This window comes from Geotrypetes seraphini, chromosome 3, assembly GCF_902459505.1.
Source record: "Geotrypetes seraphini chromosome 3, aGeoSer1.1, whole genome shotgun sequence".
Classification (NCBI taxonomy): domain Eukaryota; kingdom Metazoa; phylum Chordata; class Amphibia; order Gymnophiona; family Dermophiidae; genus Geotrypetes; species Geotrypetes seraphini.
The window spans coordinates 287,923,819-288,067,997 of NC_047086.1; the positions used below are offsets into that span (position 1 = coordinate 287,923,819).

Here is a 144,179-nt window from a genome sequence, read left to right on the forward strand (position 1 = left end):
AGCGGGCTTACAATCTATCTAATGTACCTGGGGCAACAAGGGGATTAAGTGACTTACCCAGGGTCACAAGCAGTAGCACGGATTTGAACCCACATCAGGGTGTTGAGGCTGTGTAGTTTTAACCACTGTGCTACACACACAGGACTTAATCTGTCATTTATTGTGTTAGTTTATGAAAAACCAGACATGATTCATATACATTTACCATCCACTGCACAATCTTCACAACCCTGTACTTCTTATTTTTACTTGCTGTTGTTAAATAAATTAAAGTCAAATGCATTACATGATTCATGGCATTGATTTATATAATATATTCCACACTTTAACAAAAAAAACAGCAATTATAGAAATATCTAAAAAAATAATTAACAAGAATCTAAATTACAAAAAATTTCACCCCCCCTCAATAGAGAAGTTGCACAAGAAGCTTCATTATGTTCTTTTAATAGAAAAACTAACAACCAAGCGGTTAAATTGAGCAACAACTTATGAGATGTGTTGGAATTCTTTTCAATGCTACTTGGACTTTGTCTGAAAACCTCTCATATATGTTAACCTCATTCTACAGTTCCTGACTTATGAATGACTTCTTCTACCTGGGGAGTTGCTTTTGTTTATTTCCTTTCCTTAGAGTTAATGTGGAAGAGGTGTTGAATTGGAAATGCTGATAAGCACATTTAGTTGTAGAGCTTTGTTTAAGTGTTAAAACTTCATCATAAACTAACCCCTTCCTTTTCTAATGTGTAGTGTGGGTTTTAGCGCCGGCAGCTGCTCAAAGAAATTCTATGAGCTTCGGAGCAGTTGCTGGCACTAAAACCCATGCTACGTGTTGGTAAAGGAGGGGGTAAATTGTAAAAAAAAAAACTCCAACTTCACACTCTGTCACAGCAAACTCAGATTACCTCCATTTCCAAAAAACAGCCTTAATAAAGCTGACTTTTAAATTAAAGAGCCCACCTGTATCCAATTACAATTGTTCAGGTGATTCAAAGACTGCTGGATAATGAATTAAACTGTTGGTTTTTTTTTTTTCTTATGATATAAATTTTGAAGCAAATAAATGTAAGCAGTGGTGTACCAGGGGGGAGGTCTGCCCCGGGTGCAGCCTTAGGGGGGCTGCACAGCCGGACAGGTCCGGAAAATTCCTGGGCTGCGACGGCACTCAGCAGCATCGGCGCCCTCCCCTCCATGAAGGCACTGAGTGGCATCGGCGCCCCCCTGCCCCATGACAGCACTCAAGTTCGGCCTCCTTCTCCCGGCATCAGCAGAACTTCAGATCGGCAACAGGTGCTCAGTCAAAAGCTTCCCCTGACTGAACTGCCTGGGCGGAAACAGGAAGCTGAGTCAGGGGAAGCTTTTGACTGAGCACCTGTTGCCAATCTGAAGTTCTGCTGATGCTGGGAGGAGGCCAAACTTGAGTGCTGTCGTGGGGGGGGGCGCCAATGCCGCTCAGTGTCATCGTGGGGGGGGGCCTTGCCGATCTTGTTGCCAAAATCGGAAAGGTGAAGGAGAAAGATGGGCCTGTGGTGGATGGAGAGATTGAGAGAAGGGGACAGATATTGGAAGGGGGGAGAGAGAAGAGGGCAGAAGATGGAAGTGGGGGGAAAGAGAGAGAAGGGGCAGATGATGGAAGTGGGGAGAGAGAAGAGGGCAGATGATGGAAGGAGGGGGGAAAGAGAGAGAAGGGGCAGATGATGGAAGTGGAGAGAAGGAGAGAGAAGAGGGCAGATGATGGAAGTGGGGAGAAAGAGAGAGAAGAGGGCAGATGATGGAAGTGGGGGGAAAGATAGAGAAGGGGCAGATGATGGAAGTGGGGAGAGAGAAGAGGGCAGATGATGAAGGAGGGGAAAATAAAAGGAGGGCACATGATGGGGGAAAAGGAATGAGTTAGGGAAATACTGGAGGGGTGAGGGAAAGAGGTGGCAAGCTGTAGGTAGACAGTAAAAAAGGAAATTGATGAGAGGGTAGTAAGAACAATCTAGATGGATGCAGAAAATAAATTGAAAAGGAAAATGAGGGAAGAAAGGGATTGCAGAAGAGAGGTGTGGGAGAGGGAAGGAGAGGAGAGAGATGCCAGACCAAGGGGGGTGAAAGGAGAGATGGAAGGGGGAGGTATACAGTTTCTGGAAGAGGCATAGAAGGAGAGAAGATGCCATATAGGGGCAGAGAGATGGCAGACAGTGGATGGAAGGAAGAGAGTAACAAGAAGATGAGGAAAGCAGAAACCAGAGAAGACAAAGGTAGAACAAAAATTTTCTATTTATTTGTTGCTTTAGGAGACATGTGTCACTGTTTCTGTGGTGTTGCATTGTATGCAGAGTCCTGCTGGTTCAATTTAACCTTTGTCTATGTATTTCTATTTTATCCCCCCTTTTACAAAACTGTGGAGCGTTTTTTAGCGCCAGCAGTGGTGGTAGCAGCTCTGATGCTCAGAATTCTATGAGCGTCAGAGCTGTTACCACTGTGGCTAAAATTCATACTACAATTTTGTAAGAGTGAGGGGTTAGTTTGTGATTACATATTCCATACTAGGCGAAGGTATTTTCCGTGTTCTGTGTGTTCGAAAAGCACAGTTACTTACCGTAACAGGTGTTATCCAGGGACAGCAGGCAGATATTCTCACATGTGGGTGACGTCATCTACGGAGCCCCAGCGCGGACAGCTTTTCAAGCAAACTTGATTGAAGTTTCAAGTTTGCTACACTGCACCACGCATGTGCATGCCTTCTCGCCCACTAGAGGGCGCATCCCACCTCGTGGTCCTCAGTTCCATCACTAGCAAAGAAGCCATCCCCGGGGAGGCGGGCGGGTTGTGAGAATATCTGCCTGCTGTCCCTGGATAACACCTGTTACGGTAAGTAACTGTGCTTTATCCCAGGACAAGCAGGCAGCATATTCTCACATGTGGGTGACCTCCAAGCCAACCAAAAAGGGCAGGTGGGAGGATGGCAATTTAGGAAAACAGATTACGTAACACCGACTGGCCAAAACGGTCGTCGCTTCTGGACAAAGCATCCAGACAGTAGTGGGAGGTGAACGTATGAACCGAAGACCAAGTGGCAGCTTTACATATGTCCTCCACAGGAGTAGATCGGAGGAAAGCAACCGAAGCTGCCATCGCCCGGACCTTATGCCCCGTGACTCGACCCGGGGGCGTAAGACCAGCCTGAGCGTAGCAAAAAGAAATACAAGCAGCCAACCAGTTGGACAAGGTGCGCTTGGAAACAGGATGTCCCAAACGATTAGGATCAAAGGACAAAAACAATTGAGGAACCTTCCGATGAGACCTGGTACGTTGGAGATAAAATGCCAACGCCCTCTTACAGTTAAGCGTTTGGAGCGCCGTCTCGCCAGGATGGGAGTGGGGCTTAGGAAAGAACACAGGAAGGACAATGGACTGATTGAGGTGGAAATCAGACACAACCTTAGGTAAAAATTTAGGATGGGTGCGGAGAACCACCTTGTCATGATGAAACACAGTGAAAGGCGGGTCCACAACCAAAGCTTGCAGCTCACTAATCCGTCGAGCAGACGTGAGGGCAATCAGAAATACCACTTTCCAAGTAAGAAATTTCAGGAGAGACTTGTCGATAGGCTCAAAGGGAGGTTTCATCAGTTGAGCTAAGACAACATTCAAATCCCAAACTACGGGAGGAGGCTTCAGAGGGGGACAAACATTTATTAGACCCTTCATGAAACGTGTCACCAGAGGATGAAGCGAAAGAGAACGTCCGTCCAAGTGACGATGGAAAGCAGAAATGGCACTGAGATGCACCCGAACAGATGTCGTCTTCAGGCCGGAATTAGACAGATGTAACAAGTAGTCCAGCACCGAAGACACCGGAACCGAATCCGGGTCCAGATGACGCGAGGAGCACCAGGAGGAAAACCTGGTCCATTTCTGGGAATAACAAAGCCTGGTTGAGACCTTGCGCGAGGCTTCCAAAACTTCCCTCACCGACTGAGAAACCTGGACCGAAGTCAAGGGGAAAGGAACCAAGCGGTCAGGTGTAAGGACTGAAGATTGGGATGCAACAGCGAACCCCGACTCTGAGATAGCAGAGAGGGAAACACAGGCAGTAGCAGAGGCTCCCTGACACTGAGTTGAAGAAGCAGGGAGAACCAGTGTTGACGAGGCCACCGAGGCGCAATGAGAATCATAGTGGCTCTGGATGATTTGAGACGAACCAACGTCCTCAAGATCAGGGGAAAAGGAGGAAACGCGTAAAGGAACCTCCCTCCCCAGTCGAGAAGAAAGGCATCCGCTTCTAGACGGTCCAGGGAGTACATCCGAGAACAATACAGGGGAAGTTTGCGAGTCTCCGGGGAGGCAAACAGATCCACCTGCGGAGTCCCCCAGCAGTCGAAGACGTCGCGTAGGACTCTGGAGTTGAGTGACCACTCGTGCGGCTGGAGAAGCCGACTGAGTTTGTCTGCCAAGCAGTTCCGTTCTCCCTGGATATAGACCGCCTGTAGGAAGATGTTCTGGGAGATTGCCCATTCCCAAAGGCGCAGAGCTTCCCGGCAAAGGGACCAAGAGCCTGTCCCACCCTGCTTGTTCACATAATACATGGCCACCTGGTTGTCCGTTCGCACTAGGACTACTTGATCTCGGAGCAGGTGGCAGAACGCTCGAGCCGCCAGAAAAATGGCACGAAGCTCCAACACATTGATGTGACAGCGGCGATCCTCCGCCGACCACAGTCCCTGGGTCCGCAGACCGTCGATGTGGGCCCCCCACGCGTACTCCGAGGAGTCCGTGGTCAGAACTTTGTGATGAGGAGGGACGAGAAAGAGCAAACCTCCGGAAAGATTCGAAGAGTCGGTCCACCAACGGAGCGAACGTCTCAAAGAAGGAGTCACTGCCATGCGACGAGAGACAGGATCGCACTCCTGGCGCCACTGAGGCCAGAGTCCATTGAGGAATTCTCAGGTGCAGTCTGGCGAATGGAGTGACGTGGACCGTAGACGCCATGTGGCCCAGAAGCATCATCATGCGCTGAGCCGACACCACAGGAAGCTGAGAGATTAGACGGCCCAACCGAACCAAAGCCTCCAAACGAGGAGGAGGGAGGAATGAACGGAGGCGAACAGTGTCCAGCACTGCGCCTATGAACTGAAGTGATTGGGCCGGGCACAACTGTGACTTGGGAAAATTCACTTCGAACCCTAGTCGCTGAAGGAAGGCGATAGACTGTAGGGTCGCTGAGATAACCCCCTCCCTGGTCGGGGCCTTGATCAGCCAATCGTCCAGGTAAGGGAAGACCTGAAGCCCCCGAGACCTCAGGGCTGCAGCGACTACCACCATACACTTCGTGAAGACTCGAGGGGACGAAGCCAGGCCGAAGGGGAGGACCCTGTACTGTAGGTGTAGCTCGCCCACCTGGAACCGTAAGAATTTGCGGAAGGCGGGATGCACCGGAACATGGGTGTACGCTTCCTTCAGGTCCAGGGAGCACATCCAGTCCCCTTCCTCCAAGAGAGGATACAATATCGGAAGTGACAACATCCGGAACTTCCCCCGGACCAGGAACTTGTTGAGCTTCCTGAGGTCTAGAATGGGACGCAAGTCCCCGGTCTTTTTGGGGACCAAAAAGTAACGGGAGTAAAACCCCCGCCCCCGCTGGTCGGGGGGTACAGGTTCCACCGCCCGAAGCTTCAACAAGGCCCTGGCCTCGGCCATGAGGATGGGGAGCTGGGTCCGATTGTATGGGCAAGCCCCCGGTGGCTGTTCCGGCGGCGCAGAGCAAAAGTTGAGAGAATAGCCCTCGGAGACGGTCCGGAGCACCCAAGCGTCGGATGTTATCTCGGTCCAAGCCGCGTAAAAGGACCGGAGTCGACCCCCTATGGGAAGGGGGTCCGGCGCGATCGCGGAGGGGGGCCGGCCCCATCCGCCTAGCCCGTCAAAAGGACGGCGCTGGCTTGGCAGGACCCTGCGCTGGAGTTTTGGTTTGTCCCCCTCTGCCCTGTCGAGGGGGGCGCCGAGGCGGTGGCCTAGAAAAAGCCGGGGTCGACTTTTGAGGGTACCGCCTCGGGGGAGGCCGGAAGGGTTTCTGCGGCGTGGCTCGAGGTTTCGGTCGGACCAAGGAGGCCAACGAGCGCTCCTGTTCCGAGAGCCGTTTGGTCGCCGCCTCCAGGGATTCATCAAACAATTCGGACCCCACGCAAGGTAAGTCCGCAAGGCGTTCTTGTAGGTTTGGGTCCATATCGAGGGTGCGTAGCCACGCCAACCAGCGCATAGCTACCACGAAAGCCGACACCCTCGATACCAGCTCAAACGTATCGTACACCGCATGAAAAAGGTACAGGCGCAATTGAGACAGGTTGGACATAAACCTGTCAAACCCTTCCTTGCGGGAGTCCGGCAAGGATTCGCGATATTGGGGCAGATCCTTTACCATGCCACGCAGATAGGATGAAAAGGTAAAGGCATAATTTAAAACCCTGGTTGCCATGAAGGAATTCGCATAGAGGCGACGACCAAACTTGTCCAGGGTCCGACCCTCCCTGCCGGGCGGGACCGCCACAGAAACTCGGGAGGGTTGCGTCTTTTTGAGCGCAGACTCGACCAGTAAGGACTGGTGGGAGAGTTGAGCCTTCTCAAAACCCTTGGGTGGAATCGTCCTATATTTGGACTCCATCTTGGACGGGACCGCCGTGACTGTAAGAGGTGAAGCCAGGTTCTTAAGTAAGGTCTGATGAAGGACCTTATTCAAGGGCAGCCGAGGGGATTCCCTTGGTGGAGTGGTAAGGTCCTGCTCCTCGAGGAACTCTTTAGTATATTGAGATCCAGCCATGAGGTCCAGACCCAAGGCACGCGCCATGTCCTGCACAAAGCTGGAGAAGGAGGACGGTCTGGCAGGCGGCGAGGGAGTTCTCGACCTCTCCGCCGAACAGAAGGGGGAAGCCTCGTGAGAATAGCGTGGTTCCCTACCGGACCCCGAGCCCCATGAGGCCAGATCCAATGGCCTCGAGGGGGTCGGGGAACGTCTCCGCCTTGAAGAACCTCTGGGAGAAGTCCCAGGCGTCCGAGGGACCGAGGCACGCCCCCTTTTCCTCGGCGAGGAGTCACGAGAACCCCCTCTCGCAGGGGAACGGAGAAGCCTCGGGTTATCGAGGCGAAGCTCCGAGACCCGCAAGACCTCGCCCCCGAGCGGCGATGAGCGAGCACGTCGCCGAGGAGAGCCTCGCGACCGCTTAGGCTTCCTCGGGCGACGCCTCGCCCGAGGCCAGCCCGAGGGCGAGGAATCCCGGGAGGACCTCGAGGAGGAGGAAATCCGTCTCACTCTGCGGACCTTGTCCCGGGGCCGTACGCTGCTCTCAGGCGGGGCCCCCGAGGTCGAGGGCAAGGTCGAGGTCGGTGGTGCCCCAGTACCCGAGACCGAGGGAGTCGAGACCGAGGTCGCCGAGGTCGGCGCCCCCGAGGTCAAAGCAGTCGAGGTCGCAGCCCGCTGCAGATGTTTGAGGGCGCCAGACAGCTCCGAGGAAATCAATGCTCGGAGTAGGTCCTGGAACGCCGGGATCCCGACCATGGTAGGCAGGTCCGAGGCCGGGGGATGCTCCCTGGAGGGCGACCTCGGTCTCGAGTATTCCCTCGGGGCATTAGTGGCCGGAGTCCGAGGCGGGGCCGAGGACGACCCACCCACCGCAGAGGAGCTCGAGGATGGCTTCTTCGATGACCCTGGAGTCGGGGATGGAAAAGAGGACTTACCCGAGGCAGGTTTGGTCGCAGGCGTCGAGGCCGAGGCCGAGGGACGCGGCGAAGCCGAGGGCGCCGAGGCCGAAGTCAAGGCCGGGGCCGAAGCCGACGTCGAGGCCTTCCCGGGCGCGGAGTCAACTGCAAAAAGCTCCGCCATCCTGGTGCGGCGTCGACGGAGCGCTCTGGCCTGAAAAGTGGAGCACCGATCGCAGGAGTCAGTCGGATGCTCGGGTCCAAGGCAGAGCAAGCACCACCGGTGGGGGTCAGTGATAGATAGTAACCTCTCACACCGGGTGCACTTTTTGAAACCCGTCAAGGGACGGGACATGAAAACCGAACCGACCGACAAGGAGGCCGGGTCGCGGCTCACGGGAGCCCCCGGAGCCGACAGAAAAACTTTATTTTTATTTTTTTTTTTGAGTCAAAGACGTAGAAAACTAAAAGAAAAAGAAAGCAAGTACCACGACCGAAGAAAAAACACCGGACGCGGCGACAGAAGGCAAAAATAGCAGAGCTTCTGGCTCCGCGGAAAACACTGAACTGAGGACCATGAGGTGGGATGCGCCCTCTAGTGGGCGAGAAGGCATGCACATGCGTGGTGAAGTGTAGCAAACTTGAAACTTCAATCAAGTTTGCTTGAAAAGCTGTCCGCGCTGGGGCTCCGTAGATGACGTCACCCACATGTGAGAATATGCTGCCTGCTTGTCCTGGGATAAGACATGGTTTTCTGTTAGGATTGATGGTGTAGGATTGATCTGTACTAGTCTGGCTTGTTTAGTTTTACAATGGGTGTATTGATGTTGTACTGCTCACTGCATATGTAAAAACCAATGCCAGGAAGTACTTCATCACTCAGAGGGTGGTGGATACCTGGAATGCGCTTCCGGAAGGTGTGATAGGGTTTCAAGGAGAAATTGGATAAATTCTTGAAAGAAGAAGTTATTGAAGGATATAGATAGGGAAGATATAGGATGAAGAAGGGTACAGTTAGAAGGATATAGATAAGGTAGGATAAAAAAAAAAGGATTGAAGGGATAGAGGGGTACAGATAGAGGACTACTAAACAGGTCCAAGATCTGATGGGTTGCTGCGCGAGCGGACTGCTGGGCACGATGGACCTCTGGACTGACCCAGCAGAGGCACTCCTTATGTTCTTTTCCTAGGTACTCATGTGTGACGTGTGGCTTGTTACTAAAAATCATGTTTTTCATACAGATGGGGGGGGGGGGGTGCCAAAAAATGATGAGCCCCGGGTGTCACATATGCTAGGTACGCCACTGAATGTAAGCAAATGTCAAAAACATGCCAGAACATCAAGTTGCTTAAAAATTGGGGGGGAAGGGGGGGTAATTATTAGAAGGCACACACTTCAAGAAGGGTATAAAAAAACTTAAATGTGCTTGAAAATTAATTGGGGCACTGTCAGATCCATCATTGCAAAGTGGAAACAGTTTGGCACCATCAAGACACACTCGTGCTTAGACCGTCCCTTCCAAATCTGTAGCCAGGAATTAAGGAAACTGCTGAGAGAAGCCACTGTGCACCCTAGATTTTTTTTAAAAGTATGATAGAGGACAATGTTGCCTATTTAACAATTTAAAGATTACTTCACAAACATGGCCTGAATGAGAGGGAGTCGGGAAGTTTGCTGAAGAAAGCTAGTGTTGGCAAAGAAACACAATCTTTTGCATGTGAGCTGTGTCCCTTAATTGGTCTCTGACCTCTGTTTTATGTTATACATAGCATTAACACAGCACTAAAACATCATCACATGGCTGTGGCATCATTAGCTTGTAGCAATGCTTTAAAGAAGTGAGGACAGGGAAAGATGGATGGTGCAAATTACAGGCAGATAGTGAAGAAAAATCTTTTAGCAAGCAAAACAAAAATCCTAAGCACAAAACAAAAACAGTATCAAGCAGCAAGCCCAGCCTAGAATCTTAATATATTCAGGCAAGGCTTGAAGACGGGAGTGTGCAGAAGATCCCTAAACCAACTGACGGAGCTTGAGCTGTTATGCCAAGAAAAAACTGTACCATCCATTCAGCGGAGATATTGTTGGGTGGAGGCCATTAACAAAGTTTGTAGACACTTACCCTTAAATGACGAGTTACTGCTGCAAAAAGGGCTACCCCAAGTAATGGGTAAAAGGGTGTGAAGACTTATGTAATCGGAGATCATTTTGTTGCATATTCTTAATTGCCTTTTGACTATTTGTACAACTGTTTTTCATATTCAAAGTAATATGTTTAAATCAGTAAAATTTCTACTTTAATGTATTTTGAATTGTATTTTTTAAAGAGTAGACTAGGAAAAGACTTTAGCAAGGCCTGGTAACAGTCATTCCTTTGGCCTCAATGCTATTAATTGTTGCCTTGATTATCATCTTTCTGCCTCCTGTCAGGATCCAAGCTTGTGCCTTCATACAGGATCTTATTTTTCATTCCTTTACGAATCATTTTCTGCTGTAATCTTAGTTTTGCATGATTGTATCTGCAGTATAACCTAAAAGAAAAGAACAAACAATATCACAAATATTTTGTCTTGGTATAGTGCATCAAAATATACATAGGTTATGAGATTTTAAATGTATTAATAGTTACCACCAACTTTAGAAAAATAAGCATGTTTGTCTGCCTTTTAATTTTGGATCCAGAACCTTTTCCTCCCAAGATTTACTGTCAGACTCAATTTGGGCTGAGATCTTGGTACCCTGAGGATTACTTCCCAGCTAAATAGACATGTTTCTCCTATGCTATATAAGTATATCCAATATACATGGAAGTCTTATTTATAATTTCCATATAGAAATTCCAGCATTACACATGAATCATCCATATACTGTATAAATGGATAGTTTTACAAAGGACTCAATTACATAAGAACATAAGAATTGCCGCTGCTGGGTCAGACCAGTGGTCCATCGTGCCCAGCAGTCCGCTCACGCGGCAGCCTTTAGGTCAAAGACTAGTGCGTACATTCTGGTTCAGCAGGAACTTGCCTAACTTTGTCTTGAATCCCCTATAACAGCATCCGGAAGAGAGTTCCAGTTTTCTACCACTCTCTGGATAAAGAAGAACTTCCTTACGTTTGTACGGAACCTATCCCCTTTTAACTTTAGAGTGTGCTCTCTCCCTCTCTCTATCTTGGAGAGGGTGAACAATCAGCCTCTATCTACTAAGGGGTCCTTTTATCAAGGCACGGAAGGGGTTTAACGCGCGGAATACTACGCATTAAACCACCTGCTGTGCTAGTCGCTAACGCCTCCATTGATGAGGTGTTAGTTTTTTGGCTTGCCATGGGGGTCAGCGCGTGATGAAATGTCTGACGTGCTAACCTCCGTAGCACACCTTAATAAAAGGAGCCCTAAATCTATTCCCTTCATTATCTTGAATGTTTCTATCATGTCCCCTCTGTCTCCTCTTTTCCAGGGAGAAGAGGCCCAGTTTCTCTAATCTCTCACTGTATGGCAACTCCTCCAGCCCCATAACCATTTTAGTCGCTCTTTTCTGGACCCTTTCAAGTAGTACTGTGTCCTTCAAATATGGAGACCAGTACAGCGGCATGATAACCTTCTCAAATCTGTTCGTGATCCCCTTCTTAATCATTCCTAGCATTCTGTTCGCCCTTTTCGCCACGCATTGCGTGGACGGCTTCATTGACTTGTCGACCAGTACTCCCAAGTTTCTTTCCTGGGAGGTCTCTTCAAGTACTGCACCGGACATCCTGTATTCATGTATAAGATTTTTGTTACCGACATGCATCACCTTACATTTATCCACGTTAAACCTCATTTGCCATGTCGCAGCCCATTTTTCGAGCGTGTTTATGTCATGTTGCAGGTCTTCACAATCCTCCTGTGTCTTCACTACTCTGAATAAGAACATAACATAAGAACATAAGAATTGCCTCTGCCGGGTCAGACCAGAGGTCCATCGTGCCCAGCAGTCTGCACTAGAGAGCTGCACGGGAACGGGGATGACGGGGATCCCGCGGGTTCCCCCTTTGGGTCACGGGGATCCCGTGGTGACGCCCCCTAGGGTCGTGGGGATCCCGTGGGGACGCCTCTGAGGGTCGCGGGGTTCCTGCGGGGTTGGATCGCAGTGCACTCGAGCCGCGAGGGTAGTCTCCTCCTCCTTACCTGCCCTGTCGCAGCACACAGCCAACGTAAGTCTTCCCGATGTCAGCGCTGACGTCGGAGGGAGGGCTTAAGCAAAGCTCTCCCTTCCTCCGACATCAGCGCTGACATCAGGAAGACTTCCGGTCGGCTGTATGCGGCAGGGCAGATAGGAAGGCAATGGCGTACGAAAGAGGGGGAAGGGGTCGGTTCGCCCCGGGGAATGTGCACAGCCGGTCAGGTCCCCCGATCGACCGACAACAGGCCCGGCCGACAAACTTCCCTGCCCTGTAGCCGCGAATCTAAATTACCTCTTACAGCAGCTTCACTACTCCAGCTGCTGTAAGAAGGTAATTTAGATTCGCGGCTACAGGAAAGGGAGATTTGTCCGACCGGGCCTGTTCTGTTGTCGGTCGGGTGGGGAAGCGCCACAAAGGTAAGGGGCAGGGAGGGAGGAAAGGTGGAGTGGAGAAGAAAAGACGCTTAAGGGCAATGGGTAAAATTGAGGGGGGAGAAGGCCGCTGAAAGCACTGGGGAAGACAAAGGGGTGGAGAAGGACGCTGAAAGGACATGGGGAAAACGGGAGGAGGGGGGGAAGGATGCTGAAAGCACATGGGGAAGACAGAGGGGGGAGAAGGACCCTGAAAGCACTGGGGAAGACAAAGGGGTGGAGAAGGACGCTGAAAGGACATGGGGAAAACAGGGGGGGAGAAGGCCGCTGAAAGGACATGGGAAAGACAGAGGGGGGAGAAGGACGCTGAAAGCACTGGGAAGACAAAGGGGTGGAGAAGGCCGCTGAAAGGACATGGGGAAAACAGGGGGGGAGAAGGCCGCTGAAAGGACATGGGAAAGACAGAGGGGGGAGAAGGACGCTGAAAGCACATGGGGAAGACAAAGGGGTGGAGAAGGACGCTGAAAGGACATGGGAAGACAGGGGGGGGGAGAAGGACGCTGAAAGGACATGGGGAAGGCAGAGGGGGGAGAAGGATGCTGCCTGACAGGACATGGGGAAGATGGGGGGAAGAAGGACGCTGAAAGGAAATGGGTAAGAGAAAGTGGGGAGAAGACGCTGGCAGGGAAGAAGACAGAGATGCCAGACTATGGGGGGAGCGGAGGGAAGAAGATGGGTGCCAGACCAATTTGGGAGGGGGGAGAAAGGGAGAGGCACAGTAACAGAGCAAATGGAAGACACAGAGAGAAGAGAGACAGTGGATGGAAGGAATTGAATGAGAACATGAAGAAAGCAGAAACCAGGCAACAAAGGTAGGAAAAAAATTCTTTTTTTTTTTTTTGCTTCAAGATAAAGTAGTATATTAGTTGTGTTGATAAAAATTTATAAACATTAGAGGCTCTGGTAGAAACCCGTTAACAAAGTATGTATTCTTCCCAATTAATATTTCCAAATTAATAAAGTCTTTTTGCTTATTTTTAAATGGGTTTCTACCAGAGCCTTTAATTCAGTAGCATAATTAAATGAAATAACTATTTCTGTAGTTTATAGGGATGGGCGAGGATGTAGGGGATTCCTCGCGGGGACGGGTGGGAGTCCTCACAGGGAAGGGTGGGGACAGGTGGGACTTTGGTGCGGACGGGTGGGATTTCTGTCCCTGCGCAACTCTCTAGTCTGCACCCGTGGCAGCCCCCCAGGTCCATGACCTGTAAGTACTCTTATACCTAAATCTTTTATTCTCTAATCGTTTAATTTCCTTTATTGCAGCCCTCTATCTATACCCTGCAATCCTCTTTTCCTTCAGGAAGTCGTCCAATCCCTTTTTGAAACCCAATATTGTACGCTGTCCTATCACCTCCCCCGGAAGCGCATTCCAGGTGTCCACCACCCTCTGAGTGAAGAACTTCCTAGCATTCGTTTTGAATCTGTCTCCTTTCAAATTTTCTGAATGACCTCTTGTTTTTTATGTCCCCGCTAGTCTGAAGAATCTGTCCCTCTCCACCTTCTCTAAGCCTCTCATGATTTTATAAGTCTCTATCATGTCCCCTCTAAGTCTCCGCTTTTCCAGGGTGAAAAGCCTCAGCCTCTCCAGCCGTTCAACATATGAAAGGTTTTCCATGCCCTATATCATCCTCGTTGCTCTCCTCTCGAGTATCGCGATATCATTCTTAAGGTACGGCGACCAGTACTGGACGCAGTACTCCAGATGCGGTCGCACCATCGCTTGATACAGTGGCAAGATAACTTCCTTCATTCTGGTAGTGATACCTTTTTTGATAATGCCTAACATTATGTTCGCTTTCTTTGAGGCCGCTGCACATTGTGCTGCCGGCTTCATCGTTTTGTCCACCAATACCCCCAAGTCTTTTTCTAGGTTGCCTTCCCCCAGTACTCTCCCTTACATCGTGTAGCTGTACATCGGGTTCCCTTTCCTTATATGCAAGACTTTACATTGAAGCTCATCTGCCATTTATTTGCCCACTCCCTCAGTTTGTCCAGGTCTCCTTGTAGTTCTTTGCATTCTTCAACAGGTCTGACCCTACTGGAGAGTTTTGTGTTGTCCGCAAATTTTATGAATAACTTCGTATCATCTGCAAATTTAATCACTTCACTCGTCTTACCAATTTCCAGGTCATTTATAAATATGTTGAAGAGCCTGGGTCCAAGCACCGAACTCTGCGGCACTCCACTCGTGACACTTTTCCAGGCCGAGTATTGTCCATTTACCCCTACTTTCTGTTTCATATGCGCCAGCCAGTTTTTAATCCACGTGAGTATTTCACCCTCAATTCCATAGCTCGCAATTTTTCAAAGTAGTCGTTCATACGGAACCTTGTCGAATGCCTTCTGAAAATCCAGATATACGATGTCGACCAGGTCACCCTTGTCTATCTGCCTTACACTTCACTGTCCCATGCAAAGGGCTGGAGACTGAAGAGATAGTTGTATATGGTCAGGGAGGAAATGCAATACAACTTGCTATTGAGAATTCACACCAGGCATCAAATGAAAAAAAAAAACAAAACAGGCAGACCTGTCAGTAACACAGTTGCAGATAGGTCTACTGTTGGCTTTTCAGGGTCAGATTTTCCAATCCAATTTTTTTCTATAGGCACAGATGTCCCCCTACCCCAGTACTAAAAGAGGCAGGAGGAATGCCCATTCCTCCTGCGGTGGCAAAACCCACCCACCAGGGCCCCCAACCAACCCCTCCCCTCTGTTAAAAACAAAAACAAAAAAATTCAGCAGGAAGGATACCCACTCCCCCTATCACCACATGCACCCTGACCATGCCCCCCCTCCCCTGTACCTGTCTCAGATGTTGACAGTAGGAGGGATGCCCGGTCGTTCCTGCTGCAAGGCCTGCCACTCCAAAATGGCAGGCCTTCCCCTTCACAGTTTATCATATAATACAAGGGGAGGGGCCTTAGGCATCTGAGCTAGAGAATGACACAGGAACAAATTTGTTGCCGTCCCTGCAGGAACTAATTTTCCCCACTCCTGCAAGTTTTGTTGCTGTCCCATTCTTGTAAGCTCTGCTTTAACCACACAAGCCTCGAACACTTATGATTTTAAAGTGTTTGAGGCTTGTGTAGATGAGGATAGAGCTTAGGATAGAGGAATAGGGCAGGGACAGGAAAAGAACTCATGGGGATGGGACGGGAAAATTCAGTTCCCGTGAGGATGGAGAAAAATATGTCCCCGTATCATTCTCTAGACAGAGTCAATCAGGGCCTTAATCTCCTCCCCATGCATCACATATTGCACCAGGAAGGGAAAAGCCCACCATTTTGGAGTGGTGGATCTTAGAGTAGGAAGGACCAGGCATCCCTCCTGCTTTCAACTTCTGAGACAGGTACAGGGGAGCATCCGGTGGCATGAGGAAGTGGACATATATTGTGCATGTGTAACACACACATCTGTGCCATTTAAAAAAAAAAAAAAAAATTCCCCAACAGTTGAGTGGCAGGCTTTGGAGCTTCCCCTGTCACTCAGCTGTTAGGGCTTTCCCAAACCAGCTCTGTGCCTGTGTCAGTCACTCAGAGTGACTGATCGGATGGGACCTCTGTGCAAATAATTTGCATGCAAACTTCTTGGAACATTCTTTGACTTGGTGACCAGAGAATTGGATAGAGATGTGGTGTATTTAGATTTTAGGATAGGCTTTGACTTTTCCACACAAACGTCTAATAAATAAATTGAGTGCCCTTGGGATGGGTCCCAAAGTGACAGACTGGGTCAGGAACTGGTTGAGTAGAAAGCAACAGAGGGTAGTGATCAATGGAGATCACTCTGAGGAAAGGGATGTTACCGATGGTGTGCTTCAAGGTTCTGTTCTTGGGCCTGTTCTTTTTAACATTTTTATAAATGATATTGCTGAAGGGTTGTCAGGTAAGATTTGCCTCTTTACCAAAATCTGCAATAGAATAGACATGCCGGATGGTGTGAATAACATGAAGAAAGACCTGGCGAAGCTTGAAAAATGATCTGAAATTTGGCAGCTAAAATTTAATGCTAAGAAATGCAAGGTCATGCATTAGGGCTGCAATAACCTGAGCGAATGGTACAGTTTAGGGTGTGTAGAACTTATGTGCAAGACGGAAGAGCGGGACTTAGATGTGATTGTATGTGATGATCTTAAGGTGGCCAAACAGGTTGAAAAGGTGATGGCGAAAGCTAGAAGGATGCTAGGTTGCATAGGGAGAGGTATGGCCAGTAGGAAAAAGGAGGTATTGATGCCTCTGTATAAGACTCTGGTAAGACCTCATTTAGAATACTGTGTACAATTTTGGAGGCCATACCTTTAAAAAGACATAAAAAGGATGGAGTTGGTCCAGAGGAAGGCTATGGGGACAGACTTAAAGATCTCAATCCTTATACTTTGGAGGAGAGGTGGGAGAAACGATAGAGACGTTTAAATACCTATGTAATGTACATGCGCACGAGTCGAGTCTCTCATTTGAAAGGAAACTGCAATGAGAGGGCATAGGGTGACGCATAGGGTGAAGTTAGGTGATAGGCTCTGGAGTAATCTGAGGAAATACTTTTTTACAGAAAGGGTGATAGATGCATGGAACAGTCTCCCGGAAGAGGTGGTGGAGACAGAGACTGTGTCTGAATTCAAGAGGGCCTGGGATAGGCACATGGGATCTCTCGGAGAGAGAAAAAGATAATGGTTACTGCAGATGGGCAGACTAGATGGGCCATTTGGCCTTTATCTGCCATCATGTTTCTACGAGTTGGCCAAAAAAAAACGGCCAACAGCGACCTACAAGGTCTTAACAACTATGTTTTATGTATCTAGCCCCCAAATAGAGGGGCAGGGATTTATGTGTGTGTTTAGAAACTGAAGATGGAAAAGGTGTGGAAAAAGCAGTAAAGAGGTTTTATCTGGTCTCCTTATCTAAAGAAAGATATAGCAGCACTAGAAAAGGTTCAAAGAAGCACGACCAAGATGATAAATGGCCTGGAACTCCTCTCATCTGAGGAAAGACTAAAAAGGTTAGGGCTCTTCAGCTTGGAAAAGAGATGGCTGAGGGGAGATAGATTGAAGTCTACAAAATCCTGAGTGGAGTAGAATGTGAACATAAGAATTGCCGCTGATGGGTCAGACCTGTGGTCCATCGTGCCCAGTACTCCGCTCACGTGGCGGCCCTCTGGTCATCGACCAGTGCCCTAACTGAGACTAGCCCTATCTGCATACGTTCTGGTTCAGCAGGAACTTGTCTAACTTTGTCTTGAATCCCTGAAGGGTGTTTTCCCCTATGACAGACTCCGGAAGAGCGTTCCAGTTTTCTACCACTCCCTGGGTGAAGAAGAACTTCCTTATGTTCATACAGAATCTATCCCCTTTCAATTTTAGAGAGCGCCCTCTCATTCTCCCTACTTTGGAGAGGGTGAACAACCTGTCCTTATCTACTAAGTCTATTCCCTTCAGTACCTTGAATGTTTCAATCATGTCCCTTCTCAATCTCCTCTGTTTGAGGGAGAAAAGGCCAAGTTTCTCTAATCTTTCACTGTATGGCAACTCCAGTCCCTTAACCATCTTAGTCACTCTTCTCTGGACCCTTTTGAGTAGTACCGTGTCCTTCTTCATGTATGGTGACCAGTGTTGGATGCAGTACTCCTGGTAAGGGCTCACCATGGCCCAGTACAGCGGCATGATAACCTTCTCCGATCTGTTCGTGATCCCCTTCTTTATCATTCCTAGAATTCTGTTCATCCTTTTCACCACCGTCGCACATTGCGCGGACGGCTTCATCGACTTGTCCATCATAACTCCCAAGTCTCTTTCCTGGGAGGTCTCTCCAAGTACTGACCCAGACATCTTGTATTAGTGCATGAGATTTTTTGTTACCTACATGCATCACTTTACACTTATCCAAGTTGAACCTCATCTGCCATGTTGATGTCCATTCCTCGAGCCTGATTATGTCACATTGCAGATCTTCGCAATCCCCCTGTGTCTCCACTACTCTGAATAACTTCATATCGTCTGCAAATTTAATCACCTCCCTCGTCATACCAATGTCCAGATCATTTATAAAGATGTTGAAGAGCACGGGTCCAAGCACCGAGCCCTGCGGCACCCCACCGGTGATGCTCTTCCAGTCCGAGTATTGTCCATTTATCCCCACTCTGTTTCCTATGCTTCAGCCAGTTTTTAATCCACATGAGCATTTCACCCTCGATTCCATGGCTTGCAATGTTCCAAAGTAGTCGTTCATGTGGAACCTTGTCAAATGCCTTCTGAAAATCCAGATAAACAAGGGCGACCGGGTCGCCTTTGTCTATCTGTCTGTTTACTCCCTCAAAGAAGTGCAGCAAGTTCGTCAAACACGATCTGCCTTTCCTAAAATCGTGCTGACTGGTCCTCATCAGCCCATGTCTGTCAAGGTGATCAATGATGCGGTCCTTTATCAGCGCCTCTACGCCTCTACCATCTTTCCCGGTAACAAGGTCAGACTCACCGGTCTGTAGTTTCCCTGATCTCCCCTCGAACCTTTCTTGAAGATCAGTATAACATACGCCACCTTCCAGTCTTCCAGAATTTTTCCCGATTTGATCGACCGATTGGCTATTAGTTGAAGCAGTTTAGCTATGGTCCCTTTCAGTTCCTTGATGACCCTCGGATGGATGCCATCCGGTCCTGGGGACTTATCGCTCTTAAGCCTATCAATCTGCCTACATACCTCCTCTACACTGACCGTCAATCCTGTCAGCTTTCTGTCTTCGTTTCCAGCATATAGCCTGATGGGTTCTGGTATGCTGTGTAAATCTTCTTTCGTAAATACAGATGCAAAAAAATGTGTTCAGTTTGTCGGCGATTGCTTTGTCCTCTTTTAGCGCTCCCTTTATACCATGGTCATCCAACGGTCCCACCGCTTCCTTCGCAGGTCATTTTCCCTTAATATATAGAAAGAACGGCTTGAAGTTCTTCGCCTCCTTGGCTATTTTTTCCTCGTAGTCTCTTTTGGCCCCTTACCGGCGTTTATAGATAAACTTCTGATCCCTTATTCATCATCTAGGACCCTCCGATCAAATAATCAAAATTTAGATCCATACCATCAATACGGGAACTATTTTACGATGCTACTCGCAAATCCATCTTTTCAGTTACTGCCCCCTCTCTGTGGAATGCCCTCCCATTAGACGTTCGATTAGAGAACTCGTTTGAAAAATTTAAAGCCAAACTTAAAACTTTCCTCTTTAAAGATGCCTTTATTCTTTGGTATTAGCTTCTGCCTCTTAATTCCTTGATTCATGTTGTGACCAGTCAGGCAAGGTGCCTCCCAAGGTCCCAGTTAGGTCAGGGGAAAAAGTAAAGGGAAAAACCCGGAAGGGAAATTCCAAGGTCCCTCCTGTTCCTGATTCTGATAATATCTCCTTTGACCACCAGAGGGAGCCTGAACTATCTGAGAATGAGCTAGGTGATCTGTACCCAAGCAACCACAGGGGGAGCCCAAGAGCCTCCTGGAACACTGCTGACTCAGCCAGAGTAGGGCGTGGCCCTAGAGTACGTAAGCCAGCAGTTGAGATCAGACAGGCAGGCAGGCCGGCTAGGGAGGAGGTTCAGACCTTGCCTCCCTGAGGAACCCCTGGGCCAAGCAGGTGCAATAGACCCATTCCCATGGAGTTAACAGAAGCTGGACAAACTGAGGACTTGCCTTTATTGGAGGTGGAACCCATGGACTGTCAAGAAAGTTTTGCAGAGTATGATACTGACTTTCCTGAGCCCATGCAGGTGGACTTGATTTCTAGCCACAAAGAGTGAGTGTTTTTGACTGTTTGGACTATTTTGAATGTTTTTGTAAAGCTAGGAGTGTGAAATTGGGGAGAGGTTTTGTTAACACCCTGGGTGGGAGTTTTGTGAGCCATTCCTGTGGCTTTACTTTTGCAAAACCTGAGACACTCTCCTTTCCTGGCAGTAATATAGAGTTGCCAGAGGCTTTACTTATTTTCTTTAATTACTGTGAATTGTGGAAGCCAGTACCCTGAACTGTTGCTGTGAAAATTGAACAAGCTGCTTGGGAGCAGGCTTGTGTTAGCTCTACAGAGAGATGAAGACTTAGCTGCTAATTTGAACTTTATTTTTGGGGCTGTTTGATTTGCTGTCCCCTTTTGGCATTTTTGTTGCTTTATTGCTGTTTTGAATACTGACAATTTTGCAGCTGTATGATGAACTACTTACTTGAATGAAAAGGCTAAGTAAAACTGAACTATTTTGCTACAAACTTTAGTTGTGGTATCTTGGTTTGCTTTATTTTTGAGTTCCTGTCTAATAACAGTTCAATCCTGCAGGGTGACTCCATTTCGGGTCACATGCCAGTGCTGTTTCTCTGAGTAACCACTGAAGGAGCTGTGGAGTCCCGCTCGGTAGAGAGCTGCACGGGAACGGGGACGACGGGAATCCCGCGGGACCCGCGGGTTCCCCCTTCGGGTCACGGGGATCCCGTGGGGATGCCCCTAGGGTCGCGGGGATCCCGTGGGGATGCCCCCTAGGGTCACGGGGATCCCGTGGGGACGCCTCCGAGGGTCGCGGGGTTCCTGCGGGGCTGGATGTACTCAGTTGCGCGGCTCTTCTTCTCCCTACCTTCTCTGCTTGCAGCACAGAGCCGAACGGAAGTCTTCCCGACGTCAGCGCTGACGTCGGAGGGGAGGGAGGGCTTAAACAAAGCCCTCCCTCCCTCCGACGTCAGCGCTGACGTCGGGAAGATTTTCGTTTGGCTCTGTGCTGCAGGCAGTGCAGGTAAGGAGGAGAGTAGCCTCGCGGTTCGAGTGGCTACCAAGGGAGGGAGGGGGCGGTCCGCCCCGCCCCGCCACGCCACACCACACCACACCCCACCCCGGTTGCAGCACAGCCGGCCAGGTCCCCTTACTTTTGTGGCACTTCCCCGACCGACCGACAACAGCCCCGGTCCGAAAATCCTCCCTGCCCTGTAGCCGCGAATCTAAATTATCTTCTTACAGCAGCTGTAATAAGGTAATTTAGATTCGCGGTTAAGGGCAGGGAGGTTTGTCGGACCGGGGCTGTTGTCGGTCGGTCGGGGAAGTGCCACAAAAGTAAGGGGACCTGGCCGGCTGTGCTGCACCCGGGGCGGTAGAGAAGGAGGGGGGAGAAGGACGCTAAAAGGCCATGGGGAAGACGGGAGGGGGGGGAAGGACTCTGAAAGCACTTGAAGACAGAGGAGGGAGAAGGACGCTGAAAGCACATGGGGAATACAAAGGGGTGGAGAAGGCGCTGAAAGGCCATGGGAAGGGCGGGGGGGGAAGACTCTGAAAGCACTTGTGGAAGACAGAGGGGGGAGAAGGATGCTGAAAGCACATGGGGAAGACAAAGGGGTGGAGAAGGATGCTGACAGGACATGGGGAAGACGGGGGGGTGGAGAAGGACGCTGAAAGGCCATGGGGAAGACAGAGAGGGAGAAGGATGCTGAAAGAACATGGGGAAGACAGAGGGGGAGAAGGACGCTGACAGGACATGGGGAAGATGGGGGGAGAAGGACGCTGAAAGGAAATGGGGAAGAGAGAGTAGGGAGAAGACGCTGGCAGGGAAGAAGACAGATGCCAGACTATGGGGGGAGCGGAGAGAAGAAGATGGGTGCCAGACCAATTTGGAAGGGGGAAGAAAGGGAGAGGCACAGTAACAGAGCAAATGGAAGATGCAGAAGGAAGAGAGACAGTGGATGGAAGGAATTGAATGAGAACATGAGGAAAGCAGAAACCAGGCAACAAAGGTAGGAAAAGAATTATATTTCTTTTTTTTTATTTTGCTTCAGGATAAAATAGTACATAAGCACATAAGCACATAAGCAATGCCTCTGCCGGGTCAGACCTGAGGTCCATCGTGCCCAGCAGTCCGCTCACGCGGCGGCCCAACAGGTCCAGAACCTGCGTAATAATCCTCTATCTATACCCCTCTATCCCCTTTTCCAACAGGAAATTGTCCAATCCTTTCTTAAACCCCAGTACCGTACTCTGCCCTATTACATCCTCTGGAAGCGCATTCCAGGTGTCCACCACCCGCTGAGTAAAGAAAAACTTCCTAGCATTTGTTTTGAATCTATCCCCTTCTAATTTTTCCGAATGCCCTCTTGTTCTTTTATGTTTTGAAAGTTTGAAGAATCTGTCTCTCTCCACTTTCTCCATGCCCTTCATGATCTTGTAGGTCTCTATCATGTCTCCTCTGAGTCTCCGCTTTTCCAGGGAGAAGAGCTCCAGCTTCTCCAATCTTTCAGTGTATGAAAGGTTTTCCATGCCCTTAATCATTCGTGTCGCTCTTCTCTGGACCCTCTCAAGTATTGCCATATCCTTCTTAAGATGCGGTGACCAATACTGAACACAGTACTCCAGGTGCGGGCGCACCATTGCCCGATACAACGGCAGGATGACTTCTTTCGTTCTGGTCGTGATACCATTTTTAATAATACCCAACATTCTGTTCGCCTTCTTCGCGGCTGCTGCGCATTGCGCCGTTGACTTCATTGTTGTATCCACCAGTACACCCAAATCTCTTTCAAGGTTACTTCCCTCTAATACTAATCCCCCCATTTGGTAGCTGAACATCGGGTTCTTTCTCCCTATATGCATGACCTTGCATTTCCCTACATTGAATTTCATCTGCCATTTATTTGCCCACTCCTCCAGTTTGCTTAGGTCTCTTTGTAGGGCCTCACACTCTTCCGTAGTTCTGACCCTTCTACAGAGTTTAGTGTCATCCGCAAATTTTATAACTTCACATTTCGTCCCCGTTTCCAGGTCATTAATAAATACATTGAACAGCAGCGGTCCAAGTACAGACCCCTGCGGAACTCCACTCGTGACCTTTCTCCATCCCGAGTAGTGACCCTTCACTCCAACCCTCTGTCTCCTGCCTGCCAACCAGTGTTTGACCCATCTGTGTACGTCCCCTTCCACTCCGTGGTTCCACAGCTTCCTAAGTAACCGCTCATGGGGTACCTTGTCAAAGGCCTTTTGGAAGTCAAGGTAGATGATGTCTACAGGTTCCCCTTTGTCCAAATGGCTGTTTACCCCCTCGAAGAAGTGCAGTAAGTTTGTTTGGCACGATCTTCCCTTGCAGAAGCCATGTTGGCTCGCTTTCATCAGCCCATTTTTTTCTATGTGCTCACAGATGCTGTCCTTTATCAGTGCTTCTACCATCTTGCCTGGAACCGATGTCAAACTTACCGGCCTATAGTTTCCCGGGTCTCCTCTTGACCCCTTTTTAAAGATAGGTGTAACATTTGCTATCTTCCAGTCCTCCGGTATCTCTCCAGTTTTCAAGGATAGGTTGCAAACTCGTTGGAGTATTTCCGCTATCTCATTTCTTAGTTCTTTTAGTACCCTAGGATGGATTCCGTCTGGGCCTGGTGATTTGTCGCTTTTCAATCTATCTATCTGTTGGAGGACATCCTCATGGCTCACCTCTATTGCCGACAGTTTTTCTTCTTGATCACCATGGAAGATCACGTCGGGTTCCGGTACATTGGATGTGTCCTCGCTTGTGAAGACTGACGAGAAGAATTTGTTTAACCTGTCAGCTACCTCTTTTTGCTCCTTTATCACTCCCTTTTTATCTCCATCATCCAACGGTCCTACTTCCTCCCTCGCCGGTGTTGATAAAAATTTATAAACATTAGAGGCTCTGGTAGAAACCCGTTTGCAAAGTATGTATTCTTCCCAATTAATATTTTCAAATTAATAAAGTCTTTTTGCTTATTTGTAAATGGGTTTCTACCAGAGCCTTTAATTCAGTAGCATAATTAAATGAAATAACTATTTCTGAAGTTTATAGGGACGGGCGGGGACGGAGGGGATTCCTCGCGGGGACGGGTGGGGACGGAGGGGATTCCTCACGGGGACAGGTGGGGACGGGTGGGATTCCTCACGGGGACGGGTGGGACTTTGGCGGGGACGGGTGGGATTTCTGTCCCCGCGCAACTCTCTACCGCTCGGTCCACAGTGCTGGTTACAATGTGAAGCTTTGAAACATCTAATACTTCTTTTGAAATGATTCCCCTCCTAATGTTTTTGCCACTCCCCATTTACTGTCTTTTTTTATTAATTTTACTTCGATATATTTAAACAACCTTTCCCTCCCCTACTTTCCTTCCGTCTCATGTACATTAATCCGAATTCGTCTAGTATTTTTAATATTTGATAAAACATTGCTTTTATGTACTATTATAATTGTCTCTTACAATCTTTTTATATTGTACACCGTCTAGACATTTGTTTTGATAGATGGTATATCAAAAATAAAGAAATTTGAAACTTGCATTGTTGTTTGTGCTTGTTCCAGTTTTCGGCCTTTTTTGACCTTTTCCTTTCCTTAAACGAAGTTTTCTTGTCTCTGATCGCTTCCTTCACCTCTACAGTGAGCCACGCTGGTTCTTTGTTCTTTTTCCTCTTGGATCCTTTGTTCATAAGCGATACAAATAGATTTTGTGCCTCGGTGACTGTGTCCTTAAAAAGGGACCAAGCTTGCTCTAGCGTTTTTATAGTGTTTATCCTCTTCTTAATCTTCTTCCCTACCATGAGTCTCATCCCTTCGTAATTCCCTTTTCGGAAGTTCAGTGCCATGGCTTTCGTTTTGGACCTATGTTTCTCCCCTGCGTCCAGATAGAAGCGGCTCATATGTGTACAAGTGGATCGATTTTTCACTCCATCAAAAATTACAAAGACTAGGGGACACTTACTAAATCTGCAGGGAAATACTTTTAAAACCAATAGGAGGAAATATTTTTTCGTTCAGAGAATAGTTAAGCTCTGGAACGCATTTCCAAATTCCTGAAGGAAAAGTCCATGGTTTATTATTAAGACATGGGGGAAGCCTCTGCTTGCCCTGGATCGGTAGCATGGAATGTTGCTACTGTTTGGGTTTTGGCCATGTACTAGTGACCTGGATTGGCCACCATGAGAACGGGCTACTGGTCTTGATGGACCATTGGTCTGAATCAGTAAGAAACATAGCAACATGATGGCAGATAAAGGCCAAATGGCCCATTACATTACATTACATTAGTGATTTTTATTCCGCTTGTACCTTGCGGTTCAAAGCGGATTACATAAGAAGAGAACTGGACATTTCCAGGATGGTACATGACAATAGAGAATACAGTTTGAGGATAGAGACTTAATAACAGAATGATAGTAAAGACTTAATAACATCGGAAGATGTTTTGGACGGCAGTGTTTTGGTTTCTTGGGGGATGGGGTGAGGGAGGTTAGGTAGATTGTATATGCTTTTTGAACAGCAGTGTTTTGATTTCTTTACGGAATGTCTTGAGGTCTGATGTTGCGGTTAACAATCTGGTGATGGAAGGTTCGAGTTTTGCAGCATGTGTTGCCAGGAGGCTATCATAAAGCTTTTTGCGGTGAGTACCCTTGAGTGGTGGGTATGTGAATGATGTCAGTGTTCTTCTTGTTCTGGTTGGAAGGTTACGGTTTAGGCGGTCATTTAGGTAGGTGGGTGCAGTACCGTTAATTACTTTGAAGAGTAGACAGTATAGTTTGAATTGAATTCTGGCTCGAATCGGTAACCAGTGTGAGTCTAGGTAGGCATTGGTGATGTGGTCAAATTTTCCGAGTGAGTAAATTAGTCTAAGGGCTGTGTTCTGAACAGTTTGAAGTTTTTTGATCATGTTTGTGGGGCATGGTAGATAAAGGATATTGCAGTAGTCCACGAGACCTAGTACCAGGGATTGTACAATTATCCTGTAGTGTTCTTTGTCAAAGAATTTCCTTATTTTTCTTAAGTTGCGCATTGTGAAGAATGCTTTTTGGGTAGTTTTGTTGATTTGGGTCTGCATAGTGCAGCATCTGTCTATCAGCACTCCCAAGATTCTGAGTGAGGTCTGGATTGGGTATTTGGTTGCTTTAATTTCTAGGTCTGTTATGGATGGGTTTTTGTCCGTTTCAAGCATTAGGAATTTGGTTTTGTCCGAGTTTAGTTTCAGTTTGTGGTTTGTCATCCATTTTTCTACTTCATCCAGAATTATTTCCAGGTGTCCTGTTGAGGTGTGGTCTTGGATTTCGAAGGGGAGGAGAATAGTTATGTCATCTGCGTAGCTGAATGATGTTACATTTAGGTTGTCTAAAGTGGTGCCGAGGGAGGAGATGAAGAGATTGAATAGAATGGGCGATAGTGGTGACCCCTGCGGGACTCCGCATGGATTTGATCATGGGTTAGATTTCGTGTTGTTTGTCTTAACTCTGTACGTTCTTGTTTTAAGGAATCCTTGGAACCAATTGTAAACCACCCCTGAGATCCCGATTGCATCAAGTATCTGGAGTAATATGGTGTGATCGACTAGATCGAAGGCGGCAGAAAGATCTAGTTGGATAATTAGGATCCTGTGTCCTTTACTGAGGTGTTGACGGGCTATGTCTAGTAGTGTTGCTAGTAGTGTTTCCGTGCTGTGGTGAGATCTAAATCCTGATTGAGAGGAGTGAAGTATATTATGGTCAAATAGGTAGTTGGTGAGGTATTGAGCCACAAGTCCTTCAATCAGTTTGACATATAATGGGATCGAAGCGATAGGTCTGTAGTTGGTAGGAGCGTCTATAGGGCCTTTTTGATCTTTCAGTAGGGGTGTGATTATGATCTCTCCAAGATCTTGTGGGAATTGACCTTCTATGAGAGTGCTTTGAATCCATTGCATGAGGTTGGTTTTGAATTTAAGGGAGGCATTTGTAAGCAGATACGATGGGCAGTAGTTCAAGTCGCATGAGGTGTGGCTGTATTTTTTGTATAGTCGGTTCAAATCAGACCATTGTAGGGTTGGGAATGTGGTCCATGTTCTGTCTGCAGATATGGCTTCTTCCGTTGTGGGGGTTATTATCTCGTAGAGTTTGGTGGTTGAGTTGTTGAAGGTATTTCTGATTGTAGTGATCTTGTGTTTGAAGTGGTCTGCTAGTTGAGAAGCTGTTGGTGGTTTATTGCCTTGAGTGGCAAGGAATGGGTTTGTGTCCGTAAGTTTTTTTACTAAGTTGAAGAGTGTTTTTGTGTCAGAGGTGTTTGTCCCAATTAGTTTAGAGTAGTATGTTTTGCGCTTTTCTTTAAGTTTGATGTTGTATAGTTTGATTTGGGTTCTCCAAGCGGATTTGGTTTGATCATTTTTCTTTTTTCTCCAAGATCTTTCAAGTTGTCTGCAATGCCTTTTTTGTAGGAGGAGTTCGGAGTCGAACCACTTGTCTGAGGATCTGCAGGTTCTATGTTTGGTTTTTTCAGGGGCTAGCTCGTTCAAGGTTGTTTCACTTAGGATGCGCCAGTGATTTACGAAGTCAGTTGGGTCGATGGGGGCGATTATAGGGTCAACTTTAACCCAGAATGTGGCAGGCTCAATTTTCTGTCTAGATTTGAAGGTTGTTTTTTGTGGCTTGGGTTTTGTGTTATTTTGAGGCCAGTTGATGGTGAAAGTGTATTTGTGGTGGTCTGACCAAAGAGAGGGATGCCAGGTACCATTGGTGATATGAATTTTTGGGGTGTGGAGGTTATGAGACGTGAATGCTGCTATATCAAGTTGGTGGCCTTTTTCGTGCGTGGGTTCAGGATTGAGGATCTGGTAGGATAGGGCGTCGAGGTATGAGAGTATATCGTCTACTTGTTTGGATGTGTGGTCCTCGAGGTGGAGATTGATGTCTCCTAGGAGCAAATTGTATGTGGAGGTTAGAGAGTTCTGGAATATGAATTCTTCGAGTTCAAGTTTTGAAGTGTTCCATTTTCCTGGAGTGATGTAGCATAATAGACAGTTCAAGGTGTCTGTGAGTGTATTGTCGGAGAGTTGGCATGCAAGAAGGTCTAAGTGAGGGGTTGAGTGTTTGTGTAGAACTTTTAGGTTGAGGTTGTTTTGTACTAGAATAGCTAGTCCTCCCCTCGTTTGTTTTCTCGACAAACCAGCTCTAATTTGTACCCTTTGGGGCAGAATTCGGTTATGCATGGGTCCGAATTGGATGTTAGCCAGGTTTCGGCTAGGAAGAGACAGCTTAGTTGTTCTTCAGTCAGCCAGTCTTTAATTAGGTTTGCTTTTGGGCTAATTGATCTTATATTCATGTAGGCACAGGTTAACGAGGTATATTTTGTGTTGGAATTAGGATTGCAATTAAGGTAGAGGATATTTTTTGGTGGTGTGAGTTGTTTTTGAGTAGTAGTCTTGTGCTTTGGTGGAGGTCTTTTTCCCCAGGTGGTGGGAATGTGGTCTTGGCTGGTCAGTGGGCAGGATGTTAGGGTTCCCATTTGCAGTCACCATTATCTCTTTCTCCAAGAGATCTCACGTGCCTATCCCAGGCCCTTTTGAATTCAGACAGTCTCTGTCTCCACCACCTTTTCCGGGAGACTGTTCTATGCATCTACCACCCTTTCCATAAAAAAGTATTTCTTCAGATTACGCTGGAACATATCGGCTCTTAACTTCATCCTATGCCCTCATTGCTTAGTTTCCTTTCAAATGAAAGACTCAACTCATGTGCATTTACATTACGTAGGTATTTAAAAGTCTCTATCATATCTCCCCTCTCCCACTTTTCCTCCAAAGTATACAGATTGAGATCTTTAAGTCTGTCCCCATGCACCTTATGATGAAGACCACATACTATTTTAGTAGCCTTCCTCTGGACTGACTCCTTCCTTTTTATATCATTTTGAAGGTGCGGCCTCCAGAATTGTACACAATATTCTAAATGAGGTCTCACCAAAGTCTTATACAGGGGCATCAGTATCTCCTTTTTCCGACTGACCATACCTCTCCTTATGCAACCTATCATCCTTCTAGCTTTCGCTGTTTGGCCACCTTAAGATCATCACTTACAATCACATCCAAGTAAGATCATCACATACAGTCACATCCAAGTCTCGCTCTTCTGTCATGCACATAAGTTCTTTACCCCCTAAACTACCGGTCCCTTGGGTTTTTGCAGCCCAAATGCATGACCTTGCATTTCTTAGCATTAAATTTTAGCTGCCAAATTTCAAACCATTTTTCAAGATTCGCCGGGCTTTCTTCATATTATTCACAACATCTATTGCAGATTTTGGTATCATCCACAAAGAGGCAAATTTTACCCAACAACCCTTAAGCAATATCGTTTATAAAAATGTTAAAAAGAACAGGCCCAAGAATAGAACCTTGAGGCACACCACTGGTAACATCCCTTTCCTCAGAGCGATCTCCCTTGATCATTACCCTCTGTCGCCTTCCACTCAACCAATTCTTGACCCAGACCGAATGCATTTAGTTTATTAGACTTCTGTGTGAAACACTGTCAAAGGCTTTGCTAAAATCTAAATACACTACATCTAGCGCACATCCTGTATTACCCAGTCAAAGAAATTGATCAGATTTATCTGGCAAGACCTATCTCTGGTGAATCCATGTTGCCTCCGGTCCTGTAATCCACAGGATTCCAGAAACTTGACCATTCTCTGTTTTAAGTGTTTCCATTAACTTGCTTACCACAGAAGTCAGACTTATTGGCCTGTAATTCCCTACCGCCTAGAAGTCGCAAGATTGTGGCGGTATAGAAGAATAAAGTTATTATTATTATTATTACTTCTTCCTTACTTCCACTTTTGTGGAGAGGGACCACATCTGCCCTTCTCCAGTCCTCAAGTACCACTCTCGACTCTAGAGATTTGTTGAAAAGGTCAATCAGCAGAGTTGCCAGAACTTCCCTAAGTTCCTTCAGCACCCTCGGATGTACACCATCCAGCCATTCTTATGTTCTGAATGCTGTGTGTGAGTCTGCATGGGGGGCGGTTTTTAAGGTATGAAAAAGCTGAAGAAGAGAAAGAGAAAAAAACCAGGGACAACACCTGTCCCTCATAGATTTGAGTTCCTGGTAGTTTCCAGTATGGCTCTTGATTGACCATAAAGCACAGTTACTTACCGTAACAAGTGTTATCCAGGGACAGCAGGCAGATATTCTCTACATGTGGGTGACATCATCCATGGAGCCCCGATTGGATACTCTCGCAAGCAAACTTGCTTGAAGATCTTCAAGCTTGTGAGTGTACCGCGCATGCGCGTGTGCCTTCCCGCCAAAGTTAGGCGCGCTTCTCCTCAGCATAGCCTCAGTTCAGATAGCTAGCAAAGAAGCCAACCTGGGGAGGTGGGTGAGTTGCGAGAATATCTGCCTGCTGTCCCTGGATAACACCTGTTACGGTAAGTAACTGTGCTTTATCCCAAGACAAGCAGACAGCATATTCTCTACATGTGGGTGACCTCCAAGCTAACTGTAAGGGGATGGAGGGAGAGTTGGCAATTAAGGAGAACAGGATTAGCAAAACCGACCAGCCAAAGTGGCCGTCACGCCTGGAGAAAGACAGTAGTGAGAGGTGAATGTATGAACCGAGGACCAAGTGGCAGCCTTACAGATTTCCTCAATGGGAGTCAAGCGGAGGAAAGCAGATGCTGCCATCGCACGCACTTCGTGGCCTGTGAATCAACCCGGCAAGGAGAGGCCAGCCTGAGCGGAACAGAGAGAGATAGAAGCGGCCAACCCGTTAGAAATGGTCCACTTAGAAACAGAGTGACCCAAGTGAGTAGGATCGAAAGAGAGGAACAGCTGTGGAACAGAGCGATGGGGAGTGGTGCGCTTCAAGTAGAAGGCCAGCGCACGCTTACAAGCAAGAGAATGCAGAGCCACATCTCCAGGGTGAGAAGGGGGCATCGGAAAAAACACAGGAAGAACCATGGATTGGTTGATGGGAAACCCTGAAACAACCTTAACAAGAACGTAGGATGGGTACGGAGGACCACCTCATCATGATAAAGACAGTGAAAGGTGGGTCCGCTACTAGGGCTTGAAGCTCACTGACCCGACAGGCAGACGTGAGAGTAATAGGAAACACAACCTTCCAAGGAAGAAACTGCAAGTGAGCCCGCGCTAGCGGCTCGAACAGGAGTTACATGAAAGGAGCAAGAACCACGTTAAAATCCCAAACCACCGGAGGAGGTTTAAGGAGCGGACGAACGTGGAAAAGGCTTTACATGAAGCGGGAAACCACAGGATGAACAGAGATAGGCTTCCCGTCAAGCGGCAGATGAAAAGCAGTAAGGGCACCAAGATGGACACGAATCGAAGAGGACTTGAGTCCAGCACCCGACAAGTGCAACAGATAGTCTAAGACAGCAGACAGGGAGGCAGAGGATGGCTCAAGCTGCCGAGTAGCACACCAGGAAGAAAATCAGGTCCACGTCTGATGGTAACAATGTCGAGTGGACTCCTGCCGAGACGCCCTCAGGACGTCCAGCACAGGTTGGGAGAGCTGGAATGAGGGCATTAATTCTCAAGGAACCAGGCTGTCAAGGGCAGAGACTGCAGGTTGGGACGAAGCAGTGAACCCCAACTCAGCGAAAGCAGAGAAGGAAAACAGGCAGAAGAAGAGGCTCCCTGGAACTGAGTTGTACAGAAGGGAGAATCATGGCTGCCGGGACCACCGAGGAGCTATCAGAATCATGGTGGCCCGCGAGGACTGGAACCTGACGAGAGTCATCAAAATCAGATGGAATGGAGGGAACGCATACAGAAAAAGGTACATTCAATCCAGCAGAAAGCATCCGCTTGTGATTGAGGGAGTACAAGAACAGATTGACATCCGGAGCTCCCCAACAAGCAAACACCCGACGCAGAGCCAGGAATGGAGGGACTACTCTTGAGGCTGCAGAAGACAGCTCAACCTGTCCACCAGACAATTGTGCTGGTTCGGAATATAGACCGCGCGAAGGAATATATTGCGGCGAATGGCCCAAACAACGTCCCTTGGCACAGGGACGCGGACCCTGTGCCCCCCCCCCCCCCCCCCGGTTAGTTGATATAATAGATGGCGACCTGGTCGTCCATGCGGATCAGCACCACTTGGTCGCAAAGCAGGTGGCAAAAATATTTCAGAGCGAGGAGAATCACACGAAGCTCCAGCAGAGTGATGTGACAAAGGCGGTATGCACTGGACCAAAGACCCTGAGCGTGAAGACCGGCCAGACGAGCCCCCACAAGCATAGGCCGATGAGTCCATCATGAAGACCTGTCGCGGAGGAGGAGCATGAAACAGAAAACCTCAGGAAGGATTGGAAGAGAGCAGCCACCAACAGAGAGAGTTCTCCAACAAAGGAGGCATGAAAACGCGTCGAGAGAGAGTCTCGATACTGATTCCATTGGGACACAAGAGTCCACTGGGGAATGCGGAGGTGAAGTCTGGCAAAAGGAGTCACGGGAACCGTAGAGGCCATGTGACCGAGGAGGACCATCAGAAGTCGAGCCGAGGCCGAGACAAGAAGGAGCGCAGACGAACTGTGTCCAGGACCGCTCCGATGAACTCCAGAGACTGGGATGGACAGAGGCGAGACATGGGGAAGTTCACCCCGAAGCCGAGACTTTGAAGGAGCAAAATGGTTTGATGCATTGTTCGCAGAACCTCCTGGCGGGAGGATGCTTTGATCAACCAGTCATCGAGGTAGGGAAACACCTGCAGGCCGCGGAGCAGCAGCTACCACAACCAGGCAGTTCGTTAAAACCCTCGGAGAGGCCGCCAGGCCAAAGGGAAGAACACGATACTGGAGATGGAGATCCCCCCACCTGAAATCTGAGAAACCAGCGTGAGGCCGGGTGAATAGGAATTTGCGTGTATGCCCCTTTGTGGTCCAGTGAGCAAAGCCAGTCCCCTTCGTCCAAGAGGGGGCACAACGCTGGAAGGGTGAGCATACTGGACTAGAAGCTTGCTCAGGGCACAGGGGTCCAGGATCAGACGCAGATCCCCCGTCTTTCTGGGCACCAGAAAATACTGGGAGCATCATCCCGTATGCCACTGATCCTGAGGAACCTCATCGACCGCTCTGAGGTGAAGTAGGGCTCGAGCTTCCAGCAACAGAAGGGACAGTGGAGACTGGCCCAAAGGACACTCTCCGGGAGGAAGGTCTGGGGGTACGTGACTAAAGTGAAGGGTGTACCCTACCCGGATAATGGAAAATGCCCAACTGTCAGAGGTAAGGCTATACCACTGTGCGTAGAAATGATGGAGACACCCCCCCCCCGAAGGGAGGGGAGAAGTCCCCAGAAGGAGAGGAGCCTGGAGGCTCATACTGGAATAGTCAAAAAGACGGTCCAGGTTTTGCCGAAGCCGGCAGCTGGACCCTAGCCTGGCGCTGCTGCAGCTATTGCAGCCGCTGCGAAGGAGGCCGAGAGAATGCAGGAGTGGTATCCTGTGGGTACCTCCAGAGAGGGATTTTATACTGCTGGGCCGGAGGGTCTTCAGCTTAAGGCGCACCAGAGAGGTGAAGGACCGTTCATGTTCTGAGAGGCGCTTAGTGGCCGCCTCGATGGAATCATCAAATAGCGCAGTACCCACGCAAGGGAGATTGGCTAGATGATCCTGGAGATTCGGATCCATAGCCACACCCTGAGCCAAGCGAGACGACGCATAGCAATCGCAAAAGCTGGGACTCTCGAGGACAACTCAAAGGCGTCATAGGCCGCCTGGAACATACAGAGCCGGAGCTGGGAGAGAGTCTCCTCTAGGAGACGAAACTCCACACTATGAGAATCCGGCGCATCTGCCCAGAGTGAGTGGAGGGCTTCCACACAGAACCGGAGATAGGATGCGAAGATAAAGTTATAGTTGAGGACACGGTTCGCCATCATCGAGTATTGATAAAACAGCGACCAAACTTGTCCATTGGACTGCCCTCCCACCCCAGCGGGATGGCAGCATACACCCTCGAGGGGTTGGACTTCTTCAAGGAAGACTCAACCACCAGGGATTGGTGAGAAAGTTGAGAACCTTCGAATCCCTGAATAGGATCCGGAGACATTGACATAGAGGCACAAATCCCCAGGCGACGTCAAGGCTCAGTCAACGTTGAGGCACAGAGCCCCAGTCAACGTCGAGGCACAGAGTCCCAGTCGACGTCGGGGCACAAAACCTCAGCCGACGTCGAGGCACCAAGCCCCAGTCGATGGCGAGGCACACAGCCTCAGTCGACGGCGAGGCACAAAGCCTCAGTCGAAGCACACAGTCCAAGTCGAGGCACATACCCGCAGCCGACGTCGAGGCACAAAACCTCAGTCGAGGCACACAGCCTGAGTCGACGGCAAGGCATACAGCTTCAGGCAACATCGAGGTACGGAGCCCCAGTCGATGTCGAGGCGCAAAACCCCAGTTGACACCGAGGCACAAAGCCGCAGCTGATGCACAAAGCCTCATCCGACGTTGCTCAGTCGAGGCTTCGAAAGGTGGCACCATACCAATGAAACTGGTAATGAAGGTGCAGCAGTGCGCTCCATAGAGGGCAACCTCGAGGATGAGTATTCCCATGAAAGGAGGCATGCTTCGAAGGTCTCGTAGAGGCTGGCACGACTGCACTCAATGCTTGGAATGCCCGAGTCTCAGCTGGCGGCGTTACTGAGGTAACGCACCTAGGGAGGAAAGAAGAGACTTACCCAAGGATGGAACCCATGAGGCACAGCAGACGGGACCAGAGGGATGAGACGAGGCCGCCACTGGGGATCGATGCCACGGCAGCTCAATTCCAATGAAGGAAAAAGGCCCAGCCGTTCTATTCACACGTGCTGAACACAGTGAGAGGCCAGGGGAAAAAGAAAAACACAGCCGCAGCCAAACAAGGACTAGCGGCAGGGCTGAAGCCCAAGAAAGGCCCGCCGGAGGAAAACCAGCGGGAACACAACAAATTTTTTTTTTTTTTTTTAAATAAGAGGCGGCGCACAGTGACTTAAAGAAAAATAAAATAAAAGCCGCGGTGCAAGAAGGCAAGTAGGAAACAGCAGAGCTGTAGAACAGGGCTTCTTGGATCCACGGAAAAACAAGAACTGAGGCCATGCTGAGGAGCGGCGCACCCTAACTCGGGCGGGAAGGCACACACGCATGCACGGTACATTCGAAAGCTTTAAGATTTTCAAGCAAGTTTGCTTGCGAGTGTATCCGATCGGGGCTCCGTGGATGATGTCACCCGCATATAGAGAATATGCTGCCTGCTTGTCCTGGGATAACTATCTGTCTCTTAAGACTAGGCATCAGGCCTTAGCACATCTGTTGAAATTGTGGAGCCTCCCAGCCCAATGTAAGGATTCCTAGTTAATATTAAGTATTGGTAATTTAGAAGTCATTCTAATGTCTTTCCTGAGACTGAATGACTTAGAGCCCTAAGGTTTATCTGTACTGACATACCCAGGATCAGATCTGTTTAATCTCCCATAGGCCTTTGCTGACATTGGTTAGGCCAACAGAAAATGCTGACAGCTAGCAATGTAAAGCTGACATGTATGACCTAATATTTCCATATGGGGAGTTACAGCTGATCCCAATACATAGTCTAATCTAATCTGAGATTTCTGAGTTGCAGTATGCCTAACTAGGTTCGAAACTTACAATGCTAATTAAATAGATATAATTTAAAAATAAAACAAAAAGTTCTTAGTAGTACATGATAATACAGATGTGAGGGGGTAATATACCGTATTTGCCGGCGTATAAGACGACTTTTCAGTACCTTAAAATCCTCCCCAAAGTCGGGGGTCGTCTTATACGCCGGGTACTGTTTACATGCAGTGGCGTACCAGGGGGGGGGGCGGAGGGGGCGGTGCGCCCCGGGTGCCAGCCCTAAGGGGGTGTTCCCGGCCTTGCCGTTCAGTCCCCCGCCACCCCCGAAGGACCGCTCGCCCCACTGACCTTCCTGCACCACCTGTGAAGCAGCCCGCAGCAGGATCGCGAAGTCAGCGTCAGCGATCCCTGCGCTGCTTCCTGCGCCGCGATCCCGCCCCTTCTCTGACGTCAGAGGAGGGGCGGGACCGTGGCGCAGGAAGCAGCGCAGGGATCGCTGACGCTGACTTCGCGATCCTGCTGCGGGCTGCTTCACAGGTGGTGCAGGAAGGTCAGTGGGGCGAGCGGTCCTTCGGGGTGGGTCGGGGCATCAGGCCTTCAGGGTGGGGCGGGCGGGCAGGCAGGCAGGCTTTCAAGGGGGAGGGGGGTGACAGGCAGGCAGGCAGGCCTTCAAGGGGGAGACAGGCCTATAAGGGGGGGACAGGCCTACAAGGGGGGGGACAGGCCTTCGGGGGGGTGCAGGCCTTCAAGGGGGGGACAGGCAGGCAGAAGGTTGTGCAGAAGGTGTGCGGAAGAAGGGGTAGTCTTATACGGCGAGTATATAACAAACTCTATATTTTAACTGTAAAAGTTGGGGGGTCGTCTTATACGCCCAGTCGTCTTATACGCCGGCAAATACGGTAATTGGAAAGTTAATACTGTATGGCCCAGATTTACTAAAGTCAGCGATCGAAGCTAAACCAGGTATACAAATCATAAGAGGCCCTATGATCTCATGTTTGTAACGTTATGATATGCCCACTACCTATGTAAAAGTTTAGGTGTTCAAAGGAAATGTGTGCAAGTTTGATAGAGGAAAGAATTTGAGTATGATGACAATAAAAACTATTATAAAGATCGTTTTGACCATCCTTTTAACCCACTCTTTCTATAAAAGTTTTGATACAGCTTGGATGTTGTTTTTGAGGCTGTGTTCTTTAGTATGATTGTGTTTTTGGCAGCATTACTTTAAATATGTTTGTTATGTTAATCAAGTTTTCTATTCCACCTTTACCTATTCAGTTTACGGTCAGATTACAAGAGGTTGGGTCAGTTACCCTGGAAGTTATAATGGACAGTTTGACATGAACATTCAATAGAGTTGCTAGTACAGGTAGACCAATACAGTTATTAATACAGTTAGGTTATAGTTACAGATACATAGTTACAAGTTTAAGTAGGTCATCTTTGGATCATCATTATGTCCCAGGAGTTGCATTAAACAATTTAGAAATACATAGAAACATAGAAATAGACGGCAGATAAGGGCCCACGGCCCATCTAGTCTGCCCACCTTAATGTCCCTCCCCTACCTTTGCCCTGTGAATAGATCCCATGTGCCGATCCCATTTGGCCTTATAATCAGGCACGCTGCTGGCCTCAATCACCTGTAGTGGAAGACTATTCCAGCGATCAACCACTCTTTCAGTGAAAAATAATTTCCTGGTGTCACCTCGTAGTTTCCCGCCCCTGATTTTCAACGGATGCCCTCTTGTTGTCGTGGGACCCTTGAAAAAGAAGATATCTTCCTCCGCCTCGATGCGGCCCGTAAGATACTTGAACGTCTCGATCATGTCCCCCCTCTCTCTGCGCTCCTCGAGCGAGTATAGCTGTAATTTGTCAAGCCGTTTTTCGTATGGTAGATCCTTGAGTCCCGAGACCATCCGGGTGGCCATTCTTTGCACCGACTCCAGTCTCAGCACATCCTTGCGATAATGCGGCCTCCAGAATTGCACACAGTATTCCAGGTGGGGCCTCACCATGGATCTATACAATGGCATAATGACTTCCGCCTTACGACTGACGAAACCCCTTCGTATGCAGCCCATGATTTGTCTTGCCTTGGACGAAGCCTGCTCCACTTGATTGGCAGACTTCATGTCCTCACTGACGATTACCCCCAAGTCTCGTTCTGCTACCGTTTTTGCTAGGATCTCGCCATTAAGGGTATAAGGATTCTGGCTGCCCAGGTGCATAACTTTGCATTTTTTGGCATTGAAGTTGAGTTGCCATGTCCTAGACCATCGCTCCAGTAGGAGTAGGTCGTGCATCATGTTGTCGGGCACTGAATCTTCGTCTGTTGTGCATTTGCCCACTACATTACTCAGTTTGGCGTCATCGGCGAATAATGTTATTTTACCTCGAAGCCCTTCTGCCAAGTCTCTTATAAAGATGTTGAATAGGATTGGGCCCAAGACTGAGCCCTGTGGTACTCCACTAATCACCTCCGTCATTTCGGAGGGAGTGCCGTTCACCACCACCCTTTGGAGCCTACCTCCAAGCCAGCTCCCAACCCATTTCGTCAATGTGTTACCTAATCCTATAGAACTCATCTTGCTCAGTAACCTGCGGTGTGGTACGCTATCGAATGCTTTGCTAAAGTCCAGGTACACGATGTCCAGGGACTCCCCAATATCCAGCTTCCCCGTTACTCAGTCAAAGAAGCTGATCAGGTTGGATTGGCAGGATCTCCCCTTAGTAAATCCATGTTGTCGGGGATCCCGTAGATTCTCCTCATCCAGGATATCTAATTGGTGTTTGATTAGAGTTTCCATTAGTTTGCTCACTATCGATGTTAGACTCACTGGTCTGTAGTTTGCTATCTCCATCTTTGAGCCTTTCTTGTGGAGTGGAATGACGTTAGCCGTCCTCCAGTCCAACGGGACGCTGCCTGTACTAAGGGAGAGGTTGAAGAGCGCGGACAGTGGCTCCGCCAAGACATCACTCAGCTCCCTAAGCACCCTGGGGTGCAGGTTGTCCGGCCCCATTGCTTTGTTAACCTTGAGCTTTGACAGCTCACCGTAGACACTGCTGGGCGTAAACTCAAAGTTACTAAACGGGTCAACTGAGCCAACCCTTGTCTGTAGCTGAGGGCCGAGCCCTGGCGCTTCTCGGGTGAAGACTGAGCATAAGTATTCATTTAATAGTTGGGCTTTTTCCGAATCCTTTTCCACATAGTCTCCGTCTGGTTTCCTAAGACGTACAATCCCGCCTGAGTTTTTTCTTCTATCACTGATATACCTGAAGAAGGATTTATCTCCCTTCTGGATGTTCTTTGCTAGAGACTCCTCCATGAGGAATTTAGCCTCCCTGACTGCTGTTTTGACGGCTTTTGATTTGGCCAGGTAGTCTGCTCTAGAGTCCTGCTTCCCTGATTGTTTGTAAGAGATGAATGCTTTTTTCTTCTCCTTGATCAGGTCTGAGATCTCCGCAGTAAACCACTGTGGCTTATTGTTCCTTCGCCGTTTACTTACTGATTTTACATAGCGGTTTGTTGCTTCTTGTATGGTTGCTTTCAAAGTCGACCACATGTCTTCCACGTTATCGGTTTCTTCTTGGCTTTGTAGCGCCTGGTGAACGAAGTCTCCCATTTCTTTGAAATTTGTGTCCTTGAATTTGAGGACTTTGGTTAGTGTAGTAGATTTAGTGAAACCTTTCCTGATATTGAACCATACCATGTTGTGGTCACTGGAGGCCAATGTGTCGCCCACCGAGACCTCTGTGACACTTTCTCCATTGGTAAGTATCAGGTCCAGAATTGCCTGATCCCTTGTCGGTTCCAACACCAGTTGCCTGAGGCTTGCTCCTTTCATAGAGTTTAATAGCCTCCTGCTGCTGCCGGAAGCAGAGGTAAGTGTAACCCAATCCACATCAGGTATGTTGAAGTCACCTAGCAATACTGTGTCCCCACGCAAGGTGATATTTTCTATATCTTCGATTATTTCCATATCCAGATCATCCTGTTGTCTTGGGAGTCTGTAAATTACGCCAAGATACAAGCATTTGTCCTTCCCTCTGGCCAAATTAACCCAAAGGGATTCCCCAGTATACTGGACATCTGAAATGGGCTTTTACAATTACCGGCACTTTACTCTGAGGCTAGATTTGTTAGGAACTGGTCAACCTTCTAGGAAAAGGGGAGCTTGTTCCAAAAGGATGGACTCCACCTTAACTGGGATGTAAGGTGACGGGACAAAAGCATGCCGGACAAAGCCACGCCGACATTTCGGCACAAACAATTGCGCACAAGACTTCAGTGCGCCGCTGTAAAAGTTAATTTTAAAGAGCTCTGATGGGGGGTATGAGGGGTGCAACCCCTCACATTATACAGAAAACAACTTTTTCCTAAAAAATCGGAAAAAAGTTTTCCTCTATAATGGGGGGTTCCAACCCCCCCAACAGCAGTGCGAACACTATTAAGTAAACTGGGGGGTGTTCCCCCCTCACATCCTCTTTTGGAGCTCTTTAAAATTAACTTTTCTGGCGGTGTGCTGGTGTCTTGCGCCCAATTGTCTGGGCTAAAATGTCGGGGCGGCTTTGTCCGGCTCGCGAATGACTGAACCGGGATGTAAACAGGCTGCTGGCACTAACATTTAAAAAAAGAGATAGAGCAGCTTTTAAACTGAGATGGGGGAAAGACGACAGTGGCCCAAGAGCAGATGGTAGAAGGTAGAAGACATAGTGAGCCACATCGACAGGATCATCGACAGTGTGGAAGAAGAAGATACAGCGGTGATGATCCGTGTGGGGACTAACAACGTGAGCAGCAGAAACTACAACAGAGAAGTACTGAAGGACCAGTTCCGGATGCTAGGAAGGAGGCTGAAGAACAGAACACAGAGGATAGCATTCTCAGAGATCCTACCGGTACCCAGGGCCGATGAGAAGAGGCAGATGGAGCTGCAAGCAGTCAACGCGCGGATGCGGTGCTGGTGTGAGGCAGAAGGATTCCACTTCGTGCGCAACTGGACGACGTTCTGGGGGAAGTGCAAGCTGTACAGGAAGGATGGACTCCACCTCAGCAGAGATGGAACAAGGCTACTTGCAAGCAACATAAAGTGAGAAGTTGAGAAATTTTTAAAGTAGGAAGAAGGGGAAAGCTGACAGTCAACCAAGAGAGAGAGTCGATGGTTCAAGAACCAGTATACCCGGAGGATACCGTGCAGGAAGACAGAGGGGAAGACTCACCGGAGGACACCGTGCAGGAAGATATAGGGGAAGACTCACTGGATCACAGGCAAGTAAGACCGAAGGGACACAAGAGGGAAGGAAATGCAAGAAAGGAACAGGCTGTAAACTCAAGTGTATATACACGAACGCAAGGAGTCTAAGGAATAAGATGGGTGAATTAGAAGCTATGGCACAAAAAGATAACGTTGACATCATCAGAATCACGGAAACATGGTGGACTGAGGAAAACGTCTGGGACACTGTGCTACCGGGATACAAGCTATACAGCAGAGACATAGTGGCTCAAAAAGGTGAGGGCATTGCCATATACGTCAAAGAGGGAATTGAATCTACTGGAGAGAACACGCCAGAAATGACGAACAAGTTAGTCTCTATGGGTCAAAATTCCGGGACAAATGGATTGGAAACGAAGATCGGCATCTACTACCAGTCCGAAGAAACTGATGTAGAAATGACGGACGAGATTAAACGCAAATGCAAGGGAGGCAACGCAGTTATCATGGGTGACTTCAACTATCCGGGAATAGACTGGAACCTAGGCACCTCCAGCTGCGCTAGGGAGACCAAGTTCCTGGATTCTGTAGGCGATTACTTCCTGGAACAATTTGTCAAGGAAAATACAAGAGAAAATGCAATTCTGGACTTAATTCTGAATGGACTGCGAGGACCGGCACAAGGTGTAGAAGTAGAGGGGACACTGGGAAGCAGCAATCACAATATGATCCACTTCAACCTAGACGCAGGGGAGAAACACCGGTCTAGAACGACGGCAATGGAAGGGAAATTACGAAGGGATGAGACTCATGGTGGGGAAGAAGATAAGCACTGTAAAAACGCTAGAGCAAGCTTGGTCCCTTTTTAAGGACACAGTCACCGAGGCGCAAAATCTATATATACCGCGTATGAACAAGGGATCCAAGAGGAAAAAGAACAAAGAACCGGCGTGGCTCACTGTAGAGGTGAAGGAAGCGATCAGAGACAAGAAAACTTCATTTAAGGAATGGAAAAGGTCAAAAATGGACGAAAACTGGAATAAGCACAAACAACATCAACGCAGGTGCCATTAGACGGTAAAAGGGGCCAAAAGTGACTATGAGGAAAAATAGCCAAGGAGGCGAAAAACTTCAAGTCATTCTTTCGATACATTAAGGGGAAACGACCCATGAAGGGAAGCGGTGGGTCCTTTGGATGACCGTGGAATAAAGGGAGTGCTAAAAGAAGATAAAGAAATTGCCGACAAACTGAACACATTTTTTTGCATCTGTATTTACCGAAGAGGATATACACAACATACTGGAACCCACCAGGCTCTATGCTGGAAATGAAGAAGGGAAACTGACAGGGCTGACGGTCAGTCTAGAAGAGGTATACAGGCAGATTGATAGGCTAAAGAGCGATAAATCCCCGGGACCGGATGGCATCCATCCAAAGGTCATCAAGGAACTAAAAGGGACTATAACTGAACTGCTTCAACTAGTAGCCAACCTGTCAATCAAATTGGGAAAGATTCCGGAAGACTGGAAGGTGGCGAATGTTACGCTGATCTTCAAAAAGGGTTCGAAGGGGGATCCGGGAAACTACAGACCGGTGAGTCTAACCTCGTTACTGGGAAAGATGGTAGAGGTGCTGATAAAGGACCGCATCATTGATCACCTTGATGGACACGGTCTAATGAGGACCAGCCAGCACGGTTTCAGCAAAGGCAGATCTTGTCTGATGAACTTGCTGCACTTTTTTGAGGGAGTAAACAGGCAGATAGACAAGGACGACCCGGTTGACATTGTATATCTGGATTTTCAGAAGGCGTTCGACAAGGTTCCGCATGAACGACTACTTCAGAAAATTGCAAGTCATGGAATCAAGGGTGAAATGCGTAGATCAAAAAATGGCTGGAGCATAGGAAACAGAGAACATAAGAAGTTGCCTCCGCTGAGTCAGACCAGAGGTCCATCTTGCTCAGCGGTCCGCTCCCGCGGCGGCCCATCAGGCCTAGTGCCTGAACAGTGGTCCCTGATTAATTTTGTAACTTACCTCTAATCCCATCCCTCTACTCTTATCTGTACCCCTCAATCCCTTTGTCTTCCAAGTACCTATCCAAAGCTTCTTTGAACCCCTGTAGCGTGCTCCTGTTTATCACATCCTCTAGTAGCGCGTTCCATGTATCCACCACCCTCTGTGTGAAAAAGAACTTCCTGGCGTTTGTTCTAAACCTCTCCCCTTTCAATTTCTCTGAGTGCCCCCTTGTACTTATTGATCCCCTTAATTTGAAAAATCTGTCCCTGTCTATTTTTTCTATGCCCTTCATGATCTTGAAGGTTTCTATCATGTCTCCTCTAAGTCTCCGCTTTTCCAGGGAGAAAAGCCCTAGCTTTTTCAGTCTGTCAGTATATGAGAGGTCCTCCATGCCCTTTATTAGCTTAGTTGCTCTTCTCTGGACCCTCTCAAGTACCTCCATGTCCTTCTTGAGGTACGGCGACCAGAACTGAACACAGTACTCCAGGTGCGGGCGCACCATAGCACGATACAGTGGCAGGATGACTTCCTTTGTCCTGGTCATGATACCCTTCTTAATGATACCCAACATTCTGTTTGCTTTCCTTGAGGCCGTGGCACACTGCACCGACGCCTTCAATGTTGTATCTACCATCACTCCCAGGTCTCTTTCAAGGTCGCTCACCCCTAGCGCTGATCCCCCCATTTTGTAAGTGAACATCGGTTTTTTTTTCCCTATGGGGGTAAATGGACAATACTCGGACTGGAAGAGTGTCAGCAGTGGGGTGCCGCAGGGCTCGGTGCTTGGACCCGTGCTCTTCAACATCTTTATAAACAATCTGGATATTGGTACGACGAGTGAGGTGATTAAATTTGCGGACGATACGAAGTTATTCAGAGTAGTGAAGACACAGGGGGATTGTGAAGATCTGCAACGTGACATAATCAAGCTTGATCAATGGGCATCTACATGGCAAATGAGGTTCAATGTGGATAAGTGTAAAGTGATGCATATCGGGAACAAAAATCTCATGTACGAATACAGGATGTCCGGGGCAGTACTTGGAGAGACTGATTGACAAGTCAATGAAGCCGTCTGCACAATGTGCGGCGGTGGCAAAAAGGGCAAACAGAATGCTAGGAATGATTAAGAAGGGGATCATGAACAGATCGGAGAGGGTTATCATGCCGCTGTACCGGGCCATGGTACTCCCTCACCTGGAATACTGTGTCCAGCACTGGTCACCGTACATGAAGAAGGACACGGTACTACTCAAAAGGGTCCAGAGAAGAGCAACTAAAATGGTTAAGGGGCAGGAGGAGTTGCCGTACAGTGAGAGATTGGAGAAACTGGGCCTCTTCTCCCTTGAAAAGAGGACACTGAGAGAGGACTTGATCGAAACGTTCAAAATACTGAAGGGAATAGTAGAGAAAGACAGACTGTTCACCCTCTCCAAGGTAGGGAGAATGAGAGGGCACTCTCTAAAGTTGAAAGGGGATAGATTCTGTACAAACGTAAGGAAATTCTTCTTTACCAAGAGAGTGGTGGAAAGATGGAATGCTCTTCCGGAGTCTGTTATAGGGGAAAACACCCTCCAGGGTTTCAAGCCAAAGTTGGACAAGTTCCTGCTAAACTGGAACGTATGCAGGTGAGGCTGGACTCATTTAGAGAACTGGTCTTTGACCTGAGGGCTGCCGCGTGAGCGGACTGCTGGGCAGGATGGACCACTGGTCTGACCCAGCAGCGGCATTTCTTATGTTCTTATGTTTGGTGTAACTTATCCTTGACGGATACTATTGAAACAGGAGATTTAGGGAGTCCCAATAAAAAGGTATCAGTAATAGTGAAAGAAAGCCAGGAGTGTTTAAGAGGAAGGCAAAGTAAAAGACTCTAATTTTTCTTGTTACCTGCTCAGCAGCCTGTAGATACAAAGAAAAAACACAATTTGAAGTGTCTGTATACAGATGCCAGAAGTCTAGAAAATAAATAGGAGAGTTAGAGTATAAAGCACTGAATGATGAGGTAGATATAATGGGCATGTCAGTGGCCTGGTGCAAAGAGGACAATCAATGGGACACTGTATTACCCGGGTACAAATTATATCGCAAGGATAGAGTAGATCAAATTTGGGGTGGGTTGCGCTATATGTTAAAGAGGGAATTGAATCAAACAAAATTAACATTCTGCATGACAGTATGGAATCCATATGGCTAGAAATTCAATGTGTGAAGGGAAGGAATATAAAGGTAGAGTTATACTACCATCTCCTGGGATGTTTACAAATATCACAGGCCTTATCGAAGTGGAAAACAATATCTTCTCTCTTAAAGGACCCTCGACCACAAGAGGGCATCCGCTGAAAATCAAAGGCGGGCAATTTCATGGCGACACCAGGAAGTATTTCTTCACCGAAAGGGTGGTCAATCATTGGAATGAACTTCCACTACAGGTGATCAAGGCCAGCAGTGTGCCAGATTTTAAGAAAAAATGGGATACGCATGTGGGATCTCTAGCGGGACGAAGTTAAGAGGGTGGGTCAATAGGGTGGGCAGACTTGATGGACTGTGGCCCTTTTCTGCCGTCACTTTCTATGTTTCTATGAATTAGTAGACAGATGAAAAATGTTTTCAGAGATTAAGAAAGCTGGCAAATTGGGCAACAGTGTAATAATGGATGATTTCAATTAAACCAGAATCCCTTTGGAAAGGGTATGAAAAACATACCAACTAAAGGTCCAATGATAAGAAAATAGAGGAGCACCTTTCACTAATAGTATATTTCCCAACCATTGCAGACAAGACAACACAAAAATCTAAAACCGAGGATTGGAAGTGGAGAAAAACCTCAATTGTTCTTCATAGGTTAAAAAAACCTCCACACCCATATAATTAATCAGTGTCCATAACACAGTCCCAGTCTCTAACACTGCATGTACAAGGAATACTGCTATCATAGAGATAATTAGTTCCAAACTCAAAATATTGATACAGTAGACAAAAGTTAGACACTTAGCTATGTTCGTCTTCATATCCACAAATGCCAATCAATCCAAACGGCTTACAAAACAACGATGAAAACCCACGTGACAGGAGATCCCTGTATCACCAACGGCTGCATCAGGGGTTTATGTCCATCAAAATAATCTACAGTCCATGTATCACGAAATGATGGCGCTGAAACTTACCAGCACTTATGAATGTCTGCAATTGTTGGGGGGAGATATACTACTAGTGAGAGGTGCTCTCTATTTTCTTGTCATTGGGGTATGGACATTCTTTAAAGAATGGAAAAAGAATCCAAATGAAGAAAATAAAAACAGACATAACACTGGCAAGTTAGATGCAAAGCATCAATAAAAAAAAGCTAAAAAAGAATATGAAAAGAAAGCAAAAGAGGCAAAAAAAGCAGAAAACCTATGAGGGAATCCGTGGGACCATTGGATAATCAAAGAGCAAAAGGGATGCTGAGAGGATAAGGCCATAGTGGAGAGACTGAATGGGTGATTTATAGAGCTTAGGAATTACGCTCAACTCAAACCTATCACTATCCAAACACATCTCACAAGTGGTCTCCTTATCTTTCTACTACCTACACCAGCAACGGAAAATAAGAAATTACTTCACAGAACAAGCCTTCGTCCTTACATGCCTGAACTACTGCAACACATTATTCAATGGTTTAACAGCAAAAAACCACACAACAACTACAGCAAGTTCAAACCCTACAAGTCCTTGGCCCAGTCTCCCCAGCACCGATATCGGCCCACCGGCTGCCCATAATCAAATGCTGCATCTTCAAAGGCCTAATGCTAGCATATAAATCTCTCTACAACAGGGGTGCCCAATACGTCGATCGCGATCGACCAGTAGCTCAGGAAGGCAATGTGAGTCGATCGCGGAGCCCATCCCGGGCTCCGTGATAGACTCGTGTTGCCGTCCTGATCTACGGGACGATCAGTCTTCCTCTCCAGTGTTCTCCCTAGGGCCTTTTAGCTGGGCGGTCCGCCCAGCTGTCATCTGCCCCTGCTGAACATTAAAAAAACCCCAAAAAAACCGGCTTGGAGATTTCAGCCCATAGCGAACTTATGCTCCAGGCTCTAATGTGTGCGTGCCGGCTTCTCTTCTCTTCCCTCCGAAACCGGAAGTTATGTCCGGGGGGGGGGGGGGAGAGAAGGGAAGCCGGCACGCACATGTTGAGAGCCCTGAAGCAAGCGTTCGCTATGGGCTAATGCGGGAGACAGGTTAGTGAAGCATTTGTTCTTCTTCCTGCCGGGTCCTGCCTACTTTCTGTTTCCGCGAAGGCAGGACCCGGCAGCATTTCCCCCAATAGGTTGATCACGATCTTGGGCTGATCAGCCTTCCTCTTCCCGATGGCAGAATTGACGTTGGGGAGAGGAATGCTGGTTGGCTGAAACAGGGAGAGCTTGGGGCCTGTTATTGGTGGCGTTTGGGTCCTGGTTCCCGATGGCAATGGCAGTGGCTTGGGGGAGGGCAGGGAGAAAGAAAGAAAAAGGGCAGGCAGGGAGACAGAAGGAAAGAAGAGAAACAGAAAAAAAAGAAAGGGAGGCAGAGAGAAAGAAAGGGCAGGGAGAGAGGAAGGAAAAGTTGGGGGAGGGAATGAGGCCAGAACTCTGTACAGGGATTCAAGAAGGGTTTGGATAGGTTCCTGGAGGATAAAGGGATAGAGGGGTACAGATAGAACTTGAGGTAGGTTATAGAAGTGGTCAGAAACCACTTCACAGGTCGACCTGATGGGCCGCCGCGGGAGCGGACTGCTGGGCGAGATGGACCTCGGTTTGACCCAGTGGAGGCAACTTCTTATGTTCTAGGTCTGGAGGAGAGGAAGCATACAGGCTAAAAGAAGGGAAGAAAGATTGGATGCACAGTCAGAAGAAGAAAGTGCAACCAGAGACTCATGAAATCACCAGACAAGGTAGGAAAAATGATTTTATTTTAAATTTAGTGATCAAAATGTGTCTGAATTTATATCTGCTGTCTATATTTTACACTATGGTCCCCTTTTACTAAATCGCAATAGAGGTTTTTAGCGCAGGGAGCCTATGAGCGTCAAGAGCAGCGCTGGGCATTCAGCGCAGCTCCCTGCGCTAAAAACTGCTATCGTAGTTTAGTAAAAAGGGAGGGGGTATATTTGTCTATTTTTGTATGGTTGTTACTGAGGTGATAGTGCATAGAGTCATCTGCTTTGACCTCTTTGAAAAACCCTGGAATAGGAATGATAATTAACATTTTCTATGCGTACAGTGTACTTTGTGGTTTTTTTTAAATTTTATTGTTGGTAGATCATTTTGACTTGGTCATTTAAAAAGTAGTTCGCAAGCCCAAAAAGTGTGGGCACCCCTGCTCTACAATATGGTACCTAGATACTTCTCACACATTGGAAAGTTGGTCCTCAACCTGGCAGCTAGGCTTCAATGCTAAGAAATGTAAGGTCATGCACCTCGGAAGCTGAAATCCATGCAGGACGTACTTCTTGAACGGAGAAACTTTAACTAGGACTTCAGCAGAACGAGATTTAGGAGTAATCATCAGTGCAGACATGAAAACTGCCAATCAAGTGGAGAAGGCTTCATCTAAGGCAAGGCAGATATTGGGTTGTATCAATAGAAGTTTCATCAGCCGAAATCCTGAAGTCATAATGCCATTGTACAGGGCCATGATGAGACTTCATCTGGAGTACTGTGTGCAATTCTGGAAGCCACATTACAGTAAAGATGTGCGCAGAATTGAATCGGTTCAGCGGACGGCCACCAGGATTATCTCAGGGCTCAAGGGTCTCTCGTATGAAGAGAGACTGAACAAATTGCAGCTCTACACTCTCGAGGAACGTAGGGAGAGGGGAGACATGATCGAAACATTTAAGTACCTCACGGGATGTGTCAAAGTGGAAGATGATATTTTCTTTATCCCAGGACAAGCAGGCAGGTATTCTCACTAGTGGGTGATGTCATCCGACAGAGCCCCGATACGGACATCTTGCAAGCATGTCTTGCTTGAAGAAACTCAGAAGTTTCGAGATGCCCGCACCGCGCATGCGTCAGTGCCTTCCCGCCCGATGTACCGGGCGTGTCTCCTCAGTTCTTTTCTTTCCGCGGAGCTGAGAAGTTTCACTTCATTCTGCGCTGACTGAATTTCAGTAAATTTGCCTTCTTTGTACCGCGTTTTTTGTTTATTTGATTTATTTCGATTTTACTTTATATTTCTTTCAAAAAAAAAAAAAAGTTAAAATTATTTCTTCCGGCGGTTCGGCCGGGCCGGCCTCGTGGCTTAGGCCTAGCGCCTTCGACCTTGCGGCGACGATTTTCCGGCCTATGTCCCGGCCAATCACCGGTTTTAAAAAGTGCAGCAAGTGCCAGCGTGCGATTTCGTTGACGGACCCGCATCGACGCTGTCTTCAGTGTCTTGGTCCAGAACACGTTCCAAAATCGTGCCGGCCTTGTTCCACGCTCACTGCGCGCTCGTTCAAACGGCGCTGCTTGCTCTGGGAGTCAATGTTTAAGATGGAGACTGCCAAGGAGCCGTCTGCTTCAACGTCTGCTGATGTTTCGCCGGTCCGTTCGAAACCTGCATCGACAACTCCTGCATCTGGCATTGTGAAGCCGGCATCGTTCACTCCGACTTCTGCCTCCAGTTCGACACCGGTGCCTGTCCCCGTCTCCTCGGCTCAGGTACCGCCTTCCACTGTACCTCCGGTGGTCATCAAAGTGCCTAAAGCTAGCAAGCAGAAGCACTTGGCCACAAAGGAGCGCGAAGACCGTGCTGGAGGACCCCCTTTCGGTGCGGATCCCTCCATATCGGCTTCGCTGCAATCCCTGCTGGAAGCTCAGTTTGTCGAGCTTATGCAGTCCATGGGACCCCGGCTTATCGCCTCCATTCAGGGTGACCTCCTGGTCCCGGTCCCGGGGGGCGGACCGCCCCTCCCCCTCCTCCTCGTCGTTCGATCTCTCTGCTCGACGAGGAGGATCGATGGAGGGCGGCAGGAGCCTCCAGGCGGGCTTCATTTAGTGATATGCCGCCTTTGGAGCCCATCACGCCTCCTCGACATCAGAGTACTTTGTCAGCCCCTGATAATCGAAGTCCTGGGCATACCGCATCGCAGGAAGAGTTCTTCCGTACTCCATACCAGACCTGGGTGGCACTGCGTGAGTCCGCATCCTTGCCACCTCTGCGATCCACTGCATCTAGTCCCATTCATTCCTTGGAGGCTTCGGGGGATCGTGCGATGCATAGAAGATCTCGTTCCCCTTCCTGTCACCGGGAGGGGCATCGATCTCGACACTCATCTCGACACTCCTCACGTCATTCGGAGGTGTCCCCACAAAAGAAGATCCAGCGTATGGGATACTCCTCGTCGGATTTATCCCCGCCTGAGGGACCGGAGTATGAGGAACCATCTACCTCCTATTCTCCTTGCCGCTCCCAGCTTTCTCTAGACCCGGAGGCTTCCACTTCTTCTAGTCCGTCTCGCCGGCCGGCGCTGGCGGACCAACTGTCCTTTTCCTCCTTCCTCCGACAAATGTAACTTTGGACACTGGTTCTCGATATTCTAAGGACACAATGCATTTGCCTCACCCTCCGGCGGAGACGCTCCGGCTTCCTCTGCATAAACTGCTTGACCAGACTTTCATGCGTTGTTTTGAGACACCATATTCCATCCCTGCAGTTCCCAGTAAGTTGGATGCTCGATACCGCATCGTCCACCACAAAGGGTTTGAGGGAGCACAACTATCTTATCAGTCCCTTCTGGTCGAGTCCTCCCTCAAACGATCTCATCCCTCCCAGGTTTACGCCTCAGTACCACCGGGCCGTGAAGGGAGGACGATGGATAAATTTGGTAGACGTATCTACCAGAACTCGATGATGGCGACTCAAGTGCTCAATTACAATTTCTTCTTCTCTTCATATTTGGACTTCTTCTTGCCGGTGCTCCGCAAGTTCATCCCTTTTATCGATGCTCAGGCTCGATTCGAGTTTGAAGAGGTGGTGGCGACCCTTTCCCAGTTACGCCTGCAGCTGATGCAATCCTCCTACGATGCCTTCGAGCTCTCGGCACGTGCTGCGGCCTGTTCGGTCGCCATGCGTCGCCTGGCATGGCTTCGTACGATTGATATGGATCCGAACCTCCAAGACAGACTTGCAAATGTGCCTTGTGCGGGGGCGGATCTGTTCGATGAGTCTATCGAGACTGTTACTAAGAAGCTTTCGGACCATGAGAAGTCCTTCCAGTCTATTCTGCGGCCTAAGCCCAAGCCTCAACAGTCTCGTCCCTCTAGGCCGCCTCTGATTTACCAGCGGCGTTATCAACCGAGGCAGACTCCTCCTGCGAGGCAGCCTGCGAAGAGACAGCCTCCCCAGAAGCCTCAGCAGAAGCCTCAGATGCCGGCTGTACCCAAGGCTACTCAGCCTTTTTGACTCTCTTCCAGGGAGCATAACCGACCTCGTTCTGTCTCCTCCCGTTTTTCCCATTGGGGGTCGTCTCCATCATTTTTGTCATCGATGGGAGACAATCACCACGGACCTTTGGGTCCTTTCCATCGTAAGAGAGGGATACTCTCTTCATTTCCAACGGGTCCCCCCGGACCACCCGCCAAGAGAGTATCCTTCAAACTTGACACAGACCGCTCTTCTCCTCCAGGAGGCTCAGGCTCTGCTTCGGCTTCGGGCCGTCGAGCCGGTTCCATTGGATCAGCAAAACCGGGGGTTTTACTCCCGGTACTTCCTGGTCCCGAAGAAGACAGGCGATCTGCGTCCCATTTTGGACCTTCGAGTCCTCAACAAGTTTTTGGTCAAGGAGCGGTTCCGTATGCTGACCCTTGCTTCTCTCTATCCCCTCCTCGAGCAGAACGATTGGTTATGCTCTCTGGACCTCAAGGAGGCCTACACTCACATCCCTATTCATCCGGCCTCCCGCAAGTTCCTCAGATTTCGGGTGGGACATCTACATCTGCAGTATCGAGTGCTTCCATTCGGCCTTTCCTCGTCTCCCAGAGTCTTCACGAAGTGTCTGGTGGTGGTGGCCGCTGCACTCCGGAACATGGGTCTTCAGGTGTTTCCATACCTCGACGACTGGCTCATCAAGGCACCGTCGGCTCCAGCGGTCATTTCGGCGACCTTGACTACAATTTGTTTCCTGCAGAGTTTGGGCTTCGAGATCAACTTTCCCAAGTCACATCTTCAGCCCACCCAGTCTCTCCCCTTTATCGGGGCTGTCCTGGATACCATTCAACTTCGAGCATTCCTTCCTCCTCAACGCATGGATGCTCTCCTTCTACTCTGCCAGTCGGTGTCTTCTCGCCAATCCATCTCAGCGAGACACATGATGGTCCTCTTGGGCCACATGGCATCTACAGTTTGCCAGACTACATCTCAGAATTCCTCAATGGACCCTAGCATCTCAGTGGACTCAGGTGTCCGACCCGTTGTCCCGTCACATTGTAGTCACTCCTGCTCTACGGCAGTCTCTTCTCTGGTGGATGACCTCTTCGAATCTATCCAGAGGTTTGCTGTTTCACTCTCCTCCCCACCAGAAAGTTCTCACGACCGATTCATCGAACTATGTATGGGGGGCCCATCTGGATGGTCTTCGCACTCAGGGGTTCTGGACCAGTGCGGAACGAGTCCATCAAATCAATCTTCTGGAGCTCAGAGCCATCTTCAATGCTCTCCAAGCTTTTCAGCATCTGCTTCACGACATGGTGGTCCTTATTCGCACAGACAATCAGGTCACCATGTATTATGTCAACAAACAAGGGGGCACGGGCTCGGCCCCTCTTTGCCAGGAAGCTCTTCGAGTCTGGGATTGGGCGGTTCGCCACAACACCTTCCTCAAAGCTGTCTACATTCAGGGGAAAGACAACGTCTTGGCAGACAAGTTGAGTCGTCTTCTCCAGCCTCACGAATGGACGCTCCACTCTGACCCCCTTCATCAGATCTTTGCTCAGTGGGGAACGCCTCAGATAGACCTCTTTGCAGCTCCCCACAACTTCAAACTGCCTCAGTTTTGCTCCAGGATCTACACTCCTCATCGCCTCGAGGCAGATGCCTTTCTACTGGATTGGGGGACTCGCTTCCTCTGCGTTTCCTCCATTTCCTCTCATTCAAAAGACTCTGGTCAAGTTGAGATCAGACCATGCCACCATGATTCTGATTGCTCCTCGGTGGACAAGACAACCTTGGTACTCCCTTCTACTTCAACTGAGCAGCAGGGAGCCAGTACTTCTTCCAGTGTTTCCTTCACTACTTACTCAACATCAAGGTTCACTACTTCATCCCAATCTGCAGTCTCTCCACCTGACAGCTTGATTCCTCTCAACGTAACTCCTCACCAGTTTTCTCCAGCGGTGAGGGAGGTCTTGGAGGCTTCCAGGAAGCCTGCTACTCGACAATGTTATTTCCAAAAATGGACTAGATTCTCTTCCTGGTGTATTTCCAATGCCAAGGAGCCTCAAGGAGCTTCCCTGTCCTCTGTGTTGGACTATCTTCTACACCTGTCTCAGTCTGGTCTCAAGTCTACCTCTATACGAGTCCACCTGAGTGCTATTGCGGCTTTCCATCAGCCTCTACAGGGGAAACCTTTGTCTGCTCATCCTGTGGTTTCCAGATTTATGAAAGGTCTTTTTCATGTCAACCCTCCTATCAAACCTCCTCCTGTGGTTTGGGATCTCAATGTTGTCCTGTCTCATCTCATGAAGCCTCCGTTTGAACCTCTCAACAAGGCTCCACTTAAGTATCTCACCTGGAAGGTGGTTTTTCTGGTGGCCCTCACGTCTGCTCGCCGGGTCAGTGTGCTTCAGGCCCTAGTGGCGGATCCACCGTTCACTGTATTCCATCATGACAAGGTGGTTCTTCGTACTCATCCAAAATTCTTGCCTAAAGTGGTCTCTGAATTTCACATCAACCAATCCATCGTGCTTCCAGTGTTCTTTCCAAAGCCTCATTCTCACCCTGGAGAATCTGCTTTACCCACTCTGGACTGTAAACGTGCTTTAGCTTTCTACTTGGATCGCACAAAGCCACACAGAACTGCTCCTCAACTTTTCGTCTCCTTTGATCCAAACAAGTTGGGACGACCTGTATCAAAGCGCACCATCTCCAACTGGATGGCGGCTTGTATCTCTTCCTGCTATGCCCAGGCTGGATTATCCCTTCCCTGTAAGGTCACAGCCCATAAGGTCAGAGCAATGGCAGCCTCTGTTGCCTTCCTCAGATCGACACCGATTGAGGAGATTTGTAAGGCTGCCACTTGGTCCTCGGTTCATACATTCACCTCTCATTATTGTCTGGATACTTTCTCCAGACGGGATGGACAGTTTGGCCAAACAGTGTTACAAAATTTGTTCTCTTAAGTTGCCAACTCTCCCACCATCCCATTGGGGTTAGCTTGGAGGTCACCCACTAGTGAGAATACCTGCCTGCTTGTCCTGGGATAAAGCAATGTTACTTACCGTAACAGTTGTTATCCAGGGACAGCAGGCAGCTATTCTCACGTCCCACCCACCTCCCCTGGGTTGGCTTCTCAGGCTAGCTACCTGAACTGAGGAGACACACCCGGTACATCGGGCGGGAAGGCACTGGCGCATGCGCGGTGCGGGCATCTCGAAACTTCTGAGTTTCTTCAAGCAAGACATGCTTGCAAGATGTCCGTATCGGGGCTCTGTCGGATGACATCACCCACTAGTGAGAATAGCTGCCTGCTGTCCCTGGATAACAACTGTTACGGTAAGTAACATTGCTTTCTCAAGGGACCCTCGGCCACAAGAGGGCACTCGCTCAAACTCAGGGGCGGAAAATTTCATGGCGACACCAGAAAGTATTTCTTCACAGAAAGAATGGTTGATCATTGGAACAAGCTTCCAGTGCAGGTGATCGAGGCAGACAGCGTGCCAGACTTTAAGAATAAATGGGATACCCATGTGGGATCCCTACGAGGGTCAAGATAAGAAAATTGGGTCATTAGGGCATAGACAGGGGGTGGATAAGCAGAGTGGGCAGACTTGATGGGCTGTAGCCCTTTTCTGCCATCATCTTCTATGTTTCTATGTAAACTTCCTCTCTATGCTCCAAGGAGAGAGCTATGTTCCATGGATGAAATACATCTACATAGATCTTCAGGACATGTGCACCAGCTCCAAAAAATGATCTTATTCCTATTTCCTACCAAACCTATGGAATAGCCTACCTCTGCACATCAGATCCCTTAAAGAACGCCTAAACTTTAGAAAAGCTATAAAAACCTACCTCTTTGCCTAGCCATTTCCTCAACTCTAAACTACCCCCATCTTCTCTCTCCATATTTCAACAGAACTCTCCATGGACTATGATTTAAAGATTAGATGCTCAAAGATGCTGATCCTTTGTGTATAAACAACAGGATGCTCAAATCATATGTCATACCCATGTAGACTCAATAATTATTTGTTGAAATTGTGATCAGACTGTACCATATATACCATATGAACTTCTAACATCAGATCCTATTGTCTGACTGGAATTTACTTTATTTCATTTATTTTATTTTATTGTTTTCTCAGGTACTTTAGCTAGATTGTGAGCCTTCGGGACAGCTAGGGAAATCCAAAGTACCATTTTTATTTATTTTATTTTAATCTATCTTCATTGTAAACCGCTTTGAACCTCACGGTCTAGCGGTATATAAGAAATAAAATAAAATAAAATATATACCCTTATTGTACTCCTTACCTGTACTGCTTGTTGATTCTAAAGGGACCTTACCCAAGATTCCTCTAAAACCAAGCAATGTTTACAAGATTGGTTGAAGAATTTCTCTAATTTCATAAATTAGTTTAGTCGTAACCTCACAGCATCAGAGAGTAACATTATGTAACGATATATTGTAACACTATGAATGTAAACTGTAACCTGTTCTGAGAATGGGATAAAACCCCAAATAAATAAATAAGATTTAAGAGATCTACCTGAACCAGAAATGGTTTTCAAGGGTGATGATGAGAAGGAACTGAAATAAATTTCGGTGAAGATGTACTAAGCCAAATTGACAAGTTAAAAAGTGATAAATCACCTGGACTGGATGGTATACATCCCAGGGTACTAAAAGAACTCAAACATGAAATTATTGACTTGCTGTTAGTGATATGTAACCAGGCGCTAAAATCGTCTGTAGTATCTGAAGATTGGAGGGTGGCCAATGTTACACCGATTCAGGAGCTTTCCTCCCGAGAAGAGTCAGTAAAGGGAGCTGCTACTGCTGCTGTTACAGTGCAGGTTCTGTGGCCCCAGAATTATAGCAGGAGGCCACCAGTAATATGATATGAGAAACAACCAAGAGAGAGACATGGGGGAAGCCACTGCTTGCTCTGGTAGCAAAAAATGTTGCTACTATTTGGGTTTTGGCCAGGTACTAGTGACCTGGATTGGCCACTGTGAAGATGGACCCTTGGTCTGACTCAGTAAGGCTATTCTTATGTTCTTATGATTTCAATATGAATAACTGGGAGAAGAGCTGTTATAGCAATATTCAAATACGAGTACCACCAGAATACAAAAACATCAAAATAACCACTTGAGAATTATTTCTTATACTGTAGAAAAAAAGTGTTGGATGCACAAACAATACACACAGAAGACCAAATGGACTCTACAGAACTGCACCGGATAGGAAAATGGATAGACTAGGCAGGTCTAGTGCAATTTTCCATCAATTTCTACATTTATCACACAAAAATAAACATAAAAACCTAGCCACTTCTCACAGAGAAGCTCAGGGGCTCTTTCACTAAAACTTAGTATGTGCTAACTGCCAAGAAGCACATAGATGTAAAATGAGCTTCTTGACATTTAGCATGTGCTAAGCTCCAGTAAGAGGGCCCCTTAGAATGTTTATTTTGAAATAAAGAGGGCTCCAACAATGAAAAAGAGATTCTGGGTTAGACAGCAATAGTATTGTTACCATAACTGAACATTTGAAAAGTGGTACAAGAAGGTACAAGGGTCTGTTTTCTAATGAGTTTTGCATAACCAACAGCGATCAGGCTTCTAAAAAACCTCCATGCCTGCTACCCATAGCTAAACGTTGTATCTTCAAGGGCCTGATTCTAGCATTCAGATCCTTGCACGACATGTCACTAGGCTATGTGATGGCTAAGCTTCCTCCGTATGTACCAAACCGGTCTCTCCGCTCCCAGGCTGAAATACGCCTCAAAACGCCCCCGGGTCATACCCTGCCAACGTTCCTACTCCCACTACATACCGAGCCACTGGAATCGACTGCCCCTGTAGATCAGATCCCTTGAAGGACTCAACTTTAGAAAAGCAATAAAAACATACCTCTTCAACTAACCCCTGTGATGGACTACAAAGAAATGTACATTGGTACCAGAACCCGTTATGTGTCACCTAAGGAAACTTCTAAGGTAAAATCTGGTATTGTAACTATGGCAAATCCAACCTATCTGTCAATTAGGATAAAACTTGTACTCTAGAATAACCAGGGTAAATTATAATCAGTAAACTGTAAATTAATATTAGACCCTAAATATGTGTCTAGTTAGAAAAAACACACAGGATACAAATCATATATATTTTTTTGTAATTCTTTATTCATTTTCAAAATTACATAAAGTGTATGTATATATTCAATCACATTAACAATAAATATATCACTTGCAGTCTATCATTTGTACATTACATAAATTTTTATCTCTCCCCCTTCCCACCCCTCCCTAACATATATCCCATAATCATATAAATACATGTTCATAAAATATCCCCCACCCTACCCAATTGAACTGATACATTTAAAGGAAACAGTTTCAACTAATCCGTACAATATTTTGTTAATGGTTTCCACACATCCTGAAATTTCTTGAAATATCCCCTTTGTAATGCAATACATCTTTCCATTTTATAGATATGGCATAAAGAGTTCCACTAAAAGTTGTAATTTAATCTCCTCCAATCCTTCCAATTATATGTAATTTGCTGAATGGCAACACCAGTCATTATAAGTAGTAATTTATTGTTGTTCGCAGAAATCTGACTTTTTGCTCTCATTTCCATACCAAATATCACAGTATCATAGGATAATGTCACTGGGTTATCTAATAAATTATTAATTTGGTCCCAAATTGATTTCCAAAAATTCATAATAAATGGGCAATGAAACAATAAATGACTAAAGTTCCTGCTTCTAGATGGTAGTGCCAACATCTATTAGACAAAGAACTACCTAATTTTTGCAACTAACAGGGGTCCACAACGCTCTATGCAACAGAAAAAAACAAGTTTGTCTCATAGATGCCGACACCGTACATCTCATCCTCCAAGACCAAATTCGTGGCTATTGAGATGCAGTAATATATATATATATATATATATATATATATATATATATATATATATATATATATATATATATATATATATATATACTAGTGTTTAAGCCCATTACATTAACGGGTGCTAGAATATATGCCTGTCTGTCCTTGTTTATTTATGTCTCTCTCCCTGCTCCTGTCTCTTTCTTCCTTTCTTTCTGTCTCTCTCCCTCCTGCTATTTTTCTCTCTCTCTCCCTGGCACCCTTTGTCTGTCTGTCTTTCTTTCTGTCTGTCTCTCTGGTCCCCTGTCTGTCTCTCTCCCTGGCCTCCTTTGTCTGTCTGTATTTCTTTCTGTCTCTCTCTAGTCATTAAGCCTGTTACTTTAACGGGTGCTAGAATATGTCTGTCTGTCTTTCTGTCTCTCTCCCTCCCGCTGTGTCTCTCTCTCTCCCTGGCCACCTTTCTCTGTCTGTCTTTCTGTCCCTCTCCCTGCCCCTGTGTCTTTCTTCCTTTCTTTCTGTCTCCCTCCCTCCCGCTGTCTGTCTGTCATTATTTCCCTCCTTTTCCCTGTGCAGCAGCAACAGCATTTTCCTCCCCCCCCCAACACACACTTTCCTTTGCAGAAGCAGCAGCGGTATTTCCCTTTCTCTCCAAGTCCCTGTGAAGTAATAGCAGCATTTTCCCCCACCCCCCCATTCCCTTCTCTCTCCCCCACACACTTTCCTTTGCAGAAACAGCAGCGGTATTTCCCTTCCGCTCCAGGTCCCTGTGAAGCAGTAGCAGCATTTTCCCCCACCCCCATTCCCTTCTCTTACCGCGAGCTGTCCTGCTCCATTCGGCCCCTCCCTTCTCTTAACGCAATCTGGCCTGCTCCGTTTGGCCCCTCCCCCTTCCCTTCCCGCGGTCTAGCCTGCGTTCCTGTAGCTGGAGTCCTGTTCTTTTTCGGCCCCCCCTTCCCTTCCCACGGGCTGGCCTGCTGCAGCCGAAGGTTTTTTTAAAGTTTAAAAGTGCCGGCGGCGGCTCCTCTCACGATCCCCACCAGCGTCGGAAGCAGACACCGCAGCTTGAGAGGTGGAGAGCAGGGAGTCCAGCGCTGCCGGCCAGTTTGACGAAGTGAGGACGGGAGGGGGGAGTCGCTGCCGAGACCGCTATGTTAGACGGAGTGAGGGGAAGAGGGGGGAATCACTGGCGTGTTCCCTGCCTCCGTGTTGCAAACGTCGGCCGTGAAGTGTAAGGGAGACGGAGCCGACAAGACCGCACATCACCTGCGAGAGAGGGACCCATGTATGCGCGCATGTGCACTCTGCCGACCACGAAACTACAGATCAGGCAACACGGTGGTAGAGTGCGCATGGCGCGCTTAGCGTTTTATTATATTAGAGATATATATATATATATATATATCATATATATGTAATGTGTGATAAAAGCTTCACTCAATTTTCAGCTCTAAAAAGTCACCAAGTGATCCACACAGGCTACAAACCATTTACATGTGCTCAGTGTAATAAAAGCTTCACTTGGCTTTCATTTACATGTACTGAGTGTAATAAAATCTTCACTCAACTTTCCAACTTTAAAAAGATACAAAGAGATCCATACAGGATACAAATCATATACATGTCTTCTGTGTAATAAAAGCTTCACTCGACTTTCAAATCTAAAAAGACACAAAGAGATCCATACAGGATACAAATCATATACATGTCCTCTGTGTAATAAAAGCTTCACTCGGCTTTCAAATCTAAAAAAGACACAAAGAGATCCATACAGGATACAAATCATATACATGTCCTCTGTGTAATAAAAGCTTCACTCGGCTTTCAAATCTAAAAAGACACAAAGAGATCCATACAGGATACAAATCATATACATGTCCTCTGTGTAATAAAAGCTTCACTCGGCTTTCAAATCTAAAAAAGACACAAAGAGATCCATACAGGATACAAATCATATACATGTCCTCTGTGTAATAAAAGCATCACTCGGCTTTCACATCTAAAAAGCCACCAAATGATCCACACAGGGTCCAAACCATTTACATGTATTGAATGTAATAAAAGCTTTGCTCGGCTGTCGCATCTAAAGTTTCACAAGAATGTCCACATGGGAGACAATCCATATACATGTACTGAGTGTGATAAAAGCTACACTCAACTTTCAGATCTAAAAAGACACAGTGATCCACACAGTGTAGAAACCATTTATATGTACTGAATGTAATAAAAGCTTCACTCAGCTTGAGTTAAAAAAGAAAAAACTTGTATCGGAAACGTACTGAAATTATGGCTAATCTAGTATAAATTGTAACCTGTTAACTATATATTACGTGTGTTGAACCTGTAACCTGTTCTGGGCTCTTTGGGGACAACAGGATAAAAATCAAAATAAATAATAAATTAAATTAAAAAGCCAATTTGAAAAAGCATGCAATTATTATTTCTATAATTTTCAGCTCTAGTTATGACAGTACTCTCCACTGTAAACTCCCCCTCTTCAAAACACACATATTTGGGAGAGCAGCCATTCACAGTTAAGAAAAATTGTTTTTGTCCTGACTTTTAGAGTAAAAGGATACCAGTAGGAAGAATTCAAACAAGAACAAGTTTCAAGTGAAATAGAAAAACAGATTTTATTTTACCAGAATTATACAAGGCCAATTTCTCTGTTTCTTTGTGCACTCCATTATATAGTGCTAAAATTAAATTACCATTTCAGGTAACCATTTTCTGCAGTTGCTGTGCAGAGGTAGCTGCAGGATCAGCACTGCTTGGAACCTTTGTCAGGCTCTGTAGGTTGCCAAATTGAACCCCCCACCAATCAAATTCTCACTTGTGGTTTAATATAAAACTGTAAAAAAAATATAAGACACTGTTTTTCCACCAGCTCCCTAAGATTTTTCAAAACATTTCATTGTTTGCTAATCTTAAATAGTTTTGTTGATACTGTATACTAGTGGTACAATAATCACTATTTGTAAAAGCATTGTTCATTTTAAAAGTTAATTATTTTAAATTCAATAGAATTACTCAAACTGTACATTATTTTGTACCTGAGGGAATGGAGGGTTAACTGACTTGCCCGGAATCACAAGCAGTTGAACTGGGAATAAAACCCAGTTCCTCAGGTCATTGCACTAACCAAACTGCTATAAGAAACTATGGCCCTCTTTTACTAAGGTGCGCAAACCGATTAGCGTGCACTAAACGCTAACGCGTGCATGTCAGTTTATGGATGTGTTAGCGTTTAGAGCGCGCTAATCAGTTAGCACACCTTAGTAAAAGAGGGTATATGTACAACATTTTAAATAAACAAACAGTGACACAGATCTGGTGTGTGATCATAAATAGAGAAAAAATAGCTTTCATACCAACATCCCAGGGTTGTTAAAAGAAAACCTCCAACTCCAAAGTCACAAGATCGTCTCACTTTACCTGGAAAAAGAGAGTTTTCTTTCAAAATGTGATTTGGAAAATTGCACAAACTAAAGCTCTTTTATTCAGAACAATACAGAAATGCTTAATACCAGCCCATATATCTTATGTTAATCAAGACAGAATGGGTTACATGTGTTGCTCCTAAATGGATCAGTTCTGGTTGACAGAAACTACCATCCTGAGAGACAAATCATAAAGCAATAAGATCAAAAGCTAGATGGTTCCTAACCTGGCTCGAGTACCCCTAGATATGTTGGTTTTCAGGAAACACACAATGACTTATGTAAGAGACTACTGCATACAATGAAGATAACACACACAGAGCTCTAAAAAAACAATTGGATAAAAACCACAAGGACTAGCCCAGGGGTCTGCAACCTTTAAGACATAAAGAGCCACTTGGACCCGTTTTCGAAAAGAAAAAAAAAACTTGGAGCCGCAAAACAAATCTAACACTGCATATATTGTTTCTTATCTTAATGCTATATACAGGATCACTAAATTGAAAATAAAATCATTTTTCCTACCTTTGCTATTTGGTGATTTCATGAGTCTCTGGTTGCACTTTCTTCTTCTGACTGTGCATCCAATCTTTCTTCCTTTCTTTCAGCCTCCTGTATGTTTCCTCTCCTCCAGACCTCATTCTCTCCCCCAACTTTTTCTTTCTGTCTCCCTGTTCCCCCTTCTTTCTGTCTCCGTGCCGTCCCCCAAGCCACTCGGTTTGCTGCCACCGCAATCGGGGAACAGCCCCCAAGCCACCACCGTCCCAAGCTTTCCCTGCAGAAGTGTTGCGCTGACCAGCATTCCGCTCCCTGACGTCAATTCTGACGTAGGAGAGGAAGTTCTGGGCCAACAAGGCATTTCTCCTCATTCCATCCAGCCTGAGCCCCATCTCTCCTTGATCCAGCATTTCCCTTCTGTGTCTGTCAGAATTACCATTCCACCTATTTTCCAGCATCCCCCTTCTTTGTGTCCATCTCACCTATATCCCTATCTCACCACTTTTTCAGAATTTTCATTTGTCTCTGTCCTTATCTTTACGCCATGTTCACCATTTGCCCTTTCAATGTCTTTATCTCCCCCCCCACACACTTTTTCAGCATTACTTCTATGTCTCTATTTCACCTCCTCTTCATGTCCCCTCTGTATCTCTATCCTTATTCAGTAGGTCCTGCTTACTCTTTCTCTTCTTTGTGTCACTATCTCTATTTTCAGCTTTCCCCCCTTTTCCTTTGTTAATGCACCCTGTAGCTAGAATCTTTCCACCCTCCCTCCACTCCGGCCCAGCCCAGTATGAAATATTTCCTTTTGTTTCCCTCCCCTCTCTCTTTCTCTCTCTCTTCTGCTCCCTCACCCACGAGTCCTGCATCTGGCCCTCTCCCTTCTACCTGCACCTGGCAACACCCCCCTGCTCCGCGGCTCTCTTCAGCAACTCGTCAGCAGCGATGATCAAGACAAGCTGCCGACATCGAGGCCTTCCCTCTACGAGTCCCGCCTTTGTGGAAAAAGGAAGTTGAAACAAGCGGGACTCGCAGAGGGTAGGCCCCGACGTCAGAAGCTGCTGCTGAGTTGCCGAAGAGAGCCGCGGAGCAGGGGATGTGGCCGGAAGCAGGTAGAAGGGAGAGGGAGATAGGAAGGCTGTAGATCTCCGGAGCATGACACCGACCCCGGCCAGGATGATTTCTTTTTCAGGCACCTTACAAGCCCAGCGTCGCGGCGGGAAATAGCCATGCTGAGCAGTGAGCTCAGCACTACACAGATGAAAGCCTTGCTTGCTGATTGGTCCGGCGGCACGGCGGGGCGGGGCCGCCGGACCAATCAGCAAGCAAGGCTTTCATCTGTGTATGTGCTGACTGCTGAGCTCACTGTTCAGCATGGCTATTTCCCGCCGCGACGCCGGACTTGTAACTGCATGCCTGCGTGACACACTACCGGAGCCGCAGCAAAGGTGGAAAAGAGCCGCATGCGGCTCTGGAGCCGCAGGTTGCCGACCCCCGGACTAGCCTAAGAACCAATGTTATAGCTAAAATAAGAGAAAATGCCTGCAACTAGAGCATATTGAAGAAATACATATGGGACCTCCTGCCATAAGGCTGAACCTGTGCCTTTGCTTCACAACAAAGAGGTAGAGCTGAGGAAAGAGCTGCCCAGAAGGCAGATATACACACTTGGTAATTCATTTCACTGTTGAGCTACACTGATAACAAACAGACACTGAAAGCAGGATAACTGGGGGGAAAGGATTTTTTTTTTTTTTAATCCTCTCAACTCCTCTGAGAAACAGAAAATTCTTCACATCCAGACTGATCCTAAGGCAGAAAGCAGGCAAAGTGCATACACAGGGCGAGGCTTCAGGATCATTAGACATATCTACAAGAAAGAAGATTACCAGTGTGCAATGTGTCTAGTGGTCCCTACCGCTAGGGATGTACCAAACAGTCCCCAGAGTCTAGGGCGGGCCTGCTGAGCCTGCCTTCAAAACAGGACCCGAAAGCGGCATCTTTCCTGGCTGCTACACCACCCAATAGAACCTAGTAAAGATATGAAACATAAACCATGTAGCCGCTCTACAAATCTCCTCAGGCGAGAAAGCAACCCCTCTAGTGGAGTGAGCTTTCAACACAATTGGTGGCTGTTTACCACAGCCCACATACGCAGAGGAACTAACCATTTTAATCCATCTGGAAATCGAGGCTTCAGACGCTGGCCTCCTTTTCTTGGCACAACTGGTCAGAACAAAAATGTGATCCAAATGGCGAAACTCGTTGGTAACTTTGAGGTACCGAAGAAGCACTTGAACCCCTTAGGTCAAAAAGCGAGCAAACGGACTTCCTGACTGACATGGAAGGAGACTACTTTTGGTAAAAAGGACAGAACTATGCATAAGGAGAACCCTGCTTCCGTGATCCTAAGGAATTGCTCCCTACAGGAAAGAGCTTGTAACTTAGAAACCCATCTCACTGACATAATCACCACCAAGAACACTGTCTTGACTGTAAGATCTAAAAGGGAAGCCTCCCGTATATGGAGCAATACTGAGACTTTGCAACATGATAAGGTTCCATGAAGGGAAAGGGGAATGCACTGGAGGGTGCAACCGCAGAGCCTCTAATGAACCTGGTGACATCTGGGTGAGAAAACAAGGATCGTCTTTCCCCCCTGGCTTGGAAATGGAAAGGCCTGCACTTTCAAAGAACCTACCAACAGCCCCTTCTGAAGTCCCTCCTCCAAAAAGTCCAGGATAACCGAAATCAGAGCTCACAAGGGCTCTACATCCTTCACCGCACACCATCACTGAAATGACTTCCACTCTGGACCAAGTTCTGGAGGAATTGCACCACTCTTGAAACCACCAGATCGCCTTCTTCCTTGGACGGAGTTCTGATAAGCCAATTGTCCAAATAGCACAGTTACTTACCGTAACAGGTGTTATCCAGGGAAAGAAGGCAGATATTCTCACGTGTGCGTGACGTCTTCCACGGAGCCCGGATGCGGACAGCTTTGCAAGCAGACTTGCTTGTAGAACTTTAGAAAGTTTGCGATTGCCGCACCGCACATGCGTGAGTGCCTTCCCGCCCAGTACAGGGCACGGCTCTCCTCAGTTCAGATAGCTAGCAGAGAAGCCAACCAAGGGAGGTGGGTGGGTTGTGAGAATATCTGCCTGCTTTCCCTAGATAACACCTGTTACGCTAACTGTGCTTTATCCCAGGACAAGCAGGCAGCATATTCTCACATGTAGGTGACCTCCAAGCTAACCAAAATGGGATGGTGGGAGTGTTGGCAACTTAGGAGAATAAATTTTGTAAAACTGCCTTGGTGAAATGGCCATCCTGTCTGGAAAAAGTATCCAGACAATAATGAGAAGTGAATGTATGAACCGAGAACCAAGTGGCAGATTTGCAGATTTCCTCAATAGGAGTAGATCTAAGGAAAGTCACTGATGCCGCTATGGCTCTGACTTTGTCGGCTGTGACTCGACTCTGTAGATGCAATCCAGCCTGAGCATAGCAGAAAGAGATGCAAGCAGCTAACCAGTTAAAGATGGTACACATGGAAATCGGATGTCCCAACTTGTTTGGATTGAAGGAGACAAAAAGTTGAGGTGCAGAGCTATGTGGTTGAGTGCATTGCAAGTAGAAAGCCAAAGCACGCTTACAGTCCCGAGTATGAAGAGCTGTTTCTCCAGGATGAGAATGAGGCTTTGAAAAAAACACTGGAAGTACAATGGATTGATTGAGATCAAATTCTGAAACCACTTTAGGTAAGAATTTAGGATGAGTAAGGAGGACCACCTTGTCATAATGGAATACCGTGAACGGTGAGTCTACAACCAAAGCTTGGAGCTCGCTGACCCTGCAAGCAGACGTGACAGCAATGAAAAAAAACACTTTCCAAGTGAGATATTTAAGATGAGCTGAATCCATTGGTTCAAAAGGAGACTTCATCAATTGAGCAAGAACAACATTGAGATCCCAAACCATTGGAGGCAGTTTGAGAGGTGGTTTGACATTGAACCTTTCATAAATCTGGAAACCACAGGATGAGCAGAAAGGGGTTTCCCTTCGATAGGCTAATGGAAAGCAGCAATTGCACTGAGATGGACTCGAATGGATGTGGATTTGAGGCCTGATTGAGACAAATGGAACAGGTAATCAATACTGATGACAAGCAGAAAATCTAGTCCATTTCTGATTGTAGCATTGTCTAGTGGTAGGCTTCCTAGAAGCATCTAAAATGTCCTGTACAGATTGAGAAAACTGTACAGTGGCGGCAATTAAGTTGAGAGGTACCAAGCTATCAGTTGTAGAGACTGCAGGTTGTGATGAAGTAGAGACCCATGACTCTGTTTAAGCAGAGAGGGAAAAACTGGTAGAAGCAGTGGCTCCCTGCTGCTGAGTTGAAGTAGAAAGGAGTACCAAGTAGAGAATGACACGGTGGCGGTTTACCCGCGGCTACTGCGTTTAGCCGCGGGTAATCCGCCAAAAACGGGGAATGAAAATTAGCAGCCTCTGCGGGGACAAGGCCATCACCGCCCCGTGGAGCAGTGAATGGTCTTGTCACCGCAGTGAGGCATAAAGGATCGTGCGGTCCCCGCAGCCCCCACCCGCACGTCGGCTCAATCGTTTAACCAGCTTCCTCTCTCCACCTCACCTTAGTTTGCCGGCTTTCTTTTTCGGCGACCGGAACGCTTTCAAAAGAGCCGCGCATGCGCGGCTGCTCAGTATTCAATCTTCTGCTCTGACCCAACCGGAAACAGGAAGTTGCAGCAGAGCAGAAGATTGAACTTTAAGCAGCCGCGCGTGCCGGTCGCCGAAAAAGAAAACCGGCAAACTAAGGAGAGCTGGAGAGCAGTAGCATACCAAGGGGGAGGCGGGAGGGGCGAAAAAGGTAATGGCGCCAGGCCTTGGAGCACCGAGGCAGACCGCTTCTCCCCCCTCCCAGCCGAACCCCCGCTGACCCTCCTATCTCTCCCCCCCAAGTGAACCTTTCCAACCCTCCCAGCGAAAGCAGCGTCGGCTTTCTCCTCCCTCTGCTGCATCACTGATGACATCATCAGTGACGCGGCAGAGGGAGGAGAAAGCCACGAAGGAGGTTTGCTGCTCTCGCTGGGAGGGTCGGAAAGGTTCACAGGGGGGGGAGATAGGAGGGTCAGCGGGGGTTCGGCTGGGAGGGGGGAGAAGCGGTCTGCCTCAGTGCTCCATTACCTTCTTCGGGCAGCAGCAGCGTTTACAATTCGCTGCTGTTGCCGTCTTGAGGCCTTGTTCTCTGCCGGGTCCTGCCTACTTCCTATTTTCATGAAGACAGGACCCGACAGAGAGGAAGGCCTGAAGCGGGCAACAGCAGTGAATGTGAATGCTGCTGCTGCCCGATGAAGTTCAAGACATCGGGGAAGGAGCAGGGAGAAATCGGCTGCTGGCTTGGGGGTGAGGGTAGGGAAAGAATCGTGGAAGTAGAGAAATTGGCACGATGGCTTTGTGGGGCTAGGGGGAGAGAGAAAGAAAGGAAAAAATAAAGAGGGGGACCAAGGGGAGAGAGAAAGAAAGGCAGAAATAAAGAGGGGGTCAAGAGGGAGAGAAAGAAAGGCAGAAAGAAAGAGGAAGGCCAGGGGGAGAGAGAAATAAAGAGGGAGGCCAAGGGAAGAGAGAAAGAAAGGCAGAAATAAAGAGGGGGTCAAGGGGGAGAGAAAGAAAGGCAGAAAGAAAGAGGAGGGCCAGGGAGAGAGAGAAATAAAGAGGGAGGCCAGGGGGAGAGAGAAAGAAAGGCAGAAATAAAGAGGGGGGCCAGGGGGAGAGAGAAAGAAAGGCAGAAATAAAGAGGGGGACCAGGGGGAGAGAGAAAGAAAGGCAGAAATAAAGAGGGGAGCCAGGGGGAGAGAGAAAGAAAGAAGGGGGGCAGGAGAAGAAAGAAGAAGGATCAGAAGAAGGACCAGAGACTCATGAAATCACCAGACAAAAAGGTAGGAAAAATGATTTTATTTTCAACTTAGTGATCAAAATGTGTCCGTTTTGAGAATTTATATCTGCTGTCTATATTTTGCACTATGGCCCCCTTTTACTAAACTGCAATAGCGTTTTTTAGCGCAGGGAGCCTATGAGCGTTGAGAGCAGCGTGGGGCATTCAACGCAGCTCCCTGCGCTAAAAACCGCTATCGCGTTTTAGTAAAAAGGGAGGGGGAAAATTTGTCTATTTTTGTATAGTTGTTACTGAGGTGACATTGCATAAAGTCATCTGCCTTGACCTCTTTGAAAACCTGTGTAATATAAATGATAATTAACATTTTCTCTGCGTACAGCATGCTTTGTGTTTTTAAAATTTTATTGTTGGTAGATCATTTTGACTTGGCCACAAAGGTAAGGGGGAGGGAGGGAGGGGAGCTGCTGAAAGACATCTAGTAATCCTTGCAGGCTTGACTGTGCAGGGAATTATTTTTGTAAAATCATGCTTTGTTATGTGACTGGCATTATCTAGACTTTAATTTCTATGAATGAATAGAATGAAAATGATATAAAATTACTTGCTTGCGGGGACCGCATGTTCCGGCTCACACAAGGAAGGAGGGGGTGAAAGGGAAAAAGTTTCTCTTCCTTGGAAATAGATTCTGAAGTGACCTCATCAAAGAAGACCAGCACCAAATGTACAAGAAATCCCTTAAACAATGTCAAAAGAGCCCAAAATAGAAAACTGCTACTGCCTTGAGTCTCCATTATTGAAGGAATCAACTTGAAATCACAGAAGAGACAGGAAAAGGTTAAATGCCTCATGGAATCCTCAGATACAAAACAAAAACCAAATTGTGAATGAAATCAGAGCAGACAGTAAGAATTATAAAATTGATGTCATTATCCATCTGGAAAAAAAGGCGTACTAGAAATAATGCCTCAGCAATACAATTTTCAGAAGTTCTATTTGCTCATGGTAAGGGAGAAGAGAGATTGCTAGTGATGGTGGGAGGACTGATAGAAGATATGAAAGAAGGGTGGTAGAAAGGAACAGATGGTAAAGGAGGGAGGGAAGGGTGGTGGTGGAAAGGAATAGAACAGACATTGAAAGAGGGTAGAGAGGAACATACCCTGAAAGGAAATGTGGAAGGCAGAGTGGGGAGAAGACGCTGGAAGGGAAGAAGACAGATGCCAGACTATGGGGGAGCGGAGGGAAGAAGATGGGTGCTAGACGGGGACGGTGACGGGGCGGTGAAGGGAACGGCAGTGACGGGGCGGTGCAGAGGATGGTGGGCCGGGGACTGTGCAGTGATGGGGACAGATTTTTTTCCCTGTGTCATTCTCTAGTACCAAGGTTGCCTGGTCCACCGAAGAGCTATCAGAATCATGGTGGCATTTCATGTTTGAGTTTGACAAGTGTCTTGAGAATGAGAGGGAATGGAGGGAATGCATAGAGAAATTGATTTGTCCATTCCAGTAGAAAAGCATCTGCCTCCAGTCGGTGAGGAGAGTATATCTTGGAGCAGAACTGAGGCTGTTTGCTGTTGTGGGGAGACGCGAAGAGATCTATCTGAGGAGTCCCCCACTGAGAAAAAATGTGATGAAGAGGCGAGGAATTGAGTGTCCATTCGTGAGGTTGTAGAAGACGACTCAATTTGTCCGCCAGACAGTTTTTCTCTCCTTGAATGTAGACAGCTTTGAGGAAAGTGTTATGAAGGATTGCCCAATTCCACACCTGTAGAGCTTCCTGGCAAAGAGGGAGAGATCCTGTTCCTCCCTGCTTGTTGACATAGTACATGGCGACTTGGTTGTCTGTCTGAATGAGGACTACCTGGTCATGAAGAAGATACTGAAAAACTTTCAGAGCACTGAAGATCGCTCTGAGTTCTAACAGGTTGAAGAATCTGTCATGAGGATCTTCTGATGAGGGGGCGTGTGGAATAGCAAACCTCTGGAAAGATTGGGGAAAAAGCATCTACTAGTGGAGAGATTGTCTCAACGAAGGAGTTATTGTAATGTGTTGAGAGAGTGGGTCGCAAGCTTGCTGCCATTGAGATGCCAGGGTCAACTGAGGAATTCGGAGGTGAAGTCTGGCAAAAGGAGTCACGTGAACTGTAGAAGCCATGTGGCCTAGGAGAACCATCATGTGTCTTGCTGAAATTGTGGTCAAGGAAGACACTTTGTGGCAGAGATGAATGAGAGCATCCTGACGTTGTTGAGGAAGGAATGCTCTGAGTCGTACAGTATCCAGAACAGCTCCAATGAACTGCAAAGTCTGAGAGGACTGTAGCTGGGATTTGGGAAAGTTGATTTCGAACCCCAAGCTTTGTAGGAACCACATAGTCCATTGGGTCACTACAATAACCCCTTGAGATGTTGAATCCTTGATGAGCCAGTCGTCCAGGTACGGGAACACCTGGAGGCCATGGTTCCGCAGAGCTGCTACTACTACAACTAGGCACTTGGTGAACACTCTTGGAGATGAAGCCAGGCCGAAAGGTAGCATTCTGTACTGAAAATGCAAATTCCCCACCCAAAATCTGAGGAATTGTCGAGAGGCTTGATGAATGGGAATGAGAGTGTAAGCCTCTTTCAGATCTAGAGAACATAATCAATCATTCTGATCTAGGGGTATAAAGATGCCAGAGACAGCATCCAAAATTTCTCTCTGACAAGAAATTTGTTGAGGGCCCTGAGGTCCAAAATAGGTTGCAGATCACCCGTCTTCTTCAGAACTAGGAAATAATGGGAGTAAAACCCCCTGCTCTGCGGTTCCAGAGGAACCTCCTCAATGGCACGGAGATGAAGCAGAGCGGTCTGGGATGGATTGGAAGGATACTCTTTTGGAGGCAGATCTGGAGGAACCTGGATGAAATAACATAAGAACATAAGCAATGCCTCCGCTGGGTCAGACCTGAGGTCCATCGTGCCCAGCAGCCCGCTCACGCGGTGGCCCAACAGGTCCAGGACCTGTGCAGTAATCCTCTATCTATACCCTTCTATCCCCTTTTCCAGCAGGACATTGTCCAATCCTTTCTTAAACCCTAGTACCGTACTCTACCCTATTATATCCTCTGTAAGCGCATTTCAGGGGTCCACCACACGTTGGGTAAAGAAGAACTTCCTAGCATTCATTTTGAATCTGTCCCTTTCAACTTTTCCGAATGCCCTTTTTGAAAGTTTGAAGAATCTGTCTCTCTCTACTCTCTCTATGCCCTTCATGATCTTGTAAGTTTCTATCATATCCCCTCTAAGTCTTCTCTTCTCCAGGGAATAGAGACCCAGTTTCTCCAATCTCTCAGTGTATGAAATGTTTTCCATCCCTTTAATCAGACGTGTTGCTCTCCTCTGAACTCTCTCGAGTAACGCCATATCCTTCTTAAGGTACAGCGACCAGTATTGGACGCAGTACTCAAGATGCGGACGCACCATTGCCCGATACGCGGCAGGATAACTTCTTTCGTTCTGGTTGTAATACCCTTCTTGATTATACCTAGCATTCTATTTGCTTTCTTAGCGGCCGCTGCACACTGTGCCGTCGGCTTCATTGTCATGTCCACCATTACCCCTAAGTCCCTTTCTTGGGTACTTTTATTCAATAACATCCCTCCCATCCTGTATTTGTACCTCGGGTTTCTGCTTCCCACATGCAATACGTTACACTTCTCAACGTTGAACTTCATCTGCCATCTCGTCACCCATTCCCCTAGTTTGTCCAAGTCCCTTTGCAATTCTTTGCAGTCCTTTGTCCGAGCTCCACTATATATTTTGGTGTCGTCCGCAAATTTTATTATCTCACACTTCGTCCCTGTTTCTAAATCATTTATGAATATATTAAATAGCAGCGGCCCGAGCACCGAGCCCTGCGGAACACCACTCGTGACCTTCCTCCAGTCTGAGTAGTGGCCCTTCACCCCTACCCTGTTTCCTACCCTCTAACCAGTTTGTGATCCATCTATGCATGTCTCCGTCCACCCCATGGTTCTTCAGTTTCCAGAGTAGACGTTCATGAGGCACCTTGTCAAAGGCTTTCTGGAAATCTAGGTATATGATTCCTATGGGGGTCTCCTCTGTCCATCTGTTTGTTAATTCCCTCAAAGAAGTGCAATAAGTTAGTCACGATCTCCCTCTGCAGAAACCATGTTGGCTGGTTATCAGAAGTTTGTTTTTTTCAAAATGTTCATCGATGTTTTCTTTTATCAGTGCTTCCGCCATTTTCCCCGGAACCGAGGTCAGACTTACCAGTCTATAGTTTCCCGGGTCACCAGCGGAGCTTCCCAGTATACTGCACCGAGTGTCATATGTATGACTACCTCCCCTCCGGGAGGCAGGCATACATATGCGGTCGATGCCAGGAACTGGATAGCCTGAAGAAGGAGGTCGGGACACTGCAGGTCAGGGTCCAGGAGCTGGAGGGACTTCGCACCACAGAGGAACCGTGCTGGGCAACTGAGGATACCACCAGAGAGAGCCACATCAAGGAGCAAGTTAGAGAGCTTGAGAGATTCATCGAGGAGGCCTGCAGGATGGTGGAGGCACAGGATCACCAGCAATTCAGAAGGGAACCATCAAAAGGAGGACAGAATCCACCAGACACCGGGGGACAGGAACTAATATATGGAGGACAGAATCCACCAGACGCCAGGGGAGAAAGACCTTGCGGAGGAAACGAGCAGGCAGAGGAGGCGGAGACCCACCAGAACCCGGAGGATGGATTAGCGGACCGTGTCACTGATACAGACCTGAGACCAAAGAGGAAGCTGAAGAAGGGGAAATCTGCAATCGTAGTGGGAAACTCAATCCTGAGAGAAGTGGACAGTCACATAGCAGGAGGGAGAGAAGACCAACTAGTGACATGTCTCCCGGGGGTGAGGACAAAGGACATCACTGACAGAATCGAGAGAATCCTTGAAGGAGCTGAGACGGAGGAGACAGCAGTGATAATCCACGTTGGAACCAACGACGTCAGCAGAAGGAACTACAACAGGACTACACTAACTGAGCAGTTCAAGATCCTGGGGAGGAAACTGAAGCTGAGGACAAGGAAGATAGCCTTCTCAGAGATCCTGCCAGTACCGAGGGCGGATGCAAGGAGGCAGACCGAGCTACAAGCAATAAATGGTTGGCTGAGGAGATGGTGTGAAGAGGAAGGTTTCCACTTTGTACGGAACTGGACAACTTTTTTGGGGAAAAACAAGCTCTACAGGAAGGACGGACTGCACCTGAGCACGGCTGGAACGAGGATGCTGGCACACAACGTCCAGAACGGCATAGATATGGCTTTAAACTGAGGAGAAGGGGAAAATCGATAGTCGATCTGACATCGACACATCGGACAAGAGTATCAAACAAGGATACTGAGCCAGGAACATGTAAAAGAGGGCTCGAGACTGAGTGGGAATTTTTGGAAAAAGGACCCAAAGGTGCAATACAGGGGCCCAAGGAACAAACGAAACTAAAAAGCAGGAAGAAGAGAGAACAGCAGGAGCCAGAGGGACATCCAAAAATGGGGAAGCAGGCTGAGGACGAGATAGACACACCACAGGAGGAGGAGGAGGACGAAACAAGACATACCACAGGAGGAGGATGAATGAAACGAGGCTTGGGGACTGGCAGCCCATGAGGGGGTCAGCAGGAGCACCAAACCATGAGGAAAACCAACAGGGAAGGTAAACAACCGGGACTTAAATTGCCTATACACTAATGCAAGGAGCCTAAGAACCAAAATGGGAGAGCTAGAAGTCATAGCCAGTAAGGAGGACCTAGACATAATTAGAGTCACAGAAACATGGTGGTCCGAGGACAATTGGGATGTGGTCATACCAGGGTACAAGCTCTTTAGGAGAGACAGGACATACAAGAAGGGTGGAGGAATAGCGCTATATATAAAGGACTCCATTCCTTCAACCAGGATGGAAACAACAGTAAGGGCGGACGGCTTGGAATCACTATGGGTTAAGCTACCAGGAGGAAATGAAGCAGATATAAAATTGGGACTGTACTATCGCCCGCCAGGACAATCAGAAGCAAATGACCAGGACCTGGAGGCTGAATTGAGGCAGGTATGCAAAAGCGGAAGTGTGGTGGTGATGGGAGATTTCAACTACCCTGGAATAGACTGGAGTATTGGACACTCAAACTGCATGAGGGAAACAAAATTCCTGGAGGCTATGAGGGACTGTTTCATGAAACAACTGGTCACGGAACCAACACGAGGAGATGCCACTCTCGACCTAATCCTCAACGGGCTAGGGGGACCCGCAAAGGAGGTGGTAGTGCTAGCGCCACTAGGAAACAGCAATCACAACATGATCCAGTGCAAGCTAGCAATAGGAACATCAAAGGTGAAAAGAACCACAACGACAGCACTCAATTTCAGAAAATGGAATTACGAGGCCATGAGGAAAATGGTGGGAAAGAAACTCAGCAGCAGCTCAGGGAAGATGGAAACAGTAGAAAAAGCCTGGTCCCTACTCAATGACACGGTGCACAAAGCACAGAACCTGTACGTCCCCAGGTTTAGGAAAGGGTGCAAAAAGAATCGAACAAAAAACCCGGTGTGGATAACAAATGCAGTGAAAAAGGCGATAAGGAATAAGAAAACATCGTTCAGAAAATGGAAAAAGGACCAAACCAAGGACAATCAGAAGGAGCACAAAAAACACCAAAAGGAATGTCACCGAGTGATTAGGAAAGCAAAAAGAGAATATGAAGAGAGACTGGCGGGGGAAGCAAGAAACTTCAAACCATTCTTCAGGTACATGAAGGGGAAGCAACCGGCCAGGGAGGAATTGGGACCATTGGATGATGGAGACAAGAAGGGGAGTAGTAAAGGAGGAAAAAGAGATAGCTGACAGGTTAAACAAGATCTTCTCGTCAGTCTTCACGAGAGAGGACACATCCAATATTCCAGAACCCGAGGAGATCATATGTGGGGATCAGGATGAAAAGCTGGTCCAACTAGAGGTAAGCCAAGAGGATGTCCTCCGACAGATAGACAGACTGAAGAGCGACACATCACCAGGTCCAGACGGCATCCACCCAAGGGTACTAAAAGAACTGAGAAACGAAATAGTGGATACACTTCGCCAAATATGTAACCTATCCTTAAAAACTGGGGAGATCCCGGAGGACTGGAAAATAGCAAATGTCACGCCCATCTTTAAGAAGGGATCAAGGGGTGACCCGGGAAACTACAGGCCGGTGAGCTAGACCTCGGTTCCGGGAAAGATGATGGAAGCACTGGTTAAGGACAGCATCTGCGAACACATAGAAAACAATGGACAGCTGAAGGCGAGCCAGCACGGCTTCTGCAAAGGAAGGTCGTGCCTCACGAACTTACTGTACTTCTTTGAGGGAATAAACAGCCAGATGGATAAAGGGGAATCCATAGACATCATTTACCTTGATTTCCAAAAAGCCTTCGACAAGGTACCCCAAGAACGGCTGCTTAAGAAGCTGTGGAACCAAGGGGATGTCCACCGATGGATCAAACACTGGCTGGCAGGCAGGAAACAGAGGGTTGGAGTAAAGGGCCATTACTCAGACTGGCAATGGGTCACGAGCGGAGTTCCACAGGGGTTGGTGCTGGGACCGCTCCTGTTCAATATATTTATTAACGATCTGGAGACGGGAACAAAATGTGAGGTTATTAAATTTGCAGATGACACCAAACTCTGCAGCAGGGTTAGAACCGCGGAAGACTGCGAAGACCTGCAAAGGGACCTAATGAGGCTGGAAGATTGGGCAAAAAAGTGGCAAATGAGCTTTAACATAGAGAAATGCAAAGTCATGCATGTAGGGAAAAAGAACCTGATGTTCAGCTACAAAATGGGGGGATCATTGCTAGGGGTAAGCAACCTTGAAAGAGACCTGGGGGTGATGGTGGACACAACATTGAAAGCATCAGCACAGTGTGCGACAGCCTCAAAGAAAGCGAACAGAATGTTGGGTATCATTAAAAAGGGTATCACGACCAGGACGAAGGAAGTCATCATGCCGCTGTATCGTGCAATGGTGCGCCCACATCTGGAGGACTGTGTCCAGTACTGGTCGCCATACCTCAAGAAGGACATGGCAGTACTTGAGGGAGTTCAGAGGACTAAACTGATAAAAGGTATGGAAAACTTTTCATATGCTGACAGGTTGGAAATACTGGGGCTATTCTCCCTGGAAAAGCGGAGACTTAGAGGAGACATGATAGAAACCTTCAAAATCCTGAAGGGCATAGAGAAGGTAGACAGGGACAGATTCTTCAGACTGTGGGGAACCACAAGTACAAGGGGGCACTCGGAGAAATTGAAAGGGGACAGGTTTAGAACAAACGCTAGGAAGTTCTTTTTTATCCAGAGGGTGGTGGACACATGGAACGCGCTTCTGGAGGTTGTGATAGGCCAGAGCACGCTACAGGGGTTCAAGGAAGGTTTAGATAGGTTCCTAAAGGATAAGGGGATTGAGGGGTACAGATAGAAGTAGAGGAAGGTTATAGGAACAGTCAGGGACCACTTCACAGGTCATAGGCCTGATGGGCCGCCGCGGGAGCGGACCGCTGGGCGCGATGGACCTCTGGTCTGACCCAGTGGACGCAACTTCTTATGTTCTTACCTCTTGATCCCTTTTTAAAGATGGGCGTAACGTGGGCTATCTTCCAATCCTCCAGGATTACGCCTGTTTTCAGGGATAGGTTGCAAATTTGCTGCAGTAGTTCCGCTATTTCCCCCTTTTAGTTCCTTCAGAACCCTTGGATGGATTCCATCTGGACCCGGGGATTTGTCAGTTTTTAGTTTTTCTATCTGCCTGCGCACATCTTCAAGGCTCACTTCCATGGATGTTAACTTTTGTGCTTGATTTCCATTGAAGATTTGCTCAGGTTCCGGTATGTTGTTTGTGTCTTCGCTTGTAAATACAGACGAAAAGAACATGTTAAGTCTTTCCGCAACTTCTTTCTCCTCCTTCACCACTCCTTTCCTGTCTCCATCATCCAGCGGTCCCATCTCCTCCCTAGCCGGCTGCTATCTAAAGAACGGTTTGAAATTTCATGCTTCCTGGCTAATCTCTCTTCATACTCTCTTTTGGCTTTTCGAACCACACGGTGACATTCTTTTTGATACTTCCTGTGCTCTTTCCAGTTTCCCTCAATTTTATCCTTTTTCTAAATGAATTTTTCTTATTGTCTATCGCTTCCTTCACTATTTTAGTTATCCACGCCGGGTCTTTTGTTCAACTCTTTTTGCACCCTTTCTGAATCTGGGGATATACAGATTTTGTGCCTCGCTCACCGTGTCCTTGAAAAAGACCATAATAACCGTGTTACCACTTTTGCATTCTTGCTTCATCTCAGCTTCCATTTCTTCATCGATATCTCTGGTTTGTCCGGGTGGACGATATTATAGGCCTATCTTTATTTCAGGCCCTTTCCTTCCTGGTATTTTAACCCATAGCGATTCTAGCTTGTTGGTCGTCTATGCTGTGTCCATTCTATTTGATTGTATGCTTTCTTTTATGTATAGTGCTATTCCACCGCCTTTCTGTCCTGACCTGTCCTGGCGATAGAGCTTGTACCCTGGCAGTGCTGTATCCCATTTGCTTTCCTCATTCCACCATGTTTCAGAGATTCCAATGATGTCTATGTCCTCTGCATTGGCCATGGCTTCTAATTCCCCCATTTTGTTTCTTAGGCTCCTTGCATTAATATATATGCAATTTAGCTCCTGGTATTTTGTTGCCTTCATTTCCTTTCCCTGTGCTTCGTTCTTTAGTTTCTTCTCTTTTGCTATAACCTTTCTAACCCCTTCTTCTGGGTTAGTCGACTTCTGCAATTTGTCCCTCGATTCTTCCCATCCTTTTTTCCCCTAAGTATCTTCACGGGATACCGTCTTCCGAATCATTGACGCTTGATCAACTGTCGGCTTTCTCCTTCCTCTTAGTTTAAAGCCTTTTCTATTCCTCTCTTGACGTTGTTTGCTAGAAGTCTAGTTCCCGCACCCAGAGGTCTGATGTAATCATCTCTCAGCGGTGATAAAAATGATGGAGGCGACCTCCAATGGGAAGGGGAGAGGACAGAGGCATAACGATGGAGGTTATGCTCTGTATTAGATGGTCAAAAAGGCTGAGAGGCCTTAGGCGCAGCAGGAGTCTGAGGTTTTTGCTGCCTCTGCTTCTGTTGTGGTTGTTTCTTAGGAGGCGCTCTTGTATAAGGAGCTGCTCTCTGTGGAAAATACCTCTGGTAAGATGGAAGAGGTCTGAAGCCTTTAGAAGTAGAAGGCTTAGGCTTATGGTGAGTGATGGAAGCAAACAATTTCTCATGTTCAGACAATCGTTTAGTAGCTGCCTCAATGGAGTCATCAAACAGTTCACTGCCTTAACAAGGAATGTTGGCTAGACGATCTTGAAGATTAGGGTCCATGTCAATAGTGCGGAGCTAGGCAAGCCTGGGCATTGTCACTGAAAAGGCAGCGACCCTTGAGGAAAGCTCAAAGGCATCATAGGAAGATTGAAGGAGATGCATGCAGAGCTGAGTCAAAGTGGTGATCGTCTGCTGAAACCCTGGAAGACGATATTGAGGAATATATTTGAAATATTCAGGCAGTGTCAACCAAATGCTTGAAATAAGAAACAAAATTGTAATGCAATATTGTAATGAAATAAGAAACAAAATTGTAATGCAAAACTCTAGTTGCCATCAGAGAGTTTTGATACAAACGGTGACCAAATTTGTCCATGGTCTTGCCCTCTCCTCCAGGAGGAACAGCAGCATAAACTTTGGCAGGATTGGTCTTTTTCAGAGAAGACTCCACAAGAAGGGACTAATGGGATAACTGAGATTTCTCGAAGCCCTTGCAGTGGACCATCCTGTAACGAGTCTCCAGTTTTCCTGGTACAGCAGGAATGGAATAAGGTGTCTCAAGATTTCTCTTGAAGGTTTGAGAAAGAAGTCTATTGATGGGTAATTTGAGAGACTCTGCAGGAGTACAAGACATACCCATTTCTTCTAAATACTCCTGAGAGTATTTGGAATCAGAGTCCAAAGTAATATTGAGTTCCTTACTCATTTGACGTAGGAAAGAAGAAAAAGATATCTGCTCAAAGGAAGGTTGACCTCGAGGAGAAGGTTGACCTTGAGGAGAAGGTAACCTCGAGATGCCTCGCAAGGCAGAGAACGAAGGTGAAGCTTCTCTGGAGTACTGATACCTGAGGCCTGAATATGCAGGTATAGACGACTCACTGAGTGAATGGATAGAATCCCTCGCAGGAGAAGAAGCTGCAGTTTCTGGAGGTGGTGTCCTCAACTTCGGAGTTGGAGGCCTTGAAGACTCTCAAGGCCTTGAGAGACGAGTCTTGTCTCGAAGAAGATCTATGACTCGATGAATGCCTCGACTGATGTGGAGAACTGTACCTCAAACCAGGTAGATCTTGCTGAGAAGAAAGTCGAGGAGTCTTTGCCCTATGCCTCAGGAAGGGCAATGCCTTATACGAGGATGGAGGGCTGGAAGCTGGAGATCGAGATCAAGACACCAAAAGGGATTAAACGCCTGGTGTCGAGGTATCTCGAGGCACTGACAAGGACTCGACTCCTTGAGTAGCGTGCTTATGCTCCAGACGAGATACTCACAAAGACTCGACTCCTCGCATAGAATGTGTAGAGTCTTCTTGAGGCACTCCTAAGGACTCGACTCCTTGTATAGAGTGAGGAGGATCAGCTCGAGGCACAGCCAAGGACGCGACTCCTTGTGATACTGCTAAGTGCTTAGGCTGGACTGCAGGAAGCAGAGTCGAGGCAGGAGTATGTTTGGCAAGCATATTACCAAACTGACGATCCAAGATGGTTTTGCTCATAGCCTCCAAATGTGACATCGAGACTTGAGGATCTGGTACATTTGGTGTGGCTATAGTCTCCGAGGAAGAGGCAGAAGAATGACTCTTGGAAACGTGTTTCTTGGGTAGCTTGATAACTACTGCTGGTACCTGACCTGAGGGAGGCAGCAAGGCAAGCGTCTTGTCAGGAGATGACTTAGCAGATTTACTCGAGGTCGAGGCAGAAGGCGGAACCCCTTTAAGCTTGACTGGATTTGAGGTCGAGACTGGGGCAAGTGGATCCATACCTCCAAAGAGTATTTCCACCTGAATTCGACGACGTTTGCGGGCACGAAGTTGAAGGGTAGCGCAACGGGCACACAACTCCAGATGATGGTCAGGTCCCAAACACTGAATACACCACCGATGTGGGTCAGTGAGGGAGATCACGGGCTGGCAACGGCTACACTTCTTGAAGCCTGTGACTTGCCGGGACATAAACGGGAAAATAGCCGCAACTAGGTCGAAGCCCGATGGCTGAAGCCATGAGGCAGGCCCCGCTGTAACCAAAAGAAAAATAAAGTTATTTTTTTTAAAAAAACACAGCGACCCTGAAAAGAAATAAACACGAGCCGTGGTGAGAAAAGGCACAAAGTAGAACTGAGTCTAGCACAGAGTCAAAATAGGACTTCGCGGCTCCGTGGAAAACTGAGAACTGAAGAGAGGCACACCCTGCACTGGGCGGGAAGGCACTCGCATATGCGCAGTGCGGCAGTCGCAAACTTTCTAAAGTTCTACAAGCAAGTCTACTTGTGAAGCTGTCCACATCCAGGCTCCATGGATGTCATCACCCACATGTGAGAATATGCTGCCTGCTTGTCCTGGGATAAATGGGTGCATCTGAATCCTAGCTTTGCAGAGGTGCGCTGCTACCACAACCACCACTGGTGTGAGGTGCTGTGGCCAGGAAAATAGGATTGTGAAGATAAACCTCCATCAGACTGAGGAAGGCAAGAAATTCCCCCAGCGCCACTGCCGCTATGACTGACCTAATAGTCTTCATGCAAAAGTGTGGTATCTTCAGAGCTGCATTGACCGACTTGAGGTCTAGAATCGGTCTGCAGTCATCTGAGCCTCTTTTTGGCAAGATTAAGTATATGGAGTATCTGCCTGAGCCCAAGTCTGTGTCTGGAACTGGCCCTATAGCCCAAAGAGCCAATAGCTTTTTTAACTTAGTCTGAACTTTGAGGGCTCTCGCTGGCCAGCCGGAGAAGTTACAAAGCAGTCTGGCAGAGGGGGAACAGAATTCAATTTTGTACCTCTCCCAGATTACATCTAGAACCCAACAATCTGTGCCAAAAGGCTGACAGTATGCCCCTTATCTGGGGGAGCTCGGCCTCTGGCCTGGCATCATTGTGCTTTCTTAGTGTCTGGTGAGGGGCGAGAGCCTAAGGCTTGCTGTCTGCTGCCCCTGCTGAATTTCTGACACAATCCCTGAAAGAATCTTTGTGTCATTTGGCCTCCCAAATATGTACAAAATCTTCAGGAGCCTCGAAAATTGCCCCATACCAAACTAGACCATCCAGGGTCTGCTATCCGGTAAAGACTTTGTACAACGGTCCATCTAGGCCCTTGCCAAAGAGCATCTGTCCCTAAAAGGGAAGCCTGCCCAGAATAGCTCAGGAGGTAGCATCTCCTGCCCACTGTCTGATTCAGAGCATCCAACGGGTGGAGACAGCATAGGCCAAACCTTGCTCATAACTCTGATAAGATCATACAAAGCATCCACAATATAATTTGCCCCAGAGAGAAGCATTTGGAGATCTTCCCTATCAGGTATGGGGCCCGAGACAAGCAAGTATGACAAGCACATGCCACAAAGGAAGAAATGGCTGTCACCTTAATCCCTAGGGCCAAAGCTTCAAACTGACATTTGAGAAGCAAGTCCACTTTGTGGTCCTGAGGATCCTTTAACATCACCCCTCTTTCACTAGGCAAGGAGATTTGTTTAGTGACCTGCACCATCAGCAAATCCACTTTCAGCTGCTGGAAATCTGGCACCATCAGATACAGCTTGGCCATAGTTTCATCCACTCGAAGAGATCCCTCTGGTGACTCCCAGTTGTCAGTGACCAGCTTAGTGATGTCCAGATGTGAAGAGAAAAGCACGAACGGAACCACAGAACTGCTCATAACTGAGCACTGAGAAAGCTGGTGAGACTTAGCTTTAACTCGTGCAGTGAGAAAGAAATGCTCGAAAGCGTAGAGGCCCTGAATAGCCAATGTACTGTGAGGTTTTCCCCCGATCCAGGATCACCACCACTTTTTCATTGCTGTCCTCCTGCATGGAAGCAGACTATGCTAGGAGACTTCATTCTTCCAGTCCACCTTGATCCAAATCTGTGTCCTCATCTGGTCAGGGCGCCTGTTGAAATCAGCATTATTAGCAATAGAAAATGGAGGATAGTTTTTGCTGTGTATATGTTGTATACACCTGCATCACCTGCAACTACTACATATGAACTTCTAATATCATGACAACTCAGATGTAATCCTTAACAACTCAAAGAAATGTACAAACTACTCCTTAAATACTTCTAATCTCCGGACAAACCATTTGTAATCCACCTTGAACCGCAAGGTAATGGCGGAATAGAAATCCCTAATGTAATGTAATGTATTATTATTTATTTTGTATGTTGTTTTGTAACCTGCCTAGATTTTAGACGGTATATAGAGATTTTAACTAACTAAATAAATCATGAAGTAAAACTGTATTGTGTGCATATTCAGTATACACTCACTTGTTGCTAAGAAATGTCCAAGGCCTGCAACCACTGATCCTGCAGCTCCATATAGCACTGACTCCCGGGCACAAGGTACCTTTTTAACATCTAAGATTCCTAGGAGTTTAAAAGACTTAAGAAAAGAAAGGCATATTTAAAAGCTTGATAATTGTTTTCATAATGATCAAATAGGAATTCTCTCCAATGTTATATTTTCTTCAATGAATATAAATGTGTAATTTGGGGTTGGTGATTTCCTTAAATATTGTAAACTATTGTGTTGTGATTTTATTGTATTTTTTCTGCTTCTCATTTGACACAGAAACTTAAAAAGAAAAAATTATAATGCAACTAATATACACATAAATTGTGAATTATATTTGCTTCCTACATCAACCCGAGCATAGCTGGTGACCACTAATAAAACCCCCTTTTACAAAACCATGCAAGAGGGTTTTAGCACCAGCCAGCGCACTGAATGCTCTATGCTGTTCTGTCACTCATAGGAACTCTATGACCATCAGAGCAGCGTAGAGCATTCAGTGCGCCAGCCGGCACTAAAACCCTCTTACATCAGGGGTGCCCACACTTTTTGGGCTTGCGAGCTACTTTTAAAATGACCAAGTCAAAATGATCTACCAACAATAAAATTAAAAAAAAACACAAAGCACACTGTACGCATAGAAAATGTTAATTATCATTCCTATTCCAGGGTTTTTCAAAGAGGTCAAAGCAGATGACTCTATGCACTATCACCTCAGTAACAACCATACAAAAATAGTCAAATATACCCCCTCCCTTTTTACTAAACCACGATAGCAGTTTTTACCGCAGGGAGCTGCGCTGAATGCCCAGCACTGCTCTCGATGCTCATAGGCTCCCTGTGCTAAAAACCGCTATTGCGGTTTAGTAAAAGGGGACCACAGTGTAAAATATAGACAGCAGATATAAATTCAGACACATTTTGATCACTAAATTTAAAATCAAATCATTTTTCCTACCTTGTTGACTGGTAATTTCATGAGTCTTTGGTTACACTTTCTTCTTATGACTGTGCATCCAATCTTTCTTCCGTTCTTTCAGCCTGTATGCTTCCTCTCCTCCAGACCTCATTACCTCCCCCAACTTTTTCTTCCTCTCTCCCTGTCCTTTCTTTCTCTCTGCCTCCCTTTCTTTTTTTTTCTGTTTCTCTTCTTTCCTTCTGTCTCCCTGCCTGCCCTTTTTCTTTCTTTCTCCCTGCCCTCCCCTAAGCCACTGCCACTGCCATCGGGGACCAGGACCCAAACCGCCACCAATAACAGGCTCGAAAGCCGACGCCGCCCCAACCTCTCCCTGCTTCGGCCCACCAGCATCGCGATTGAGCTGTTGGGAGAAATGCTGCCGGGTCCTGCCTTCGCGGAAACAGAAAGTAGGCAGGACCCGGCAGCAAGAAGAGGAAATGATTCACTAACATGTCTCCTGCCTTAGCCCGTAGCAAACGCTTGCTTCAGGGCTCTCAACATGTGCGTGCCGGCTTCCCTTCTCCCCCCCCCCCCCCCCCGGACATAACTTCCGGTTTCGGAGGGAAGAGAAGAGAAGCTGGCACACACACTTTAGAGCCCAGAGCATAAGTTCGCTACGGGCTGAAATCTCCAAGCCGGGTTTTTTTTTTAATGTTCAGCAGCGGCGGCTGCAGCTAAAAGGCCCTAGGGAGAGCACCGAGGAAGGCTGATCGGCCCGGTAGATCAGGACGGCAACACTAGTCTATCATGGAGCCCGGGATGGGCTCCGCGATCGACTCACGTTGCCTTCCTGAGCTACTGGTCGATCGCGATCGACGTATTGGGCACCCCTGTCTTACATGGTTTTGTAAAAGGGGGAGAAAATTAGCTAAATTAGTTATATATAAGTGTATTAGAATCTGTTTCCTTTGCAAAAAATAGCCCAATGTTATAGCACAGGGAAACAAAAGAACAGAATCTACTCATCAGTATTTGGCTTCCTGTGTACAAATCAAATCTATTTGTATACAAGTGTTTCTGGTATTAAACAGTAGTAAAATCAGGGTTAGGAGTTTATTTTCAGAAATAATCTAAACAAAATTCATAGCTAATAATAACAAGTTAACTGAACAAGTTAACTGTATATCCAGGAGGGCTACACTCTAAATTGTATTTATACACAACATACTTCCAAGATAAATGTAACCCAGTCTGAGCTCTTTGGGGAAAACGACATAGAAAATGAAATAAATAAATAAACTTTCATTATGTGGCTGCCTCTCAGGGATATTGAGGAAGAATGTGTGAGTGAAGCTGCCTGGTCTCAAACATTTGAACTATCTTCTAGCCACATGAAAATAACTTGGTGATAACAAAATTCACTACGAGATCTCTTCAATCCAAGGAGCATCTCTTTTCCTCTGAGAGAAAATGCTGCAGGTGAATAGCCACAATAAACCATCAGAAAACTGAAAGGCGTCCCCTGCTGGAATTTGAGAGGGGTGGGATTCTCATGGTTTGGTTGTTTCCATGATCTAAAATATTAGGAAAAGGGAACTCCCCGTTCACGCAGGGGCCAGTTTTCCCAGAGGTATTAGCCGGAATGTTTCTATAAAGAAGGCAACTCACCATACTACTGGGAACTCTACACCAACCTCTACTTCTTCAACATTTACTAACTAGAGAGGACAGTGAGACAGTAGACTGGGTGAATAGCAGAGTGGTGTATCTGTCCATAGTGCACTCACTCTCCATACACTTCTGCTTCACTCCTTCACTACCCCGCTTTGTTATAAAACTATTTTAAAAATTTGAAGTTACTGTATTCAATAAAGTAACTGTATGCTGAAGCCTTTGTGGACATAAAGCATGAAAACAGAAAAAATATGCCAGCATAACAGTTTATTCAATATTAAAATACATTTCATGAGGTAAAGAAAAAAATGAATAGGTCCCAATAAATAAAATGTAAAGGACTGAAGCATTAACAATTCTTATGAAATGTTACACTATGGGCTCCTTTTACTAAGCTGTGCTAGCGTTTTTAGCGCACACATTTTAGCACGCGCTAAACCCGCACTATGTGGCTAGAACTAACGCCAGCTCAATGCTGATGTTAGCGCACTCTATTCCGCGTGTTAATGCCCTAACGCAGCTTAGTAAAAGGAACCCTATAAAGGAACTATGAATAAATGATCCCTTGTTGAATGCTTACAGAACAGAGCTTCCCAATCTTTTCCTTATGACATTACAACAAGTTGGATTTTTGGAATACCCAAAATCAACATGCAGCTTTAATTTTCTAGAAATGACACTCGTTCACTAATGTGATTTAACTTCTGATTAAAAACAGACTGATACCTCAGTACTTTCCAAAAGACCAGATTCAGAAAGAGAACTGTCTGAAATCTGCAAAACAAGAAACAAACGATATAAAAAATTTGTTTTTCAGCATTTCCATGACAGTGAAGATGTTCTCAGTCCTTAAATCTGCTCAAGCACCTCCGGCTGCCTCTCCACACTTTGCCCTGAAGCCATGGAGCCCTTGAATCTCTACTGCTGCTGAGGAGAAATAAAGAGAGAGTAAATAAGTCTACTAGATATAACAAGACATTTAAGGTCTGTAGCAACCATTTAGCATGCAATCTAAAACCTACCAATAAACATTGGCAAGCTCACTAGCTACACCAATGATTCTCAACATTGTTTTGGAGGTAAAGGTCATTTCTCTAAGATATGCATAATGAATATGGATGAGGTCCGCGCAAACAAATCTCTTTGATATGGAAATTAGGAGTCTCTCTTAACTTGAGGAGTGTGTGGCGCAGTGGTTGGATCTACAGCCTCAGCACCCTGGGGTTGTGGGTTCAAACCCCGCGCTGCTCCTTGTGACCCTGGGCAAGTCACTCAGACCTCTATAGCCCCAGGTACATTAGATAGATTGTGAGCCCACTGGGACAGATAGGGAAAATGCTTGAGTACCTGATTGTAAAAACCACTTCGATAACCTTGATAGGCGGATATAAAAATCCTAATAAACTTGAAACTTGTATGTTTATTCCAATTAAGCAATAAGCCATAGGGACATTCTCATATTATTTACACACTGCCAACCAACAAGATTTAACAGCAACATATAATTATTAGAAGTAGCAATTTTATCCTGGGCAGGCTTGATCTATAAACCAGGTAAAGCTCTGGCATAGGGTACCTGTGACAATCCTAGTCTGGCATCTCTTCCCTCTGAGGGTGGGGAAGGAGAAAGTCAGGATATTTGGCACCCTTTATCACCACCATTAAGGGGGTGGGGAAGACTTGAGAGAGAGGGGGGAGCTACTAGATCATGGGTGGGGAGGGTGCCTTGGTCCCTTGAGCCAGCCCCGATTTTATCTTTTTAAAAAAAACCCAACCAGAAGTGATTACAGGGCAGAGGTCCTCCTTAAACTGTCCTACGATCCTGGCAATAGTATTTCCTCAGAATGCCTTCAATCAACCTAAGCAGGTTCTCAGAGATACCAAGTCACATGCATTTGACTGCCTTCACGCACCAAGCACCCCCCCCCCCCCCCCGGTATTCAGAGAAACACTCCATCCCCCGCGGTCTGACATCTCCCTCTCTCTTTCTTCTACCCTCAGCCCAACATATTTATTCTCCTCCTCCCCATCCACAGTCCGACATCTCTCCCTCGTTCTCAACCTCGTCCCAAACTTGCCTTTGAGGTCATCGGTATTACCACTTTATACAAATTGCCTCAGCTTGGACCCAGAATTTTCCTCCTCCGGCGTCCCGCCTCCCCGTGACGTCACTTCCCATCTCCGGCTGGACTGGACTCTGCAAAAGAAAGGTTCCGGGTATGAACGGAGGTAAAACGCCGTAAGGAAGGTATACGGGCTGCTGCTAAAGGCATCGTAGGCAAAGGTGGGAGGAGGAGATGCCAGACTGGAGGTGGAGGTTAAGTTTGGGTAGTTGCTTTCAACTTTATCCACTTACGGACTTGCAAATGCACTGCAGTTCCTATACCACCTTTGAATCTGTAAAAGCACGACATTTCTCTGCCCTATAACTTAATGTTACTGTTATGATTTTGAAAAAATATTTTTTTTTCCTTTTTACCACTTTGAATATTAGATTTATAAAGTATTTTCTGTGCATGAGGAGCTCTGCAGACAGGTCACAAGCATTTGTTCACATGCAAGTTTTTAATCCAGCACTGCTGACTCCTCTCCTTCACAACCCTCCTCCTTCAGTATCTGTCACTCTCCCTGCCTTCTACAAGGGTTCTTTAAGTTTGCCTTCCTATCTGGTTGGTACTGACAACCACATCACTGAAAGCAGGCTGCCTATGGCCAGTCTGCAGGGCCTTCTTTCTGCTGATCCTGCTTCCTTAATCGCAAGTCCGACAACTATTGAGAATCGGATGACTCTTGATGCAGGCTATAAGCCGAAGCTTGACCAGATATTCCCTTAATAAAACGTGTTGATTAATCATTTGGTGACTCCTTTTTTATCACCTTTATTATTTGTGATCTGAGATTTAGGAATTTTAAATGTGTGTGTGCGGCACATACTAAGGGGCCCTTAAGCACCCCTTTTTTTCCCCACCCCTGTTTTTATTTTATATTGTAGTTCTTCCTCCCCCCCCCCCATCCTCACAGTCATGTCTTGTGTACACACTAGAGAGTTGCACGGGGACAGAAATCCCACCAGTCCCTGCCAAAATCCCACCCGTCCCCGTGAGGAATCCCCTACGTCCCCGCCCATCCCTATAAACTTCAGAAATAATTATTTCATTTAATTATGCTACTGAATTAAAGGCTCTGGTAGAGACCCATTTACAAATAAGCAAAGACACTTTATTAATTTGGAAATATTAATTGGGAAGAATACTTACTTTGTAAACGGGTTTCTACCAGAGCCTCTAATGTAAATATAAAATCTCAGCTGATGAGAACCCCCAAGCTGTCAGCTGAGGACTTCCTTTGCAGTTGGCCAGGGGTCCTTTTGTCAAGCTTGGCAAGAAGTAGTAGCAGTAGATCCTACTGAAAAATACTATCACGGAAGCACAAAGCCTCTACATTCCGCGGATGTCCAAAGTAAAGAAAACCAAAGGCAAAAGAGAGCCGGCGTGGCTTACCAAAGAGGTGAAGGAAGCCATAAATGAAAAGAAGGACTCCTTTAAGACGTGGAAACGCACGAAAACATCCGAAGCTTGGAACAAACATAGAGATGATCAGAAAAAAATGTCACAAGGCGGTGAGGGTTGCCAAAAAGATCTACGAGGAGAGAATAGCGCAAGAGGCCAAAAATTTCAAGCCCTTTTTTAGATACGTAAAAGGGAAAAAACCCGCACGGGAGGCGGTGGGACCGCTGAACGATCTGGGAGGAAAAGGGTGCGTCAAGGATGACAAACAAATTGCAGACAGACTGAATTCCTTCTTTGCGTCTGTCTTTACAAAGGAAGACACCGCAGCAATACCTGACACAGTGAAAGTGTTCAAGGGAGTCGTACAGAAGTGGACTTGGACCAGATTTACCACCAGATCGACAAACTTAAAAGTGATAAATCTCCTGGACCGGACAGAATTCATCCGAGAGTCCTAAAAGAACTGAAATTTGAAATCGAAGAACTATTGCAAAAACTTGCCAACCTGTCAATCAAAACAGGACAGATACCGGACGACTGGAAGATAGCGAACGTCACGCCGATATTTAAAAAAGGATCGAGAGGAGTGCCAGGCAACTACAGACCTGTAAGTCTCACGTCTGTCCCTGGAAAGATGGTTGAGGCGCTGATCAAAGATAGCATAGTCCAGCCCTAGACACATACGACCTGAAAGCCAGTCAACATGGCTTCAGGAAAGGGAAATCATGTTTGACGAACCTACTTCAATTTTTTGAGACAGTGAACAGACAAATTGATAGTGGAAAACCGGTGGATATTGTATACTTGGACTTTCAGAAAGCGTTCTACAAGGTTCCACATGTAAGACTTCTCAGGAAATTACAAGGCCATGGAATAGAGGGAGATATACTAAGATGGAAAGGCAAATGGCTAGAGAACAGAAAACAGAGAGTGGGCATAAATGGGAAGTTCTCAGAATGGGAAAAAGTGACTAGCGGTGTACCCATCTTATTTAATGTTTCCATAAATGACCTGGAAGAAGAACATCCAGTGAAATCATCAAGTTTGCAGACGACACAAAGCTATGCCGGGCAATCAGATCGCAGAAGGACAGCGAGGAACTCCAGAGCTACTTGAATCAATTGGAGAAGTGGGCAGATAAATGGCAGATGAATTTTAATGTGGAAAAATGCAAAGTGATACATTTAGGCAGAAAAATAAAGATCACAAGACTCGCTGCTTCCTTCTTTCCACTTCTCTGTGGCATGTGAGGCACATGCCAGAACCATCTCACCATCTCTCCCGACGTTACTCAGAGCAGCACTTCTTCACAATCACAGGGCAGCAGGCCCTGCACGCTGCACGTAGCTGACAAGAAGCATTCCTCTGACGTCATCTCTGACGTCGGGGGAAGACTTCCGGGTCGGCTATGTGTGGAATCGGAGTGCTGGGAGTGCTGTATGCTACAGGAAGGCAGGAAAAGAAGATGAGCCACTCGGCTCGAGCTGCCTCCAACCCCGCAGGATCCCCGCGACCACAAGGGGCATCCCCACGGGATCCCCGTGACCCGAGAGGTGTCCCCATGGGATCCCCACGACCTGAAGGAACCCACGGGATTCCCGTTGTCCCTGTTCCCATGCAGCTCTCTAGTACACACTCCCCTTTCCCACATAATTAGGAGGGATCTTCAAAACTATTCCACACTTTTATTTTTTTAACACTATTTTTAAACACTATTTATTAACTATCTCAAAAGCAAAATATAATACTTTTCCAAATAATCATAGTAAGGGAGGAGGGCAGACCAACCTGGGTGCCATCTTCAGAGAGGGGGCACCAGTGCCTCTCCTCCTCTCTGTCCCCCCACATACCCCTTTAAATATTTGCCAGCTCGAGCAGCATCTTCTACTTGCTGCTCGCACTGGCATTGGCTTCCTTATGACATCACTTCCTGGTTGCAGGACCAGGACATGATGTCAGCAGGGAGCCAATGCTGGTGTGAGCTGTGGGTGGAAGATGCTCCTCGTGCCAGTAAACATTTCAGGAGGTGCAGGGGGTGCGCCCAAACGGCAGGGAAGAGTTGGAGGGTGCACAATACATAGATGCTGGGCACCATTGCTTTGGGCACCAACCTCCCTCGCTACGTCACTGGGCACCCTGTTGCCTTACTGACTATTCACATGACATTCTATGACACGCCCTCTTACCACTTCTCCCACCCCATCCATTTCCAGTGAAAATATGAAAGTGTGGAAACTTTTTGAAGAACCCTTGTAGATTGTAAGTCACTCAGATGTTGATGTGTGGGGTAAAAAATTCTGAGTAAACTTGGAAATTTATATTGACCTACAGCTAGGTCCTCTTTTTTTTTTAGTTTGGGTGTCAAGTCCTGTGGGTGAGCATTCTTGAAGATTTTATTTAACTGTATTTTATTATTTGATTTTGTCTTGTATAATACTTTTTTATTATGGAGTTCTTTTTTCTAATTTTAGTATGTTTGATACTTTTGAAAGGTGGTATAATAAGTGTTTTAAATGAACCATATACCCATGGGCTTCTTAGAATTTAGCATACACTAAGCTTTAATTTGAAGGCCCCGCTTAGAACCTAACGGATGTAGCGGTATATAAGAAATAAATTACATTACATTACATTACATTAAGTGTTTGCTCTGTCAATCAAAGTCACTTATCTATCGTTTCTTTTTTTTCTTTCAAGGTCTGTTTTACACACATGCGCCAGCCATGAAACAATAGCCCCGCGTAGGACCACCTTTAAATCCTCCCAAAGGATTATGGGTGAGATCTCCAGAGTGTCATTAAACTCCAGATAATCTATATACTCAACCTGGGACGGATCCTGTAGCAATGAGTTGGGATACCCCCAATACCTGGTCCTAATCGGATTACCCGTGAAGATATAGACAACAAGACAGGAGCATGGTCAGACCAGGTATGGAAGCCTATATCAACTTGCTGCACTTGAGATATCAATTCTGTCACTCCCAACCACATATCGATATGGGAATATGTATGATGTACTCTGGCTCATGCTGTCAGTGCATTAATCTTATGCGTTAGTCTTGTGCCGGGAAGGGACTGGCCGACATGTTTCGCCCTTAGGTTTTATCAAGATCAGCCCCCTCTTGGAAATCAATGCGTACCATCCCGACTCAGACTTTTTGATCTTAAGACAGCATGAGCAGAATACATCATACATATTCCCGTTTCAATATGTGGTTGGGAGTGACATAATTGATATCTCAAGTGCAGCAGTTGATATAGGCTCCCATACCTGGTCTGACCATGGTTCTAGAATGTTGCTTGAGTAAGACATGGGCTTCAGTGTTTCGCTCTTATATTTTTAAGTTTTTAGGAATTGCTGACCCGAGCAGAATTATTAACTAAGGTAGGGGTGACCTGGGGAGCGCAGTTTGCGTGTTTTCAAGTGGAACACTATGTAAGATCTCTTGACAGAGCACAATTGAGTAAGCATTTGGGGGCTAGATTGCGAGACATGTTACTAGGGATGAGGGGGTGTCTATTTCAGTGTCTACTATTCATTCTAGCTTACAAAGATTACAACCAGAAAAAGACTACCAGTATATTCGGAATAAATGGGAAAGAGAATTACAACTTAATTTGGAACAATGGAATGTAGCACGTACTTTAAGGGTGACCCTGGGGGTGACATCATGTGCATGTTAAGAGAAACGTATTATAGCGTAACTTTACGTGCTTATTTTATCGTGTACAGTTGTTTTATAGTGGAGGTCTTTCAACTCCACTGTGTCAAATGTGGGAAGGAAAGTCATACTTTTGGACATGCATTTTGGTTTTGTCCCTTTATTCAGCACTTTTGGAAGAGAATAATATCTTATATGTCAGAAATAGTTGGAAGATCTTTGCGATATTCTCCAACCCATTTTATTTTGGATTTACCAGAGGCTTTTGGACACTTACCCAAGGGGCATAAGGCGATGTGTAGGAAGATGAGTTTATTGGCAAAAAAATGTATTCTACAATATTGGACGATCCCTGACCCGCCAAAGTTTTGGCATTGGAGAAACCAGTTACATCAGTTGGCCATCTGCTAGAATGCTGGAAGGGCTAGGAAGCGAAAAATGCTGTTTTTGCAGATCTGGGATCCATATTTGCAAACATTACATCCTAAAGGTTGAAGTGCGGTATTAAGTTGGGTATCCTAATTGGGTTTTTATTTGTTTAGTACAGGGATCTCAAAGTCCCTCCTTGAGGGCCGCAATCCAGTCGAGTTTTCAGGATTTCCCCAATGAATATGCATTGAAAGCAGTGCATGCGCATAGATCTCATGCATATTCACTGGGGAAATCCTGAAAACCCGACTGGATTGCGGCCCTCAAGGAGGGACTTTGAGACCCCTGGTTTAGTAGGATTGAAGTTTTGATGAGATAGGGTAGAGAGTACCATTGGGTGGTTAAGGAAAAGAGGGGGTTTTGGGGAAGGGATGTAGACAGTATTATATGTGTTTGTTATATTACTGTATTTGATGCATCATTATTGTATTTAGCATTTGTGTCTTTTACTATATTTGATATTGTTTGCATCAATCAAAATTGTTTAAACCTAAGTTTTTAGCTCTATTTAGTTTTATTTTATTGGTTTTTACTTTATTTTGTTCCTTTCATCTATCTTATTCATAGTTTTACAGGGTTCTGTACTTTTTTCTTTTAATTTTCACTCGGGCAAATCAGAAAACATCTTAGATAGGAGGAGTTTGACAGTTAGAGAATCACAGCATAATTGTCTACTAACCTAAAGGCCTGGAACGGTTCATTTTCAGCAGAGGCCCTTCCTACCTGCATGTGGTGACTGGAGATCGCTGCGGGGAGATCGTTGCTGGAGGCGGGACCAGTGGAGGCATGGTGGATCACTGCTGGTGGTTGCCTAGGATGGGGCGGCATCTGCTCTCTCATTGGGAAGGAGCTGGTGGTGTCTCCGGATCCGTGGAGTGGGACTGTGCCGTGGACTCCTCCTCCCGGTTGTCCGATGGAGGCAGCATGCTGTATTCTTTGAGAGCTGCCCATGAGCATCTGCCGCCCACCGTGAGCAGTGCGGCCCAGCACTGGATTGTTTTATCTCTGTGCATCTTCTGCCTGGAAATGATGAGTCAGGGCTGCAGCAGCTGGAAAGCCCAAGTGATATCTGTCCTGTCTGGACTTTTGCTGTTGGGATTATTTAAAATATGCTGAGGCAACAGAGCTGCTTCTGGAAATTGGACTTCTGCCAGACTTATTTGATTTTGGTTTTCAATTTTTTCTTCTAGTTTATTAATTATTTTAAATTTTATTCTATTGTTTTTACCCCTATTCTTTTTATTTTATTAACTGAATTATATTGTTTAACGGTTCCTCCCTTCTATTCTTTTTTTACATATTACTTTAATTCATCTAGATGCTCCTATCTGTAAAGTTAAGAATTTCAATGAAATATTCTACATGCTTCTCTCCTCTCCACTCCTTCCTGCCCTCCATAGTCTTCCCTACCCTCTTCTAATCCCTTCCTCTGTAATGTCACCTAGAGCTTGTATAGGTATGTGTGACGCACAAATGGAAGAAATAAAATAAATAAATAAAATAAACGGCTTCAAGCTAAGTAGTTGGTGTTTTCTTTTTGTTTTTGTTTTTTTAAATCATTTTTATTGGGAGACAACAAGAGAAACAAGCATAACACCGAAGAAAAAACAAGCAAACAATGGCAATCAGGAAAAGAGAATAACAAGCAGCACCAAGAAAAGAATATGCAACATGACACTGCAAAACTGGCCAGAAAAAAGAAAACAAAGGCTGCCAATCTCTCATGTCGGCTCCATCATTTTCAATTCCCCAGACAACAGGACATCCCCCCCCAATACCACTAGGAGGGAGAAAGCACACCCACCAGACAACACCACCCATACAGACAAACACACTCAGACCAAGAACACACCGCAGTCACACACACCCCTCCCTATCCCCGCCCCCAACCCCATTCCGAGAGACCAGAGGCAGCTGCAAAAACACCCTCCATAATGCCAGGTATGCCAGCACCTCAGGGTTAGTGGAGTGAACATTATAACATAGTTCAAAGCAGGCCAATTCGATTATCTGGTTGATCCAGTAAGGCAAAGAAATAGAGTCCTCCCGAGTCCAGTGATGCAAAATTGTTCTCCGAACCACCAGTAAGGTCAGATAAATGAAACGCCGCTGAGGTATCGAGAAACCCTGTTCCTCCAACAGGACCTGATCCCCAAGAAGCAAGGTTCTGTAGTCCCACTCAATATCCCGTTGCAAGACCAATTGAAGCTGCGTGAAGGAGGAGTTCCATAGAGACAATGCAGGGCATTCCAAAAAGGAATGTAGGAGCGTTCCCGTGGCCCCCTTGCATCTACTGCATAAAGAGTCCCCCCACAATCCCATAAGGGCTCCCCGTTCTTTAGTGATATAGGCTCTATGTAGGATTTTAAATTGGGTCTCCTGCCAGGCCGCAGATTTCACAAAGGCATATAAGGTATGAAAAAGGTCCAAAAAGGATTCAGAGCTATACTGTGCAGCAAGGTCCCTATTCCACCCGGCGCGTAGAACATCCAGCGACCCGCTGGCAGCAGAGGACTGAACCACCCTATACCAGACTGAAAGGGATCCCTGGGACTCCGGGACTCTAAAAAGGTACTCATCCAAAGATCCGCAAGTCCAGGCCTCCCCAAACCGTTGATGAATGCTCTGATAATAATGCCTTGCTTGTAAATATGCAAAAAAATGGCGATTGGGAATGTCCCATTGGTCCTTAAAGTGAGCAAACGAAACAAAGGCCCCTTTATCTCCATCCACCAGATGAAATAAAGTGGAGGCCCCCCGAGCGGCCCAGGTAGTAAACAGTGATCGACTCAAGCCCGGAGGAAAGCTAGGATTACCCAGGAGTTGCAGAAAAGGGGAAGCCAACGGAGAACGAGCCTGTCTCCTACGCCACCATCTCCAGGCCAGGCAAAATGGGCGCAAGAACCGCAATTTAGAAGAAAGGGTTCCCCCTGTACCTCTGGGCATATGCAAAAGATTCAAAAAAGTAAAGGGTGCACACCAACCCGATATCCACTCCGCAGGAGAAAATCGAGCCACCCCTGTCACTCCCTCATGAACAAATCGCATGAGAGCCGCCACATTATACACTCGGACGTCCGGAAGACCCAGACCCCCCTCCCGCTTAGAGAGGGATAACTTTGCATAGGCAACGCGTGCCGGCCGATGACGCCACAAAAAAGCAGAGAAAAGTGAACGAATTTTCCGAATGTCACGCTGGAGCACCCAAAAGGGAACCGTTTGCAAAGGATACAATAATTTAGGTAGAAACATCATTTTAATCAGGGCAGCCCGCCCTAACAAAGACAACGGGAGATCGCGCCAAGCAGAACAGAGGCTCTGTATTTTGGTTATAGCAGCTGAGACATTACATTTGTACATCATCGCCTGGTCCACATGCAAATAAATACCGAGGTAACGCATCGGCTTACTCACCGGGGGAATCTGCAACCCCGCATGCCAGGGCTCCCAGCCCAAACCCGCCAAGGGCAATAATTCAGACTTGTCACAATTCACCCGAAGGCCCGAGATGGTGCCAAACTCAGCCACCAAATTCAACGCTACCGGTAAGTGAAGAGGTGCTTGGTCCAAAAAGAGCAGGATATCATCCGCAAACAAGGTAATACGACATTCTGCCCGTCCAAGAATAATGCCGCGCAGCTCTGGACAATTTCGAATCTTAATGGCAAGTGGTTCAAGGGCCAAGACAAATAACAGAGGGGAGAGGGGACACCCCTGTCGCGTCCCCCGACACAATGGAAAAGAAGGTGAAATCCCCCCGTTGATAATAAGCCGAGCCTGTGGAGAGGTATAAAGAGCCTGGATCCAGGTGAGATAAGTCCCTTCCAAACCAAACTCCCCCATGACCCAAAATAGATACTCCCAAGAAATACTATCAAAGGCCTTCTCCATGTCAAGACTGACGATCACCGACGTGCCACCATCACCCCTGTGTTCATGGAGTGCCGTCAAGGCCTTAAGGAGATTCATAGACGCGTACCGTTGGGGGACAAAACCCACCTGGTCACTCGCAATTAGCTGGGGTAGAACCAAGTTCAGCCTGGCTGCCATGATAGAGGCCAGCAGCTTAACATCTTGATTAAGTAACGAAATAGGGCGATAGAAGCCCACTTGCGTAGGATCCTTCCCCGGCTTTGGGAGCAGAGTAATATGAGCTAGGTTAGTACGAATACCGAAAGCAGAGGTAGAAAGAAAATTGAAATAGCGCTCCAGAGGCTGAGCCAGAAGGTCCGACAAGAGTTTATAGTATTCAGGGCCAAACCCATCCAGTCCCGGAGATTTGGTAAGTTTCAGCTTCTTGATCCCCTGCCGTATTTCCTCCAGAGAGATAGGAGCATTCAGCTGTGCCACTTGCGCCTCAGATAATCGGGGGACCTGAATGTCCCGAAAAAAAGTGATCCCTATCCTCCTCTGTGAAGTCCCTCCGCGCATAGAGGGTGCTATAAAATTCCACAAATTGTTCTTGGATGTGAGCTTCCTGGGTAAAACTCTCTCCCCGGGAATTCTTTACCAATTTTATGATTTGTTTTTTCCGAAATGGCTGTACCAAATTTGCGAGGAGTTTACCCGCTTTACCCCCCCCCCCCCCCATTGATACAGACGAAACTTCTGATAGAAAATATCTTGGCGAGCTCGTTCATCCAGGATCCCATCGATCTGAAGACGAAGAGATTTAATTCGCTGACCGTCCTCCTTCAGAAGACCAACCCGATGCCTCCGTCGTACTGCTGCCAGTTGTTCTGAAAGAGCGAGAAGTTTCTCCCCCTGCTGTTTCCGTTTAATGGCAACATATTGGATGATATGACCCCTCAGTACTGCCTTGGAAGCCTCCCAAAACACTTCCGGATCCACATCAGAAGTATTATTGTGCGAGTCATACTCCAGCCAGTGAGTACGTAAATATGCCCGAAAGTCCTTATCAGAATATAGAGCAGTGGGGAACTTCCAGGTTCTATTTCCCCCCTGTTCTGTAACTCTCAAAACCAGCACCACCGCCGAGTGGTCCGAAAGCAAAGTGTCTTCGATAGTTACTTTATCCACCCGAGGGAAAGTTGAGGAAGATACTAAGATATAATCCAGACGAGAATACATAGAATGCGGATTAGAATAAAACGTGTATTCCCTGTCAAAAGGGTGGAGAGTCCGCCATGCATCCACCACTGCCAGATGGTCACATAAGAAATTGACCCCCAGACGGGTGGAATTTCGGGGTAGCGGCCTGGCAGGAGAGCAATCTATGGTGGGATTAGCTGTAACATTAAAGTCGCCCCCCACAATCAATTGGTATGTAGGGTATTGTGCTATCAGCCCCAACAGCCCAGAGTAAAATCTGTGATTATAGACATTCGGGGCATAAAGATTACAAAAAAGGAGCTGAGAACCCCAAAGCTCTCCCACAACAATTATGTAGCGACCTTCCTTGTCCTGAATGGTCTTATGAATGCATAGAGGAACCTGTTTATGGATCAGAATCGCCACCCCCCGTTGCCTACTATTATAAGAGGAGTAGCACACGTCGCCCACCCACTCCCTACGCAGCTTCTCATGTTCGCTACTGGTCAGATTAGTTTCCTGTAGGAAGGCTATATCAACCTGGTGTTTCCGGAGCCATGTAAGGATTTTCTTGCGCTTAATAGGAGAGTGTATACCATCTACATTAAGAGTAAGTACAGTCAAGTTAACCATAACTACTCAGCAAAAACAACCACCACTGTGCCCAGGAGACAAAAAAGGGAAAACAGACCAGAGACCAAGCCCCCCAGCCAGGCTCGTCTCCAGAGAATAGCAATGCCCGGACAGCACCTCCAGTCTCTCTACTACAAAGGCCCACCCCCCTACCCCGCTGGTGACCCAGCCACCCCACAGTCATCCACAGCCACCCCACAAACATACTCCCAAACCCGCCCACCCACCCCTCCCCCTCCCCAGAAAGTCTTCCCCTAACCCTCCAAGTCCCCATTCCAAAAAAAAAGGACTACAGCTCTCAGCCCTCTAGCCCCTCACCCGAATCCAGGCCAAAAAAGAAAGATATAAAAAAAATCCCACGGAGCCATAGCAAGCACCCCCCCTGTCCGAACCCATCCCCCAACCTGTGATCAAGATAGGGAACTACCCCTGCCCCAAGAAACCTCCAAGCCTTCCACATCCCACTCATCCCCCAATTAGACCCCCCCACTCAGCCCTGTCCAGTCCGCCCCCCACCCTCCATTCCAGCCTCCCACCAAAAAGCCCCTCCCACTAGGAAAGGGAAAAAGAGCCCCCAGTGCTACATTCCTAACCCTCATACCAAATCCCAAGAGAAAGGAAAAGGAAGGGTCAGAACTGGAATACGGTATGAGTTAAACAAGTTGATAACATCTAGCAAACAGAGACTGCTGAATAACCATGCACAGAATCAATATAACATCACAAAGTTATATGGCATGAAAAGAGCAGTTGGTAGCCCCCAAACCAGCCAAGAAAGATCAGTCATTACATGGGTGGAAAACGGACCCCCGACTGCACCAGCTCACAGGCCCACCTCCCCCACCATGCAGAGACCCAGACCCAGAAAGTGAGAGAGCAAGAAAATAGGAAACAGCACAGAAGGGTCCCAGGGTGCCCAACCAGGGGAGAGCTATATCGCAGCCACAAAGAAAGGGAAGAACCTGTCTCCTGATATGAGGGCCCAGGCAATGAGCACCCCCCTGGCCAGAAAGACGAGAGAGAAAACAAATAAAAAAATGGAAAAAAGCGAACAGATCCCCAGCACCAAGCCGGAAGTGGTAGAGAGAAATAGGAAAGAGAAAGAGAGCAGAAAATTGAGAAAATTTACAGGAGGCCAGGGAAAAGAAAAGAAGATAGGAGATGTGACAAGGCAGCCGAGCGGGGCGGCACCAGAAATAATGCAGCGGTCTCTTATCAGAGAAGCCGCCGAGCTGACTCGGTGTGTGCCACAGAGCAGAACAAGGGCCACCCGCTCAGCGCCTCCCGCCTGGGGGCACAAAGCGCACCCCGCAGCGCACAATCGACTGCCCCACCGTCGGGTGACCACTGCCGGGCCACATACAGAAGAAACAGGTAGAAGCAAAAGGGGACAGAAAGACAAAAGCCTGCTCAGCCCCGCAGAGTCCCCGCACAGCACAGATGGAAGCAGGAGAAAAAGGGGGCAAATGAAGGAGAAGTGGAAGGGCAGGGCCCCCAGTCCAATCCCCACTGGGGAAGATGGTAGTCAGGCACTAGCCGGCTGCAGTCCCAGCGGTACCGAAGTCAGCATGGATGTAAAATAAAGGCTCCTCGGGATTCTCGATCTCAGCTTGCTCATGTCAGTCAGCCCGGTAGTCCCTCCAGAAAGGTGCGAATTTCCGCCGGTGTGGAGAAATATAGTGTCCTGTTGTTATGCCTAACTCTGCCTTCCCTCCTTCCCTGCTCCCTCCCTACCTCGATATGACCCTCTTACCCAATCTCAGTTTTGATCTAAAGGCCCCTCAGGCCTCCTTAGCATATGCCTTTTCACGGCCTTATATTCAACATCGCTGTTAATGTAACACCGTTATAATTTGTAACATCGCTGTAAATGTACAGCCTCTTCTTAGCACATGCCTTTTCACTGCCATATATGCAACATCGCTGTAATTGTAAAAACGCTGTAATATGTAACTTCACTGTAAATGTATGTAACTTCGCTGTTAATTTTCACTGCCATTTATGTAACATCGCTGTAAATGTAACAACGCTGTAATATGTAACTTCGCTGTAAATGTACAGTCTCTTCTATTGTTAACCGCATAGAACTTCCATGGTATTGCGGTATACAAGAATAAAGTTATTATTATGGTGCACTCTGAGCTTAGCGGGGTACTGCAAGGCAAAACGTAGCTGACGCTGATGAAGCTGCGTGCAGTACGGGGCCATCGCTCTTCTCTGCTCCAACACTCGAGGAGAATAGTCCTGGAACAGCAGAATTTTATGCCCCTCATAGGAGATTGTGCTCTTCGCTTTGTAGCTGGCCAGAAGTTGCTGTTTATCAGCAAAGTTCAGGAGTCGAGCAATCACCAGACGCAGTCGTTGAGCTCCCTCCCGGCGGGTCCCCAGCCTGTGCGCTCTCTGAATGGTCAGGGGGAGGCCTCCGGTGTCCATGCCCAATTCAGCAGGCAGCCACGTGGAGATCACGCGGGACAGATCTGCAGGCAGGAGAGACTCCGGTAGGCCGATAAATCAAAGATTGTTCCGACGACTCTGGTTCTCAAGATCTTCCGCCCGCTCCTCCAGCCGACGGCACTTCTCCTCCAGTAATTGGGCTCCCGCTTCTAAAGCCACAATGCGATCTTCCTGTATGGACACCCGATCTTCCACGTGCTGGATACGGGCGGCTTGTCTCTCTACCGTATCTTTGATGCCATCGACGGTATTCTGCAGCCTGGTAAGTTTGTCATCCAGGAACGCGGTCAGGTGTTTTTTGAGCTCCTCAAAAGCATCAGCCGGCAATGTAATGGTCGGGCTTATTTGTACTTGGGCAGGAGACTGTGCCGCCGCCATCTTAGCCGGACTCGAGGGGCCTCTCTGACTTTTAGTAGCCTTCGTGATTTTTGTCGGCATACCGTGTTTCCTCAGCAGAAACTATGAACTGCAGGAACCCTGCAACCTGCTTCAGCCGACTAGGGCAATTTCAGACCCCCCTTAAGCAAGAATGGGCAAAAAAAACAGATAGTGCAGCTCCGAGGTCGGGAGAGGTGGCCAGAAACGTCTGTTCAGGCTGAGAGCATCACGTGACCCCCAGTTGGTGTTTTCTTATATGGATTATTATAGCTAACCGAAGTGGTAGCATTTTAAAAGAGTGAATTTAAGTATAAAACCAAAATAAAAATTAACTAATATTTATAAAAAGTAAAAAAATATATATATAGGAGAGCAGATTGGATGATGAATTTATGCCGTGATTGATACACGCAGCTGATAGAATTATCATATGGCCGGTGGTGGCATACTGACAAATCTGCTTTAGAAAAATAAGATATTTTGAACACTATTAGGAAAATTATTTGAGGGGCTGCCTTAGAAGATATTTGTGTCAACCATTGCAGCACAGAAGTGATTATTTGGGCTAATTATTTATACAATCTCCCAGGGCAGCACATTAGAAAACAAAATACCCACCCCATTTATTTTCCTATTGGAAGATTTATTGGATGCTAAACATACTCGTTTTCTCTGATATCTAATATGGGAAAGAAGGTATTCCCAAGAGGGCAACAATGGGTCACAACAGTTCCCCAAATAATGATCTGTACTTCTGGGGGGGGGTGTAATCCTCTAACATTAAGGGCTCCTTTTACTAAACTGCAATAGCGGTTTTAGCGTGTGCTTTGCGCGCGCTGAATTGCCGCACACGCTAGACCCTAACACCTGCATTGAGTTGGCGTTAGTTCTAGCCACGTAGCGCGGATTTAGCGTGCGTTAAAAACGCTATCGCAGCTTAGTAAAAGGAGCCCTTAGTCTCCATTGGTAATTATGAACAAATAAGCAAGAAAATAAAGAGCGAATTGCATTGCAGCTGTACAAACATTATCAATCACTGCACAATGTTTACCATAAAGAATCCCCAAAAGTTACATAAGTTACATAAAAGTTACATAAGTTACATAAGCGTCGCCTCTTCTGAGTCAGACCATGGGTCCATCTCGCCCAGCAGTCCGCACCCGCAGCGGCCCCCCAGGTCCATGACCTGTAAGTGATCTTTTACCTAAAACATTTTATTCCCTATTCATTTAATATCCTGCATAGTAACCATCTAACTATACCCTTCAATCCCCTTTTCCTTCAGGAAATCATCCAATCCCTTTTTGAAACCCAAAATCGTACTCTGCCCTACCACCTCCTCTGGAAGCGCATTCCAGGTATCCACCATCTTTGAGTGAAGAAGAACTTCCTAGCATTTGTTCTGAAACTGTCACCTTTCAGTTTTTTTGAATGCCCTCTTGTTTTTGTTGCCCCCGCTAGTCTGAAGAATCTGTCCCTCTCCACCTTCTCTATCCCCTTCAAAATCTTATAAGTTTCTATCATGTCCCCTCTAAGTCTCCACTTTTCCAGGGAAAAGAGCCCCAGCTTCTCTAGCCTTTCCACATATGGAAGGTTTTCCATACCCTTTATCATCCTTGTTGCTCTTCTCTGGACCCTCTCAAGTATCACCATATCCTTCTTAAGGTAAGGCGACCAGTATTGAACGCAGTACTCCAGTTGCGGGCGCACCATCGCCCGATACAGTGGCAGGATAACTTCTTTCGTTCTGATTGTGATACCTTTTTTGATAATGCCCAACATTCTGTTCGCCTGTTTCGAGGCCGCTGCACATATCCCCATAGAAAAAAGGAAAAGAAAAACTTATAAAGAAAAAAAAAGAACACCATCTCCCCCTCCCTCCCCAGTGACCCTATAAGCCAAAGGGCCTAGACCAGGGGTAGGCAATTCTGGTCCTCAAGAGCCACAGGCAGGTCAGGTTTTCAGGATATCCACAATGAATATGTATGAGATAGATTTGCATGCCCTGCCTCCTTGAGATGCAAATCTATCTCATACATATTTATTGTGGACATCCTGAAAACCTGATCTGCCTGTGGCTCTCGAGGACTAGAATTGCCTACCCCTGGCCTAGAGAAAGGAAAATCCACTCACTTTTCCATGCCAAGGAGAGAAAGCAACATCTGCAGTACATGGCCTAATAATATTCTTAGTCCAGTGTTCGGAAGTATAAATTTATCCAGTTGGATAGTTCAACATATTCAAATGGTCAGGTTGAAGCCAGTTTTAAATCCAATTTCTGTTGCATTAAACATTTCTTACTACTTTTCACCCGTTGCCATTTGGGACCAGTTTTCAGCACAGGTAGTGCCATAGATGGTGTTGCGTTCTCCGCTCCTTCGATACCAACTAAGATTTGTTTCACTTCATCACATCACTTAATTAGAAAATAGCTTCCCTTGATAATAAAATGACAAACCAAAGGATATATCAATTTCTATTTATGTTCAAACGATTTTATTGATGAAAACAGCAAAAGCAGACAGATGATAAAGTCAAGTAAGAAACACTAGAGCAGCTTCCACAACAGAATAACAGTCATCAACATTTTATAGGTACATAATAATGTAATGTCACCTACCTAAGTAATCCACCTAAAGACCTAGGTCCAGAACACTAACAACACAAACCAGGGCCCTGGACTTTTATGAGCCCTGGAGCAGGCCATCCATCATCCCTCCCCCCACTCGAACCAAGAAACAGAAATCCTAGTATGAACGTAAAAACCATATACCCCCCTCCCCCACCCAAAAGCCCAAACCCAAAATCAACTACCAATAGAACCCAACTCCCATAACTAACCCCCCCCCAGATACTCTCCTCCATTTCTATTTAATATTATTAGATCGTAGATATTCAGTTACTGGTCTGAGATCATGTCTGCATTTCAAAGCTGCCACCTCTAAATCTTGGTAGACTCTATGGGATAAGAATCCCAAACAAGATTATCCATAGTGCAGACCTTATGCAATTCAGATTCTTTAAGTTTAAATTCAGAAAAACATGCAATGATATCTTTAGCCACATTGGACTGTGCTTTGCCCAAGACATGATGTGCTCGATCAATTTTAATCCGGTCGGGCACCAAAGGCACCCCATCTTCGACTAAAATATGGCTCACCAATTTTTTAAAAACCTCTTTGGCATTAGCGTACTCTTGCACATCAGGCAGCCCCCTAAAGTGCAAGTTGGATCTTCTACTCCTATTTCCCAAGTCTTCCGACTTGTCTGATAAATCCTCCTAAAAAGACGTAACTCCTTTCACAGTATCACACAACACTGTCATCGTTGATTGCTGTTCCTCCAACTTTGCTTCGGTCTCTTCAACTCGGCCCCTAGATCTTTAATTTCGGACTGGAGATCCATTGCCAGAGATGTTAATTCAGTGCGGATGGTCCCCAAGCCTGTACAGATCTCCTGCATCCACAAGCGAATCTCATCCTTCAGAGGTTGGGACTCCAGAGTATCCACCAAACCTCCATTGAAAGCTGCAGTGGGTTGTGTTCCCTGCTGTGCCATTATGAGCCCCTGTGACTGCTGTTGTTGCTTTCCTGGGTGAAAGGTATAATCTTGCAATTTCTTGCAAGCATCCACATCAGATAACATCATAAAAAGGTACATAACAGGTTATCCGAAGTATACAGCTATAAGAAAATCTCTTTACTCAATCCAAACACTGGAAAAGCTTAGTTTACTGCTAGGACAGCACGGAGCTCCATGTTCAGGCAGCCATTCAGAGTGCTGACGACACTTCCTCCTTTCCAGGTCTGTTCTGACTGTTAAATGGCTTAATGTCAATGTTCTCCTCTTTTTCCAGATATAATTTAACTAAAACAAACAACAGAAACCCATCTCCCAAACAAGTGTCACATTATGGAATTCTCTCACTTTCTGTATTAAAATTTTCTGAAGTATTTTTACTCAAAATGTTATAGAACTTTTAATATATAAGAGGTGTCACTGTAAATCTCTTCCTTTTATGCTCTTTACCTGGCATTTACTTTTAAATTGTTTATTTCTCTTAATAGCTATAGTAATTACTTTTAAAACTCTGTAAAGTCATGTGACAGAAGGTTAATACTAGTCTGAGGTAATTTTATTTAATATAGAAACATAGAAACATAGAAATAGACGGCAGATAAGGGCCCACGGCCCATCTAGTCTGCCCACCTTAATGTCCCTCCCCTACCTTTGCCCTGTGAATAGATCCCATGTGCCGATCCCATTTGGCCTTAAAATCAGGCACGCTGCTGGCCTCAATCACCTGTAGTGGAAGACTATTCCAGCGATCAACCACTCTTTCAGTGAAAAAGAATTTGAGTCAGATTTGAAAAAGAATTTGAGTCAGATTTGAAAAAGAATATGAGTCAGATTTTTCTTTCTATTAGGCTAAACTACTTTTGAATGTGTAACCACAAAAAAGGCAGTATACATGTCCCTTTCCTTGAAGCTGCATGAACTTTATTTAAAAAAGCATACCTCCTCTTTTACTAAGACTTGCTAGCCGATTTAGCACATGCTGCTAAATGCTAACATGTCCATAGAATATAATGGACGTGTTAGCATTTAGCGCACGCTAAATCAGCTAGTGTGCCTTAATAAAAGGACCCTATAATGACAATAAAATGTTAATAAAATGTGCTATTTTTATTTATTTTTATACTCTCTCTCTTCAGACATCCAGAGCCTCTTAGATTTGCATTGGCCACACACACACACACCTTCTAGCAGTCACAGATTTTTTTAAATTAACAGCAGTAATTTATAAGTGCTTTGTCCATACTTCTTTCCTTCACATCAATTAATTTAGTCAGAGCTTGAGGTTGACCAGATTTCGGTTTTGGATCTGGCACCAAAAATGACCTGAAACTCAGATTTGGATTCTAGCAGAAAATGCCTGAATATTTTCAATGGAACCAAAAACATGGCTATGCCACTCGTAGCTGCCATTTTGGAATTGGGAATGTCATGAAAAGGAGACTTACCGGTACTCCTGATTATGCTATTCCAAGTTTTAAAATGGCAGCTTGAACTCCCACGGCAGTTTCATGAGGTTGCAGTTGTGGTCACCATTTTTAATATAAAGCCACCGGGGGCAGGATCAACACAGGATACTCCTGCCCCAAAGAAGCCATTAGACCACTGGGGTCTTTAAAAGGTAGGCCTGGAGAGAGCAAGGGGAAGGGTGGGCAGATGGAGCTGGTGGTCAGGTCAGATGGGTTTTCCTTTGGGGTTGGAAGACTGGCTTGGGTGAGAGGGGAGAAGTTTCACACTGGCGCCAGGGCCACGGTTTCGGTTCTGATTGAAACTGAGCTGAAGATTGCAGCCATGGATTTGGTTTCAGCTGAAAACAAAACCATCAGTTTCAGTCAGCCTCTAGTCAGAGCACTAAGACATTCATAGCACTGTCACCTCTGAGAGAACCGATGCATGCCAGGTCAGTTTTAATATAACTTGCAAACTTCCTGTCATAAAATAACTTTGCCAATACCCTCTCCTACTCAAGTTTCTCTTTAAATTTTCAATTTTTATCACACAGCATTCAGATATACACTCTCATATGCTGACAGAACACAACAGTTTAGGATCTAAACAAAATTCCTGGAGGCTGTGAGGGACTGTTTCATGGAACAGCTGGTCATGGAACCAACGCGAGGAAATGCCACTCTCGACCTAATCCTCAACAGGCTAGGGGGACCCGCAAAGGAGGTGGTAGTAATAGGGCCACTAGGCAACAGCGATCACAACATGATCCAGTGCAAATTAGAAGTAGGAATATCAAAGGTGAGGAGAACCACAACGACAGCGCTCAATTTCAGAAAAGGGAACTATGATGCTATGAGGAAAATGGTGAGAAAGAAACTCAGAAGCAGCTCAGGGAAGATGAAGACCGTAGAGAAAGCCTGGTCCCTACTCAAGGACACGGTACACAAAGCACAAAACCTGTACGTCCCCAGGTTTAGGAAAGGGTGCAAAAAGAATCGAACAAAAAACCCTGTGTGGGTAACAAATGTAGTGAAGAAGGCGATAGGTGACAAAAAAATATCGTTCAGAAAATGGAAAAAGGACCAAATTGAGGACAACCGGAAGGAACACAAAAAATACCAAAAGGAATGTCACCAAGTGGTTCGGAAAGCAAAAAGAGAATATGAAGAAAGGCTGGCTGGGGAAGCAAGGAACTTCAAACCGTTCTTCAGGTACTTGAAGGGGAAACAACCGGCGAGGGAGGAAGTGGGACCGTTGGATGATGGAGACAGAAAGGGAGTGGTAAAGGAGGAAAAAGAAGTAGCTGACAGGTTAAACATCAGTCTTCGCATCAGTCTTCACGAGCGAGGACACATCCAATGTTCCAGAACCCGAGGAGATCATAAGTGGGGATCAAGATGAAAAGCTTGAGCAAATAGAGGTAAGCCAAGAGGATGTCCTCCGACAGATAGATAGATTGAAGAGCGACAAATCACCAGGCCTGGACAGAATCCACCCAAGGGTACTAAAAGAACTGAGAAATGAAATAGCAGAAACACTCCAGCAAATATGTAACCTATCCTTAAACCTATCCCGGAGGACTGGAAAATAGCAAATGTCACGCCTATGTTTAAGAAAGGATCGAGGGGTGACCCGGGAAACTACAGGCTGGTGAGTTTGACTTCAATTCCGGATAAGATAATGGAAGCACTGGTTAAGGACAGCATCTGCGAGCACGTAGAAAAAAATGGACAGCTGAGGGCGAGCCAGCACGGCTTCCGCAAGGGAAGGTCGTGCCTCACGAACTTACTGCACTTCTTTGAAGGGATAAACAGCCAGATGGACAAAGGGGAATCCATAGACATCATTTACCTTGAGTTCCAAAAAGCCTTCGACAAGGTACCCCACGAACGGCTGCTTAAGAAGCTGTGGAACCACGGGGTGAAAGGGGATAGCTACCGATGGATTAAACATTGGTTGGCAGGCAGGAAACAAAGGGTTGGAGTAAAGGGCCAATACTCAGACTGGCAATGGGTCACGAGCAGAGTTCCACAGGGGTCGGTGCTGGGGCCGCTCCTGTTCAATATATTTATAGACGACCTGGAGACAGGGACGAAATGTGAGGTTATTAAATTTGCAGATGACACCAAACTCTGCAGCAGGGTTAGAACCACAGAAGACTGTGAAGACCTGCAAAGGGACCTAACGAGACTGGAAGAGTGGGCAATAAAGTGGCAAATGAGCTTTAATATAGAAAAATGCAAGGTCATGCATGTAGGGAAAAAGAACCCGATGTTCAGCTATAAAATGGGGGAATCATTGCTAGGGGTGAGTAACCTTGAAAGAGACCTGGGTGTGTTGGTGGATATAACAATGAAAGCATCGGCACAATGTGCGACAGCCTCAAAGAAAGCAAACAGAATGTTGGGTATCATCAAAAAGGGTATCACGACCAGGAAGAAGGAAGTCATCATGCCGCTGTATCATGCAATGGTGCGCCCACATCTGGAGTACTGCGTCCAGTACTGCTCGCCGTACCATAAAAAGGACATGGGAGTCCAGAGAAGAGCGACTAAATTGGTAAGAGGTATGGAAAACTTTTCATACGCTGACAAGTTGGAAAAGCTGGGGCTATTCTCCCTGGAAAAGCAGAGACTTAGAGGAGACATGATAGAAACCTTTAAAATCCTGAAAGGCATAGAGAAGTCTTCAGACTTTGGGGAACCACAAGTACAAGGGGGCACTCGGAGAAATTGAAAGGGGATAAGTTTAGAACAAATGCTAGGAAGTTCTTCTTTACTCAGAGGGTGGTGGACACATGGAACGCGCTCCCGGAGGTTGTGATAGGGCAGAGCATGCTACGGGGGTTCAAAGAAGGTTTAGATAAATTCCTGAAGGATAAGGGGATTGAGGGGTACAGATAGAAGTAGAGATGGGTTATAGGAAAAGTCAGGGACCACTTAACAGGTCATGGACCTGATGGGCCGCCACGGGTGCGGACTTCTGGGCGCGATGGACCTCTGATCTGACCCAGCGGAGGCAACTTCTTATGTTCTTATGTAATTCTCTTTGTTCTGAGCTTATAGACAGCCGAATAGCCAATTAGCACCTATATGGCAGTATAGTAAGATTTGGGTGGGTGTTGATGGGCTTAAACTTAATACCATAGATATTGTGGTTAAAGTGGCTTATAGGCATGGGTCCTCCTCTCTATGGTTCACTAGCCCACCCACCAGGTAACTCTACAAACACCTAATGCTCTACTAGACTTCCCCATATCAGATGCTGCTGTACAAGAGCCAGGCTTTTTATTCTCATTTTTGTGTGGTGGAAGGGGGGTCAGTGAGCACTGGGGGAGTGTGGGGGTGTCTTACTAGATGCATGCAGTGGTCATCTGGTCAGTTTGGGCACCTATGTGGCACTTAGACGCTTCTAAAACAGGTCTGGCTCAGAACGTCTATGTTCTATCCTGGACGGGCTAAAAAACTAGTAATTTATATAATTGACATAATTAACAATAAAACATATACACTAAGGTGCACTAGTGTTTTTAGCGTGCGCAGCATTGTCACACACGGTAACTCTGCGCTACGCACCAAGAACTAACGCCAGCTCAATGTCACAGATGTTTGCCAGCTGCTAGGGCAAAAGATGAAGTCCTCTTACAAAAGTATTATTTGTGCTGACTGGAAAATATGCTGAGGGTCTCCTAAGGGTCTTTTTCCCTCTCATTCCCCTCTTGAAGCCTGAAGAGGCTTCACCAAGATAAGGATGAAAGGTAAGCAGGATCAAAGGCAAAATGATGTACCCAAGGTAGTGTTCACATCCAATGGGAGGAGGCAATGAATTCACCGTCCAGGAATCAAGCTTAGTGAAATTAAGAAGGCACTTGTCATTTCCACCCAATCTTAATAGTGTCCTAGCCCCATTATGACTCATGACAAATCATACCTGCTTATGATAAAAATACATGAAATAAAAAAATAGCATTAATCATAGAAATAATTTACCAAAAATCATCCAGAAAATTTTTGCATTGATTGTACATTTGAATATACTTTATGACTGCATCCTGTCATGAGTCTACCGCACCTAGAGGGATAAATTAACAAAACTCTTCACTTCAAGCAAGATTATTTCCATGCCTTCCCAAAAAAAACTGAGATCAGTGCAGACTTGGTTGACTCCAGATATTATCAGGTCATGCTAACAGGTCAAGGTGGAAGTCCAGGTAAACACATTAAATCCTCTTATGCTATCATGTTCTGCATTGCACTTCTCAATTCAGAAACCTCCTTCCCTGGATCAGAAAAGGTGGTTGGGTTAAAGTCATGAGGCCGTATCACAGCAGCGGTAGTATCGTTACTCTTCCTTCACTGCACTTCACTTCAGCCTAGCAGCAGGAAAGGGGTGGAAAGAATCTGTTGAGGTGAGAAATAATTAGGGTGCAGTTACAGGAGTCAAAACAGGATGAAAATGCATAACAATTTTTTTTCCTAAAAGTTGCAATTAGGCAAAGCACATGAATCTTGTACTAGGCCTGTTGATATCATATTATTGCAAACACATGGTAATATATATAAACTAATACTGCATGAGTCCATAAAAAGGTTAAAGTGCAAATCAACAAGTCCATAGTGGTGAGAAAGCAAAATAAGCTGTAGAGGTTCAAGGTCCTAAAGGTCATTCTGTCATCATAAGTTTGTTATCTTGGTAGCAACAAGAAGGGCTGACATTTTTTCTGTGACAGGTCCCCAATGGTGGAATGCCCTTCCCCAATATATTCGTAAAGAAAAAGATATTTTAGTATTTAAAAAATCTTTAAAATCTTATTTATTTAGAGATGCCTTTAACGTTTAAAACATTGCTTGTTTATAATTGCTGAGTTTTTACGTCCCTTTACCTACTGTTATTTCCACTATTCTACCCCAAATGATAATTGTAACTTTTATCCTTTCCTTCCTAGCTATATGTTTGTTTAAGTTAATTGTTTATTATTAAATTGTGAACCCCTTTTTAATTTTATTATATTTTTGTTATGTACATCGCTTAGTGATTATAATAGGCGATTAATCAAATTTTGTTAATAAACTTGATAAACAATCAATAAGTCTTTACTGGTAAGTTTAGGGTTCCCAAGAACTTATCAAGTTCCTTCTCTGATAGCATGGTCTTTCCTATGTGGGAGAACTCATCCATCATCTGAATCCCAAATGAATGGAAGTCTTCAATAAGTGTTTGACAAATGGTACCTTGAATAGGTCATTCAGTAACTAGCTTCAGTCCATAATTGGGTAAATAAATAACTAATAGCAGAATTGCAACACTGGAAAGTCTGTAATTATAACACCACAAGAAATTTGCATCCAAAAGATGTAAACATAGATTTACACGTAGCAAACAGCGTCATCTGATATGGCAAATGTCTTTATGAAGCGGTCCATAATTAATAAGGAAGAATATTTGTAACATATCATTTAGTTAGCTTCCATCAGTGAGTGCACTGAGTAACATTATTAACAGAATAGGTACAGCATTAAAAAGTGAATACAAACGAATAAAACAAAAGTTAAAACTTAAATGTTGCAATTCAAATAAACTAAGTTCTAATATATTGGCTGAATTATGTTTGACAACCTAAGGAAATTGTTGCTACAATGGCACTGTACTGGCGTGGTAAGTAACCATCTGGCGAGGTAAGTTGCCACTCCATTTCTGAGTCTGAGGTAAGTACACACATTGCAAACAGTACTATAGGAGTCATTCTAACTCAGGCGGGAAAATCTCCACAGAGACCTAGCAAACATAAGGTGTGGAGGGCTATGTACGTTAATGCCCACAGTTTAGGCAATAAAATTCTGGAATTGGAGACGGAAATGAGGAACGCCGACCTAGATGTGGTGGCGATATCCGAGACTTGGTTCACGGATTCCCATGGGTGGGATATGGCTATACCGGGATACAACTTACTTCGTCGAGACAGAGAGGGCAAAATAGGAGCGGGGGTAGAACTATACCCTAAAGAGGACATCAAAATTACCAGAATCACTGATGTCAAGTACACCGGGGAATCCCTCTGGGTGAACCTGGCCAGGGGGAATGACAAATGCCTGTATCTTAGTGTAGTATACAGACCTCCAAGACAACAGGAAGACATGGATATAGAATTAATCGAAGACATAGAGAACATCACCTTGCTTGGAGACATGGTGTTGTTAGGGGACTTAGAAACATAGAAAAAGACGGCAGATAAGGGCCGCGGCCCATCAAGTCTGCCCACCATAATACCCTCCCCTATTTAACTCTGTGCAGAGATCCCACGTGACGATCCCATTTCTTCTTAAAATCAGGCACGCTGCTTGCCTCGATCACCTGAAGTGGAAGTCTATTCCAGCGATCAACCACTCTTTCGGTGAAAAAGTATTTCCTGGTGTCGCCATGCAATTTCCCCCCCCCCTGATTTTCCATGGATGTCCTCTTGTTGCCATCGGACCCCTGAAGAAGAAGATATCTTCTTCTACCTCGATACGGCCCGTGAGGTATTTGAACGTCTCGATCATGTCTCCCCTCTCTCTGCGTTCCTTGAGTGAGTATAGCCGTAATTTGTCCAGCCTTTCCTCGTACGGGAGATCCTTGAGTCCCGAGACCATCCGGGTGGCCATTCGCTGGACCGACTCAAGCCTCAGTACATCCTTGCGATAATGAGGCCTCCAGAATTGCACGCAATATTCCAGATGGGGCCTCACCATAGATCTATACAACGGCATAATGACTTCAGGCTTACGGCTGACGAAACTCCTACGTATACATCCTATGATCTGCCTAGCCTTAGATGAAGCCCGCTCCACTTGATTGGCAGTCTTCATGTCTTCACTGATGATCACCCCTAGGTCCCGTTCTGCAACCGTCCTTGCTAGGATCTCGCCATTTAGGGTGTAAGTCTCGCATGGATTTTGACTGCCAAGGTGCATGACTTTGCATTTCTTGGCATTAAAACTCAGTTGCCAGGTCTTTGACCATTGCTCCAATAGGAGTAGGTCGTGTTTCATATTGTCCGTTGTGCTCTTGCTTGTTATATTACACAGTTTGGCGTCATCGGCGAATAATGTTATTTTACCACGAAGCCCCTCAGCCAGGTCCCTTATAAAGATATTGAAAAGGATCGGGCCTAAGACCGAGCCCTGTGGCACCCCGCTGATCACTGCCGTCATTACGGAGGGGGTGCCGTTCACCACCACCCTCTGAAGCCTACCACCAAGCCAGTCCCCAACCCATTTTGTCAAAGTGTCACCTAATCCCATAGAACTCATTTTGCACAACAACCTGCGGTGTGGGACACTATCAAATGCTTTGCTGAAATCCAAGTATACAATGTCCAAGGACTCTCCAATATCAAGCTTCCCCGCCACCCAGTTAAAGAAGCTGATCAAGTTGGATTGGCAGGATTTCCCCTTGGTAAATCCATGTTGACGGGGATCCCGTAGATTCTCCTCATCCAGGATATTATCTAATTGGTGTCTGATTAGGGTTTCCATTAGTTTGCTCACTATAGATGTGAGACTCACTGGTCTGTAGTTCTCAGCCTCTGTTCTGCAACCTTTTTTGTGGAGTGGAATGATGTTAGCCGTTTTCCAGTCCAATGGGACTCTACCTGTACTAAGGGAGAGATTGAAGAGAGCGGATAGTGGTTCCGCCAGGACGTCCCCTAACTCCCTGAGCACCCTGGGGTGTAGGTTGTCTGGCCCCATTGCTTTGTTAACCTTGAGTTTAGTCAGTTCACAGTAGACACTGCTTGTTGTAAACTTGAAATTACTAAACGGGTCCACTGAGCCATCCTTTTTCTGTAGCTGAGGGCCGGAACCCGGCGCCTCGCAGGTGAAGACCGAACAGAAGTATTCGTTTAACAATTCAGCTTTTTCCGAGTCTGCTTCTACAAAGTTCCCGTCTGGTTTCCTAAGGCGTACTATCCCGCTTGTGCTGCGGTTTCTGTCGCTAATATACCTGAAGAAGGATTTATCACCCTTCTTGATGTTCTTTGCTAAAGTTTCCTCCATTCGGAATTTGGCCTCTCTAACTGCTGTTTTGACAGCTCTTGCCCTAGTCAAATAGACTTCTCTAGAGTCCTGAGATCCTGTATGTTTGTAGGAGATGAACGCTTTTTTCTTCTCTTTTATGAGGTCCGAGATCTCCGCTGAGAACCATTGTGGCTTATTGTTCCTGCGCCGTTTACTCACTGATTTTATATAGCGATTGATCGCCTCCTGAATGGTAGTTTTCAGAGTCGACCACAATTCCTCTACGTTATCTGTTCCTGCTCGGTTTTGTAGTGCTTGATGGATGAAATCCCCCATACCCTCAAAGTTGGCGTTCTTGAAGCTAAGGACCCTGGTCGATGTGTTAGTTTTGGCGAAACCCTTCCTGAGTTTGAACCATATCATGTTGTGGTCGCTGGAGGCCAACTTATCTCCCACTGAGACCTCAGTGACACTTTCGCCATTGGTAAGCAATAGGTCCAGTATTACCTGTTCCCTTGTTGGCTCCAATACCAGTTGCCTCAGTTTAGCTCCCTTCATAGAGTTCAGTAGTCTCCTGCTGCTGCTTGATGCAGAGGAAAGTGTGTTCCAATCCACATCAGGTATATTGAAGTCTCCTAATAACACTGTATCCCCACGTAAGGTGATATTCTCTATGTCACCTATTAATTCTATATCTATGTCATCCTGTTGCCTTGGGGGTCTGTATACTATGCCAAGATACAGGCATTTGTCATTCCCCCTGGCCAAATTTACCCAAAGGGATTCCCCTGTGTACCTGATATCTGTGATTCTGGTGACTTTAATATCATCCTTAGTGTATATTGCTACACCTCCTCCCATTCTGCCCTCCCTGTCTTGGCGAAGAAGGTTGTATCCTGGTATCACCATGTCCCACCCGTGGGAGTCAGTGAGCCAGGTCTCAGTTATCGCCACCACATCCAGGTCAGCGTTTCTCATTTCAGTCTCAAGTTCCAGGATCTTGTTGCCCAGACTATGGGCGTTGACGTACATAGCCCTCCATGTAGTATGTTTGCTATGCCTCCCTGGGGCTGTTCCTGCTTGAGCTGCATGGACCTTTCCAGTACTACTTGGAGTTTGTGTACCTTCCCTAGACCCAGTATAGCAATGTGTACCTACCCTTTGTTTGAAAGTGTTCGTACCCTGTGGTGGAATACCTGTTTGAGCAACCTTAATTCTTTCAGTATAGCTTGCAATGTGTGTATCCTCCCTAGACCCAGAATTACAATGTAAACCTACCTTAGACTTAGAAATGTGTGTACTCACCCCATACTTAGAAATGTGTTTATTCGTCCCAGTCCCAGACCCAGAATTGTGGTGTTTGTTTACCCCAGTCTCAGAAAAGTATTGATGGCATAGCTCGTCAGATAGGTTGTTTGCGCTTGTACCCTCCCCCAACATACCTAGTTTAAAACCTTGTGAAGTAGGCGTGCCAGTCGGTGTCCAAGGACGTTCTTCCCTCTTCTAGTCAGGTGTAGCCCATCTGGTCCCTGTAGTCCTAGTAGTGTCTCTCCATGTTGCAGGAACCCGAAGTTCATCTCCTTGCACCAATCTCGCAGCCAGTCGTTAGTCCTTTGGATGCGATCCTCCCTGGCTCCCTGACTTCAATATGCCTAATGCAGATTGGAACAAACTTTCCGCTACGACCAGCAGAAGCAGAAGGCTATTAACCTCCATAAAGGGAGCACAACTCAAACAAATGGTATTGGAGCCCACTAGGGATTAGGCGATACTGGACCTAGTACGGAGAAAGTGTCACAGAGATTTCAGTAGGCGATACATTGGCCTCCAGTGACCACAACACGGTATGGTTCAACCTCAGGAAAGATTTCACTAGATCAAACACATCAACAAAGGTCTTCAACTTTAAGGGCACTAACTTAAAAAGCATGGGAGATTTTGTCCATTGGGTGCTGCAAAATCAAGTCGAAACAGATAATGTAGAGGTAATGTGGTCAACTCTGAAATCTACCCTACATGAAGCAACAAACCGCTATATAAAAACAGTAAGTAAATGGCGGAGAAACAATAAACCTCAGTGGTTCTCTGCGGAGATCTCGGACCTCGTAAAAAAGAAGAAAAAGCATTTATCTCCTGCAAACAATCAGGAAAACGAGAGACTAAGGAAGACTATCTGGCCAAGTCTAAAGCTGTCAAAACAGCAGTCAGAGAGGCCAAACTCCGAATGGAAGAGAATCTGGCAAAGAACATTAAGAAGGGGGATAAATCCTTCTTCAGGTATATTAGTGACAGAAAAAGAAACACAGATGGGATAGTACGCCTTAGGAAACCAGACGGGAATTATGTAGAATTGGATTCCAATAAAGCCGAACTACTAAATGAATACTTCTGCTCAGTCTTTACCTGCGAGGCGCCAGGGTCCGGTCCACAGTTGCAGACAAGGGAAAGCTCGGAAGACCCGTTTCGAAATTTCGAGTTTATGCCCAGCAGCGTCTACTGTGAACTCCACAAAAAGGGATGCAGGACGGAGGCTGCGAATTACAGACCGGTGAAACTCACATCGATAGTGAGTAAACTTATGGAAACACTAATCAAACACAAATTAGATACGATCCTGAACGAGGAGAAACTGCGAGATCCCAATCAACATGGATTTACAAAGGGAAGGTCCTGCCAATCCAATCTAATCAGCTTCTTTGACTGGGTAACAAGAAAGCTAGATATGGGGGAGTCCTTGGACATCAGTAAAGTTTTTGATAGCGTCCTACACCGCAGGTTATTGAGCAAGATGAGTTTGATGGGATTAGGTGAAACATTAACTGCATGGGTTAAACACTGGCTTAGAGGTAGATTTCAGAGGGTGGTGGTGAACTGTACCCTCTCTGAAACATCGAATGTGATCAGTGGAGTGCTGCAGGGCTCGGTCATGGGTCCGATCCTATTTAACATCTTCGTAAGCGACCTGGCTCAGGTGCTTCGAGGTAAAATTACATTATTCGCCGATGACGCCAAACTATGCAACATAGTAGGCAAATGCACGGTGCCAGACATTATGACGCAGGACCTACTCTTACTGGAACATTGGTCCACGACTTGGCAACTAAGTTTCAATGCCAAAAAGTGTAAGGTCATGCACCTTGGCAGCAGAAATCCATGCAGATCTTACTCCCTAAATGGTGAGACCTTAGCAAGGACTACAGCAGAACGAGACTTGGGGGAAATCATTAGTGAAGACATGAAGACTGCCAATCAAGTGGAGAAAGCTTCATCCAAGGCTAGACAAATGATGGGTTGTATCCGTAGAAGTTTCATCAGCCGAAAGCCCGAAGTCATAATGCCATTGTACAGATCCATGGTGAGACCTCATCTGGAATATTGTGTACAATTCTGGAGGCCACATTACCAAAAAGATGTGCTGAGAATTGAGTCGGTTCAGCGAATGGCCACCAGGATGGTCTCGGGACTCAAGGATCTCCCGTATGAGGAACGGCTGGGTAAGTTGCAGCTATACTCACTCGAGGAGCACAGAGAGAGGGGAGACATGATTGAGACGTTCAAATATGTCACGGGCCGTATCGAGGTGGAAGAAGAAATCTTTTTTCTTAAAGGACCCACGGCAACAAGAGGGCATCCGTTGAAAATCAGGGGTGGGAAACTTCATGGCGACACCAGGAAGTATTTCTTGACCGAAAGGGTGGTTGATCATTGGAATGATCTTCCACTGCAAGTATTCGAGGCCAGATTTTAAGAATAAATGGGATAAGCATGCGGGATCTCTTTATGGAAGAAATTAGGGGGGGTGAGTCATTAGAGTGGGCAGACTTGATGGGCCGTGGTCCTTTTCTGCCATCATTTTCTATGTTTCTATGTTGTAAAGAGAACAGAAATAATGTGTTAAAACATAACTCAGCCAATATATTAGAACTTAGCCTTACTGGATCAGAGCAATGGTCCATTTAGCCCAGTATCCCATCTTCACGGAGGCCAATCCAAGTCACAAGTACCTGGCAAAACCCCAAATAGTAGCAGCATTCCAAGCCAACAATCCAGGGCAAGCAGGGGATTCTCCCATGTCTGTATCAACAGCAGTTTATGGACTTCTCCTCCAGGAACTTGTCCAAACCTTTTTTAAAACCAGCTGCATTAACCACTCATACCACATCCTCTAGCAATGCATTTCAGAGCTTAACTATTCTGAGTGAAAAAATATTTCCTTCTATTGGTTTTAAAAGTATTACTCTAACTTCATCAAGTGTCCCCTAGTCTCTGTAAATCTTGATGCAGTAAAAAATTGATCCACTTGTATCCATTCTTCACCACTCAGGATTTTGTAGGCTTCGATCATATCTCCCCTCAGCCCTTATCTCAAACATGAAGGGCTTCAGACCAGCTGTCAGATGGCTACTACTACTGTATAATCACACAAAACTGAACACAAAATAGATGTTCACCATCCATATATGATTTTTTAAAAATATCTTTATTGATTTTTTTTACATATAAAAAGTGCAACAATTATACAATCAAAAATTCAATAAACAGCACTTACATACTTGCCAAATACTGAAACAATTTACCAATCCCTCCCACCCTCCCTTCCTGGATGTGTATGGAAATAAGATTGAATCTGGTGGATGAATTATGAATCATTAAGATAGTTAACAAATGACTCCAATGGACTCTAAATTTCTTCAAAGTTCCTAATTTTCCCCGATTGTTCCGCTAAGATTCTTTCATAACGGGAATATAAACAAAGTGTTTCCCACCAAAAAGTAAAATTTAGTCAATCCCAATTTTTCCAATTTCTAGTGATCAGTTGTATGGCCACCCCAGTCTTGCTGGGTTTGTACAAGAACAGATCCAAATTATTTTGATTGGCTGAAAGTGAATTGTGCAACAGCTTTGCATAGTATTATGATGTCTCATACTGTAAGCAGGAATGATATCACCAAGGAAAATGTGTCTGTGTAAGGGAAACATAACAGCAGCTAGCAAAAAAAAGGAATAAACCCAGCCCCTGTACTGCAGAGAATCTACACATAATAACGAATTTATTTTCTGAACTTGGCTATCAAATTGAAATAGGAGTTCTAAAGGTGATTAAGATTAACTAAGGTATCACTTTTACTAAGGATTAGGTTATTAAGCTTATTAAAGCATCTGTGATACAAGAATGGTTATTTTCTCTTAACAGGCTTTTTAAAGATTAGTGATGATCTTGCAGAACGATCAGAACTTCATGGGGGTGACCGACTATGTTGACAATGTCCGCGAGAGCATTTTACAGTTATCAGAAGAAATGACTCGGCTGAGGGAAGAAAGCCTGAAGTTGCACAAGGAGCTCGAAGATTTCTTGGACATCAAGCTGAAATTTTGTTCAATATCTGTATGTGATATTGCCGAGGATTCATGCCCTGAAAGGCCTAGTCGCTTCCTAAGACTCTTCAGGAAAAGCCGGAGGGGGAAGGAAGAGAAATATAGAATGCCAAAAGAAAAGATTAAGCCGGTTGAAAAAGGAGGCACCAAAAAGAGCATCTGCATTCATGGATGGGTGACTGGGTGGTGCAGCTGGGGAAGCAAGCATGAAGAAGAGCTGGAAGACTGTGTCCATTACAAACAACAATTTACAAATAATGAGCCAGATTCCATGGACAGGGTTGGCAAGCTATAGATGAAGAGCAGAAAATATCACCTTGGTTTTCTCTGCTGTATTCCAGCCTTCTCTTTTGGTGAACAGATTGAGAACACTGCAGCCACATCCTTCCCCCAAACATAAAGTTGGCTGTTTGTGGAGAAAAGCTTTCCAACTGCTTTTTTACTGTCTCGCGTGTATATCTTCAGCATATCCTAGGCAAACTGGTTCAGAGAAAGCATCAGCAATGTTGCATTTTGCAACCAGGTAAACATATTCTCCACACGCATCGACTCCAAACCATGCATGACCCTTACATTTTTCAACGAATAAATGACATACACAGCTTTAGGGTGGAGTGGAGCCTAAAAGCTACATTTAATGATGTAATCACTATACAATAAGTTGTATTACCTAGATAACAGCTTTGAACAGTTGTTTATTCCTTCCACTGGAAGCAAATGCTCCTTCTGAATAAAATTCAGTGTCTTAGGAGCTTCATCACTCTGGGAAAGCCAGTATGACAAACTTATGCTACCCTTTAGAAACTAAAGGCTCCTTTTTCTAAGGTGCACTATGATTAGCCTTAGGGATAAAATGGGTGTGTCAGCATGTAGCACACGCTAAATTAAGTATTATTGTACTGACTTAGTACATCTGTAATAGACTTAGATTTATGTTCTCTGTCAGGTCGATACAAAGAGGCCTATGTAGTATGTACTAAAGGTATGCTCATTTTTTGTTTGTACAGCAAAAGGGCTTAAGTACATGGGGCCTCAAGTAAAGTACAGGCTGTGATTGAATAGTAACGGTGGTTTTCAAAGCAGTAGGAGTTGAAAATGTCAAATACATAGATTAAGTATATAGCAGAACTATGGTACTTACATTCATAGAGAGTGCTTGCATCACTTCACACAGGAAATCTATTAAGAACATAAGAATTGCCGTTGCTGGGTCAGATCAGCGGTCCATCATGCCCAGCAGTCTGCTCATGCAGCAGCCCTATGGTCAAAGACCAGCGCCCTAACTGATTATTGACATGGCCCACATAGGAGTAATTTATTAATTAAAAAAATCTCATCCATTTAATCTAACATTCTTGTTGGACCACAAAATATACTGTACCTCCATAATCACTAAAACAATAACTCAGTACTAATAACATTACAAAATATGATCCCTAACCTCAAGTAAGATAATAACATAGTAACATAGTAACTGACGGCAGATAAAGACCTATAATAACCCAAATTACATATACTAGATCTAAAACTTAACTTTTCTTCTTCTAATTGGAACAATCTCTGCATTATTTGATGGAAAAGCCTACTTAAATAAATATGTTTGTAGATGTTTCTTAAAAGTTAATATTGACTTCAGTAGATTCCACAGTCATTGGCCTGTCACTTGGAAGGTACCAGATCTTAATTCACGTAAGCTCCTCATACATAAGGGTGGCTCGTCAAGTATATTTTTTTTCCCCCTTGAGCATAAACTAAAATAAACCTTAAATTTATAGACTGTGTAATCTTTAGGAGAGTAAAGCTCGACTGGGTTTGTAAAAAATTAATATAAAAGATAAAAAAGGAAAGCAGATTTACAATTTGGTGAATAACCAGGTTATTAAATGTTTACGGAAGATTTGAAGAATATCCGAATCTCTTAGCCACAAAGGAATATTATTCTATAATTCAGTTAATTTGAATGAGAAGAATTTACCCAATTTACTAGAAGAAACAATACCTTTCAGAGAGGGGAATGATAATTTAAGTTTATGCATAGATCTAACCAGTCCTTTTTTGTTGGTAATCCAAGATAAAGGAATTAGTGGAGTGCAAATGCCAAATAGGATTTTAAAAGTAAAACAAGCACATTTAAACTATTCTGGCGAATACTGGAAGCCAATGTAGTTTAGAAAACAGTGGGGGATACATGTTCGAATTTGCCTTTGCCGAAGATTAGCTTGGCCACAGTGTTTTGAATTAGTTGGAGCCTATGTAAACTGTTTTTGGTTAGACTAAAATAGATAGAGTTACAATAATCCAGCCGTGAAAGAATGATGGACTGAACAAGAACAGAAAAGTGCTTCTGCTGGAAACAAGACCTGACTTTTCTAAGTATGTGGAGTTTGAAAAAGCATTTTTTTAAACTAGAGAATTAATGTGCTTGCTGAATGAGAGTGAAGAGTCTAAAATAATATCTAAGATTCTGGATGAGAAGTCAATTGGTAAAGATACCCCTGAAGGAAATGAAATAGAAAATGGAAGGCCGTCTAGCCTTGGGCCAAGCCAAAGCAATTTGATTTTATTTTCATTTAATTTTATTTGAACTGAAAGAGCCCATGCTTGAAGTTTTTGTATGCACTAAATTTGAGAAATTTGAGTCAACCTCAAGAAGAATGAAAATATCATCAGCGTAGGTGTATAAGGATTCGAGAATATATTTATCGATAAATTTCAGGGTTGTCATGAAAATATTAAAAAGAATAAGGGAAAGAGGAGACTAGTGAGGGATTCCACATGACGGATTCAGAGGAGAAGATTTTGTATCATTCATAATAACAGTATAAGATCGAGAATGCAAAAATTTAGAGAACCAATTTAAGACTGTAAGATCAAGGTCAATTTCAGAAAGCAAAAAAATCAAAATATAACGAACAAGGTCTAAAGTCGGCGGATAGATCGAATTGAATTAGAAAGACAAATTTATTCTTCAAATGTAATTGCTGGACCTTTGAAATTAAAGAAACCAGTAGGGTTTCAGTACTGAAATTTGGCATGAAACCATGTTGGCAAGGAAGTAGAATGGAGAATCTCTCTATATAAGAGGAGAGCTGAACAGAAATTATAGATTCCATCATTTTAGTTAGCAGAGGGATGTTAGCTATTGGCCGGTAACTAAGGGGGACGGAAGGATCAAGATTGACTTTTTTTAACAGAGGGGTGAGAGCTATGTGGCCCATGTCAGAGGAAAATGATCCAGATACTAGTGCTGAGTTTAAAATCTAAGTTAAAAAAGTAATAACTTGAGTAGGGATTCTCTCAAAAAGGTATGATGGAATAGAATCTGATACACTTGCATGTTCTTAATTTATGACACAATTGTAGGATCTGAGCCTCGGTTACAGTTTCGAAAGCGGTCCAAGTTTGATCAGCAGGCTGATACATTTATTATAAAACATATGATGAGAAGTGGTCAGGGTCCATAACACAGGTTAGTGTTGCTGCTCTTGTTGCATGTCTGCTAAGTCCTTCCTCCAGCATGGGGTGGGCAGGTCTTCCATTTCTGCTGCTGCAGCCCATCAAGGAAGTGATCAGAGGTGCACGCAGCAAAGAAGTCAAGTCTGTGGTAGAGAGTTGCTGTTCCAATTCCAAAATGAGAGAAGTTGGGTAGAAGAGGAAAAGAGACACAGATTCTAGGGGCTGTTTATAGGAAGGAAGGCAGCTCTGAGAATTGTATTGTTATATTACATTATAAGCTTTTAGCCCACAAAATCCTATCCGAGTGCAATGCGGTTTACAAGTTAAAGAAGTTAGTCATTTTCCAGGAATTACAAATATACAAATAAAATACATTTAATAAAAGAGTTTAAAATATGTGTTTTCAAAGCTTTCCTAAAAGCTCTAAAATTATCCAGCTTCTTTATACTCAGTGGTAAAGCATTCCACCATTTGGTAGATTGATATGAAAATAAATCACTAAACACTGTTTTATACTATATATTTCTAGGACTTGGGTATTGCAATAATAACAGAAGTCCATCCAAATATGCCCTATTTCTATAGGTAAGATTGACCAGATTAAACAGATACCCTGTCGACAGCCTATGTAAAATAAAATATGTCTTTGGAAAGAGGAAGATTTGTGGGATGTGTGTAGAAGAAAGACACTTTGGCCTAGATTCTGTTAAAGTGCGCCTAACTTTAGGTGTGGTTTAGGCATCCAATTTAAGTGGATAATGAGCAATTTAAGGGTCTTAACAAGCATTAATTGGGACTTAGATGGAGTTAGGTGTCAGGTAGGTGTTCTTAGAATATAGACGTGAGGTAGACGAGAGTTTTGAGAAAAGTCGCATCCAAGTATGTAGACTTTGGTGTAATTAAGGTGTAATGTGAGCGTGGTTAAGGATAGGCACCACATAGACGCTAGTTGGACGGCAGACCATGTCTAAACATCGTGGAAAATGTAGGCAAATGAAAAGCTGGTTTAAGTGTGTTTTCTGCTTGGCCTGAACTCGGGTTTCTATGGGCGCAACATAGACGTGCTTTGGGCTTCCGAAATGATATTATCTACCTAGACTTCGGGAATCTTTTTTTTTTCCTTTTTCCCCCCCTCCTAATAGATGTAATAAGCCACCATATCAATAGGGCACATCAATATAAACATATTGCATGGAAAACATAGTACTTTTCTGCCCAAACAGTAATATGATTTACTCATTATACCACCTTCAGCTTTCCTGCTTAAAAAGAACCCCCTTTTTTCTCAACAAACATTGCTGCAATCAGCTTTCTTGAAAGCAAAGAACATGAAAAATATATCATTATTGCACACATTAGTTTATTTCTAAGCACTTAAAAATAGAAAAACCAGATACACACCTTAACATGCATTTTCCCTCATTGCAAAATGGAGCTGTTCAGCTTCACAAAGCTGACCTCATTGTGAGATCATCAAAGTGCATTTTCAAGGTAGTATGCCACAATTAAAAGATGCGCTAGGTGTTGAACTCACAACCTCTGTATAATCAACACAGGATTTTAACACATTGAGCTACATCAACTTCCACTCAGGTGGATCTAACTGCCCTCTCATATCATAGTTGACTGACCTGCCTATGTATCATCTGATTAGCTATCAATCACAATCAGCATAAAGAAGCATTGGTGGCTTACCAAGTTAATGTGCCTTGTTCATCTTCTCAAGCTCACCAGTTCAAATCCTACCTTCACTAATTTTAATAGCTTCCTATTAGCTGTCATAAGAGGGTCTACTCTAGATGGTGGACTTTGCCGTTTTTATCAGCACATTTCCCTTTCTAGGCAAACTTATTTTCTCCTTCCCATGGTTAGGACATCCTAAGCTGTCATAGGAGGAAACTTCTCCTCTAACAGAAAGATGCCATTTGTGGCTCAACAGGTTAATGCACCTTGTTGCACCTTTTTCCATCTTCTCAAGCTCTCCAGTTCAGCTCCCACCCTTATCTTCACTCATTTTAACAGCTCTCATAAGTGGTGGACTTTGCTGTTTTTCACCAGCATTCTGCAGTTTGCAGGCCCATTCATCTGCTCTCAGCTACAAGCCATTGTGGTAGGAATGTGTTTCTTTTTATGCAATATCCGCACAGGGCAACAGGTAGAAGAGTTTACTAAAACTTCAGAGGGCTTGGACAGTTATTGAAGGAAGGTACATATTTTGTAGGTGTACTCTAGAGACATTACTGTTGGTATATTCAGCTTGCCTGGTTGTGGTTTCATGCCTAAGGAGTGTGAGTTGGGGTGGGGGAGGGAGTTTAGGATGAGATAGAACAGGCTGCTTTAGATATCTGAGAATTGCTGCAGATCATTTTAAAGATCAACTCAAATATGTTTAAGCAAAGGAATGGCTAAAGAGTTTGAAGGTTTTCTGGTAGAAAAATGAATATCAAATATTTGCTAACCGCACTCAAGAATTGAACCCCTGACGTATGGAAGATAAAAGCAGTACCTTAAGGCATAGAGCTATAGAAGGAACTTCATTTAAAATTTGGTAACAGAGCCTCTACAGACTAAGCAGATGAGAAATGGCTTTTTGTCAAAGCTTTGAGAAGTGAAGGAAATTATTAAAAGCCAGTACAGGTGTGTTTACCCAAACCACACCCAAAGCAAGCCCAATCATATTTTAAAGTTTTCTTGTGGGAGTCCTAATGGTGCTTATGACGTCAAACGCTACTTAGGCATGCTTAGTATAAGAAGGTCCATCAGAGCAGAGTTTTCTCTTTTAGGACTCCTATTCTGTGTTATTGCTTATGCTGATTTCTGAGACCTTACCTTTCTTGATTATCTTTTAACCTTTTCTTTCCTATATCTGCCACAACTCTCTCCATTTCACAGGACCATTAGCAGCTATAGTAATTTGTAATTTTGATGTCTTTCTAACCTTTTTCATTTTTCCAGGAACTCATTGCTAGTAGCTCAGATAACAAATCTAGGTGAGAATGATATATTGCTAGCTACTTAGGTGACTTTATTAGATAAAAGCTCAGGCAGAACTGATTTCTTCTTTGGGACTCCCATTCTGTGTTATTGTTTATGGTGATTCTCCATTAACTTTTTCTCCCCCTGATATCTGCCACAACTCTCTCCATTCCACAGGGTCATTAGCATGTCTGAGAATTAGTGATAATAAAAATTGGTTTCAGGAGTGTTGGCTGAAAAAACCCCATGCTGTTTGAAACTTTGGTGCCAGCAAAATGGATATGCAAATTACATGAATATGTGGAATCTATGATGTTGAGAAGATGGAAGCAGTGCTTTTCCTCATAGAGCTAAAGGTAATTCTTTTGAGAGTCATAATTGATAGGCATCCTTATTATAAAAATGGAAGTGTGTTTGTGCTTCTGTTCATTCTAGCTGTTATTCTGAGACTGTGCTGTGACATATTCTTCCAAGACTTCAGCTTTTTAATTTTGCCACAGATGTCTAATATGTCCCCTTTTCCCCCTGATTTCAGGTTCCCATAGTTGCTAATGACTCCCCTTGTGTTTCCCAGAGGCCAGATCAGGTCTATTCAAACTGGGTACAGCACACCAGCTTGCACCTGGCCAAAGCTCAAATACCAAAACAGAAAGAATAGGTGAGAATGATGTACTGCAACCTTTGTTTGCCCTTGTGATGAATTATCTACATTATCACAATATTAACATGTTTCACACTTTTCTTTCCTTCAGAAGGGTGTAGTTATAGAAGATTTTCTGAGAGAACGGTCAATTGGTGAGTTTTAGGCTCTCTTTTACAAAGATGCGCTAAATCAACGCATGCGCTATTAACATGTGCATAGGATAACATGCATGCATTAACATTTACCAAGTGCTTAAGCGGCACTGTTTAGGCGCCGTTAGCATGTACTAAAGGTTAACACTTGCATGTTATTCTATGGACGTGTTAATAGCGCATGCGTGGATTTAGCACACCTTTATAAAAGAGAGCCTAAAACTCACCAATTATCTCCTAATTTGTCTCAATCCATCTTCCTTTTTCTTCAGCCTGCCCTCTCCTACCATGAGCAGATTCTGGGACCTTAACAATTCTACCACAGTAACAACTTGGACCTAGGAGTGGCTTACTCTGTTATACCTGTCATCCATCTCATCAAACTGCAGTTGCCTGATATTACACTTGCATGCTGCTTTCCTGGACTGTGCAATCAAAATCTTATACCATTTTTCACCTTGTGCTTATTTACATTGAGTAGCAGCCGGGCAGTAGTGTTTCCTTAATAAGCACCACTTCAGCTACTTCATCACAATGAACTTTGTCTTATCTAGTGTTCCATGAGGCCCAGGTTACAAAGGAGAGGAGTTGGGAGGCCCTTAGAGAGTGGAAAAGAGAGTAGCTGGCATGTCTCCTGCCTCACAGCCTGCAACCAGCATAATATTTGAGAAAATGAGATGAGATGAGATGAGAGCTGGAGAGGATGAAAAGGTGCAACGAGGTGCCTTAATGGTGAAAACCAAAAAAAACTCTGTGGAGTGACGATGTTCCTAAATGGACTTTATTTGAAAGTGTCAAAGTTCCAAAGGTACACTGAAATGCAAGCAGTGTCTCACTTCCGGCTCACCACACAATTGTTTCCCACGTATTCACCTTTATAGGACCCCCAGGGACCCCTGAAGAACACTTTTGTCGAAACGCGGACCTTGTTGGGTCCTGTATCCCTAGCAGACTAGGTCGTTTAAGGCTTTTATAGGGATGATTTATTTTTATGTGGATGAAATTATTTTATGTGGATGATTTCAGTGTACCTTTGGAACTTTGACACTTTCAAATAAAGTCCATTTAGGAACATTGTCACTCCACAGAGTTTTTTTTGTTTCCTCTGTATTTTCTTCTTTGTGGATATTTTGGGGTCAATTCCTTTTGTTTTTTTGCCTTAACTTGGTGAGCCAGAAATGGCTTTTTTTAGTCAGGGTAGAGGTTTCCTACCCTGACAGCTTGAGATATGCTTAACTGCAGCCATTTCGGCATGCTTCGGGCGCTCCGTTACTGAGCCGCAAGTATGCCAAAGCTACTGCCCAAATGACATCTAAATGGAACAGTATAATCAAACTAGAATTGCTATGATTTTATGACTTATTGTGTAGCACAGTGGTTAGAATGAAGGTTGGGGTGTGAGCCTAGTCTGGGTTTGACTCCCTCATGTCCCTCAGCTGACACAATACTCATTTTAATAAAAATTACAAGCTACAGACCAATCCAATCTAATTTTCATCTCAAACAGCACAACATTAGCAATACTAGAAACAATACATTACAAAAGTTGAGTTTGTATTTGATAAAAACAGCAGTATTTGACTCCATGTCACATTTGTTGAACCATACTTGAGATTCTGGCTTTTGGGACAATGAAAGCAGTGCTATAAGCCTATGAGCTACCAGTCTTTTATCTCAACTAACTGTGATATGATAGCTAAGCAGATGATACCTTAGCAGATCACTAAGTTATGATATGACAGGGGAATCAGAGAAACTGGAGTGGAAGATGGTGTAGCTCAGTGAGTAAAAGTGCTTTGCTGATCTTACAGAGGGCGTGAGTTCAACTCCCACCCTGTCTTTTACTTGTGGCATTCTATCTTGCAGGTGCACCTTGATGATGTCACAATGAGGTCAGCATTGTGCAGCTACATACCTCCATTTGCCATGAACTAGAAGCCATATTCAGGTCTGTTCAGTGTTTTATTCTGTTTTTAAGCTTAGCCAAATTAAGTTATGAGCTTTCTCTTTGCTTTGAAGAATGTAGCAATGTTTAATGAGAAAGAGAGTGTTATTTAGAGCAAGGAATCACTTCTAAAAACATCTCTCAAATAACGTCTGTGGGATGCCCAGAGAAAGCTAATTGGATGAGCTAGGCTGCCTAAATAGCTTGTATCCTGCTAAAGCCTTTCTGGAGCTTAAACCACATCTATCTAAAGCCTATACGATGCTCTAAGTCCTATGCTTTACACTTCTTATAGGAGCTAATTATTCTATTGCTATACAAGTTTCTGTGTAGCACAAGAGTGAAGCTTCCACCTTTCTATGCTGATGTTTCCAGTTCAACTCCCAATCAGTACCTCTCAGTCAAAAAGTAATCTTATACTTATCCTTTTAAGCCTGGCACACTGTGTTTTTATTATCCTTTTAACGATGGTATACTTTGTTTTTATTATGTTAAAGCTTACAATCCTGAAATAATGATAACAAATCAATAAAAAAACATTTTTATATAACATCGTAGGGACGTCTATCTGGTGTCTATATTAGGAAAAAGTGGATTTTTGAAAACAGGTATTGGACGCCTACCCGATGCCTAAGTAACACTGATTAGAACTTGCGCCATGAGGACATCTAAAGCACGCCTAAAACTAGACCCAGTTTACAGAATCGGGGCCTTTGGGTATGTATGAAAGGAGGCACTTGGGAAATTTGTGGGAAGATAGAGGGAGAAGGGAGTGGGTGGATGCAAGAAGGTATCCTTGGTCAACTGCCTAGGGTGCCAAGTTAGGAGGGACACCAACTGTTTTTGAGATAGCCTTTTAGTCTACAGGCACATTAGCTTATGTATAAATCTGTTTATTGAAAAATTTCCAGGACAACATAGTAACATAGTGAATGACGGCAGATAAAGACCTGAATGGTCCATCCATTCTGCCCAACCATATATGCTCCATAAATTAATTCCAGTCTCAATACAGAGTCAACAAATATGGTGTAAATAACATTGAATAATTGACCTTTACCCCCAACCAGACTCCCACCACCTTCCTATTCCCATTAGATTAGAACCACTCTTTAACATTGAATGCTATGAGACCAAGAAAAAAACCAAGAAGCAAATGTACAGCATAAACAGGTAATAGAAGCTGAAGATAAAGTCAAATAATCTGCTGCCCAACTTGTGAATCCCACCCTTCATGCCACCCCACCAAACTATCTACAAGGGAAACCATGGGTGGAATACAGGAAAATACAGAATTCTAGTTCAACAATAATTTCAACCTCAGCGATCAAATCAACTCCCCCTATCCCTACCCTAAGATATTCGACATACCAGAAGACCATACTAGGCTCCCCCTCCCCCTGAACAACCATAACACCTGGGGAGTAAGCAACCCAACCCACATCATAAAGTGGCAGTGTAGAGCGTAAAAACAAAAATGATATAATCTTAAAACAAGTTACTGAAAACAAAAGGTCTCCCAACTGGTTTAAAATGTGACCCCTAATTCTTGGTTGCAGCATTTGTATATATGGCCCCAAAATGGACAGAAAATTTTTTTTCCTTTTAAAAGTCAACTGCAAATCTTTAAGTTCCATCAACAAGAGTGCATGAAGTTTGTTCCTCCAATGCCAGAAAGAGGGACCACTAGTCTTGCATCCAATATTGAAGAATGCTTTTTTTCCCTACATTAAAGGTCTCATCACCCAAGTTTTAGGACCTTTCCCATGAACACCCAAAGCAGACGCATGTCCTAATACTATGTCCCCCAAGTGCAACTGGATAGGTTGATGCAACACTCTTCCCAAATATCTCCTCAGCCACCTCCAAAAGGCTGCTATTGGGCCGTACCCCCATAAAGCATGTATCAAAGAATTTGGCTCGAGAGAGCACTTTACACATTGGGTGGGTTCTATACCACCCATCTGATAAAATCTAGTCTGGGACACATACGCTCGAAAGAGGATTCTTTATTGGCACTCTCTCAGTTCAGCAGAAGTAATATAGTACAGAATGTCTCATATCCAGGCAAGAAAATCTTTAGGTTGAATTGTATATGCCAGATCAGCTCTCCTCTGGGCCACCAAAGCCGAAAGAGAATTTAAGGGAAGGGCTAGGGAAAGTTGCCTCTGATAAAAAGAAATGGAGGGGGGAATATCAGAAGGAACGGTAAGTAAGGCCTGAATAGTGCTAGTTAACTCTAAGGAGAACAATAGCAAGTAATGAGCGCATATAGTGCTGAAACTGCTAATAGGCAAAATGATCTTCCCACTGCACCGAGGGACACCATATCGAGTCCAAACTATACAGAAGACCTTCTTCAGTAAGAACATGTTGTAAGAGAACCAAACCCTGAGGAAAAAGTCCCTATTATCCCCCAAGGGAGCATACAACTACTGTGGGGTGAAAACTGCTTCCGACTCGCCAAAGTGAGCCATAGGCCCCTCAGAGACTGAAACACCGGACATGATGTAAGATAGTTGTCAGTTTCGCTAGTGGCCCCCCCAATGTATGGTGGTAGGGGTTAAGTGAAAGGCGTACTGACAAACGCTGGTCCCAGATTCAGTTCCCTCACTGAAGTTTCACCAGGAAGTAGAATCAAATAATAGGCACAGCCAGAGGTGATTGCATAAAGAATATATTATAGAAATAGGCTTACAGAAAAGCAATATTTATAAGCATTACAATTAAGCATTACAATTAAAGAGAGAGCAAAGCAGTTTCCCTGCCTTACAGAGTTCAGAGGAAAAGAGAGACATAAAAGCTTGCAGTTCTAGGGAGAGCCAGAGAGAGAAAAGGGGGATGGTCTAAGCTTCGTGTTCCATAGATAAAGGGAAGGCTAGACAGAGAAAGAGAGAGAGAGTCAAGACCCCTCTCCTCCAGAAATAGATAGATTGATAGATCAGAGAGGAGGCTTTTATACCTTGGAATCTTATTCTGAATATAGAAACTTGTTCTGTTTAGAATTTGTAAACTGTTTGAAACAATGGTTAATTTAATTGCTAAGGAGGGTGTGATATTTGCAGGCATGCTAGATGGGATTAAGTCTCTGGCTTCTTTGTTTCTTGATCTGTGCACCTGGACCCATTGTCCTAAGCACCCTCTTAATCAGACATTAACACCTTTTAGCTAGTCATGATTCAATCAGGGATACTTGAAACAGTTTCCCTGCCCTCAGGGTCTATCTGCATTCCCATGCCAGAGTCAGATTGATATAATTTCCCATAGGCCTTCGCTGACATAAGTAATGCCAACTAAAAATGCTGAATGGTAGCGATAGCTAGGCTGACAATAGTCAGGGAGATTTTTTTTTTTAACCAACTGTTTATTCAAAAAGCAAGATACATGCAAAATAGCAGATACAGCAATTTTAACGGTGAACAAATAAAACTAACAATACAAGTAGAGTCCAGGCTTGGATTCTTATAACCCTGACTCAGTTATACCCCTCCCCGATGAAAACTGCCCCCCCCACACCCTCCCCATTGCTGCCACCAGTACCTCTCAGCCCCCCCCAAGCCCCCTCAACTCACCAGCAAGAGAGGTACCACTGGCTTCCGTAATTTATTGACAACTTGGCTTTTAATTAGAGGGATAAAGTATCCAAACGGATAACATCAGTGTTAGAATCCTTAGTTTTTTCCTTAATTAAAGTCAGTATTTGCCTGGTACTCCTGGGTAGCAAAGGATCCTGGAAAGCATTTCACTATTTTGGTCTCTTGCCCTGTGTTTTAATGTTAATGCCTCGGATGATGGAATCACCCAGCAGCAATAGTTCTCTGTTTTGGTTTGAGCTTTATTTGTGTGTAGGTATGCTTTCTCTCTTGAATTACTTTCACTGGTTCGTCTTACCTCAATTCTATTTTATTTAGTATCGTAATGCACTAATGGAGCAAAGAAACTCTGTAGAGGTAATATTTGTGAAGGTGGATATTTCTGCGTTACATGTTGCAGTCTACCTGAGCCTACTGTGATCCATTTATTCCTGAGTTGTTTTATTCTTTGAGGCAGACATGGTAAATTGGTATGATTTTGTGGAGCGATGAAAGCTGCTTTAATTATATCCAAATTAAGAGATTTTTTGTCTGCTGATAATTTTAAAACTACGATAGTGATGATGTTGGCTCCAGTGTTTGACTACTGCAATGGGCTGTATTTGGGTTTACCTAAGTACGTTGTTAGGGCTCTACATCTTGCTCAGAATGCTGCTGCATGCGTGATCGTTCACATTTCGCATTGTGAGCATATCACCCCAGTCCTGAGGGATTTACATTGGCTTCCTATCAATGTCCGTATTGAATTTAAAGATTTGTGTATAATTTTCAGAATTTTGGATGATGACTGCCTGAAGTCGCTGTGCTTGTTGTTACATTTATATCAGCCAAGGTGGAATCTTCATTCTATGGACAAGTTGTATCTGGAAGTGCCACCTTTGAGTGCAATATGGTTTGCAGGACTTCAGAAAACCATGTTCTCAGTACAGGTGCCTGCTTATTTATTTATTTATTTTGATTTCTATCCCATTCTCCCAGAAGCTCAGAATGGGTTACAAATTGACATTCACAATCGGTTTAAACCCTCTCTAACTGCATTCCATATGTATTTTTCATACAGTTCTTCACTGTCAGTTTAATTTCCATCCTATAAGTTCACATAGAATTTTTTCTTTTTTCAACCATCTTTATTTTCTCTTCTTTATTAATTTCCAGGTACTTTAGTTAGATTGTGAGCCTTCGGGACAGTAAGGGAATTTTTAAGTACCTTCTTACTTCTCATTTATAATCTTAATGTATATTTTCTTCAAAACGCTTAGAACCTAACGGATGTAGCGGTATATAAGAAATAAATTACATTACATTACATTACTAGTCATGACAATGAACAGGTTACAGTTAGACAATCAGATCTTATTCTAGTGTCCAGACTGGTCACAGCAAAGAGATCTTAGGAGAAGTATATATACTGAGAAGGCTCGATCGACAGAAAAGAAAGGTCTTCACCGCTTGTTGGAATATGCTGCCATTGGAGTTGAGGCAGGTCAGTAGAGTGCTGCAGTTTAAGAGGAGTTTTAAGACTGTGTGTTTTGTGTGCTCTTTTGAGGTCTGAATAGGCCTTCTTAGCTGCTTTTTTTCATGCAGCGTATATAAATTATTTGGGGGAGAGTTTGTGGTCTTGTGGTTTGCAGAAATGTTTTGTGTTTATTACATTTGTCAAGTTTTTTGTGATTTTATGTTACTTTGTAATCCGTTTAGAATTGTTGAATAAGTAGAATATATATATATATATATTTAAAAAAATTAAATTTCCATTATTTATCAAGCATTATCATCTTGTACAGAAAAGATTGATAAAGTCACACAACTTCTAGAGAAATACAATAATAAACCAAAAAAATTAAAATTTGACATATCATTCTCAAGTTCACAAATTGGGATCCAGATTTACACTAAGCAGTTTAAAGAAACTCTAAAACATTCTAGATGAAAAGGAGCAGATTGTCTGAAGCCTGAACAGAAAAGTCGTAATCTATTCATAAGAGCTCAACATTCATTCTCCCTTGAGGCATTTCAAGGATAGAGAGGCTCTCAGTTGAGCAGGTTCAAAGAATACAAATTTTACTGAACGATATTTTACTATGCATTTACAAGGGTATCTCAGGTAAAAGGTTCCACTCATCTCCACATTTCAATAATAAGAATTGACGCCTTCGCTTTTGGGCTTCATGGGACACAGCAGGAAATATTTGAATCTTAAGCCCTAAAAATTCCTTATGTCTATTTTTTTAAAATAATTTCAAAATCCATAATTTCTCAGGCAACAATGTCATCACAGTCACCAATAAAGTTGAGGGTTTGGCTGCTTCTTTGTCAGAGAAACATAGAAACATGATGGCAGATAAAGGCCAAATGGCCGATCCAATCTGTCCATCTGCAGTAACCATTATCTCTTTCTCTCTCTAAGAGATCCCACGTGCATATCCCAGGCTTTCTTGAAATCAGACAGTCTCTGTCTCCACCACCTCTACTGGGAGACTGTTTAACGCATCTACCACCCTTTCTGTAAAAACGTATTTCCTTAGATTACTCCTGAGCCTATCACCTCTTAACTTTATCCTGTGCCCTCATTCCAGAGCTTCCTTTCAAATGAAAGAGACTTGACTCATATGCATTGACATCACATAGGTATTTAAACGTCTCTATCATATCTCCCTTCTTCTGCCTTTCATCCAAAGTATACATATTGAGATCTTTAAGTATGTCCCTTATGACAAAGACCACCCAGCATTTTAGTAGCACTGCTTCCATCCTTTTTTTTTTATTTTTTAATTTATTTATTTATAATTTTATACATTATTCCCAAGCATAAACATCTTGTACAGTAAGATTGTTTTGAATACAAAGAAAAAGAAAACAAATTACAATACAATATAGAAGATATTAAATATCATAACATCTTCTCCTTATAAAGACAATCTCTAGTCCACAATAATTGGATCCTAGACTTCAATAGGGTGGATTAAAACAAAAAGATCATAAGATTAATCTTATACTTAAGAAAATCTAAATGGATGAAATCGCGGGGAGCTAATCATATATTTCTGTTGTTACTTTTATTTTTTCACCTTTCTCAAGACGTTTCAATGCCACAAATTTGGTTAGGTGTGTCGGATCAAAGAAAACATATTTATCAGAACCATAATGAACAATACATTTGCAAGGAAATCTAAGGAAAAATTTCCCTCCCACTGAAATTACACCAGATTTTAATAACAAAAACTGCTTTTTTCGTTTTTGAGTCTCTTTGGTAACATCAGAAAAAATTTGTACTTTCTGACCCAGGAACTCTTTAGTTCTATTTTTAAAGAACATTTTCATAATCCAGTTCTTGTCTGGCATCAATACAACTGTTACCAGTAATGTCGCAGGTTTAACTAATTCTTTCATTGAACTTTCCAATAATGTAGTAATGTCCAATTTTGATTCCTGTTGTCCCTCGTTGATCAATTGCTGATACAATTTTCTATCAGGCAGGTAAAAAACTTGTGTAAATGGTGGAATTAATTCTTCTGAAACTGAGAAAATCTCCAAGAAGTATTTTTTTAACATTTCCCTAGGAGACATAGAAGATATCCTGGGAAAGTTTAGGAACCGCAAATTATTGGCTCGTTGGCCATTTTCAATCATTTCCAGTTTCATCCTGATATTTGTACTATCTCTAATCATAGTTTCTTGTATTTGTTTGACCCCTACTATCTCATTTTTATTTCTATCTGAGGTAGCTTTGACTATAGTCAATTCTGATTGCATTTGAGTCAATTCTTGTTCCTGCTTATCAACTTTCATTTCTAGTGCTTTAAGTTGTGGATTCAATGAGTTTCCCAGTTTGACTACTAAGTCCCAGAGAGACTCCATTGTAATTTCAGTGGGTTTTTCAACCAAAAAGAAGGAAGTCTCACCTGCCATACTTGTAGGAATCGAGTCTTGTTGTATCTCCCTTTCCTTTGATGTTCCAGCCGCAGTATCTCTCTCCAGACTTAAAAAGTCTTTTGATAGATCCAATACATCGCTCGAAGATGAACCAGCCTCCTGGGCTACCGGCACTGCCTCTATGGATGTGCCTTGTGCCTGCGGTGAGCTAGTATGCTGCGGTTGGGGGGGAGTATCTCTTTCTTCCGGGCTCAGCGTGACCTCTAGCCCCTGGATTCTGGCGGCGTCACCCCATACCGCCAAGTCCTGCGGGCGATTCCCCGAAGTTGCCGGCTCCCTCTGAAGCCGCGACAAGAGGCGCTCAATAGTGAGTGGAGGAGGAATTACAGAACGCCGCGAGGCTCCGGCGGCACTTCTCCCTCTCCTCTTAGGCATGAGGAAACCTTCAGCTGAATATCCAGAAAAGGTAAATTATAAAATCTACCGAACGCTCAGGAGACGCTCCGAAATTCAACCACTCGCGGCCATCTTGGATCCGGGCACCCTTCCTGCAGTCCTTCCATCCTTTTTATATCTTTTTGAAGGTGCGGCCTCCAGAATTGTATACAATATTCTAAATGAGGTCTTCAAGAGTCTTATACAGGGGCATCAATACCTCCTTTTTTTTCCTATTGGTCATACCTCTCCCTATGTACTCTTGCCACCTTCTAGCTTTCGCTGTCACCTTATCAACCTGTTTGGCCACCTTAAGATCATCATATACAATCACACCCAAGTCCTGCTCTTCTGTTGTACACTTAAATCTTCACCCCCTAAACTGTACCGTGCCCTCGGGTTTTTGCAGCCCAAATGCATAACCTTGCATTTCTTAGCATTAAATTTTAGCTGCCAAATTTCAGACCATTCTTCAAGCTTCACCAGATTTTTCTTCATGTTACTCACACCATCCTGTGTGTCTACTTTGTTGCAGATTTTGGTATCATCCGCGAAGAGGCAAATCTTACCCAAATCTTACCCGACAGCCCTGCAGCAATATCATTTATAAAAATGTTAAAAAGAACAAGCCTAAGAACAGAACCTTGATGCACACCACTGGTAACACCACTGGTAACCCAGAACTACAGTGTGTTCCTATCCCAGATTCGGAAATGTGTGTACCCTGTGGGGGTATTCCCGCTTGGGCTACTTGAACTCCTTTAGTACAATTTGCAATGTGTGTTCTCTTGCTGGACCCAGAATTACAATGTGTACTCCCTCTAGACCCAGAATTATAATGTGTACTCCCCCTAGACCCAGAATTACAATGTGTACTCCCCCTAGACCCAGAATTACAATGTGTACTCCCCTTAGACCCAAAATTACAATGTGACTCAGAATTATAATGTGAGCCAACCCCAGACTCGAAAGTGTGTATACTCTCCCCTGACCCAGATCGGTGTTTACTTACCTTAGTCTCAAAAAAAGTATTGGCAGCTTAGCTCGCCAGGTAGGTTGTTTGTGCCCGTACCCTCCCCCAACTTACCTAGTTTAAAGCCCTGTGTAGAGCGATCTCCATTGATCACTACCCTCTGTCGCCTTACACTCAACCAGTTCTTGACCCAGCCTGTCACTTTAGGACCCATCCCGAGGGCACTCAGTTTATTTATTAGACGTCCATGTGGAACATTCCATGCTACCGATCCAGGGTAAGCAGTGGCTTCTCCCATGTTTGTCTCAACAGCAATTTATGGACATTTACTCCAGGAACTTTTTAAAACCAGGTTTTTTTAAAACCAGCTTCATTAACCACTCATCTCATTCTCTGGCAACGCTTTCAAGAGCTTAACTATTCTCTGAGTGAAAAAATATTTCCTCCTATTGGTTTTAAAAGTATTACTCCAACTTAATTGGGTGAATTGATCCACTTGAACCCATTCTACACCACTCAGGATTTTGTAGACTTCGATCATATCTCCTCTCAGCCCTTATCTCAAACATGATGAAGGGCTTCAGACCAGATGTCAGATGGCTACTATTACTGTATAATCACACATAACTGATCACAAAATAGATGTTCACCATCCATATATGATTTTTTTTAATGTAAGCTATCTAATACAAGGAAATGTAAAGAATTCATAAAATGCCAACATCAAGGTCTCAAAAAGTATGTCTCACATAAGGCTACTTAGCAGCAAGCCAGATGATAAAGTGGTTAGTATGTAATACAGAGCACCAGGGTCAATAACTAACTAGCTCAAAAGGGAGCTACCTATTTACACAGACAAAATGCTTCAGTGATAATCACAGGAGCAGCAAGTCAGGTAATAACTGCTCTCTGCTTCCACCCCTGCTACAGGCTGCACAACTCAAAATGACTGTGATGATTCTAGAGGCCCCACAGCAAGAAAATGCAATGCCTATAGGTGATTCAGCAGTTTCTTGGCATGGGGCCAATTTCCTTTCTAGAACTGCAGAAATTTGAGGTTGCTACTTAGAAGGCTCACATTCAGCTAGCTGCCACTTTAAACACTTCAAACTGGAATGCTAGGTTTGTATAAGAACAGATCCAAATTATTTTGATTGGCTGAAAGTGAATTGTGCAACAGGTATAGTATTATGATGTCTCATACTGTAAGCAGGAGTGATGTCACCAAGGAAAATGTGTCTGTGTAAGGGAAACATAACAGCAGCTAGCAAAATAAAGGAATAAACCCAGCCCCTGTACTGCAGAGAATCTACACATAATAAGGAACTTATTTTCTGAACTTGGCTCAAATTGAAATAGGAGTTCTAAAGGTGATTAAGATTAACTTAGGTATCACTTTTACTAAAGATTAGGTTATTAAGCTTACTAAAGCATATGTGATATAAGAATGGTTATTTTCTCTTAACAGGCTTTTTAAAGATTAGTGATGATCTTGCAGAACGATCAGAACTTCATGGGGGTGACCGACTATGTTGACAATGTCCGCCAGAGCATTTTACAGTTATCAGAAGAAATGACTCGGCTGCAGGAAGAAAGCCTGAAGTTGCACAAGGAGCTCGAAGACTTCTTGGACATCAAGCTGAAATTTTGTTCAATATCTGTATGTGATATTGCCGAGGATTCATGCCCTGAAAGGCCTAGTCGCTTCCTAAGACTCTTCAGGAAAAGCCGGAGGGGGAAGGAAGAGAAATATAGAATGCCAAAAGAAAAGATTAAGCCGGTTGAAAAAGGAGGCACCAAAAAGAGCATCTGCATTCATGGATGGGTGACTGGGTGGTGCAGCGGGGGAAGGAAGCATGAAGAAGAGCTGGAAGACTGTGTCCATTACAAACAACAATTTACAAATAATCAGACAGATTCCATGGACAGGGTTGGCAAGCTATAGATGAAGAGCAGAAAATATCACCTTGGTTTTCTCTGCTGTATTCCAGCCTTCTCTTTTGGTGAACAGATTGAGAACACTGCAGCCACATCCTTCCCCCAAACATAAAGTTGGCTGTTTGTGGAGAAAAGCTTTCCAACTGCTTTTTTTACTGTCTCGCATGTATATCTTCAGCATATCCTAGGCAAACTGGTTCAGAGAAAGCATCAGCAATGTTGCATTTTGCAACCAGGTAAACATATTCTCCACACGCATCGACTCCAAACCATGCATGACCCTTACATTTTTCAATGAATAAATGACATACACAGCTTTAGGGTGGAACATAAGAACATAAGAACTGCCATCTCCGGATCAGACCCATGGTCCATCGAGTCCGGCGATCCGCACACGCAGAGGCCCAGTCAGGTATACACCTGATGTAGTTTTAGTCACCCATATCCCTCTATGCCTCTCGTAAGGAGATGTGCATCTAATTTGCCTTTGAATCCTAGCACAGTGGATTCCTTAATAACCTCCTTTGGGAGAGCATTCCAGGCGTCTACCACTCGCTGTGTAAAGCAGAACTTCCTGGCATTTGTCCTGGACTTGTCCCCCCTTAGCTTCAAACCATGTCCTCTTGTCCGTGTCGTGTTTGACAATGTAAATAATTTATTTTCCTGCTCTATTTTATCGATGCCTTTCAGCATTTTGAACGTCTCGATCATGTCCCCTCGCAGCCTCCTCTTCTCAAGGGAGAACAGTCCCAGTTTCTTGAGTCGTTCCTCATATTCCAAGTTCTCCATACCTCTTATTAGCTTCATTGCTCGTCTCTGCACCCTCTCCAGCAGTTTTATATCCTTCTTTAGGTGGGGAGACCAATGTTGGACACAGTATTCCAAGTGTGGTCTGACCATTGCTCTATAAAGCGGCATTATGACTTTCTCCGATCTACTCGTGATTCCTTTCTTTATCATGCCTAACATTCTGTTTGCTTTCTTTGCCGCTGCCGCGCATTGTGCCGACGGCTTCAGGGTCCTATCTATCAGTACACCCAGGTCCTTTTCTTGTTCGCTCTTACCCAGAGTTGCGCCTGACATTCTATACTCGTGTTCCTTATTCTTGCTACCTAAATGCATTACTTTGCATTTCTCCACGTTGAACTTCATCTGCCATTGCTCTGCCCATTTCTCTAACTGATACAAGTCGCTCTGGAGTTCCTCGCTATCCTCCTGCGATCTGATTGCCCGGCATAGCTTTGTGTCGTCTGCAAACTTAATGATCTCACTGGATACTCCTTCTTCCAGGTCATTTATGTAAATATTAAATAGGATCGGCCCAAGAACCGAGCCCTGGGGCACACCACTAGTCACTTTCTCCCAGTCTGAGAACTTCCCATTTATGCCCACTCTCTGCTTTCTGTTTTCCAGCCATTTGCCTATCCACCTGTGTATATCTCCCTCTATTCCATGGCTTTGTAGTTTCCTGAGAAGTCTTTCATGTGGAACTTTGTCAAACGCCTTCTGGAAGTCCAAATATATTATGTCCACCGGCATTCCACTATCAATTTGCATGTTCACGGTCTCAAAAAATTGAAGTAAATTCGTTAAACATGATTTCCCTTTCCTGAACCCATGTTGACTGGGTTTCATCAAGTCGTGTGTATCTAGGTGCCGGACTATGCTATCCTTGATCAGTGCTTCAACCATCTTTCCAGGGACAGACGTAAGGCTCACAGGTCTGTAGTTGCCCGGTTCCCCTCTCGATCCTTTTTTGAAAATTGGCGTGACGTTCGCTATCTTCCAGTCTTCTGGTATCTGTCCAGTTCTGATTGTCAGATTGGCAAGTTTTTGTAATAGCTCTCCAATTTCAACCTTCAATTCCTTTAAAACTCTCGGGTGAATTCCATCTGGTCCAGGGGATTTGTCACTTTTAAGTTTGTCGATCTGGTAGTATATCTGGTCCAACTCCACTTCAACTGTGGTGAGGCTGTCTTCTATTACTCCACTAAATACTTTCACTGCTTCTGGTATTTTTGCGGTATCCTCCTCCGTAAAGACGGACGCAAAGAAGGAATTTAGTTTGTCTGCAATTTGTTTATCCTCTTTGATGTACCCTTTTCTTCCCTGGTCGTCCAGGGGTCCCACCGCCTCTTTTGTGGGTTTTTTCCCTTTCACGTATCTAAAGAAGGGTTTGAAGTTTTTGGCCTCTTGCGCTATTTTTTCCTCATAGTCCTTTTTGGCCTCCCTCACCGCCTTGTGACATTTCTTCTGATCATCTTTATGTTTTTTTCCATGCTTCGGTTGTTTTCATGTGTTTCCATTTTTTGAAAGAGTCCTTCTTTTCTTTTATGGCTTCCCTCACCTGTCTGGTAAGCCATGCCGGTTCTCCCTTACCTTTTGTTCTCCCCTCTTTGGAGATCCTCGGAATGTGGAGATTTTGTGCTTCTGTGATAGTATTTTTCAGTAGGGACCATGCCTGGTCTACCGTTTCAAGTTTGTCCACCTTTTTCTTGAGTCGTTTTTTCACCATGGTTCTCATGTGATCGTATTTGCCCTTTTTAAAGTTTAAGGTTTTGGTTAAGGTTTTGGCATGTTTTCTATTCCCGATGTCAAGCTTAAAGCTGATCACATTGTGATCGCTCGTCCCCAGTGGTACCGTAACTTCTACTTCTTTTGTCGGACCCGTGAGGCCATTTAGTACCAAGTCCAGGGTGGCGTTGCCTCTTGTCGGCTCTTTTACCATTTGTTCCAGGAAGCAATCCCCTAGCGCCTCCAGGAACTTGGCCTCCTTGCCGCAGTTGGAGGTTCCTAGTTTCCAGTCTATCCTCGGGAAATTGAAGTCTCCCAATATTATTACATTGCCCATCTTGCATTCTTGTTTGATTTCCTCTATCATTTCTGAGTCAGTTTTCTCCGCCTGTCCTGGGGGACGATAGTAAAGGCCAATTTTTGTGTCTGCGCTATTTTGGCCAAGAATCTTGATCCAGAGGGACTCTAGCTTCTCTTTCATTTCCGTCGTAGCCACTTCAACAGATTCTACTCCTTCCTGAACATATAGGGCAATACCTCCACCTTTCTGCCCTACTCGATCTCTTCTATATAGTTTGTATCCCTGTAGCACTGTGTCCCATTTGTTTTCTTCATTCCACCATGTTTCTGTTATGCAAATGATTTCCAACTTATCATGCCTTGCTATTGTCTCTAGTTCCCCCATTTTGTTTCCTAGACTTCTAGCATTCGTATACATACATTTGAGTTCTCTTCGTGTTACCTTTTTGGACTTCCTACTCTTTACTGTCTCTACTGTTTCTTTCACGGTTTCCTTAACCGCTCCAGTATTGTCTCCCTTGTTTGCTGTACGGTCATCCCCTCCTGTGTCTGAGTTGTCCCTTCCTGCCTTGTCTTCCTTATTTGTATTACCTAGATAACAGCTTTGAACAGTTGTTTATTCCTTCCACTGGAAGCAAATGCTCCTTCTGAATAAAATTCAGTGTCTTAGGAGCTTCATCACTCTGGGAAAGCCAGTATGACAAAATTATGCTACCCTTTAGAAACTAAAGGCTCCTTTTTCTAAGATGCACTATGATTAGCCTTAGGGATAAAATGGGTGTGTCAGCATGTAGCACACGCTAAATTAAGTATTATTGTACTGACTTAGTACATCTGTAATAGACTTAGATTTATGTTCTGTCAGGTCGATACAAAGAGGCCTATGTATTGTGTACTAAAGGTATGCTTATTTTTTGTTTGTACAGCAAAAGGGCTTAAGTACATGGGGCCTCAAGTAAAGTACAGGCTGTGATTGAATAGTAACGGTGGTTTTCAAAGCAGTAGGAGTTGTAAATGTCAGCAGATGAAAACGGGGCTGATATGTTAGCAAAGAGGTAAGAAAACAGACAGAGATACATTGAAGTTTACAGATATAACAGGACCAAGTCTTGTACTCAGGTCAAACAATTTTCCTATAATGTACTTTTGTGCTTGCTTCAAAGTGTTCAATAATTATAATTAAAAAATGTAAGGAGTTGACACTGCTCATCCACCAATGGCTTGTCACGCCAGTTCTGACAGGCCGGCAGCTGCATCAGTGAGATCACTGGAATTCAGGTAGCCTCAGAAGACTGCTCTGCTAGTAATAAGCAGTCTATTGCAGATTTAAAGGCAGTTTAATTGTCTCTAGCCTTAAAACACAGAGATTAATTATATAGCAGAACTACGGTACAATGGACCATATATTCACAGAGACGGCTTGCATCACTTCATACAGGAAGCCTATTGATGATTGCCATGGCCCACATAGGAGTAATTTATTAATTAAAAAAATCTTGTCCATTTAATCTAAAATTTTAGTTGGACCACAAAATATACTGTACCTCCGTAATCACTAAAACTAAATAACTAAAAAACAATAACTCAATAATAAAAATATTACAAAATATGATCCCTAACCTTAAGTAATAATAACCCAAATTACATATACTGGATCTAAAA

At 45.3% G+C, this 144,179-nt stretch overlaps 1 protein-coding gene and 1 long non-coding RNA gene across 8 annotated transcripts; one reads left to right on the plus strand and one right to left on the minus strand.

Annotated features, from left to right (window-relative positions):
* Positions 1 to 8,475: 8,475 nt before the first annotated feature.
* LOC117357724 (cytochrome c oxidase assembly protein COX20, mitochondrial) lies at positions 8,476 to 87,828 on the minus strand. Of its 5 annotated transcripts, none has more exons than XM_033938710.1 (7): positions 87,562 to 87,828; positions 87,284 to 87,402; positions 86,073 to 86,132; positions 85,932 to 85,979; positions 82,609 to 82,723; positions 61,505 to 61,568; positions 8,476 to 10,206 (listed from the first exon to the last, which is right to left on the minus strand). In XM_033938710.1, exons 3-7 carry the CDS (start codon positions 86,106 to 86,108, stop codon positions 10,065 to 10,067), a joined length of 405 nt encoding a protein of 134 aa, XP_033794601.1. In that variant the 5' UTR covers positions 86,109 to 86,132; positions 87,284 to 87,402; positions 87,562 to 87,828; the 3' UTR covers positions 8,476 to 10,064. The 5 variants fall into 5 exon arrangements, with proteins under 5 accessions (XP_033794601.1, XP_033794599.1, XP_033794598.1 ...); XM_033938708.1 differs by having other exon boundaries at positions 86,073 to 86,129; positions 87,685 to 87,827; XM_033938707.1 differs by having other exon boundaries at positions 86,073 to 86,129; positions 87,562 to 87,827.
* On the plus strand, positions 87,261 to 94,021 carry LOC117357726. Of its 3 annotated transcripts, none has more exons than XR_004538852.1 (3): positions 87,261 to 87,453; positions 91,412 to 91,491; positions 93,515 to 94,021. It is a non-coding gene; the product is annotated as an uncharacterized LOC117357726 (long non-coding RNA). The 3 variants fall into 3 exon arrangements; XR_004538851.1 differs by having other exon boundaries at positions 87,261 to 87,434; XR_004538853.1 differs by having other exon boundaries at positions 87,261 to 87,434; positions 93,518 to 94,021.
* The last annotated feature ends 50,158 nt before the right edge of the window (positions 94,022 to 144,179 follow it).

Coding starts and splice junctions, on each gene's coding strand:
- LOC117357724 (XM_033938710.1), bottom strand. CDS start 86,108: ATGGCTTCAGGGCAAAGTGTGGAGAGGCAGCCGGAG. Junction 82,724..85,931: donor GTCTTTTGGAAAGTACTGAG/GTATCAGTCTGT, acceptor TCTTTTCTTAAG/TCTTTTAAACTCCTAGGAAT. Junction 10,207..61,504: donor TTAACAACCCTGGGATGTTG/GTATGAAAGCTA, acceptor CTTTTCTTTTAG/GTTATACTGCAGATACAATC.